Source organism: Eriocheir sinensis, chromosome 26, assembly GCF_024679095.1.
Source record: "Eriocheir sinensis breed Jianghai 21 chromosome 26, ASM2467909v1, whole genome shotgun sequence".
NCBI classification, from domain to species: Eukaryota; Metazoa; Arthropoda; class Malacostraca; order Decapoda; family Varunidae; genus Eriocheir; species Eriocheir sinensis.
This window is the reverse complement of record NC_066534.1, coordinates 5,258,574-5,402,752: the sequence shown is the minus strand read 5'-3', so window position 1 is coordinate 5,402,752 and position 144,179 is coordinate 5,258,574. Positions and strand designations below refer to the sequence as shown.

The 144,179-nt window shown below is 42.3% G+C and overlaps 2 protein-coding genes and 1 pseudogene across 7 annotated transcripts in view; 2 read left to right on the top strand and 1 right to left on the bottom strand.

Annotated features, from left to right (window-relative positions):
- The window catches only part of LOC127003715 (steroid receptor RNA activator 1-like), a 167,452-nt gene extending 149,041 nt beyond the window's left edge, over positions 1-18,411 (bottom strand). The window contains exons 1-2 of one of the 3 annotated variants that reach the window (XM_050870658.1): positions 17,827-18,411; positions 6,987-7,228 (exon numbers count right to left, since the gene is read on the bottom strand). In XM_050870658.1, the coding sequence (XP_050726615.1) occupies positions 6,987-7,218 (232 nt within the window). In that variant the 5' untranslated portion in view covers positions 7,219-7,228; positions 17,827-18,411. The remainder of the gene's footprint in view (positions 1-6,986; positions 7,229-17,826) is intronic. The other 2 variants (XR_007757362.1, XM_050870659.1) reach the window with 2 other exon arrangements.
- A 4,978-nt stretch (positions 18,412-23,389) lies between these two features.
- Positions 23,390-137,733, top strand: LOC127003714 (uncharacterized). 4 transcript variants are annotated; one of them, XM_050870654.1, is made up of 17 exons: positions 23,390-23,479; positions 25,421-25,743; positions 51,472-51,795; positions 64,710-64,870; positions 68,166-68,280; positions 78,035-78,176; positions 82,521-82,714; positions 82,868-82,980; positions 83,080-83,317; positions 90,695-90,867; positions 94,512-94,647; positions 99,826-99,970; positions 104,574-104,761; positions 106,016-106,203; positions 107,254-107,380; positions 117,633-117,698; positions 136,140-137,733. In XM_050870654.1, the coding sequence occupies exons 3-17, from the start codon at positions 51,501-51,503 to the stop codon at positions 137,525-137,527; spliced, it is 3,669 nt and encodes a 1,222-aa protein (XP_050726611.1). In that variant the 5' UTR covers positions 23,390-23,479; positions 25,421-25,743; positions 51,472-51,500; the 3' UTR covers positions 137,528-137,733. The 4 variants fall into 4 exon arrangements, with proteins under 4 accessions (XP_050726611.1, XP_050726610.1, XP_050726612.1 ...); XM_050870653.1 differs by lacking the exons at positions 23,390-23,479; positions 25,421-25,743 and adding an exon at positions 42,502-42,752; XM_050870655.1 differs by lacking the exons at positions 23,390-23,479; positions 25,421-25,743; positions 68,166-68,280 and adding an exon at positions 42,502-42,752.
- Positions 113,922-114,081, top strand: LOC127003951 (5.8S ribosomal RNA; annotated as a pseudogene).
- Positions 137,734-144,179: the final 6,446 nt, after the last annotated feature.

Genomic DNA, 144,179 nt, shown 5'->3' with positions numbered 1-144,179 from the left:
TGCCGAGTAGGCAACTCGTGCTGCTGCGTCACGCATTTAAGAGCACTCAGGATGTACCGAGAGTCCCGATTCCCTCTCTCAAACACAGCCCAGGAGTGTTTCTAAGGGGGGCACTAATTTTATACAGATTTTCGAGTAGTACGGGGATCTTGGGTCCCTAACCCCTGTACTATTTGAGGGACGACTGTACTATATGGATAGCAACTGTACAGGGGAAAAGAACTGGCAGAGGCAATACAAAAAGCCCAACCTCGAGGAAGCTGATTTAGTGAGAGATGAGATGTGAAGTTTCCAGTTAAGATTTTGAGTTAAGGATAGACCGAAGATGTTTAGAGGAGAAGAAGTTGACAGTTGAATGTTATTGAAGAATAGGGGATAGGTGTTTGGAAGATTGTGTCGAGTTGATTGGTGGAGATACAGTAGACCCATGATATAACGGACTAATTGGGGGGAACTAAGTCCGTTAATGCCGAAACTCCGTTATAAGCGATGGAAATTTGCACGTTGTCTGTATAGCCACACAGCACACTTGGCGACGGACTGCGAGGCACTCAGGCTGCAAGGTTGGCAGTGGAGCCCTGCGGGGGACCGTAATGTTACGGTTATGGGTAAAATTCTTTGAGTAAGCCCATCTCAAACTGGCAGATGAAACAGTTTCTTTTTTGGTAGTTTTCGGTGTGTTATGAAATAATCTGATAACTGTTTCTGTCACAAATCATTGACTTAAATGCCTGTTGTACACCCGCAGCCAGCTCCAGCCACAGCTGCAAAATAGCTCGCAGAGAGTGGTTCAATTTGCTTACTGTTTAACATATCACTCACTGCTCACAAAGATCATAAGTGGACAAACTAGAACAAAACCAGGCAAATTAATGTTTTTTCTGCTATGTATTCCCCAGTGCGCATGTGTGGTGGGCAGCAGAGCAAATTATTTCTGCAAGAAGGTATTACTTGCATTATCAGCCCGCGAAATGGACCATGCACGCCGCCGCCCTGTCCCATCAAGCGCTGCATATTTCCGCCAACCCACACCACGTGCCAAATAAATTTAAACTAACCAAACACAACTTCTTGTGGTATAAATACATTCTTCATTTGAATAGAAACCACAAGGAGGAAAATATTTCTTCAGGTGGACTGAAAAGACTACGGTAACCAAAGGATGGGACACCAGATAAAGGGAGGAGGACAAGGTGGCTAGCAGACGCTGTTGTAGATACCGGGCGCGGTTGGTTAAAAAACTATTCTCGGTCAGTCCCCGTGAATTTCTGACTGTCTGACCTTGTCAGTTATATCCGAAATCCATTATAAGGGGGTCCGTCATATCAAGGGTTTACCGTATTGAGTTTTTGAGGCATTGAAGGACACCAGGTTCCTTCTGCCCCTATCAGAAATGGTAGCAAGGTCTGAGGTTAAGCATTCTGCACCCTCCAGTCTAGAGTCATGTAATTCCTGTTGGAGGGGTCCTCTGTTGAAAAAAGTTGAATAATGTAGAGTCATCAGTGTGCAAGTGGATAGGACAGTTTGTTGTGGAAAGAAGATCACTGATAAATATCAGAAAGAGTGGGAGACAGGACAGAGCCCTGCGTAACACCACCGTTGATAGGTTTAGGGGAAGAACAGTGACCATCTACCACAGCAGAGATAGAACGGCCGGAAAGGACACTGGAAATAACGGTATAGAGAGAATGAGAGTCCGTATGAGAGTAGTTTAGATATCAGAGTTGTGCCAGGCTCTATCAAAAGCTTTCAATATGTTTAACATAACTGAGAAAGTTTCACCGAAACGACTAAGAGAGGATGACAAGGAGTCAGTTAAGAGAGCAAGATCACCAGTACAATGTCCCTTGCGGAACCCATACTGGCACTCAGATAGAAGGTCAGAAGTGGATAGATGCTTATGAATCTTTCGGTTAAGGATAGATTCAAAATCTTTACAAAGACAGGAAAGTAAAGCTATGGAATGGTAGTTAGAGGGATTGGAACGGTCACCCTACTTAGGCACAGGTTGTATGTAAGCGTACTTCCAGCGGGAAGGAAAGGTAGATGTTGAAAGGCAGAGACAAAGGAGTTTGACAAGGCAGGGTGTTAGCACGGAAGCACAGTTTTAAGGATAACAGGAGGCACTCCATCAGGCCCATAAGTCTTCTGAGGATTGAGGCAAGAGAAGGCATAGAAAACATCATTCTTAAGAATCTTAATAACAAGCCTAAAAGAGTCAGAGGGGGGATGAGTTGGAGGAATATGCCCTGAATCATCCAGAGTGGAGTTTTTACAGAAAGTTTGAGCGAAGAGTTCAGCCTTTAATACACATAGATCACTCTTTCCTTTACGTCCTCCAACTCGAGCAAACGCCGACAAACAGACAAGTATTCCGTGGACTGCTGCAGACAAACCGCGTGAGAAAAAAATGCTTGTGTGAAGACATGCCTCCTAGACACCCACCCACGCGGCCATACTACCGCACAGGAAAAAGACTCGTGTGAAGCAAGCCTTAGAGTGTGCACTTTGTCAGGCGTGGAGCAGTGTCACAAGAAACAGTGAAGAAGCTTGCAGACTCTCTCCCCAGTCATTTGATGGAGGTGCAAAAACAGAAAGGCTACCCCATCAGTAAACAGGAGGTTAGTTAATAAGTATTCAGAACAAGTATCATTTCATTTCATTCCATTTTCATGAGTAGAAGTTATTATGCGCACGTTGTTTTGCTCGCGGTCACATTGAGAGGCGCCGACTGTATTTGGTTTGCCATTTTGAGTTTTGACTAGAAAATTGATGGAGGTATTGAGAGCAAGTGATCGCAGAATGCTGAGGTATATGGCGGGGATCAGGTGGCAAGACAGGGTGTCCAGTGCAGGTGTAGCTAACAGATGTGGAGTAGAGGACCTGGAAACTGTGCTCAGAAGGGAAAGACTCTGATGGTTTGGACATGTAAAGAGAGCATGGGAGGATACAGGATACAGTCTACCAGTTGGTAGACCTAGGCAAATGTGGAGAAGGTGTATACAGGAAGACTTGGCATTGATGGGATTGGATGAGCATCAGGCAGAGGACAGAGTAAAATGGAGGAGAGCCATAAAGCGTCCAACCATTCAGGAAGAGTGAAAACGGACTTTAAACGAAATGATGATGATGATTTTGAATTTTGATAAATTTTGAAAATGTATTTTTTTTTTTTTCACAACAAAGGAGACAACTCAAAGGTACAAAAAAAGGAAAAAAAAAAAAAAAAAGCCCGCTATTCACTGCTCCTAAAAAAAGAATCATAAAAGGTGGCCAAAAGAGAGGTCAATTTCGGGAGGAGAGGTGTCCTGATACCCTCCTCTTGAAAGAGTTCAAGTTGTAGGCAGGAGGAAATACAGATGAAGGAAGATTGTTCCAGAGTTTACCAGCGTGAGGGATGAAAGAGTGAAGATGCTGGTTAACTCTTGCATAAGGGGTTTGGACAGTATAGGGATGAGCATGAGTAGAAAGTCGTGTGCAGCGGGCTGTGGGAGGGGGAGAGGCATGCAGTTTGCAAGTTCAGAAGAGCAGTCAGCGTGAAAATAGTGATAGAAGATAGAAAGAGAGGCAACATCGCGACAGAATTTAAGAGGTAGAAGACTATCAGTAGGAAGAGGAGAGCTAATGAGACGAAGAGCCTTAGACTCCACCCTGTCCAGAAGAGCTGTGTGAGTGGAGCCTCCCCACACGTGAGATGCATACTCCATACAAGGGCAGACAAGGCCCCTGTATATGGATAGCAACTGTGCGGGGGAGAAAAACTGGCGGAGACGATACAGAACGCCCAACCTCGAGGAAGCTGATTTAGTGAGAGGAGATATGAAGCTTCCAGTTAAGATATTGAGTTAAGGATAGACCGAGGATATTTAGTGTTGAAGAAGATGACAGCTGAGTGTTGTCAAAGAATAGAGGATAGGTGTTTGGAAGATTGTGTCGAGTTGATTGGTGGAGAAATTGAATTTTTGAGGCATTGAAGGACACAAGGTTCCTTCTACCCCAATCGGAAATGATAGCAAGGTCTGAGGTTAAGCGTTCTGCAGCCTCCAGTCTGGAGTCGTGTACTTCCTGTTGGAATGGCCTTCTATTGAAAGAAGTTGAATAATGCAGAGTGGAGTCGTCGGCATATGAGTGGACAGGACAGTTTGTTACGGAAAGAAGATCATTGATGAATAACAGAAAGATAGTGGGTGATAGGACAGAGCCCTGTGGAACACCACCGTTGATAGGTTTAGGGGAAGAACAGTGACCGTCTACCACTGCAGAGATAGAACGGCCGGAAAGGAAACTGGAGATAAAGGAACAAAGAGAGGGATAAAATCCAAGAGGGCAGTTTAGAAAGCAAAGACTTGTGACAGACTCTATCGAAGGCTTTCAATATGTCTAGCGCAACTGAGAAAGTTTCACCGAAATGGCTAAGAGAGGATGACCAAGAGTCAGTTAAGAGAGCAAGAAGATCGCCAGTAGAACGCCCCTTGCGGAACCCATACTGGCAATCAGATAGAAGGTTAGAAGTGGAAAGGTGGTTTTGAGTCTTCCGGTTAAGGATTGATTCAAAAAGCTTCAGATAGACAGGAAAGTAAAGCTATAGGGCGGTAGTTTGAGGGATTGGAGCGGTCACCCTTCTTAGGCACAGGCTGTACAAAGGCATACTTCCAGCAGGAAGGAAAAGTAGATGTTGATAGGCAGAGACGAAAGAGTTTGACCAGGCAGGGTGTAAGCACGGTAGCACAGATTTTAAGGACAATAGGAGGCACTCCATCAGGTCCATAAGCCTTCGGAGAGTTGAGGCCAGGGAGGGCAGAGAAAACATCATTCTTAAGAATCTTAATAACAGGCATAAAGGAGTCAGAGGGGGGATGAGTAGGAGGAATATGCCCAGAATCGTCCAAGGTGGAGTTCTTACAGAAAGTTTGAGATAAGAGTTCAGCCTTAGAGATAGATGAGACGGCAGTGCTGCCGTCAGGGTTAAGGAGAGGAGGGAAAGAGGAAGAAGTGAAATTGGTGGAGATATTTTTGGCTAGGAGCCAGAAGTCACAGGAAGAATTAGAAGAAGCAAGGTGTTGACATTTTCTATTGATGAAAGAGGTTTTGGTAAGTCAAAGAATAGATCTGGCACAATTCCGGGCTGAAATGTAAAGTTCATGGTTAGTAGGAGTGCGAAGGCTCTGGAACCTTTTGCGAGCTGCCTCTCTATCTTTAATAGCACGAAAACAAGCATGATTAAACCAAGGCTTTTTTGCATGAGGAGTAGAGAAAGAACGTGGAATATATGCCTCCATTCCAGAGACAATCACCTCTGTGATGCGCTGGACATACACAGAGGGTCTCTCTCCTGGAAGCAGTAATCATTCCTTGGGAAATTGGAAAAGTACATCCTCAGGTCGTCCCAGTGAGCTGAAGCAAAATGCCAGAAGCATCACCTCTTCAGTGGGTCCAGAGGATGTACAGGAGCAATAGGACAGGATACAGAAATAAGGTTGTGATCGGAGGAGCCCAACGGAGAGAACAGTTTGACAGAGTAAGCAGAAGGGTTAGAGGTAAGGAAAAGGTCTAGAATGTTGGGCCTGTATCCAAAACGGTCAGGAATACGTGTAGGGTGCTGAACCAACTGCTCTAGATCATTGAGGAGAGCAAAGTTGTAGGCTTGTTCACCAGGCTGGTCAGTGAAAGAAGATGTAAGCCAACGCTGGTGGTGAACATTGAAATCTCCCAAGATGGAGATTTCAGCGAAGGGAGAGTGAGTCAAGATGTGCTCCACTTTAGAGTTCAAATAGTCAAAGAATTTTACATAGTTAGTAGAGTTTGGTGAGAGATAAAGAGCACAAATGTATTTAGTAATAGAATGACAATGAAGTCTTAGCCAGATGGTGGAAAATTCATAAGAGTCAAGGTCGTGGGCACAAGAGCAAATGATGTCGTTGCACACGCAGGCGCAACATCCAGCTTTGGATTGAAATTTAGGATAGAGTTAGTTGGATGGAACAGAGTAGAGATTGCTGTCAGTAGCCTCAGAAACCTGTGTTTCGGTGAGGAAGAGAAGGTGAGGTTTAGAGGAGGAGAGATGGTGTTCCACAGAATGGAAATTAGAACTAAGACCACGAATGTTGCAGAAATTGATAAGGAGGAGGTTTGAGGAGTTATCAGGACACCTCTCAAGTCAGCAGCCAGAAGGGGAATCCTCCCTGGGGGAATTTATGGTCGGAGTGAAATCAACCGATTCGCCTCTGCTCTGCAGAAAATAGTCGAGTTCACGATTAAAAGTTAGTCTGAGGGGGGAACTAAAGAGAAAAATCAAGGTTGAATTTATATTAGTATTATGGAAACTTACCTAGCCTAACCTAGAGAAAACAATGGCTCTGGAACGTCAGAGAGAGAGAATAAACACCTGAAGATGAATAAGAAGAAAACGAATGCAGTTAGTTGCAGTTGAGTTCATGATGAAAAGTTAGTCCGAGGGGAAACTAAAGAAAATTACTGCAGGATTCACTAGCACAGACAGAAATATCTTACGTGGAGTACTTCTGTCCGTATATATATACTCATGCACATTGGTACGAATCATCAACGACTGCGGGTTACGTCTCCAGGCATTGCTAGCCACTAGAAACATACACCACAACACGAAGTCTCGGAGTAACACAAAGTTGGCGGCCTGCCGACTGCCTCATGACGTCACGACCAATCAGCACCCATTTCCAGGTCACGTGATTTTTCCTCAACTTTAATCCATATTTAATACCACATTTTCTATTTTACATGAAGAAAAAATAGTACCATAGCTGAATTTAGGGCCTATTTTATCCATACAGACAGAATTTGAAATAAATATGTTGACCGGAAACATGTCCATTAGAGTGTGCTCTTTGGATTTTCCTGTACATCCCCAAATATCATCAGTACAAAATATCAATTGCTAAATTTTGCATTTTCATTATGGAAAGATACTATTTGAAGGGAAGAGTTTACAATTTGATATAACTGCTTACCTCTTCTATCAGTAGACTGTGGAAGGCAATCTCCAATCTTGAGAATGATGTCATTGACAGATTCTTTCTTCAAGCGGAATTGCTCAGTAAATTCCCTGTCACTCATTGCTGTGAATGGGTTCATCCGGTCTGGCACAACTCGGCGCTCCCGTCGCAGTGTTTTCCGCCCTAGGGCTGCTAAGGCTCTCTGACCAGCAGCAAACTCCTCCCACTGCTGCCAAGGGTTGAACATTTTTATTGCTCTGAAAAAAAAAAATACACTTAAAAAGATTGGTAGATATAGTCAGCTTCACAGCATATTGCACACAAAAAGAATATTTTGCTTCTTAAATTATATGACAACTTTCTAAAATGACAGTGGGGGAAAACTGAGCATAGATGGTAGCCTATTCACCAGTCAGTGCCTCTAAATCTCATTGACTAACTGTGGTATCTATTCAAGGGTAATATAATTGCAAAGAGGGAAATAGGGAATCCTTCATCACCCACCCTCTCCCAACAGCAAGCTTGGTGACCTGGCAAACTTGGGGACCCACCCAAAACCCTGCCCTACTGAAAGGTCCCCAAGGTGCAGTTGGGAAAAGTGAGGCCGAGAAGGGGTGTGAAGCTAAGGTAAAGAATTACCGGGGATTACTGAGGGTGGACTTAGCGACAGAAAACATAATTTGTTAAAAACCTCCAGGACAAGCCACTATTATTTGTTCAGTGTATTGAAATCAGTTCCTTTTTTTAATGTTATGCTTACATAAGCAGTTCAGTGAAAGGATAATTGGGTACAATTTCAGAGTTGCCTGTTTCCAAAAACTTGGACCAAACCATTTGTTTTATGATAGGCTTCAATGAATCTGCTATTAATTTCCAGGGAACATATATCTTCTATTTTTAACCTAACTTTAATCTATTCCAACCTTAAGGAGTAACACAATTCTTTTCCCCAGTAATGAATAGTGAAACATAAAAATTGTTTGCACAAGTAAGCACTATTGTTTTCACACTATTCTCAGACTGAGTAGCCTGTGGAGAAGTGGTAAATGACAAGATCAAACCACAGTCGTGTTATGCATAGTAGCCCAGTCATTCAAAATGCCCGAAACATATAAGTTATAGTTTTATCCTGACTTTTTATGGCTGGGTATCCTTAAATACTGTCTTATTTTCCCCTCAACGGTGTTATAGCTTCATTCTAAAACTAGTAACCATCAAGGCACTTAATTTTTCAGCACAGACTGCATGTGGTTTGGCTGCAGTGAGGCTGCACTAATTTAAAAAGCTGTGTTTGGTATTCCCATTATTAAGAATTAAACCTTACAAAAAGGTTGTAAGAGGAATATTGTATTCATTTTAATGCTTACCTTTGTAGATTTTAAGGTGAAAAGATGCGAGGAGGCCCAACACTGGCTGACTCTTGTAGACCGCAGCACTATCGTATATTAACAATCAAAGGAGAACACCAACGTCTTTAAAAACTAAAAAAATATAGTCACTTGACCCCTTCACTACGGCCGGGCCAAAATAGTGCCCCGCGCTGTATCCGGGATCGCCACGCGCGCCAAATTTCAAATGTCGCAATTGAATATAACAAGTTTTCAGCCATAAACTCAACACAATCATCATGTATTATAAATGAAAACATGCAGAATTAAATGGTGCACATAAAGAAACATAAATTAATTGATAATTTTGAGATGTAAGCATAAATATAGAGATAAAAAACTCATATATTGGCCAAAGCGAGCAAGGACGCAGTATATGCGCCCTCGTGTCGAAGGGGTTCACTAAGCAAAGACTGCGATATAATATTAGTCATAAAAGTAATCTGATAATTTTAAATACATTTCCTTCTATAAAAACAAATAAAACAATGCATTTATTTGTGAAATATACAAAGGGGAAGCTCAGTATGTCCTGCTTCTCACCCTGTGGAGTCAACACTTTTTCGACCCTGTCCGGTCCCTCTTGGGGTAGTATGAAATAAGCCCAGCTATGCGGGGATGTTTAATACTGCGGTTTATGGCCAAGAGAAAGGGAAGGGGAGGGGAAGGGAGACATTAATGCTACAGTCTTTAGATTCCACTCTGTCCAAGAAAGCTGTACACTGCTTATGGAGTGCGCTATGGTGCGTCCTCCTGCCCGGCCGCCAACCTCCCTCTTCTCGCATGCCACGTTGACGCTGTATAGTTCTTGCTTTAGTGATGTTTGTAAGCAGTATGATTGTCTCTTTGACTACATACATGCACAACTGAATAAAATTTATAATAACTAAATATATACTATTTCTGAGGGTAAATTTATACCATACATTCACTTTTATTGTTGTGTCTGTTGATCTTACTGTCACTCATTATTGTCTTGGTAATAATGTGTAAGAAACACAAAACGTTTTTGATGTAGCCTAGTTAGTGTCCTTTTTCGCTCATTTAGAACTGCACTTGGGTGTGGTACACCTCAAAACAAGGGGCTACACAGCAGAGATTGCATTTTGGCTATTTCCTCCTCCACTTACCCATCGTCTGTGGACACCATACTCTTCCGTAGCGTGGCGTGATGACGGTAATTTCACAAAGCCACTGGTATCACCATGAGTGGCTGCCCTAGTCACCAAGGGTATGATGGGGGTTTCAACCTCAGCCAGTTCATCCTGAGTTGGCTCATACTCATCCCCAGATGAGTCAGACTCACCGAACTCACAATCAGAGTCCAGAAGCATATTCAAAGCCTCTTGGGCGGAGAGAGTGGAGCGGCAGCAGTCATACATGACAAACTTTCCTGACTACTGACAAGAAGGTTCTGTGACTGTCACCGCGGCACGGAAGAGTGGATGAGTTACTATTTCTCATTTTTGCCCCAAATTGTTCATTTTTAGTTCCTAATTGTGAAGCTGTAAATGCACCCATCTGGTAGAACATTACAGCAATAGACTCACCAATCCCTCCTCTTGAATATGCAAAAGACCTGAAGTTCATAAAGTGAATGGCTTGGCCATGGTGAAGTGAGGAACTTGGTGTCGGCTATAAACGTCAGCGGGCCCTCGGCGTACAAATGCGGTGACGGCTATAGAAGTCAGCAGGACTGTAAGGGTTAAGGGCTGGTTCGCCAGCAGTTTTTTGGCCCACCCAACTTTTTCTACTATATTTCCTTCTCATGATATAGAGAATGGATGGGCCAACATGGTGAGTAAACCAGGTGAGTGTGTGGAGCTCCCCACTTGAGTTGTAATAAAATGAACTAAACAAATGAGGTCCCATCTGAGCCTCAGCCAAACTGAGTGGAGGCTTTACCGTCTTGGTCAAAATGCTGAATTATGTGACTGGATTCCCCCCCACTACCACAAAAAAATCATGTTTGCATAGGAATTAGCTGTAATCTGATATGAGGAGGGCCTTTGGGTTGGATATAAAGCTGTTAGGCAACTAATGAGGAGGCTGTTGTTGAGTGGCCAGTTCCACCCTCCACTAAAAGATGGCAATTTTCAGTCATTGCCGTGTGACCAAAGGGCACCCACATGCTGTCCTGATGAACACCTGTCAACCTAGACTCTACCAAAACAGAAGAAAGATAGAAAAAGAAGTGTAAGGCTGCAGCAACCATATATAAAAGAAGACATTATCAGAGAATACCTATTTGAAAATAAATACAACAAAGAAGCAAAATGAACATTACATAAATTTTAGATGAAAAGAGAAGGAGAGAAAAGGAGGAAATCAAGAGTCTAAAACATTAAAAGACAACATCATGGAGTGGTCACAAAGGCAAAACTCACAACCTTAAATTGAACTTAACTAGGGTGGTCAAAAGGGGGGTGAGGCTGTCAAGTTGATGACATCACAAGAGTAGGCAGATTTTAAGGAAATTAGCAAGTAGTCAAAATTGCCAAGAAAATAAAACTACTACAAACCGACGCTGTGACGGGTGAGCGCACAGCCTCCAAGAGATGGTTCAGAGGCCAAGGCGTGCTTATCCATCAAGGTGTCAGTTTGCAGTAGTTTTATATTCTTGGCAATTCTGACCACTTACTTTTTTCCTAATCGGTACACGTTACATACCAAAAGAATCGGAAGTGGGCCAATTTTGAAACATTGACTGAAAATTCAATGCAAGCAAACCTGTATGTTACAACAAATCGAAGAAAAAAAAAATTTATATTATATTTTCCTTCATTCATCTATAAGTGTAGTCTTACTGCAATTTATATGGTTAATCTAGCTAACTACTGCTTCTAATATACCGAAAAAATAGCATGCAGAGTGCATAGGATACTTCATTTGCTTCACATTCGTTAAGGTTTTAGTTACAAATTCATACCAATTTACAGCATCAACGGCTTAAATATGTGGGGATGCCTTGAGATTTTCTAAGTCCAATGTTTATCTGTTTGGCACAGTCCTCTTCATCTGACTGAGCCTCTTAACACCTTGATATGATGCCGTAGCATGTAGTTCATGTGTTAGAAATGTCTGCAAATGTATTATCCCTATGATTCTCATGAGATAACGTTACACATCCGTTAGCTCGTTCTCTATAGTCTGGCTATCAATAATAACCATTCGCATCGGTTTAATATATTTAAATTAACTATACCCTGCCATCATGTATCAATCCGCCGGCCTGTGGGCACTCAACTTGCCATGCAAGCATCAGTCTCACCTGTGATGGCAGCCTGTGTGGATTGTGACTTGGGTATTTTGGACTTTTACAAGAAATATTCTGGTAATCCAAAGGATTTATTCGATATCTGCATGTGCCATAAACTTATTTTGGAAGCTAAGAACTGTGATGAGTGTGAACGACCGGCTATGCTAGACTTAAATAGGAAATTATGGTGCTGTCAGAAACGGAACAGCCGGTCAAAGAAAAAGAAGAAGTGTTACTGGAGCCAGTGTGTGTTCAAGAATACGGTAAAACTGCAGGGCTGGATGACAGCGGCCATAAATCTGTTTTATATTGTACCCCAAAGTAATTCGGTAACAATGATCTAGCATCAACTTGGCAGAAGTGGACGGGTCAACCATCAGTACTGTACCATATGTAATTGTTGATTGTTGGATCCCACCTCCCCTCTCGGTGAGTATTGCATGATTATTTTCGTCCATTATATATGAAACTTGACATTTCCAGAGTTGCTCTACTTCTAGGGTCTTTTTCCCTAGGAGGTTATAATGTGTGGGGGGGTTCCAGGGGAGGGGCAGCCCCCCTGGTTAGGAGGGGGGTCAAGGGGGGCAAAGCCCCCTTGTTAGAGGTTAGGTTATGTAAAGTTCGGTTGGGGTAGTTTAAATATATTCGACATGACATTTCCCTAGAGTTGCTCTACTTCTAGGGTCTTTTTCCCTAGGAGGTTATAATGTGGAGGGGGTCCAGGGGGGACATAGCCCCCTTTGGTCAGGAGAAGGGTCAAGGGGGGCAAAAAAAAACATTAGAGGTTAGATTAGGTAAGGTTCGGTTGGGGTAGTTTAAATAAATTTGACATGACATTTTCGTAGAGTTGCTCTACTTCTAGGGTCTTTTTCCCTAGGAGGTTATAATGTGGGGGTCCAGGGGGGGCACAGCCCCCCTTGGTTAGGAGGGGGGTCGAGGGGGGCGAAGCCTCCTCGTAAGAGGTTAGATTATGTAAAGTTTAGTTGGGGTAGTTTAAATATATTCGATATGAGGTGTGGGCTGTCGAAAATTACGCAGCAGGCGACGGATTTGGGCAGCGGTGGGGGGGGGGGTTACATGCCCAACACTCGTCAACAGACCAGCTACAGCGGTTGTTATAATAGATTACAAGAGTATACGTTAGGGACTTTCCTTACTTTCGAGACCAGGGAATTTTCCTTATTTTAGGGCAGTTCTGGAAGCCCATTTTTCAGTGATTATGCCTTCCCCCCAACCCCCCCATTCCCCAGGCTTGTGTTGGGGGGTAGGGGGGGCTGGAGTGGTGGAGAAGAAGTAGTTGTTCTGTAGTTTACTTTAAGGCCCAGTCACACTGGCTCTACGACCTACCGACGACCTCCAGCGACCTGCAGGTTGCGGAAGGTCTCACATGGTCGTGCATGCGATCGTCATGTGTCTCCATCTGCCCTGCGACCGATGGAGGTTTTAGGTCATGCTCTACAACCTCCAGCCAACCTCTCAGGTCGCTGCCGGTCATAAAAAAGGTTGCCGTCTGGTGGCCGAATGGACTGCGTCTGGACGGCAAACGGACTGCCACCGGTGGCCGACAGGTGACCATTAACTGTTGAACGGCGACCGGATGGCAAGCGGACGCCGTCTAGTTGCCGCCAGATAGTAGGAGGTCACTGATGTTTGCCATCCACTTTTCATCTGTCATTGGCCGTGGTCAACGTCCGGCCTTCCACCACATGGCGAGTTGTGCGGTGACTGGTGGTAGGTCAAACCACCCTTGCCCGGAAATGAGGTACATTCCTGAGCAGTGACGTTCCACGCCCCTCAGCTCGTCCAAGCTCCGTCCCAACTCAACCTGCTCCACAGGTCAAACACACGGGCAAATGTGTATGGGTCACCTCTGCCTAACCAAAATAAATCACTGCAGGACATGATGTGCACAGCAGTAACAATGAGAGTCTGTAAAGCTATTGGCTTTTATCCATTTCAAAAAGAATTGTTAATTTCATCTGCTCTGCCCAGGGTGATGGAAATGCATTAGAACGAATATAATGTAACATACATACCAATAACCGGTTAAACGAAGATTGTTTAGAGCATTTTTTGCGTGTCTGCGGCACATAGGGGGCCGGGTGATACTATTACTGTAACACGTCAGCTGCAGGTCGTTAAGGGAGGTCACTGTCCTCATTGCGACAGGACGCGTACTGGTCCTTGCCTGTCGGTCACCGGTCGCCGTATGGTGGGCGTCTTGGCCTGACTCCTGGTGTGAGGTCAAGGTGTGATTCTTACCATGGTCACCGTCCAGCCACCCACTGGACCGACACTAAATGACCATCGGTAGCCATTCGGTCGCACGACTACTTTGCCACCAACGTGGTCAGGGAGCGGTGGGTGTGAATCACAGCATTTTGCAGTCGCAGGTGGTCATTAGCAGGTCGTAAAGTCAGTGTGACTGTAGCTTTACTTTGTGTACTTTGTTGAATCTCGTCAACTACGGACACAGCTGAGGTGGACCTCCACTGCTTCCCACTGGCTCCTCTCCTCTTGTGCCTTGGAGACTATTCCCGTTGCCACTGGGATAACCTGGCGTTGGTGGCTGGTCAAGTACTATTGACAGCCACTTGTCCAGGTGGTACTTGAAGGTGTCGGGTGTTACTGCAGTCAGGTTTCTTATGCTGGGAGGCACTGCATTGAACAGGCGTGCTCCAGTGTGGGTGATGCTGTTGTGCTGTGACTCAACTTGTGCAAGATGGTTTTCACTCTTGAGGACACACCTTCAGTCCTCTTGATTTACAAAGATTTACATAGAAAATCAGACCACACAGACCCCATGGTCCAGACTAGGTGGTCTGTTCTCAAACCTAAGTGATTCTACAGAAGGCTCCAAAACGTTGCATTTCTACTCTAGTTAATATTAAGTTGAAGGAAGTGACGGTCGAGCTTGTTTTTGAAGGAGTCAATCATGTTACACTGGACCACTGAAGGTGGGAGCTTATTCCATTCTTTTCTAGCGTTGGTGAAGAAAAATTTGGTGCAGTCTGAATTTACTTGTCTACATTTGAGTTTTATGCCATTGTTCCTCTTTCGCAAAGTGTCATCGATCATAAACAATTTTGTTCTGTCTACATTCGTGAAACCATTAAGTATTTTAAAACATTCGATCAGTTTGTAGCACAGCCTGCCGTGCTTTAAGTGGTGGTGCTCCTGGAGGCCGACATTCGGTACCAGCTTCTCAAGAGTTTTCCACACGTACATGATGGTGTACCTGTCTTAGCACTGCTGTAGTGAGTAGAGATGCAGGTGTTGTAGCCTTTCCCAGAGTAAAGCTGTTCGTCACTCAACCCAAGACGGCGCACCATGACTGGCTCAGACGATGTCACGATGACTGTCAATGGCAGTGCACTAACATGATCGCCACTCAATCTCATGTCCCGTACAATTTTTTCTTTGATGCATAACATAGACCATAGTACATACTATATCTATTTTTTTAATTTCATTGTAACTTCTCTATTTTATCATTCTCTCTCTCTCTCTCTCTCTCTCTCTCTCTCTCTCTCTCTCTCTCTCTCTCTCTCTCTCTTCAATGTAGCCAAGATCAATAGTTTGATTATAATAATAATAATAATAATAATAATAATAATAATAATAATAATAATTTCTTATTATTATTATTATTATCATTATTATAATTATCTCCTCGTTGAAATTTCCACGTGGTTTCTTCACTGAGGCCTGAGACCGTGAGATGCCAGGGCTTACAGCTTTCCTACGGGAGTCGCTGTTACTAGTTGCAGTTGATGTGTTTTGTCTAAATATGTTGGACAGTTTGAATAATGTTTCACTCTTCCCGTCATGACTTTCCTATATTAGTAATCTTTTGTTTTCGTTCAAACGCTGGAGAATTCCTCCCCTTCCCCTTCACTACCCCATATCCCTGGCTAGTGCTACTGCAGCTCACACCACCCTTCCTTCCTTCCTTCCTTCCCACCCCCCACTTCCTCATCTCTCACATGACGCTGATCTCCTCCTCCCCCTTCCCTGTCCCCTCCCTCCTCCCTCGAAAAGTTGCATTTCCTTCACTCCCCCTCCTCCCCTTCCCGTCCTCTACTCCCCAACCTGTCCCATCCCTTCCTCCTCCTTTACCTCCTTCTCTCCCTTCCCCTACCTCCTTTATTTTTTTTTGTATCTCACAAGTTATTAGTTAGTCAATGGATAGCCAGGATAGCCACTGAAGTATTTTTTTATATTGACTAGTGACTACTGCTTCCGCAGTACCGCACACCGCGTACCGCACTGGGGAAAAAAAAAAATGGGACCGCACTACTGCAACCACACTACTCCGGAAAAAGTACCACACTACCGCAACTGCACTACCGAGTTTTCAGTACTGCACCCACATCTGGAAAATAAGGGATAATATTCACGAAAGCGCAGCCTCCTCTGGCGGCGGTGCAGCCGGTGCTGCGAGAAATACCTCCCCGCAGAAATAAGTCGCATATATAAGAACATAGGGAAACTGCAAGAGGCCGAGTGGCCTTCACAGGGCAGCTCCAGAATCCCCCCCACTACTCACGATGGGTGAGGTGTAGTTTCAGGGGTTACAGGTAGAGGCTTGATCCTCGTTTACCTTTGGTGCGGGCGTACGCTCCAGTACCCTGTCTCCTTACTGCACCCACACCTCACTGCCACCTGTCATCCTCGTCCATGTAGCTATCCAGTCTACTTTTAAAACAAGCTATCATCCCTGCACTAACTATGTGATTGCTGAGTCTATTCCATTCCCCCACCACCATATTACTAAACCAATGCTTGCCTATATCTCTCCTAAATCTATACTTTTCTAATTTAAATCCATTACTGCGTGTTCTATCCTGCTGGCTAATTCTCAGTACTTTACTTATATCGCCTTTATTGTAACACGACCCATTTGAATACTACTATCAGATCTCCCCGCACTCTTTGTCTTTCTAGTGAATGTAAGTTTAGATGTTTCAGCCTATTTTGATATGGGAGGTTCCTCAGCCCCTGAATCATCATGGTCATCCTCCTCTGAACTGATTCTAGCAAGTTGATGTCCATTCTGTAGTGTGGGCACCAAAACTGGACAGCATAATCTAAGTGTGGCCTAACTAACGCTAAATAGAGTCTGAGGATGACCTCAAATATATGTGGGGGGGTGTCTAGGAGGGGGCTGTGCCCCCCTAGTTAGAAAGGGGAGTCGAGGAGGGCGAAGCCCCCCCATTAGCAGGTCGTAAAGTTTGGTTAGAGTAGTTTAAATATGCTCCCCCACCCTAAACTCTCTGCGAGCTATTTTGCACAGTCGCCATGGCCTCCACCAGAGGAGGATGCGCTTTCGTGAATATTATCCCATATTTTCAGCAAAAAATAGTCCTTGAATTGGATTTTGAAAGTGTTTCCATGATTGTTGAACGTTTGTAGAAAAGATGTATGAAGAGCTAGTGATGTTTCATAAGGTAGGTAATGAATGATACTAAATGGTACTAAAATGAATCTTTACCAATACTTGCTTATTTTGGAGACACTGCTGGCTAACTTCACAAATATTGATGACTGGATGTTCATGCACTGATACACAGGCACTATATGTTGCCTTGGTTGTGAAATCCCATGGAAATTTCAAGTATTTGGAGAGGTCAGGGCAGGTATTTTTTTTAGGGAAATTTTGGAAGCCCATTTTTCAGTGATTTTGCCTTCCCCTCCAAAACCCCAGTTCCCCACAGGTCCCCAGGCTTGTGTTGGGGGGTATGGGGGGCTGGAGTGGTGGAGGGGGAGTAGTGGTTGTTCTGTAGTTTTACCATTAAGTTATCCGCATGATATGCAGCAATAGTATGCTCAGTTTTTCTAAATACAATATGGTAGTTTGCTAATATTGGGAAAGAGCACAACATTTCAATGCACTGAAAAACCTGAAGATCAGCCCACCCTTGTGACATCATTAATTCGAGACCCACAGGTCAGTATAGCCTATTTCAGAGGCCATAGTGAAGACTTCCCAATTAAGTTAGATTACACTGAGGGGTCGAAGGGGGGCCAAGTCCCCCTGGTCAGTTTGTTAGGAAAAATAGTGTTAAACACTGGAGTGCGACAGATATTTTATTATATAAATATGAATATTATAGGGGAGAGGGTTATGGCTGAAATACCCACCCTAGCAAATCTTGCGTATACCCATATTCCTTAAAGTATAACCATATACAGCTACTGTGCTCACCGAAGCCGCTGCCGTCCATTCCCTTTGTACCAGGCACAGTGATGGATGGATGTTTATGAATACACCACTTGACAAAATTTGACAGAATCAGCAGCACCGCCCGACTCTTCTCACAGCTGCAACGTCAAACCCTTGGAGGGAGAATGGAACTTATGGCAGGAGAGGAGTAGTCGTCGTCGTCGGTCGGGAATTTTGCCTTTGTAACGGCACTCCTGGATGTGTCTTATTTTCCTCTTTTTCTTTCGTTCTTTTTTTCTTTTATTGTCCAAAACTTATGTACTGTTGCTTTTGTTTCTTCGGTGTGGTCATTTTCAAATAAAAATTCTCCAATGGTGTCGTCCTCTTCTACGTATATGGTTGTTGCATGCAGCCTTTCACATTTCTTCCTTTCCTCTGCATGGGCCGGGCACGGTGCCAGAGCAGGAAGTGCCTCAGATCTTCTTTTTCAGCTCCACACATGTCGCACTGGTTTCCTCTTGCTGGTGTCTGTTCCTGTCTTTCAGTATATATCTCCTCTCGCCCTCTCATCTCTTGTCTCCATTTTCTATATATCTTAAGGCTTGATTTCTCATTCATTTGTCTCTTCCACTCTCTTGTATACAGCTCTCTCATTCTTTGCTTTATATATACTCTCCTTTGTCTCATTCCTCTGTTGCTCTCAGTTCATTCAGCAAATTATCTTTCACCCCACCTATACTTTCTTCTCTATATCATCTCGAACCTCTCCCACCCTTCTCACCAAATCATTTCCTTCCCTTTTGAACATACTTAATACTTCGATCCACTGTCCCTCCCAAGCTTATCCTGTTCGTAACACTGCCTATATTTCCCCCCTGGCGCCGTATGTTCAAGCGGTCGTATCTCACCATTTGGGCCTTACTCCTCTACTATGGTCGCAAGTGCTGCCCCGTGCTATATTAAAAAAACGTCGTAGGCGCCATCCTGTGACGTCAGGTCGCCCCTGGCGCCGTTGATTAATTCTCTTATATGTTTGTATACAGTTTAAAAAGTGTGTGATCGGGTTGATCACAATTAAGAGGGGGCCGGGATAGTGTTGTGCTGGAAGCTTCCCCCGGGGTCTATGGGTCTCTGGAAGACTCCGGGAGGAGCCAGCAGGGGGGCGGGGAGCATGGCCCCGCCCGCGCCCAGCGGTCAAGACCCAAATACACTGCCGTATTTTGGCCACGAACTTGTCGCCGAATCAGTTCGTGAAAAAAATCGGAGACCGGTTCGCCGATATGACCAAGATTCTTACAGTTCGTGACCATTCGGCGACATGTCGGCGAATGCTCAAGACAATTCGGGGACAATTCGGAGACATGTCGCCGACTATTCGGCGTCCATGTCACCGAGTTCAAAATCTGAAATTTTAACGGTTTTTTTTTTTATCGCGGAATAAATGGCGACAAGTCTCCGAATTGTCTTCGTATGTCCCCGAAGTGTCGGCGACATGTCGGGGACAATTCTCCGACAGTGCCAAGATCTCTGACAACTGATCATCTGATGCCCATGTGGCATATAAAAGCACGGGAATCCGGGGTGCAACACACTTCTTCACCGGCAGCTGAAGAGCCCACCTCGTCTCTCGCAACTTGTTGTGGTCGAGTATACCGTGTGTGATAATATGTGGTAATATGTATGATAGTATGTGTAATGAAATGTATAATTGTGACTTGTTTTTATTTTGCCCTCCTACAAATATTCGAATGAATAAATGTTTACGTAATATTAATAAACAAACCAGTAGCTGAAAGAAGAAATAAATTTAAATAACTAAAAAAATAAACAAAGGTTAAATAATAGCAGAATAATGATATTAAGAAATAAATAAAGTAATAAATAGTAAGTAAATTATGAAATAGATGAAAATGTTAGTTTCATACCAGTTATATAAATTCATGATTCTTCTTGTTTTTCATATTTTGTGTTGTACTATTTATCATTATATGATTTTATTCCATATATATATATATATATATATATATATATATATATATATATATATATAGAGAGAGAGAGAGAGAGAGAGAGAGAGAGAGAGAGAGAGAGAGAGAGAGAGAGAGAGAGAGAGAGAGAGAGAGAGAGAGAGAGAGAGAGAGAGAGAGAGAGAGAGACCCCCGTGTACACCTCCCACCACCGCGACCCAATTGCCGCGCCGTGATTAATTCGCCGAATGTTCGCCGAATATTTTGGGACATGTCCCCGAATAGTCTTGGCCATTCGGCGACATGTCGGAAACATGTCCCCGAATAGTCGGCGATATGTCGGAAACATGTCCCCGAATAGTCGGCGACATGTCGGCGACAAATTCGCCAACAATATTAAAATTTCAACGATCAAAATTCGGCGACAATGCGCAGAACACCGCGAATTGGACGCCGAATTGTCAGGGAAATATCGGCGACATTTCGGCGACAAATTGGCGGCCATTTAGCATTCGTGCACATTTGGCGAACGGCCGCGAATTTTTCATGCAACATGAAACTTTCGTGGCGGTCGACGTGACCAACTGTCAAAAGTCGTGCGGTGGACGCAGACATGTCCCCGAATGGCCAAGAACAGGCAAGAAAGATGCCGAACTTGTCCACGACACAGGATGACCTGCATATTCGCGTACATTCGTGAACCAAAATTCGGCAGTGTATTTTGGGCTTCAGGCGCCAGGCGGGAAGTGTTGCCAACTCGCCCAGATTTTTTGCTACATGTTCATTCTTGTATGATCGAATATACTGTAACGTTCTAGACTGTACTGTTCGGTATATATATAAATATATATATATATATATATATATATATATATATATATATATATATATATATATATATATATATATATATATATATATATATATATATGAGAAGAGGGCGAGAGGGGTCAGGTCCAGTCATAGTAAGTCATATAGTCAGCTAGTAGTCAGTGAAGAGTCAGAGTGAATTGTATTAAGGAGAAATATTAAACTTCAGAAGCTGTGCAAGGTGTTTTACATAGCTCCCTCCCACGGAGTCTCCTGACGGCGACACGGAACCCATGCAAGTAACATGGCCGGCATAACAATATCATTTCCATGTTTTCTGCACACTCCACTCCAAAAAAATATTAACTCCTCCCCCACCTTTCCTCTCCAGCTCCACTCCATCCTCCCCATATATCCTTATATATATAGAGTGTCTTTTTTTTATTTATTCTCAGCCTTTTCCCCTTTACGTATTCTTATATATACTCCCACATCTTTTTCCCTCCATATCTCTCCTATCCTTAATTTCCTTTGTTATCTTCTCCTCTTGCTTAAACATTTCCTTCCTTATTTTTATTAATAACTGTGTGTAGACACAAACTGTCTCTTAAATTGTTTATGTTCCCAGAGCTCGTTGGGTGCTGCATGGCTCCCTGCTGGCTGTTAGAGGAAGGTGTCTGACACAAGCTATAGTGTGCTCAGTTTCAGTGGACGACCCGTATGGCTGTGAAACAAAAATACAAAAGAGAGCGTGTGTTAGCGTTTGAAAAGCGCGGCGAAAACAGGGCCAATAATGGCGTCCAAATCTTAGGTTGTCGCGGTGCGAAAAAGTGAAGTAGAGTCCATCATCTTGGGACTGGCAAGAAGCAGGTGTCGGCCGCTCCCAGCCTCACCGAGGCTTAGCTTTGACCTGACTGCGCCCTACCTAGACCTCACTATAGACATGAATCACTGCATTCAGTCATCATCAAAGCCAATGGACTGTGTGTGGACTGTGGACGTGTCTCGCTGGCTGCTCACTATGCCAGTGTCCTGTGCTGCATACGGCTGCAGCGCGAGGTTTGATAAGGAAAAATACCCTACACTTACATTTCACAACTAAGTAATATTAGGTGTAATCTAAAACTAAACTGAGGTGAAGATAAACTACGCAGTAACTGATAAATGGAGTAAGATTTCATGATTAAACTACGGCCTTCAGCCTACTGAGTGTGGTGTTATAGCTTCTTATTAGGTATTATGGAATTAAATCTTCTTAAAAGTAGTTGTCTTAGCAATGGTGAATATAGATAAAAAAAATGAACTTCTATCGTCAATATAGGCATTCCTTAACACTTATTATAAAATCTTAGTTATATGCGACAAGTGAAAGTTGATCCTTCACTCACTAGTTAAAGTAAGGGATAGAGGAAACTTGGTATATCCTTCTGATGGTGTTATTGATATTTGTATCACTTCAGAAAAACTGTTCAGAGAAAGAGTGTCAAGCAACAATTTAGGGCGTTGGCCAGCGCGAGCAAACTGGCTTCACTTTCCTGGGACACCTCACCCAGCTCGCGCCGTCTCCTCCTAATAATCCTACCTCCATGGTCGGGACCAAGGCAAGTATAGAGAGGTATCGTCACTCTCATAGAACGTGAAGAACCAAATTTTGAAATTAGCTTTTTTATTAGGACTTCTCGGATGTTTTTTTTTTATGTTATAAACTACTACAATAAAATAAAATAAGATGTGTTTTTTTTGTTATATACCCTATGAAGCAATTGTCGGTGAATAAAATATATAGATAGAAATGTTCATGGCATCTCATTCTGGACGATGATTGGCTAGCGTCTCGATAAGCTCCGCCCCTTCCTCGAGCTTAATTAAGCCCCGCCCCATCCTCGTTGTCTGCCCAAACCGACGACTTCACACACCTCACTCTCACCCTGTTTCCTGACCCCAACACTCATTTTTACGAAAAACTGAGACCACCATCATCTTCCTGAGAAAATTCTGCATCACACTAGTATAAAATTGTAACAATAATGTAAAATTACACATACGAAAATCAGAGTTAAGTGAACTATGGAGTACACATTTTCTTGCACTCATTTCCCTTCAACTCCTTAGTACTCCGCTGGTTTTCGTCGCATCACTTTTTCAAGCACAGATCCTAAATCTGTATGCTTTTCTGATTCTGATGGTGTTTGGTACGTCCCGAGGTAAAGTTATACATAGGGTCAAAATCGCCTCTGAACATAAAGGCGGCTTTACACCTGGCCGGCAATACAGCCGCGACGATCTAGCGGCTAGATCAGCTGGGTGCTCTCGGGAGCATGTACGTTCACACGTGGGAGGAGCCGCCGGGAGCATCAAGCCCAGCCAGCAAAAAATGTGGGCCCCATATGGGTTTGTGAGTGGGCGGAGTTGGGCCCATGTGGGCAATATGTGGGCAATGTTTATAAGCATGGGTCTGATGTGAGACCCATATGGGCAATGTGGGCCATTTTGGATCAGCTGTCAGGAGTGTACGTTCTAAAACGCATTTTGTGAATTTTCTCTAATTTTAAAGGTCATTATAGTTTCGAATCCTGAAAAGTTAAAATAAAACTTCATTATTAATCTGGATAGCACATTATTTTGTTGCAAACCTGTTTAGTCCGGCCGAGGAAAAGGCGCAAAGAGCGAGGAGATGACAGAGACAATGATTGTGGTGTTCCAGGTGTAGAGAGTAGTGTGTAGTTTGTATATTGTTCATATGTTTTTGTTTTGTCTTTTACGGGAGCTGCCGTTTCAAAGGCCTGACTCAAGAGGCATCTTGAGTCACCTGTAACATCAAGATCAAGAATATTCAAAATGGAGCGGAGAGAGAAGAACGGGCTTGATTCACCTGATGTAACGACGATTTTGCGACTCTTCTGACCCTAGTTTTTGCTGTGAGTAAGCCTACTTATTCTTGAAGATGCCTGTGAGCACCTGTGGTGTGTGTGAGAGTGGTGTGACCACCAGGTGGAGTGGAGTGGCGTGTGAGAGGGGTGAGCTTTGGTTTCCTGTGTTGGTATCAAGACCAACTCGAAACTTGGAAAACAGGAACCTTGTGGGTAAATGTCCAGAGAGTTGCCCATCTCACCGCGGTACTTCTCACCCTAACCATGGGTTAGATCTCATAATTCTATGCATTTTGAACCCCATATATATGCCTCGCAAATTGATAGAATCGCTGCTAGCGATTTTTGAAAAGTTAGTGTTTTGGTAATTATTGAAAATCACTCCGCGCCTCCAAAATACGATATTACGTCTCCATATTGTACTTAATTGGACGAAATACATGTCCCTTAACCATAATATGAAGGCGGAAAAACTTAAAAGTAATGAAAAAGTGGTAAAGGTAGTGAAAAGGCATATTATACATACGCGGGGTGTGTTTGCATGGTGACGCCATTGCGATGTGAGCAGCGCTGCCAACGATCCGGTTAGCGGTGGTACGCTAGGTTAGCGATGGTACGCTTAGCCTACCATTAGCCCACGCATGTGAGACCAGGTCCACCACGCGTGGTTATTTTTTTTTTTAGAACACGTACCTTTACCCAAAGGCTTTTGTGAAGGTTTGGGCCGGGTATAGTATTAGGTAAAGGTGCGTGTTCTAAAAAAAAAATAACCACGCGTGGTGGACCTGTCTCACATGCGTGGGCTAATGGCTAACTAAGCGTACCATCGCTAACCTAGCGTACCATCGCTAACCGGATCGTTGGCAACACTGCTCATTTCCCAATATGGCCGCCATCAAAACACATCGCGCGCATGTATAATATGCTTTTTCACTACCTTTACCACTTTTTGTTTACTTTTAAGTTTTTCCGCCTTCATATTATGGTTAAGGGACATGTATTTCGTCCCTTAAGTACAATATGGAGGCGTAATATCGTATTTTGGAGGCGGGGGAACAAAGTATCCCAGTCCCCCCGTGACGCCCCGAGGCGGCCGCAAAAAACTCACTAACTTTTCAAAAATCGCTAGCAGCGATTCTATCAATTTGCGAGGCATATATATGGGGTTCAAAATGTATAGAATTATGAGATCTAACCCATGGTTAGGGTGAGAAGTACCGTGGTGAGATGGGCAACTCTCTTGACACATACCACCTTGTGTACCTTAGGATGTGACGAAAGGATGAAACTGTTGAGTACGTGGTGCTGGAATGTGAGAAGTATGATAGAGAGATGAGAGCAGTTCTGTTAGAACTGGGATGTAAAGGATGAAAGGTAGAGAATGGATGGTGTTGCTGCTGGGACTATGTGGGGAGACGACTGAAAAGATGATTGTTGCAGTGAAGGAGTACTTGGAAAGAATGTGGTGTGCCAGGTTTAGAGGATATATTGTGCATGCTGTGTATTGTTCCTATGTATTTTTCGGTATTATTATCACAGTGGTCAGAATAGGATTTTGGGGTTGAAGCTACTTTTTTCTGATAGATTTCGATGTGCTGATTATAAATCTGACAATTTTTTCCATCGCAATTCCCCCCCACCCTCACCCCCTATACTTTAGGTAAGATTAGGTTAGATTAGGTGGGTTAGGTTAGGTTATGTTTGATTAGGTCAGGTTAGATTAGTTTTGGTTACGTTAGGGCAGGGGTGATTTTTTTAATTGAAAAAATATTAACAAATGTTTTTTTTTCCTTCCCCCCTGGAATTTAGGTTAGTTTTGGTTTGGTTAGGAGGGGGTGAAGGGCAAAAAAAAAAAAAAAAAAAAAAAATTGCGATGGAAAAAATTATCAAATTCATAAAGAGCACGTCGAAATCTATCAGGAAAAAATAGTTTCAACCCCCAAATCCTATTCTGACATCTGCGATAAATTTACCTACTTTTCTTTACAGGAGTTGATGCTCCAAAGGCCTGACTCAAGGGGAAGCTGTTGAGTCTCCTGTAAAATCAAGATCAAGCGGTTTTTGGAGGGAAAAACACCATAACCAGAACCAGGGAAACTCCTCCACTCATTGACCTCACTCCACATCCACAGACCCACAGTATCTGACCTGAGTGGTAACCAAGACCCTGGCCTGGCCTTCAAGATCCTAAAACTCACCAGAATCTTCCTCAAGAAAACGGAGTAACTCAAGTCAAACAGTCATCCACCTGCTACTTGCACCTTTGGGGCACTACCTAGAGGCTGTGGTACCACAGCCTACAGTACAGTACAGTAAGTGCAGTACAGTACAGTAAGATCGCTCTCGCGCCCCCCCCCCCCCCCGTCTTTGGTGATTTCCTTGTTGCTCTGACCTGCCGTTTGCATCTAATACTAACAGTATGATGTGTGTGGATGTGTTTCGTGTGGTGTAGTACAGTACGGTACGTATGTTGCTCGTATTACTTGTGTAACAGTGTGCAGTTGCCTTTTTTCTTTCCACCGTCAGGAGAAAACCTGTTTGGGCCGAAACATATGTGTCTCAGTGTGTACATTTTTTTCTAGATCAATACACATCTATATAGGTGTGTGAGTACGTGTGAGTGGTTATTCCTTGTGTTTGAGTGCGGGTTTGGATGGTATACTTACGTAAATTGGGCACTCATTACCATAGGTGGGCACGATAACAGAAAACCTTATTCCCGATACCCGATAACTGATAATGGAAAACCTTATTGGTGATAACCGATACTCGTTAACTGAAGACACAAATATAGGCGATAACCGATACCCGATACCCGATATAAATCCACACTTCCGATACTAGCTAGTGATAAGTCCGATATGCGAAAACGATACTATTGATATTTCAAATAAAAACATAGATGAATTCAAATTTTCATTATCTATATTTCTGAAAACTTACAAAACCTAAAAAACACACGTTGACGCGTACCTATGGACGGTGATACTAGACAGGGCCGAGAGAATACAGGGTCCACGCACGCGCACCTTAAGCCGATGAGGGCGGGGCTAGAGCTGTGACGTCACAGAGTGCGGGTTGCTCTCTCCCCTACCCCCTCCCCCTCTCTCAGGCTTCTCTTTCTCTCTCTCTCTCACCTGCGGCCCACAGGGTGCGGGTTGCTCTCTCCCCTACCCCCTACCCCTCTCTCAGGCTTCTCTCTCTCACCTGCAGCATATTACCACACTAATATTGTATGTAATCCAATTCTGACTGACTTTGAGGCTTATGTATTGCGGGTGGCTCTCTCCCCCACCCCCTTCCCCTCCCTCAGGCTGGTATCTCTCTCTCTCTCTCACCTGCAGCATAATACCACACTAATATTGTATGTAATCCAGTTCTTGCTGACGACTTTGAGGCTTATGTGTTGCGGGTGGCTCTTTCCCCACCCTTCCTCTCTCTCTCTCTCTCTCTCTCTCTCTCTCTCTCTCTCTCTCTCTCTCTCTCTCTCTCTAAGCAGCAGCATATTACCACACTAATATTGTAGGTAATAAAATTCTTATTGATGACCTTGATACTTTTTTACAGTATATATTATGAGAATATGCTGTCAGTTGACATTCTCACTGCACAAAGGATATGAAAGTGGTAGGGGACTAGGGGTCACATTTAATGATACCACTATCAAAAGTAACAAAACACTGGTGCATACTTCGGAAAAGGCATAATAATATGTTATGAGGCATCACTAAACGATGCGGGCGGCCTGAACCGGCAGCTGACCATGCAGTAGCGCACACCCCGCCACGGTTGAACCCAGACTGGCCGCGGCAGCCACCTCGGACTCTTCCCTGCACGCACCCTGTGACGTCACGACCTGCGCGGCCCGGTGGAGTTTTTGGTGGCTCCTTGCGCGGACCCTGTATTCTCTCGGCCCTGATACTAGAAACGCCTGAACCGGTGTTGTGTTGTTTGCCGTTCCCACCGTCAAAAGCTGGAGTTTTTGTTTACAAACACTGGTCTCTTGTGAACTGGCCCATCACTACTTATTCAGCTATTCTTACTTATTACCATTAACACTTTAACAGTCACTTCAGTAAAAAAGCACTGAAGCACTGGGAACCGGAACACTGGCACTCACTCCGTCATTCGAGACCCAGCTAAGAGGCCACGCACCACGCCGCCATGTGGTAACACAAGCTGCTGGTCTCTGTTTGCGCTCTTTACAACGGGATCACAAATTTCAGGCAGTGAATAATCATTTTTGGGCAAAGTAACAAAGTAACAAAAGTAACAAAAAAAATGACCTAGTGTTTTAATGTTGTGATCTAAGTATGAAATCTATTCACCGAACATATTTCATACCCCGAAGTTTTTTTTCATACAACACCGGGCGCGCGTCTTTCCGACACCCTCAGCCCAGTTGTTGGGCCTCCTCCTTGAAAGAATTGGGTATCTCTCTACCAGCCGTCTGGGGGGTTGCGCGGCATGCACCGCCTTCTTCCACTGGGGTATATCCCCAACAAAAAAAAAAAAAAAAAAACGCCGGGCGTCCGGGCCACGCATGCGCAGTAGGGAGAAGGAGACAACGTTTTTTTTTTTTTTTTGAGAGGCGGAAAAAAGTAGCGATTATCGCTAGTTTAGTTACAAAATTAACGAAGATACCGATATTTATATAAATAAGTAGCGGATGGCCGATAACCCGATTTTGTTATCAGCGATAAAGTATCGCGATAACTTATCGCGATAACGCCCAGCTATGCTCATTACGCAGAGTGCATCCTCGCGCTCACACCCATTCCTGCTAATGTAACTAAACCTAACCTAACTAAAACTAACCTAACTAAAACCAACCTAACCTAACGTAATCTAACCTAATTTAACTCTGGTTGGAATGGTGTGAGCGCGAGGGTGCACTTTGTGCAATGAGTGCCTGTAAATTGTATGTTGGTGTGAGTGTGCACTTGCCAGCTAGTGTTGTTGCGTGTGTAGTGGATTGTTGCTGTTGACACCCCCGGTGGTGGCCATCTGACGTACGGGTGAGGAGAAAAAGGTGGGTGTGCAACAATAATTTAAATTTAGGTGCCAGCTGTTCATTGATTATACCGAATTTTCCCTTGCTTTGGTGGGTATTTTATGTTGTAGGTACTATTATGTAGTACATGTAGTAGGCCTACTGTACATGTTTATATACTCTGTATCTGTTCTTGAACTTGCCGGGTACTGCTGTATATATGTAGGCTGTGTGTTGATAGTTATAGGCCTGACCTTGCCCTATTTGTTGTCTGCAATTGGACTGAGACTAGTGAGAGAATTTTTACCGAAAATTCTGCCTCTCTTGCTATAATACTTCCTAGCTATATACTGTTAGGCACGGTAGGCGGAGGTTTGCTTTGTTGACTATTATTTTGGGTATCATTAGGGGGTAAGCCATAACTGAATCAAATGTAGAAGATTTGGACTGATTTCTGCGCTCCAGATTTTGTCCGTTGGTTCATTTATCCGTTAAATCGAGGGTCGAGTGTATGTAATGACTGCTGGTGATTCAAATTGCAATAATCAGAGTATTTCTTCATGAGGACATTATTTGAAGTTGTTTTCGTTGTGCGGTATGGGCTGTTTTATATAGCACTTGCACACCCACCTACCCCTGTTATGTTTTTGTATTAACCACATTTGAGTGGCATGACCCTGAGACAGCTGGGCTTTCATGCTCTTAGGAGAAACAATTTATGTATCTGCACAAAAGTAGTAGACAGGTACAAATCATATTCTGCTGTTATTCATATGTGTTGATTTTATTGCATTGAGTATTTTAATTTTCTATTTTTCAGCAAACTCATGTTCAGAATTAGTTGGTTGGCCGGCTATTCATGGCCTATGGAACCAGTGCATTATTTTCAGTAGGATGAAAAATAACTTGTGTTTTTGTAGTTTTCAAAAAGCAATAAACCAGGATTTAGTTTTATGTACATATTTTTTGACTCGGGTTGTTGTTGGTGGTGATTCCTAGGCTACCTGGCCCCTGAGAAAGGTCATTGCCAAGACTGGGCTTTCTTACTGTGCTCTCATGGAGTGTATTCTGTGTTGTTGGCACATCTGCCTGATAAATTTGCCTCGGGTTGATAAGCATGGATACTGTACTTAAGCCAACAGGATGATAGTTCCTGCTGCCCACAGATCCATTGTTGGAGCTCAAATGACATCCCTATGTGCATCAGTTTATTGCCGTTTGTTGAAAGTAATTTCTTGGTTTCAAATATTTGAAAGTCACCTTTCAAGGATTTGAAACCAAGAAATTACTTTCAACAAAAGACAATAAACTGATGTACATATGTCATTTGAGCTCCAACAATGGATCTGTGGGCAGCAGGAACTATCATCCTGTGCATCTATGGGAATGCATGCATGCCCATATGGTTACCACATGGGGCCCCCTCTGCCCACCTGGGCCCCACACAGATACCCTGTTGCATTCCCCATCTGGGGTCCGTGTGGGCAAATGTGGGGCCCATATTTGCCCATCCGGGGCCCACCAAGATTGCTCAATTGGTAACCCATATTTCTGCCCACATTTTCCCATATGTTGACCACCTGGGGCCAACATTTTTTGCTGGCTGGGAGACGTAAACTGCTAGTAAATGCAAGGGCATGAATTCTTCCCAGACACCCAAAAAGGCTACTACCATATCTTAAAACCACGAGTTTGGTCCATTAGCCTAATATTGTAGAAATACTTTAAGTAAACGAGTTTTAGCAGAAGTAATATATTGATTGATTGTTCATTGTTGCATTTAACAACAAAGGAGAAGGGAGGAACATGCCATCGCAACCCCTAGGCATTACATAGTGTGATTATATAATACACGAAAATAATTGTTCATTAACTCTTTCGATATCTCGCAAAGAGATAAACATTTCTCGTAATGTTGCTGCCACTCTCTCAACAGTTGTTTTGCGTAGACTCAGCTTCTCATACAGCTTATCTTGTGGGTCCCACAAGTATCTATATATGCTGCCTCATTTCTAGTAATGCCACCTCGGCCTCCCGGCTCCAAATCTTGTTGTCTGTATCTGTCATTTTTTGTTTTTTGGCGCCGAAATGTTGTACTCAGCCGCCAGTCAGCAATACAAGACGAACGCGCTCAGCTGCAGAAAACTTGCCGCGAGAAGGGCTCCCAGACCCAGACCCAGACCAAAAATGCAGCTGTGCCTGTATTGCCGACTAGGAATTGCTAGGTGTAAAGCCGCCTTTAAGCCGCGCCGTGACGGCGTTCATTCACATCGGCATTTGTTTACTCAAGTCAGACTCGCCGCTCACGCACAGCCCCAAGGCCAAGGCGTGAGGTGAGCGGCGAGTCTGATTTGAGTAAACAAATCCCGATGCAAATGAACGCCGTCACGGCGCGGCTTATGTTCGGAGGTGATTTTAACCCTATGCATATTTTTACCTCGGAACGTACCCTACACCATCAGAAGCAGAAAAGCATGCAGATTTAGGATCTGTGCTTAAAAAAAGTGATGCGACGAAAACCAGCGGAGTACCAAGGAGTTGAAGGTAAATAAGTGCAAGAAAATATGTATTCCCTACTTCATTTAACTCTGATTTTCGTATGTATAATTTTACATTATTGTTACAATTTTATGCTAGTGTGATGCAGAATTTTCTCAGGAAGATGATAGTGGTCTCAGTTTTTCGTAAAAATTAATGTTGGGATCAGGAAACAGGGTGGGAGTGAGGTGTGTGAAGTTGTCGGTTTGGTCAGACAACAAGGATGGGGCAGGGCGAGCGTGAAGGCTATAGGAGTTGCCAACGAGTGATTTCCTCCCTCCTGTATGACGATACCTTCTCTATACTTGCTTTGGTCGGGACTCTCTCTATCAAGGGACTCTACCGCTGGCAGCGGAGAAATCCCAAATTCCCTATGACATCAAGATCAAGATATAACCAAGACCAACTTGCAAGACACACTAGGCGGTAGGGATGGGCAGGTACAGTTAATTTGAGTACCAGTAGTATCGGTATCGAAAACTCAGGTACCGTTAGTACCGGTACCAGTACCGGTACCGACGAGTATTTTTTTTTATCTTAAGCCCCAAATACACTGCCGAATTTTGGCCACGAATTTATCGCCGAATCAGTTCGTGAAAGTGTTCGGCGACCGGCTCGCCGAATTAACCAAGATTCTTAAGCCCCAAATACACTGCCGAATTTTGGCCACGAACTTGATGCCGAATCAGTTTGTGAACCGGTTCGCCGACATGACCAAGATTCTTACAGTTCGTGACCATTCGGCGACATGTCGGCGAATGCTCAAGACAATTCGGGGACAATTCGGAGACATGTCGCCGACTATTCGGCGTCCATGTCGCCGAACTCAAAATCTAAAATTTTAACGTTTTTTTTGTCGCGGAATAACTGGCGACAAGTCTCCGAATTGTCTTCGCATGTCCCCGAAGTGTCGGCGACATGTCGGGGACAATTCTCCGACAGTGCCAAGATTTCTGACAGCTAATCATCATGTGGCATATAAAAGCACGGGAATCCGCGCCTACCTCATGGACTACTACAACACCCGGGGAGCAGTGGCCTGGCAGGACAGAATTGTGGGCGAGTAAATACCATGTGTGGTAATATGTGTGGTAATATGTATGATAGTATGTGTAATGAAATGTATAAATGTGACTTGTTTTTGTTTTGCCCTCCTACAAATATTTTAGAATGAATAAATGTTTACGTAATATTAATAAACAAACCAATAACTGAAAGAAGAAATAAATTTAAATAACTGAAAATGAAACAAAGGTCAAATAATGGCAGAATAATGATATTAAGAAATAAATAAAGTAATAAATAGTAAATAAATTTTGAAGTAAATGAAAATGTTAGTTTCATAGCTATTTTATAAATTCATAATTCTTCTTGTTTTTCATATTTTCTTGTTTACTATTTATTATTATAGTATTATTTTATTCCGTATATATATATATATATATATATATATATATATATATATATATATATATATATATATATATATATATATATATAGAGAGAGAGAGAGAGAGAGAGAGAGAGAGAGAGAGAGAGAGAGAGAGAGAGAGAGAGATAATACCTAAATAGATAGATAGATAGATAGATAGATAGATAGACCCCCGTGTACACCTCCCACCGCGACCCATTTGCCGTGTCGTGATTATTCGCCGAATGTTCAGGGACATGTCCCCGAATAGTCGGCGACATGTCGGCGACAAATTTGCCAATAAAATTAAAATTTCAACGGTCAAAATTCGGCGACAATTCGCCGAACACCGCGAATCGGACGCCGAATTGTCTGGGACATGTCGGCGACAATTCGGCGTCCATTTTGCATTCGTGCACATTCGGCGAACGGCCGCGAATTTTTCATGCAACATGAAACTTTCGTGGCGGTCGTGACCAACTGTCAAAAGTCGCGCGGTGGACGCAGACATGTCCCCGAACGGCGAAGAACAGGCAAGAATGATGCCGAACTTGTCCGCGACACAGGATGACTTGCATTTTCGCGCACATTCGTGAACCAAAATTCGGCAGTGTATTTGGGGCTTTACAGTTCGTGACCATTCGGCGACATGTCGGCGAATGCTCAAGACAATTCGGGGACAATACGGAGACATGTCGCCGACTATTCGGCGTCCATGCTGCCGAGTTCAAAATCTGAAATTTTAACGTTTTTTTTTTTGTCGCAGAATATTTGGCGACAAGTTTCCGAATTGTCTTCGTATGTCCCCGAAGTGTCGGCGACATGTCGGGGACAATTCTCCGACAGTGCCAAGATCTCTGACAGCTAATCATCTGATGCCCATGTGGCATATAAAAGTACGGGAATCCGGGGTGCAACACACTTCTTCACCGGCATCTGAAGAGCCCACCTCGTCTCTCGCAATTTGTTCCTGGGGAATGGCGAGAGGGCGATCAACTCGTCCCACTCGACCCTCTGCGGAACCCAAGAGCTATGGTAGACCCCAAGAATATCCGCGCCTACCTCATGGACTACTACAACACCCGGGGAGCAGTGGCCTGGCAGGACAGAATTGTGGGCGAGTAAATACCGTGTGTGATAATATGTGTGGTAAAATGTATAAATGTGACTTGTTTTTGTTTTGCCCTCCTACAAATATTTTAGAATGGATGAATGTTTACATAATATCAATAAACAAACCAGTAGCTGAAAGAAGAAATAAATTTAAATAACTAAAAAATAAAACAAAGGTTAAATAATGGCAGAATAATGATATTAAGAAATAAATAAAGTTATAAATAGTTGATAAATTATGAAATAAATGAAAATGTTTGTTTCATACCTATTTTATAAATTCATGATTCTTCTTGTTTTTCATATTTTCTGGTTTACTATTTATTAATATATTACTATTTTATTCCATATATATATATATATATATATATATATATATATATATATATATATATATATATATATATATATATATATATATATATATATATATATATATATATATATATATATATATATATATATATATATATATATATAGATAGAGAGAGAGAGAGAGAGAGAGAGAGAGAGAGAGAGAACCCGTGTACATCTCCCACCGCGACCTGATTTCCGTGTTGTGATTAATTCGCCGAATGTTCGTCGAATATTCGGGGACATGTCCCCGAATAGTCTTGGCCATTCGGCGACATGTCGACCTGTCCCCGAATAGTCGGCGACATGTCGGCGACAAAATTAAAATTTCAACGGTCAAAATTCAGCGGCAACTCGCCGAACACCGCGAATTGGACGCCGAACTGTCTGGGACATGTCGGCGACAATTCGGCGTCCATTTTGTATTCGTGCACATTCGGCGTTTAACGGCCGCGAATTTTTCATGCAACATGAAACTTTCGTGGCGTTCGTGACCAACTGTCAAAAGTCGCGCAGTGGACGCAGACATGTCCCCGAACGGCCAAGAACAGGCAAGAAAGATGCCGAACTTGTCCACGACACAGGTTGACTTGCATATTCGCGCACGATCGTGAACCAAAATTCGGCAGTCTATTTGGCCGGGGCTTTAATGACGTCTGATGCGGGCCGGTGGTGTAACAATATTTATGTAAATCTTCAATCCAAAAATCCTCGCCAAGGGATTTAAACTCTGTTCTTTCGTTTATATTGGCTTTATAATTGTGTATGGTGGATTAATATGATTCTCTCTCTCTAGCTCTCTCCACTCAATTAAGTGAATATTTATTTTTCCGATAAAAAATTAGCATATAATTAAATATAGATATTATGGATGGACTCATGGTCTAATAACAATAACAGTATAAAGAAAAGAATCGGACATGAAGAAGTATCTAATAAATAATTTAATAAAATAATGGACCCGGGCTGGAGGATGGAAAGTATTAATTAAGGCAGGAGAAAATGGCGTGAACACGTACGGACATGCAGCGACTCGCACAGCCAGGCCCAACACAACACAGCCCAAAGTCTATATATATATATATATATATATATATATATATATATATATATATATATATATATATATATATATATATATATATATATATATATATATATATATATATATGGCTGGAGTAGGTAGGAAGACACCTACCGAACGGGCGCAAGCCACTCCCGGTGAGGTATATATGGGAGGTGAGAAGGGAGCTGAAGCCCTCCAAAGACCCTTCCCATGTCCTCACTAACCGTTTCCCTATTGTCTCACCAACACCGGAGAGTAGTTCAGCATGCTCTCTAAAGACAGATCCTCTCTTTATCCACACCACACTACATTCACACAACATATACACCTTTTCCCAAAATTAAAATTTCAAAATGGCGCACATACACCAAGCCTCGGAGTCCCAGAAGGGGAGTCCTCCCCCAGGGAGGACTCCCCTTCTGGCTGCCGACCCGAGAGGTGTCTTGATAACTCCTCGAACCTCTTTCTTCTCAATTTCTGCAACATTCGCGGTCTTCGCTCTAATTTTCATTCTGTGGAACATCATCTCTCCTCCTCTAAACCTCACCTTCTCTTCCTTACCGAAACACAGGTTTCTGAGGCTACTGACAGCAATCTCTACTCTGTTCCCTCCTACTATCTCTATCCTAAATTTCAATCCAAAGCTGGATGTTGCGCCTACGTGCGCAACGACATCACTTGCTCTCGTGCCCACGACCTTGACTCTTCTGAATTTTCCACCATCTGGCTACAACTTCATTGTCACTATTACTAAATACATTTGTGATGTTTATCTCTCACCTAATTCCACCAACTATTCAAAATTCTTTGATTATTTGAATTCCAAAGTGGAGCACATCCTGACCAGCTCTCCCTTCGATAAAATCTCCATTTTAAGAGATTTCATTGTTCAACACGAGCTTTCGCTTTCATCTTCTTCACTGACCAGCTTGGTGAACAAGACTACAACTGTTTTCTACCTCAACGATGTAGAGCAGTTGCTACAGCACCCTACTTGTATTCCGGACCGCCTTGGAGATCGGCCCAACATTCTAGACCTTCCTTACCTCAAACCCTTCTGCTTATTCTGTCAAACTGTTCTCTCCGTTGGGCTCCTCCGATCACAATCTTATTTCTGCATCCTGTCCTATCGCTCCTGTACACCCTCTGGACCCACCGAAGAGGCGATGCTTCTGGCATTTAGCTTCAGCTCGGTGGGACGACCTGAGGATGTACTTTTCCGATTTCCCGTGGAATGATTATTGCTTCCAGGATAGAGACCCCTCTGTGTGTGCTCAGCGCATCACAGAGGTGATTGTCTCTGGAATGGAGGCATACATTCCTCGTTCTTTCTCTACTCCTCACGCAAAAAAGCTCTTGGTTTAATCACGCTTGTTCTCGTGCTGTCAATGATAGAGAGGTAGCTCACAAAAGGTAGCAGAGCCTTCAAACTAATGCTAATTATGAACTTTACATTTCTGCCCGAAATCGTGCCAAATCTATTCTCCGACTAACCAAAAATTCTTTCATTAATAGAAAATGTCAAAACCTTGCTTTCTCTAACTCTTCCCGTGACTTCTGGCATCTAGCCAAAAACATCTCCACCTTCACTTCTTCATCTTTCCCTCCACTCCTCAGTCCTGACGGCAACACTGCCGTCTCATCTATCTCTAAGGCTGAACTCTTCTCTCAAACTTTTTCTAAAAACTCCACTCTGGACGATTCTGGGCATATTCCTCCTACTCATCCCCCCTCTGACTCCTTTATGTCTGTTATAAAGATTCTTCAAAATGATGTTTTCTATGCCCTCTCTGGCCTCAATCCTCAGAAGGCTTATGGACCTGATGGAGTGCCTCCTATTGTCCTTAAAAACTGTGCCTCCGTGCTGTCACCCTGCCTGGTCAAACTCTTTCGCCTCTGCCTGTCAACATCTACCTTTCCTTCTTGCTGGAAGTATGCCTTCATACAGCCTGTACCTAAGAAGGGTGACCGCTCCAATCCCTCAAACTACCGTCCTATTGCTTTACTTTCTTGTCTATCTAAGGCTTTTGAATCAATCCTTAACCGGAAGATTCAGAAGCACCTTTCCACTTCTGACCTTCTATCTGATCGCCAGTATGGGTTCCGCAAGGGGCGTTCTACTGGTGTTCTCCTAGCCTTCTTAACTGACTCTTGGTCATCCTCTCTTAGCCGTTTCGGTGAAACTTTTGCTATTGCGCTGGACATATCAAAAGCTTTTGATAGGGTCTGGCACAAATCTTTGCTTTCTAAACTACCCTCCAACGGTTTCTATCCTTCTCTCTGTACCTTTATCTCCAGTTTCCTTTCTGACCGTTCTATTAGTGCCGTGGTAGACGGTCACTGTTCTTCCCCTAAATCTATTAACAGTGGTGTCCCACAGGGTTCTGTCCTATCTCCCACTCTTTTTCTGTTGTTCATTGATGATCTTCTTTCCAAAACGAACTGTCCTATCCATTCCTACGCCGATGATTCCACTCTGCATTATTCAACTTCTTTTAATAGAAGACCCACCCTTCAGGAACTTAACGACTCAAGGCTGGAGGCTGCAGAATGCTTAGCCTCAGACCTTACTATTATTTCCGATTGGGGCAAGAAGAACCTGGTGTCCTTCAACGCCTCAAAAACACAGTTTCTCCAACTATCCACTCGACACAATCTTCCAAACAACTATCCCCTATTCTTTGACAACACCCAGCTCTCACCTTCCTCAACACTAAACATTCTAGGTCGATCCTTAACTCAAAATCTCAACTGGAAACTTCATATCTCATCTCTTACTAAATCAGCTTCCTCGAGGCTGGGCGTTCTGTACCGTCTCCGCCAGTTCTTCTCCCCTGCACAGTTGCTGTCCATATACAGGGGCCTTGTCCGCCCTCGTATGGAGTATGCATCTCATGTGTGGGGGGGCTCCACTCACACAGCTCTTCTGGACAGAGTGGAGGCTAAGGCTCTTCGTCTCATCAGCTCTCCTCCTCATACTGATAGTCTTCTACCTCTTAAATTCCACCGCAATGTTGCCTCTCTTTCTATCTTCTATCGATATTTCCACGCTGACTGCTCTTCTGAACTTGCTAACTGCATGCCTCCCCCCCTCCCGCGGCCCCGCTGCACTCGACTTTCTACTCATGCTCATCCCTATACTGTCCAAACCCCTTATGTAAGAGTTAACCAGCATCTTCACTCTTTCATCCCTCACGCTGGTAAACTCTGGAACACTCTTCCTTCATCTGTATTTCCTCCTGCCTACGACTTAAACTCTTTCAAGAGGAGGGTATCAGGACACCTCTCCTCCCGAAACTGACCTATCTTTCGGCCACCTCTTTGGATTCTTTTTAGGAGCAGTGAGTAGCGGCTTTTTTTATTAATGTTTGCTTTTGTGTGCCCTTGACCTCTCGTCTTTGCTGTATAAAAAAATATATATATATATATATATATATATATAATATATATATATATATATATATATATATATATATATATATATATATATATATATATATATATATATATATATATATATAGAGAGAGAGAGAGAGAGAGAGAGAGAGAGAGAGAGAGAGAGAGAGAGAGAGAGAGAGAGAGAGTGTTTGATACAGCCAAGCATGGCGGGCGAGCGCGTCGATCCCTATATAAGCGCCGGCACTGGGAATCTAACCGGTGCTGATAGTGGGAATGGTACCGTCAGTGTTCCGATATTTTGAGCGGGACCCAGTACCGATTAATGTCATTGCAACTCTGTACTGGTCAGTACCGAGTAGGTAATCGGTACTCGGTACTGGTCAGTATCGAGTAGGTAATCGGCACTCGGTACTGGTCAGTACCGAGTATATAGGTAATCGGTACTCGGTACTGACCAGTACCGAGTGGCAATGAGATTAATCGGTACTGGGCCCCACTCAAAGTATCGGAACACTAACGGTACCATTCCCGCTATTAGTACCGGTTAGATTCCCAGTGCCGGCGCTCACAGGGACGCGCTCGCTAGCCATGCTTGCAAGGCTGTAGCGTTGGGCCTGGCTGTGCGAGTCGCTGCATGTCCGTGGTCACGCCATATTTTGTCCTGCCTTAATAGTTTCCATCCTCCCGCCCGGCTCCATTATTTTATTAAATGGACCGTATTGGCTATACAGGCAGCGCCACACGTGGCCACTCAGTGAACTGTCAAAGCAGTACTTTCCATTGAACTCAAGTTATGTACTAGAGTGCGTCTGAGCCTGCTGCCTCCAGGATACAAGGCCTCGGTGCCACCATCGCTCCAAGCCAACGACTGCACACACTTTACTCCTACCCTATTTCCTGACTCTACTATTTGACGTGGAGAAAACTGAAATCGGGTCGGAGTGAAATGTGTGTAATCATCGGGTTGGGGCGACGGCAGCATCGTGGCCGTGTATCCCTGAGACAGCCACAGAGTTATATACCTAGAGCGCGCGAGCCAAACACTCGGGTGCGGCAACCGGAAGTACCTCGGCCGCCATCTTTGGGAGCCCAGTCCAGCCAACTCTGTGCTCCAGCCGGCAACTTCAAAGTGGAGATATAAGTGGTAGGTGGTGATGGTGGTGGTGGTGATGATGATGGTGGTGGTGGTGATGATGGTGGTGGTGGTGGTGGTGGTGATGGTGGTGGTGGTGATGATGGTGGTGGTGGTGGTGGTGGTGGTGATGGGGGTGGGTAGAGGAGTTGGTTGAGAGAGAGAGAGAGAGAGAGACGGACTGACGTGACATATATGACATAACTCAGGTTTTATACTCTCTCTCTCTCTCTCTCTCTCTCTCTCTCTCTCTCTCTCTCTCTCTCTCTCTCTCTCTCTCTCTCTCTCCATAACCACCACCACCACCATCACCACCATCATCACCACCATCATCACCACCAGCACCACCACCACCACCACCACCATCACCACCACCACCAGCACCATCATCACCACCAACACCAACACCACCACCACCACCACCACCACCATCATCACCACCACCAGCACCATCATCACCACCACCACCAACACCACCACCACCACCATCACCACCACCACCAACACCACCACCATCATCATCACCACCACCACCACCACCATCATCACCACCACCATCATCACCACCACCACCACCACCACCACCATCATCACCACCACCACCATCACCACCACCACCACCACCACCATCATCACCACCACCACCACCACCACCACCACCACCACCACCATCATCACCACCACCATCATCACCACCACCACCACCACCACCACCACCACCACCACCACCACCATCATCACCACCACCACCACCACCATCATCACCACCACCACCACCACCACCACCATCATCACCACCACCACCACCACCACCACCACCATCATCACCATCACCAGCACCATCATCACCACCACCACCACCACCACCATCATCACCACCACCACCACCGCCACCATCATCATCACCACCACCACCACCATCATCAACACCACCACCACCACCACCACCACCACCACCACAACCAACAACACCACCATCACCACACCACCACCACCAGCACCATCACCAGCACCACCACCATCATCACCACCACCACCAACACCACCATCATCATCACCACCACCACCAGCACCATCATCACCACCATCACCATCAAAACCACCACCACAGAGTGAGGGAAAGTGGGCTCCCCAAGATGGCCGCCGCGCCAGGGTAGCTTGCCTCACCCGCCGCCAACCCCACAACACGGGAGCGCGCGCTCTAGGTATATAACTCTGTGGAGACAGCCCTAAACGCACTCTAGTCTATAACATGTACTCTATGGAAATTTCAGTTTGGAGTTGAGTGCATGCCACTTGCGGCTCTGCCGGTATTGCAAATTCTTCATCTCCGATTATTATTATTATTATTATTATTTTTTATTTTTTTTAGGTTTGCTAATATATACTGTTATTGTTATTAGACTAGTCCATCCATAATAACTCTATATATGCTATTTTTTATTGAAAAAATAAATATTCACTTCATTCATTGGAGAGAGAGGGAGAGAGAGAGAGAGAGAATTACATAGATTACATAGAAAATCAGACCACACAGACCCCATGGTCCAGACTAGGTGGTCTGTCCTTACACCTAAGTGATTTTACATTAATCAGAAGGCTCCAAAACGATGCATTTCTACTCTAGTTGATATTAAGTTGAAGGAAGTGACGGTCGAGCTTTTTTTTGAAGGAGTCAATCGTGTTACACTGGACCACTGATGGTGGGAGCTTATTCCATTCTCGCACTACAACGTTGGTGGAGAAAAATTTGTTGCAGTCTGAATTTACTTGTCTACATCTGAGTTTTATGATATTGTTCCTCGTGCGCAAAGTGTCATCGATCATAAACAATGTTGATCTGTCTACATTCGTGAAACCATTGATTGATGATTGATAGTTTATAAGTATTTTAAAACATTCGATCAGTTTTCCTCGGAGGCAACATGCATTTCTCAAGAGAGAACATGTTAAGGGTGGAAAGCCTTTCTTCGTAGGATTTGTTGCGCTGGGAAGGTATCATTTTCGTTGCCCGACGCTGAACACCTTCTAATTTAGCAATATCCTTTGCATGGTGGGGAGACCAAAACTGTACCGCATATTCCAAGTGGGGTCTGACTAAACTATTGTAGAGCGGAAGTATTACATCTTTATTCTTGAATAAAAAGTTTATTTTAATGAAGCCCAACATTCTGTTCACTTTATTTGCTGCATCGATGCATTGCTGTGAGAATTTTAGGTTTGACGCGATTTTGACCCCCAAGTCCTTGACGCATTGAACGCTTTTGAGTTTAACGCCGCGCATTTCGTAATCGAACTTCTTATTCCTCGTTCCAACTTGAAGGACCTGCTACTTGTCTACGTTAAAGGGCATCTCCCATCTATCCGACTAAGCTGAAATTTTGTGCAAATCCTCTTGGAGGCTTTGCCTGTCTTCTTCAATGAGAGAGAGAGAGAGAGAGAGAGAGAGAGAGAGAGAGAGATTTACATAGATTTACATAGAAAATCAGACCACACAGACCCCATGGTCCAGAGTATAGGTGGTCTGTCCTTAAACCTAAGTGATTTTACATTAATCAGAAGGCTCCTAAACGTTGCATTTCTACTCCAGTTGATATTAAGTTGAAGGAAGTGACGGTCGAGCTTATGTTTGAAGGAGTCAATCGTGTTACACTGGACCACTGATGGTGGGAGCTTATTCCATTCTCGCACTACAACGTTGGTGAAGAAAAATTTGGTGCAGTCTGAATTTACTTGTCTACATTTGAGTTTTACGCCATTGTTCCTCGTGCGCAAAGTGCAGAGAGAGAGAGAGAGAGAGAGAGAGAGAGAGAGAGAGAGAGAGAGAGAGAGAGAGAGAGAGAGAGAGAGAGAGAGAGAGTATCCACATCACCGAGATATCCACTCAGGCACTCATACAGTCTCAGCCTCTCACTCATGTGAGGAAAAAATGAGGGACATAATATATATGCATCATGAACGATTAGTTAGTATCGGTACCGGTACCGAGCAGTCTGTTACCGGTACCGTTAGTACCGGTACCTGCCCAACTCAGGCGGAGCGAAATGTAAACAATCATTCACAGACTACGCGATGCACCCGCGGTGACTCCCTCAGCCCGGGCTTCGCCTAGGCCTTCTCAGTAACCTTTTCACAGAAGTCTGACCGGCTCAGCAGGATCTAGCCACTATTCCAGAGGCACATCTTAATCATATCACAAACGGTCGTGAGCAGCCTGCATCTTTGGGGCTGTAGAGGCCGTGGCTCCATGACCTCAGTACCTTGAAATACTGAAGAAGAGGGACAAATTCCCTAGTAGAACCTTGATAAGAAAAGGTAAACATTATTTAAAGATAACATAAATTTCATGGACAATACTGTTTACTCACCATGCTCTTTCAACGTTGCCCCCTAAGATAAATTCCCGGTAAATTTCTATAACCTCACCCGCCCCCCATGACATATGAAACTGCTCATTTGTGGTATAAGTTTGGTAAAATTCTAGTGTTTGCCCATACTCCCCCCTCTCACCCCAAAACAACCTTGGGGACCTTTTGGAATGCAGGGTTTTTGGTGGGGATACCAAGAAGTAGTTTAACCCCTTCAACATGAGGACGTTTATACTGCGTCCTTGCGTGCTACATACCATATCCGAGGACGCGTATACTGCGTCCTGACTCATTTTAGCCAGCACACAAGTTATTTCATCCCAGATATTGTATGATTGTTTTTAGGATGTAGGTCAGATATGATAGTGTCTTATTTGACTCAATGTTGTTATTGTGTAATAATGTAAGTGTGTCTTGCGCGCATATGTACTTGACAGTAACAATCAATTCTAACAGAAAATAACAAAAATAATGAGAAAAAAATGACGTGTGTGTGTGGAGTTCCTCTTCCCTGGAGTTGCCAAGTGGCTGGCTAGTGAGTGCGTTGTCTCACCACCACCTCGGGTCTGGGATGAGACGTGAGGCTCACGTGGGAGCTCCGGCCTCCCCCTCACATCCATCCCGCTGTCTGTTCTTTCGTCCTTCCTTCCTTCCTTCCTTCCTTATACCTCCTCTCTACAGTGTCTGTGTGTGTATGTGTGTGTGTGTGAGAGAGAGAGAGAGAGGGGGGGGAGGGAGGCACCTCTTCAACAAGTTTCAACTTGATGTTCCTCAACCCTTCTCTTCCTTTCTCACCATCTAATCTATGTGTGTGTGTGTGTGAGAGAGAGAGAGAGAGAGAGAGAGAGAGAGAGAGAGAGAGAGAGAGAGAGAATCTCTTGCAAATTTCTCTGTATATTTATGCTTACATCTCAAAATTATCAAATACTTTGTTTCTTAATGTTCACCATTTAATTCTGCATGTTTTTATATATAATACATGATGATTATGGTGAGTATATGGCTGAAAACTTGTCACAATTGGAGGCGATGTTTGAAATTTGGCGTGCGCGGCCATCTCAGATGCGGGGCGGGGCGCTGTGTTTGCTCGGCCGTAGTGAAAGGGTTAAATATGCGTCCCTTAACTATAATATGGAGGTGTAATATCTCCACAATTACCGTTTCGTATCTTATTTCAAGCATGATTTAGAGAGCAATAAAAACTGGTAGAGAGTAAGAGAGTGTGAGTGTATGACATGGCTCGCTGACTATGTGGAAGGGAGCGCTGCCAGGATGGCTCGCTTGCCCAGCCTGGTAACTGCAGCAGAAAATGCATAACTGGCAACTTTGGCCCGCGGGTAGAAGCTAAGTCAGGCGGGACCCGGATTTCCTAGGAGTGCCAAAAAGTTACCCCAGACGTAGGATAATTCTTTACATCTAGGGATTTTTCCCCCCACCACCACAAAAATATGTGTTTGCGATGAATATAGTGTTTCCTATACAGAAACTATGCATTCCCCCAGGTCCCCAAGCTTGTTTAAAGCGAATATGCAGTGTATTTGGGGCTTAAGGAGAGAAGCGAACAAGTTTGGCATCTTTCTTGCCTGTTCTTGGCCGTTTTGGGACATGTCTGCGTCCACCACGCGACTTTTGACAGTTGGTCACGACTGCCACGAAAGTTTCATGTTGCGTGAAAAATTCATGGCCGTTCGCCGAATGTGCACGAATGCAAAATGGCTGCCGGAATGTGCACGAATGCAAAATGGCTGCCGAATTGTCGCCGAAATGTTGCCAACATGTCGCCGACAATTCAGCGTCCAATTTGTGGTGTTCGGCGAATTGTCACCGAATTTTGACCGTTGAGATTTTAATTTTATTGTCAAATTTTTCGCCGACATGTTGGCGACTATTCGGGGACGTCTCCGACATGTCGCCGAATGGCCAAGACTATTCTGGGACATGTCCCCGAATATTCAGTGAATTAATCACGACACGGCAAACGGGTCGCGGTGGGAGGTGTACACAGGGGTTTGTCTATCTATCTCTCTAGTTATATAGATATATATAGATATATATATATATATATATATATATATATATATATATATATATATATATATATATATATATATATATATATATATATACACGGAACAAAATAATACTATAATGATTAATAATAAACGAGAAAATATGAAAAACAAGAAGAATCATGAATATATAAAATAGGTATGGAACTAACATTTTCATTTATTTCATAATTAATTTACTAGTTATTACTTTATTCTTAATATCATTATTTAACCTTTGTTTCATTTTCAGTTATTTAGATTTATTTCTTCTTTCAGTTACTGGTTTGTTTATTAATATTATGTAAACATTCTTTCATTCTAAAATATTTGTAGGAGAGCAAAACAAAAAACAAGTCACATTTATACATTTTATTACACATACTATCATACATATTACCACACATATTACCACACATGGTATTTACTCGCCCACAATTCTGTCCTGCCAGGCCACTGCTCCCCGGGTGTTGTAGTAGTCCATGAGGTAGGCGCGGATTCCCGTGCTTTTATATGCCACATGGGCATCAGATGATCAGCTGTCAGAAATCTTGGCACTGTCGGAGAATTATCCCCGACATGTCGCCGACACTTCGGGGACATGCGAAGACAATTCGGAGACTTGTCGCCAGTTATTCTGCGACGAAAAAAACGTTAAAATTTCAGATTTTGAGCTCGGTGACATGGACGCCAAATAATCGGCGACATGTCTCTGAATTGTTCTCGAATTGTCTTGAGCATTCGCCGACATGTCACCGAATGGTCACGAACTGTAAGAATTTTGGTCATGTCGGCGAACTGGTCGCCGAATTTTTTCACGAACCGATTCGGCGTCAAGTTCATGGCCAAAATTCGGCAGTGTATTTGGGGCTTAAGGAGAGAAGCATAGTGGACCCACCCCCGTTGTCACCACGTTCCGTCCCGTACTGTGCATTTTCGTCGGGCCACACCACATGGGTAATATAATTACACTACATAACCTAACTAACATGTCTTACCTAATGGGGGCTTCGCCCGTATTGACTCCCCTCCTAATGGGGGGCTTCGTCACTCGACCCCCCCCCCCCCCCTAATGCGGACGCTTCATCCCACTCGACCCCCCCTTCTATTTTATGGTAGTCATTCTTTACTGCACTGCATTTAGTAACCAAGAAACAAGCAATAAAGTTAGTATTAATTCTGCAAGAGGTGCCTACTTCCCTTTCTTCAAAATTAGGCAATATTTACATTAATGACGACGCCAAGATGGTCTGGCGGCTTCTGACCCTTCTTCATCTGTAAAAAGATTCATCACTAAAGGATGGGACAGGTGCTCCACCACTCTGCTGCTGTAAGGTTTTCTCACAACACTTGCCAGGGTTTTAATTGTGTTCTTTCCAAAAAGGTGCCTTTATAGTCGCTGGTATAGAAATTGCTAAGGTGGCGTTTCTTGGTTTACAGAATGATAAATGAACCTGTCCACCACCACTGTTTTCTGTCTTGACAATAAATACACTCGCATCCACACTTTTCGGATACTACATGACAAGGTACACCATGATCACAAAGAAATTTCAAATATTCTTCATCGTCTTTGTAAGATTTTTCTAATGAAAGCATACTCAGTCAGGGAACAACCAGCACACACAGAATCCATGCTCACACTGACCAAACACTGACACTCCATGTATGTACAGCTACACGGCGCCTTGCTATTGGCTGAATACAACTTTGACATTTGCTCAACAACAAAGATCATTAGTTATTTGAGAATAACGCACACAAACAAACAAACATTTTAAAATAATAACCAGGATTTGAATGGAAAAATGTTTGAACGCAGGTAACCTTTTGGGAACCTGTACGCATTCGTGATACAGGTAACTCTCGATTTACACGAGTATTGTGTCCTTGAAGAGGTCGTGTAAATCAAAAGCAATGTAAATCAAACAAGAGGGAGGTTTCTATCGAAAAATAAATATACACTTCATTCAATGGAGAGAGAGAGAGAGAGAGAGAGAGAGAGAGAGAGAGAGAGAGAGAGAGAGAGAGAGAGAGAGAGAGAGAGAGAGAGAGAGAATATTCAATCACCGAGATATCCACTCAGGCACTCAGCCTCACTCGTGTGAGGAAGATATGCTGGACACCATGAGCGACTGGCTAGTATTGGTACCGGTACCGTACTGTATAGCTGGTACTGTTAGTACCGGTACTGGTACCGGTACATACATAGAAGGAAAAACTAGGCCAGTTAAATTGAGATTAAGATCACAAAAGGCAACGGAGGAAATTTTGTATAGAACATCTAAGTTAAGGGAAATAGAAGAATGTAAGGAAATATATATAAATAAAAATAAAAATGAAGAAGAAAGGAAGAAATGGAACGAACTTCTAGCAGAGGCAAAAGAAAGAAATAATGTAAGATCTGAAGAGGAAAAAGAGGTACTATTTTTTTGGAGAGTTCTGGGAGATCATGTCAGAAAGTGGTACATAAGGGAGAAGATGAAAGAGAGCGAAAGTTAGACAAGATCGATACAATTAAGGGATTAAGTGTGATGTATACAAATGTAGACGGAATAATATCTAGTTAGCTGGAAATACAAGACTACCTACAAGAGAAGGAGCCCATGATTGTATGCCAAACAGAAACTAAACTAAATGAAGTCATCCAAATAGTGTTTGATGAAAAATACAATGTATGGAGGAAAGATAGAGTGGGCAAAGGTGGTGGACGAGTGATGATAATGACAAAGAAGGAGTTATTAGTAAAATCATTAGTATATGGAGAAGGAAAAGCAGAAATAGGGAGTGTAAATCTGGAGAACAAAAACAGAGAAAGGATGACAATTACAACAACGTATGTACCACCTAGAACAACCTCATGGAGTAAAGAAGAATATGAAATCATGATTGAAGGTACCATTCAGAGTTTAAGTAGAATACTCAAGGCAAACAAAAGAGTACTATTAGTTGGTGCTTTTAATTGTAAAGAGGTAGATTGGGAGATGTTTGAAAGTGGTGGTGGAGATATTTGGTGGGTGGGTGGATGGATGGAGCATTTAATGTTGAACATCCAGTCAAGTTAGGTCATGAGCAGGTCACTATAGCTACTTTTGTATTGATTGACATTTTTTTATGTCGCTGCCTATTGCGCCATTAGGCTTTTTCCCTAGTGTGGGTCTGATGGTCGACCCAGCCTGTTCTGGCGCAGGCGAGTGTTTATAGATGTGCCATCTTGACATGAGGCATATAGTACTTGAAATGGTTAGAGGATGAATCACATTATTTACATAGATTTACATAGAAAATCAGACCACACAGACCCCATGGTCCAGACTAGGTGGTCTGTCCTTAAACCTAAGTGATTTTACATTAATCAGATGGCTCCAAAATGTTGCTTTTCTGCTCTAGTTAATATTAAGTTGAAGGAAGTGACGGTCGAGCTTGTTTTTAAAAGAGTCAATCGTGTTACACTGGACCACTGATGGTGGGAGCTTATTCCATTCTCGCACTACAACGTTGGTGAAGAAAAATTTGGTGCAGTCTGAATTTACTTGTCTACATTTGAGTTTTGTGCCATTGTTCCTAGTTTGCAAAGTGTCATCAATCATAAACAATTTTGTTCTGTCTACATTTGTGAAACCATTAAGTATTTTAAAACATTCGATCAGTTTTCCTTGGAGGCGACGTTTCTCAAGAGAGAACATGTTAAGGGTGGAAAGCCTTTCTTCGTAGGATTTGTTGCGCAAGGAAGGGATCATTTTTGTTGCTCGACGCTGAACACCTTCTAGTTTAGCAATGTCCTTTGCATGGTGGGGAGACCAAAACTGTACCGCATATTCCAAGTGGGGTCTGACTAAGCTATTGTAGAGCGGAAGTATTACATCTTTATTCTTGAATAAAAAGTTTCTTTTAATGAAGCCCAACATTCTGTTCGCTTTATTTGCTGCATCGATGCATTGATGTGAGAATTTGAGGTTTGACGCGATTTTAATCCCCAGGTCCTTAATGCATTGAACGCTTGTGAGTTTAACGCCGAGTATTTCGTAATCGAACTTCTTATTTTTTGTTCCAACTTGAAGGACCTGGCACTTGTCTACGTTAAAGGGCATCTCCCATTTATCCGACCAAGCTGAAATTTTGTGCAGATCCTCTTGGGGGCTTTGCCTGTCTTCGTCAGTGAGAACCGAGTTACCAATCTTTGCGTCGTCTGCAAATTTACTAATACGATTATTGAGTCCAACATCCACGTCGTTGATGTAAATAATGAAGAGCACTGGGCCAAGAACCGAGCCCTGAGGGACGCCACCAGTGACCGGCGCCCACTCTGAGTTAAATCCGTCAATCACAACTCTTTGTTGTCTGTTGCTCAACCAATTCGCGATCCATTGGTTTACTTGACCGTCAATGCCTATTTGCTTTAATTTATAAAGTAATTTATGATGTGGGACTATATCAAACGCTTTCTGGAAATCAAGATAGACTACGTCCACTGATTTGGTTACGTCATAAATTGAGAAGAGATCGTTATAAAAGGTCAGTAGGTTTGACAGGCAGGATCTTTTGTTACGGAAGCCATGTTGTGAATCTCCAATTAATGAGTGGCTTTCGAGGTAACTCACAATTTTGTCTCTAATTATGCTCTCGAGTAGCTTACCTACAATTGAAGTTAGACTAATGGGTCGGTAGTTACCTGGTATTTTTTTGTCTCCTTAAAAATCAGTGTCACGTTAGCCTTTTTCCAATCCGAAGGGACGATGCCTTGTCGCAAGGACATATTGAATACGGTAGTGAGGGAGGAGAGTATTTCGCTCTTTGTTTCTTTAAGCAGTATAGGATATACTTTGTCGGGTCTGGGACTTTTATTTGTTTTAAGTGAATGGAGAGCTTTAAGGACTTCATCGGTTGTTATTTCAAAATTAGGCAATGCATGCTCGAGATTTACAATAGTACTGGTGTTGGTGGTAGCGAAAAAAGGAAGACTGTTAGTATTAAACACCGAGGAAGAGTAGTTGTTTAAGAGGTTTGCAATGTGTTGGCTGTCAGTCACTAGTGCACCGTCGCTGTTTGTTAAAGGTCCAATACCACTTTTGATCGCCTTTCTGTTGTTTATGTAACTGAAGAAAGATTTCGGATTATTTTTACAGTTGGCTGCAATATTTTCTTCATATCTACGCTTTGCCTGACCTACTAGTCTTTTTACTCGTCGCCTGGCATCATTATAAAGTCTAATGTTTTCGGGCGTGCTTTGTTCTTTCTTTAACCTGTAAAACAATTTTCTCTCATTGACTGATTGTTTAATTTCGCTATTAAACCACGGTGGGCTTTTATTAGTGTTAATTCGCTTCTCGCACAAGGGGACGAATGTGTTCTGCTGAGTGAGTAAGTGATTTTTAAAGCTTAGCCAGGCTTCATCTACGTTGCCGTCATCTGATAGTTGTATTTCTGTTAGTTTTTGTCGGATATCTAAGAAGTTAGCTCTTTTGAAATTGGGCACCTTTACTTTATTTTGAGTCACTGATGATTGAGCTCTAATGTCGACGCACACTAATTTATGATCGCAAGAACCGAGGTGTTCACCTACCGTGACACTACTGACTAGGTTATCTTGGGTCGTTATAACAAGGTCGAGTATATTATTTTGTCGAGTTGGCTCAGAAACCATTTGGCTTAGATAATTTTCTTCTAGAAATTCGATCATTCTATGTGACTCGCCTTCTGTACCTGACAGTGTCGCCCAGTTGATATGGGGGAGGTTAAAGTCTCCTAATATCAGTGAGTCGATGTTATTAAGTGACTGCCTTAAGACGCTGTACATTTCAAGGTCATCATCGAGTGATTGCCCGGGAGGTCTGTAGGTGACAGATATATTTAAATTGACTTTTGCAATGTTTACTCGCACGCACAAATGTTCAACGTTACTGTTTCCCGGTGTTTTGTCAGTGGGTTGCAAATAGCTTTTGACATAAAGGCGACGCCACCGCCTCTACGGTTTACACGATCTTTGTTGAAGAGTCTGTAGCCATCTATGTTGTATTCGGAACTTAAATCAATATTTATGGTGTCGATAAATGTTTCGGTTATAGCAATTATGTCAAAATTTTCTGTTAGAGCAAGACATCTCAGTTCATCAAATTTGTTTCTTAGGCTACGCGCATTGAAACTAAGGATTTTTAAGTTATCTAGAGGCTTGGTAATAGAGGTGGTGGTACTTGCGGGATCACGGTTACGGGTTTGTTGCGATGCATGGCGTCTATTTACACGGGCGGGGTGGAGGGACGTGGCCATGACTCGTTTTTTGCTCGGTAACTCGTTTTTTGCTCGGTAACTGGTTTTTTGCTCGTAAACTCGTTTTTTGCTCGGAATGACTCGTTTTTTGCTCGGGATGACTCGTTTTTTGCTCAACAGGATATAGACTAGAACTTGCTAGGTACCTTTTTCTTTAGACTGTACACAATAGATGTACAGTAATTTCCTTGTGTGGGACACCTGATCTCCTGCATTCTCCTTTACTTTGCCTCTCCTTATGTTGTCAAGTAAAAATTGATACTGAGGAACTTAAAATTAGATAATTGCAGGCCATATCCATGTTAAATTAAATAAAAGGCTAATTTCTACTATATATATATTATTTTGCAGGGCAGGCATTGACCATACATTCAGCTAAAATGCTCAAGTCAACGGCTGCAGTCAGCTCTGAGGATCCATCTGGTACCTTCAAAGTAAAGTCACAAGATATTTCAGAGAGTCATCCTGAAACTTCACAGCATCAAACAGATGAAATCAGCTCCACTTTTGATTCAGCAGAAGAGAAATGCAATGAGGATGACCCGAGACAGAAGGCTGTTTTTAAAAAAAGGAAGTATCGGGTCATGGATGACTCGTATCGTCTAAACAGGACCATGAGAGATAAGGATTTCAAGCTAGCTAGGAGCAACTTCTATTCCTTTAAGGACACTCTTGGTAAGTGTACATTTTTTTTGTAATGCAGCACTACCTGTATATGTTTATCTAACTTGTACCTATCCTTTCTCTCTCTCTCTCTCTCTCTCTCTCTCTCTCTCTCTCTCTCTCTCTCTCTCTCTCTCTCTCTCTCTCTCTCTCTCTCTCTCTCTTTATTTATTTATTTTTTTTTATTTAAACTTACAGTGGAGCACACAACATAAGCATTTTGGTTAACAGACGGACGAGTGATCAAATGAGAATGGAGAATGGATACATATGCCAGTTGTGCACTTTTCAAGGTATTAAGTGACACTTTTCCTCGTGTCACTGTTTCAAAACCCATTTTTGATACGTCCACTATGAGTTTAGCAGCACCATTGGTGTGGGCCATGTTCTTTGCTTGCCACCTGTGAGCAGCTACCTTCACCTGCTGGGTGGACATTCCCCTCACTGTAGGCACTGCTGCAGTGAACGTGTTCCACAGACACAACACTGGAAGTGAAGGTCCTCTGGCGCTGGCTGGCGTGTGACCTTGGCACCCGACTTGCTCGTGGCTGTGGAGTACCTTTCTCATATCTCTCACAGCCTCTCGCAGGGGGAGCCTGAACCTCGTTAGGTGTGGCACTCCTACCTGGGCCTTGTGGCACACCTGTTAGTGGTAGTGAGTGTTCTAAGTGCTAATCGGTTCACGGATAGAGAAAAGCAATATCCGTCAGGGTTGCTTTATTGATAAAAGTACACTGAGGTCATGGGCACAAACGAGACACATAGGAAACGTGTTTGTGTGTATATGCGTGTATGTGAATGTTGTTTAGCGTGAACAACATTTACGTGTTGGTGTGTGTGGTAAACAATATGTAGAAGAAGTGTACAGCAGGATGGGGACAGACAGTAGAAGATAAACGAGTAACAGGAAGAGTTAACCCTTTCCTTGCTAAGCGCTCGCAACGAGACTATCCCCTCAGGCGCACTCGGGCACCCCAGCGGGGGAAGGGGATCTCTTTTAACCGCTGTATCTCAAAAACTATTCATCACAGCTACAAAACAAAAACACCATTGGAAAGAGGAGGCCAAGATCTATAAGATTCGGTTATGTAAGCCTGTCCTGCGAATGTACAGGCACATTCAGGGGTTGTTTTTTGCTGTGAGTGCGACTGGCGCTTTTAGCACCACCAGCAAGTGGCGCTAGTGCTCGCTCTTAACCTCTGTATCTCAAAAACTATTCATCACATCTAAAAAACAAAAACACCATTGGTAAAAGGAGGCCAAGATCTATACGATTCGGTAATGTAAGCCTCTCCTGCAAAAGTACAGGCAGGTTCAGGGGGTGTTGCCTGTGAAAACGTACATTTATACGTGCGCGACGGTCAGCCGTAAGGCAACTACTGTAGATCTCTTGATGATGGGGTGCTGGCAGGGCAGTATTGCTAACTGCAAAATTTACAACTATTTGGTCAAAATATCAGTCATATGATAAGTGAAGCAATGCAAAAATGTCGCTATATTGGTCAACAACATCCACCAGTTGCTCGTCCGTAGATTTTATGTGCTGGGCTGACATGATTTTCCACCAAATTTAGTGGAGAACCCACTCAATTGGCAATTCATGTATTGTGAGAAATATTGTTGGAACACTCTCATACGTGGGAGATTTGAGTGTGGCTGGAGCTCGCAGCCAGTGTTTAGCACCACCAGCAAATACGTCTAACGCTCGCTGCGAGCGTTTAGCAATGAAAGGGTTAACAATGAAGACGCGACACAACAGACAGGGAGACGAGGACATCAAAACACTAATGACAAAAACAGAGTAACAGAGTCTGTGCTGTAGCACTACATTTTCTGAGGAGTCACCGGGTAAGAGAGCACGTGATTTGAGCGGTGACTGCTACACACCAGCAGCACAGCGACATCCCAATGGTACTCCAGAGTGTCCAGGGGTGTCATATTCTCTCTCTCTCTCTCTCTCTCTCTCTCTCTCTCTCTCTCTCTCTCTCTCTCTCTCTCTCTCTCTCTCTCTCTCTCTCTCTCTCTCTCTCTCTCTCTCTCTCTCTCTCTCTCTCTCTCTCTCTCTCTCTCTCTCTCTCTCTCTCTCTCCTTTTCACACACACACACACATACATACATACACACACACACACACACACACACACACACAACCACAAACAAGCAAGGAATGAATATACAAAGATTAGAAGAGAAGAAAAATGGAAATATGAAAAAGATATAATCGACAAGTGCAAAGACCAACCCAAACTATTCTATAGACATGTGAACGGCAAATTAAAGAATTGAGAAACAATCGATAAACTGAAAATGGATGGAACTACATATGAGGACCCAGCAGAGATGGCAGAAGTGATGAACAATAGCTTCCATAGAGTTTTCACAAAAAAAGACGAATTTATACAACCACCGGGCCAGGAAAGAGGAAGGGTTATGCAGGAGATACAGTTAATGCTGCAGGAGGTCAAGAAATGCTTGAACAAGCTGGATGTAAGAAAGGCGATGGGGCCGGATGGAGTATCAGGGTGGATCTTGAAAGAATGTAGTGAGCAACTTGCAGAGAAACTGCACTCCATAATGAGTGCCTCCCTGAGTGAAGGATTGGTACCACAAGATTGGAAGAGAGCAAACATAGTACCAATTTTTAAGGGAGGCAAGAGAGAGGACCCATTAAATTACAGACCGGTATCACTCACTAGTGTGGTTGCGAAGATATGTGAGAGGCTGGTTAAAAACAGGTGGTCGGATTTCTTAGAAAATGAGACAATTATCTTGGATTACCAGTCATGTCTTTAGGATCTTTGATTATCATATTCCCATCACTCAATCTTTCTATTGTTTCCCGTGGTTTGATTTTTCCATTTATGAATCTATAAAACAGTTTAGGTTCTTCCTTGCACTTTTCGACAATATCCTTTTATATCCTTTCTCTTCTTCTCTCCTTATTTTCATGTATTCATTTCTTGCTACCTTAAAATCTTCTTTATTCCTTTGGTTTTTATTTATTTTCAATCTCTTCCATGCTTTGTCTCTTTTTTTCTTTTGCCTTAATACATCTTACATTAAACCAGTCCTTTTTTCCTTTTCCTTTAGGTTTGTATTCTGGTACAAATTTCATAACTCCTGATTTATACGCCTCCAGAAAAATATCATACTTTTCTTGCACCTCTCATGTTTTCATTAACTCTTCCCAGTCTAGTTCTCCATAGTATTTCCTGAGATTTTCCATGTCTGTCTTCCTATAGTTTAACCTGTTTCTTTTATATGATTCATAACCCTCACTTCCTTCCTCCTCTGTTTCCATCTCTATTATCATGTCATCACTCTTTCCCAGGGGGCATCCATACCTTAATTCATTCAACAAGTGCATTCCCTTTGTTAACACCAGTTCCAGTCTCGCCGGTTCGTCGTCGCTTCTGTATCTCGTTTCACTACCTCCATTTTCAAATATTTCCCAATTTACCTCCTTACTGTTAAAATCTCCAACTAACAAGACTCTTTTGTTAGCTTTGAGTAACCTACTCAAACTCTGGATGGTATCTTCAATCATGGTCTCATATTCTTCTCTGCGTGTGTGTGCGTGTATGTGTGTGTGTGTGTGTGTGTGTGTGTGTGTGTGTATGTGTGTGCACGTGTGTGTGCGTGGGTGTGTGTGTGTATTTACCTAGTTGTAGTTTTACAGGGCCTGGGCTTTACGCTCGTGTGGTCCCATCTCTGTATCTGCATTTATCCAACTTTTCCTTAAACCTTTGCACACTCCTCGCCGATACTACATCCTCACTTAGTCCGTTCCAAACCTCTATATTTCTTTGCGGGAAGCTATATTTCTTTATGTCTCAAGCATCTTCCCTTCCTCAATTTTTTACTATGTCCTCCTGTGTTCCTGGTGGTAACTCCTTCTTTTATTAGTAACTCCTTGTTGTCCACTTCTTCCATTTTGCTCAATGATTTATAGATTTGTATTAGGTCTCCCCTTTCTCTTCTTTGTTCTAGTGTTGGTAAGTCCATTTCCTTTAGTCTTTCCTCGTATGTCAATCCCTCCAGCTCTGGAACCATTTTTTTGCCATCCTTTGTATTCTTTCTAGTTTCTTTATGTGTTTCTTCTTATGGGGAGACCACACTGCCTCTGCATATTCCAATTTTGGTCTGATCATAGTGGTAATTAATTTTTTCATATCCTTATCCATGTAGTGGAATGCTATTTTTATTATCTCACCATGTTATACGTATCACCGAATATCCGATTTACATGACCCTCTGGCTGTTTATTATCTTTCGTTGTTACTCCTAGATCTCTCTCTTCATGTACTTTCTTTAATGTTTCACCATCTTCCATTTTATATGTCCATTTTGGTCTTCCTTCGCTTTTTCCCATTTCCATAACATGACATTTCTTCACATTGAATTTCATCTCCCATTCCATACTCAACTTCCAAATCTTGTTTAGGTCTTCTTGCAGAATTTTGCAGTCTTTACTGTTTCTTATATGTCTTAGCAGTTTTGCATCATCTGCAAACAGGCTCATATAACTATTTACTCCCTCTGGCATGTCATTAATATATATTAGGAAAAGTATTGGTGCAAATACTGATCCCTGAGGCACTCCACTCTCTATAGTTCTCCATTCCGATTTTATGTCCTTAAGGGAAGGATCCGCCTATGTTTTTAAAATTGGCTGAGGTTGTTGATTTTCATGGATGTTATGTGTAACATTGCCTTCACCATCATACCCGAGTTTCAAGTAAATAGTATCAATATGTATTAAGATATATTGATTTTTTCATTTTTTTCAAAAATTTCGAAATGTATCTTCTCTGTCATCTTTGCATATTGTTTTTTTGCCACCTGCACACAAAATACTTCATAACAATCCTAACAAATCGTATAAAAATTTTTTTTTTGAAAATCTAATAATCTTAGTCAAATTTTTTTTTATTAAATCTTGAAGTCTAGACTCTTTGTACTGTACAGAAAAAACCTCTATCAAAAAAAAATTATACAAATTTTTCTAAATTAACATTAGTTTTTACTCCAAAATTTTTATGGCGATCGAAGAAAGCATAATGGAGGAGATGCATTTTATGTTGTTGTAACCCTTGTTTTGAGAAAACGTCGATTAAAGTTTTTTGCCATTTTCATGTCATAGCGTACTCTAATCAAGTTATAATGTAACAAACCTCATATCATATGATTGTTTATTGCTCAGTAATCATACATAAGTAATGATCAGGCACCTGGTCCCCCCTTTTTAAAGGTATTAATCGCTCAAGGGCGAGGGTATCATGATCTCTCTCCGCTTTTCCCTCGCGTATTCCGCTCTTTTCCTCTTTGTTTCTACACTCTTGCGTACTTTAGGCATGTCTGAAAGAATTCAGAGCAATGGCAAGGCTAAATGAAGGCATATGAGCGAATGGGAGGCAAGTGAGAGAAGCAGCGTGAGCGTGACCCCTCTCCCTCAAGCTATAAAGAGCACTGGCACAGGGCAGCCCTGCACAGAATGCCAGCATGGTGTAAATGCTGCCTGACATATGACCGGGTATTTATAAGGCATTATTTCATCACATTCATTGAAAATAACATAGCAACGTGACCCACATTAGGACATGCGCGCCATGCCCATCTACAGGGCATTTAAAAATTGGCTCGGCGGGACATTTAAATTTGCGGGAAAGAAAAACAAACTCTGCCGTTTGATAGCCTACATATAGGCAGTGTACACAGACCCTTAACCTCAATTTCGATATATTTTTCATATTTTCATAATATCCTATTGCGGATCCTCCCCTCAACCACGGTTCTCATCTCTCTTCCCCTTAGGTAGCTTTCCATCCAGTTCTTCATTTTCCCTTTCAATCCTCCTTTATTTTCTAGTTTCCATAGCAGTCTTGAATGTGGAACTTTGTCGAATGCCTTCTTCTTCTTCCCATTACCTCACTAACCGTTTCCCTATTGTCTCACCAACACCGGAGAGTAGTTCAGCATGCTCTCTAAAGACAGATCCTCTCTTTATCCACACCACACTACATTCACACAACATATACACCTTTTCCCAAAATTAAAATTTCAAAATGGCGCACATACACCAAGCCTCGGAGTCCCCGCCTGGGGGGGGGACCACAAATTCCCCCAGGGAGGACTCCCCTTCTGGCTGCCGACCCGAGAGGTGTCTTGATAACTCCTCGAACCTCTTTCTTCTCAATTTCTGCAACATTCGCGGTCTTCGCTCTAATTTTCATTCTGTGGAACATCATCTCTCCTCCTCTAAACCTCACCTTCTCTTCCTTACCGAAACACAGGTTTCTGAGGCTACTGACAGCAATCTCTACTCTGTTCCTTCCTACTGTCTCTATCCTAAATTTCAATCCAAAGCTGGTTGTTGCGCCTACGTGCAACGACATCACTTGCTCTCGTGCTCACGACCTTGACTCTTCTGAATTTTCCACCATCTGGCTAAGACTTCATTGTCATTCTATTACTAAATACATCTGTGCTGTTTATCTCTCACCTAACTCTACCAACTATGTAAAATTCTTTGACTATTTGAATTCTAAAGTGGAGCACATCTTGACCCACTCTCCCTTCGCTGAAATCACCATCCTAGGAGATTTCAATGTTCACCACCAGCTTTGGCTTTCATCCTCTTTCACTGACCATCCTGGTGAACAAGCCTACAACTTTGCTATCCTCAACGACCTAGAGCAGTTGGTCCAGCACCCTACACGTATTCCCGACCGTCTTGGAGACCGACCCAACATTCTAGACCTCTTCCTTGCCTCAAACCCTTCTGCTTATTCTGTCAAACTGATCTCTCCGTTGGGCTCCTCCGATCACAATCTTATTTCTGCATCCTGTCCTATCGCTCCTGTACACCCTCTGGACCCACCGAAGAGGCGATGCTTCTGGCATTTTGCTTCAGCTCGGTGGGACGACCTGAGGATGTACTTTTCCGATTTCCCGTGGAATGATTATTGCTTCCAGGATAGAGACCCCTCTGTGTGTGCTCAGCGCATCACAGAGGTGATTGTCTCTGGAATGGAGGCATACATTCCTCGTTCTTTCTCTACTCCTCACGCTAAAAAGCCTTGGTTTAATCACGCTTGTTCTCGTGCTGTTAATGATAGAGAGGTAGCTCACAAAAGGTACCAGAGCCTTCAAACTAATGCTAATTATGAACTTTACCTTTCTGCCCGAAATCGTGCCAAATCTATTCTCCGACTAACCAAAAATTCTTTCATTAATAGAAAATGTCAAAACCTTGCTTTCTCTAACTCTTCCCGTGACTTCTGGCATCTAGCCAAAAACATCTCCTCCAACTTCACTTCTTCATCTTTCCCTCCACTCCTCAGTCCTGACGGCAACACTGCCGTCTCATCTATCTCTAAGGCTGAACTCTTCTCTCAAACTTTTTCTAAAAACTCCACTCTGGATGATTCTGGGCATATTCCTCCTACTCATCCCCCCTCTGACTCCTTTATGCGTGTTATAAAGATTCTTCAAAATGATGTTTTCTATGCCCTCTCTGGCCTCAATCCTCAGAAGGCTTATGGACCTGATGGAGTGCCTCCTTTTGTCCTTAAAAACTGTGCCTGCGTGCTGTCACCCTGCCTGGTCAAACTCTTTCGCCTCTGCCTGTCAACATCTACCTTTCCTTCTTGCTGGAAGTATGCCTTCATACAGCCTGTACCTAAGAAGGGTGACGCCCAATCCCTCAAACTACCGTCCTATAGCTTTACATTTTTGTCTATCTAAAGCTTTTGAATCAGTCCTTAACCGGAAGATTCAAAAGCACCTTTCCACTTCTGACCTTCTATCTGATCGCCAGTATGGGTTCCGCAAGGGGCGTTCTACTGGTGATCTCCTAGCCTTCTTAACTGACTCTTGGTCATCCTCTCTTAGCCGTTTCGGTGAAACTTTTGCTATTGCGCTGGACATATCAAAAGCTTTTGATAGGGTCTGGCACAAATCTTTGCTTTCCAAACTACCCTCCTACGGTTTCTATCCTTCTCTCTGTACCTTTATCTCCAGTTTCCTTTCTGACCGTTCTATTTCTGCCGTGTTAGACGGTCACTGTTCTTCCCCTAAATCTATTAACAGTGGTGTCCCACAGGGTTCTGTCCTATCTCCCACTCTTTTTCTGTTGTTCATTGATGATCTTCTTTCCAAAACGAACTGTCCTATCCATTCCTACGCCGATGATTCCACTCTGCATTACTCAACTTCTTCTAATCTTTTAATAGAAGACCCACCCTACAGGAACTTAACGACTCAAGGTTGGAGGCTGCAGAACGCTTAGCCTCAGACCTTACTATTATTTCCGATTGGGGCAAGAAGAACCTGGTGTCCTTCAACGCCTCAAAAACACAGTTTCTCCACCTATCCACTCGACACAATCTTCCAAACAACTATCCCCTATTCTTTGACAACATCCAGCTATCACCTTCCTCAACACTAAACATCCTCGGTCTATCCTTAACTCAAAATCTCAACTGGAAACTTCATATCTCATCTCTTACTAAATCAGCTTCCTCGAGGCTGGGCGTTCTGTACCGTCTCCGCCAGTTCTTCTCCCCCGCACAGTTGCTATCCATATACAGGGGCCTTGTCCGCCCTCGTATGGAGTATGCATCTCATGTGTGGGGGGGCTCCACTCACACAGCTCTTCTGGACAGAGTGGAGGCTAAGGCTCTTCGTCTCATCAGCTCTCCTCCTCATACTGATAGTCTTCTACCTCTTAAATTCTGCCGCAATGTTGCCTCTCTTTCTATCTTCTATCGATATTTCCACGCTGACTGCTCTTCTGAACTTGCTAACTGCGTGCCTCCCGCAGCCCCGCTGCACTCGACTTTCTACTCATGCTCATCCCTATACTGCCCAAACCCCTTATGCAAGAGTTAACCAGCATCTTCACTCTTTCATCCCTCACGCTGGTAAACTCTGGAACAATCTTCCTTCATCTGTATTTCCTCCTGCCTACGACTCGAACTCTTTCAAGAGGAGGGTATCAGGACACCTCTCCTCCCGTATTTGATCTTCCTTTCGGCCACCTCTTTTGTTTCTTTTTTAGGAGCAGCGAGTAGCGGGCTTTTTTTTTTATCATTGTTTTCTTTTTTTGTGTGCCCTTGAGCTGCCTCCTTTGTTGTAAAAAAAAAAAAAAAAAAAAAAAAAAAAAGGTAGACGCAATCAACCCATCCGTCCCTTTCCAGTATTTTATCTGTCACTCTTGAGAAGCTCAGTAAGTTTATCACACATAAGCGCCCTTTTCTGAATCCATACTGTTTACTTGTGATTAAATTATGCTCTTCTAGAAATCTCGTCCATTGTTTCTTATCACTTTCTCACATATTTTACATACTACACTGGTCAATGATACAGGTCTGTAGTTCTGGGGTTCTTCCTTCCTTCCACTTTTGTATATTGGGGCCACTTCAGCCCTCCGCCACCCCTTAGGCACTGTACCAGTTGTTATTGAGCATTTAATGATGTCATATATGATATCGGTCTAACCATCTCATTTCTGCATTGTTTCAATATATACCCTGAGACTCCATCCGGTTGTACAGCTTTCCTCTCTTCCAGCTCCCCCAACAATTAATATATCTCCTCTTTATTTACTGTAACTTTTTCCATATGAACATTTATCTTGTTTTCTTGTGGGTCGTTAAATATTGCTTCTTTAGTATAAACTTGCTGGAACTTTTTGTTTAGTAACTCCGCCATGCCTTTAGGATCATCGATTATCACATTCCCGTTGCTCAGTCTTTCAATTGTTTCTCTTGGTTTAATCTTTCCGTTTATGAATCTATAAAATAGTTTAGGTTGTTCCTTGCACTTTTCCACAATATCCTTTTCATATCCCTTTTCTTCTTCCTTCCTTATTTTCACGTATTCATTTCTCGCTACCTTAAAATCTTCTTTATTCCTTTGGTTTTTATTTCTTTTTAATCTTTTCCATGTTTTGTCCCTTTTTTCTTTTGCCTTAGCACATTTTGCATTAAACCAGTCCTTTTTTCCCTTTTCTTTAGGTCTGTATTCTGGTACAAACTTCGTAATTCCTGTTTTATACGCCTCCATGAAAATATCATACTTTTCTTGCACTCCACTTGTTATCATTAGCTCATCCCAGTCCAGCTCTCCATAATATTTCCTAAGATTTTCCACGTCTGCCTTCCTAAAGTTTAACCTGTTTCTTTTATATGATTCATCCTCTTCACTTCCTTCCTCGTCCATTTCTCTCTCTATGATCACGTGGCCACTCTTTCCCAGAGGGCATCCTTACCTTAATTCATCCTTCAAGTGTATTCCTTTTGTTAACACCAGGTCCAGTCTCACCGGTTCGTCATCACTTCTATATCTTGTGTTTTCCTTCACCCTTTGCACCATTGAGTTTTCCATCATCGATCTTAACAATCTTTCCCCCCATGCCATATCTCCACCACCACTTTCAAACATCTCCCAATCTACCTCTTTACAATTAAAATCACTAACTAATAGTACTCTTTTGTTTGCCTTGAGTATTCTACTTAAACTCTGAATGGTATCTTCAATCATGATTTCATATTCTTCTTTACTCCATGAGGTTGTTCTAGGTGGTACATACGTTGTTGTAATTGTCATCCTTTCTCTGTTTTTGTTCTCCAGATTTACACTCACTATTTCTGCTTTTCCTTCTCCATATACTACTGATTTTACTAATAACTCCTTCTTTGTCATTATCATCACTCCTCCACCACCTTTGCCCACTCTATCTTTCCTCCATACATTGTATTTTTCATCAAACACTATTTGGATGACTTCATTTAGTTTAGTTTCTGTTTGGCATACAATCATGGGCTCCTTCTCTTGTAGGTAGTCTTGTATTTCCAGCTAACTAGATATTATTCCGTCTACATTTGTATACATCACACTTAATCCCTTAATTGTATCGATCTTGTCTAACTTTCGCTCTCTTTCATCTTCTCCCTTATGTACCACTTTCTGACATGATCTCCCAGAACTCTCCAAAAAAATAGTACCTCTTTTTCCTCGTCAAATCTTACATTATTCCTTTCTTTTGCCTCTGCTAGAAGTTCGTTCCGTTTCTTCCTTTCTTCTTCATTTTTATTTATATTTATATATATCTCCTTACATTCTTCTACTTCTCTTAGCTTAGTTGTTCTGTGTAGTATTTTCTCCATTACTTTCTGTGACCTCAGTCTTAGCTTAACTGGCCTTGTTTTGCTCATCCAATGGATTTCTTCTACCTCATCCTCCAGGTCTTGAATTTCATCGTCATTTAAGTTTTTCAGTAGATCCTTCACTGAATTCAGCTCTTCCTTCTCCCTTTTAGGTTTATAAGTAATGTTCTTCTCTTTCATTCCGAATATTATTACACTTTTTTGCTTATCTGCTACATCTCTTACTAAATCTTCAATCTTTTTAATGACCTTGACCATCTCTTTTTCTACACTTTCCTTTTACTCATTTAGTTGCTTCTCAATTACTTGCTTAAAGTCTATTTTAGCTTTTTCGTGCTCTACCTTCCAAGTCTACATTTCACCCAGCACTTCCTCCTTAACTCGCTTTTCCTCCTTATCCATTATCACTTTCAGGTCTTCATTTTCCTTTCGTACTACTCCAAGTCCTTTCTGCACCATACTTTCATATTTCGCTAGCTTCTCTTTCAACTCCTCATTTTCCGAACCAGGTATTTCTCTCTTTCTTCTAGATTCCTTACAATAGATCTTAGTTCACTATGCAGTCTCTTACCGCGGACATCCTCTTCTTCCATGACCTGGACTCTGTCTATCCACGTATTTAACTTCTTCTCCACCAGCAGTACTCTTCTGTATATGGATGATTCCATATCACCGAACCCCAAGAATGCAGGCTCCATGTTTTTGTAACACTCATCACTTCCCAAGCCCCCCATGGCTCCTTCTAGAACTTTCCGCCTTGTTCCCCTTCCTCCTCCTCCCTTCGGTGTCCGCCACCCTTCCTCTTTCTCACTCATCCCACTCAAGCTATTTAAGTTCTTTAGACGGGAGACGGACCACTTTAGCGCATCACCCTGTGTGTGAGTGGGTGTGTGTGATAACGAGTTAGACTCACAATCGCCAGGAAATATGTTTCAGCTTTTTAGAGTAAGAGTGGGTATCATTATAATAATAGTAAAAAGAAAATAGTAACTAAATAAAAATTGTAAAAGTGTTATGGGAAGGAGTAGTAATAGGAAATAAAAGAGAATGAGAGAGAGAGAGAGAGAGAGAGAGAGAGAGAGAGAGAGAGAGAGAGAGAGAGAGAGAGAGAGAGAGAGAGAGAGAGAGAGAGAGAGAGAGAGAGAGAGAGAGAGAGAGAGAGATATTGTGAGGGAGGGAGGAGCAGTGAGTAGGGGGAGGACAGGGCATGGGGCAGGTCATGTGGATGGAGCTCCAAGGCCGTGTTTTGAGGGAGTTTAGCCAATTAGAGCAAGAGGACAGCTGTCATCAGGTAGGAGGTGGCAGGTGTCGCTTACCAGAGAATTTGCACGGCACAGCCGTGCTATTAATATCTTTCTTGTTGTTTTAAAATCTTCCAACTTTATCTAATTCCTTTTAGTTTTTACTTTCATATCTTTGCATTTCTTTATGAAATATTTTTGTTGAGGCTACAACATTGCTGCCACAATATTGTTTGCTGAAATTTTAGTAGTACTGTAGTATGTTAATTACTTTAGATAGTTAGTAGGCTTAAATATAATTGAAAAAAGGGATAAGTTAAGAAATGCTGTATGAATAAATGTTAAAGCTGCAATGCACTTGCAGACAAAATAATGGTATTAAGCAGTGGTGGTACATGTTGTATTGAAAGTGAATAATGTGGGCATATAGGGTCCATCACTTGAAAAAATATCCCAAAACAAATTTTGAATATTACAGCCACACATCTTCTAACTGATCATCCTTTTTCACCAGGAGACTGGGATGAACGATCTACTCAGTTGCTGATTCAGCTCATACAGAAATACCCTCAAACATATTTTTTGTTGACTATGAAAAATGAAAGAAGAATGATCCACTGGGAAAAACTACATAAAGAAATGGAAGCATATGGTTACAATTTTACTATTCTTCAGGTAAGTGAGAGTTATTTTGAACAGAAGTTTAGAATTGGTCAGTATTTAACACATGTGAAAATGCATTTCTAAAAATACATAGGTAATTGAAAACTCAAGTGTTTGTTACAGTACACAAATGATGACCTAAAGATATCTTGGCACAACTTGTTAGTTATGTTGTGTAACATTGCAATATTGTGTGAACTGGTTAACTAAATATAAGGCAGTTGTTTTCCCACTCTGCCTGCTCTGTTTGGGCAGTTTTGGGCCACTGTTTTGGGTGAGTCCTGCAGGAAGTGGTTTGGAGGAGTTGGCAATCCTGACCTGCACCATGATTTCATTACGTGAAATTTGCAATACATGACTTCAGAAACACAATAATACTGATGTAATTTGAAAGGTATCTGTATCTGAAAGTGTCTTTAACATTTATCAGTGTGCTGGCTGCCTGGGCAGCCTGGTTAATGAGTGACTTGAGTCAATGATAAGGAGCCATTTTTGCAGCCAGTAGTGTACCAACTTTCCACCACATATACACATTCCCCCTAATTTTTTCTTGTGTCTTTCGGCATTCAACAACAGGTAAGAGAAAATCTTAACCCTTTCCTGTCAGGCCGTCTGTGAAAACCGCACTTTTCTCGCGACCCACATTGGCATCAATTTCAAACAATTGCATAGAGATGTTTCATTTCTAATGCTCATAGCAAAGTTACTTTTCATCATAGAAAGCTCATTTTGATGTTATTATAGAGCTTAGTAATTGTGCTGTTTTTAGCAATAGCCCAAAATGAAAAATCTACTAACATGCCAAAAATGCAAGTTAAATTAATATAAGCCAACATACAAAATTTTTACGCTTTACTCATTATGGGAATGATATTTTTATTTTATAAACTGAAAGATATCTTTGTTTATACAGACAAAATTGGTCCAGGTGCCAGGAAACAGTATATTTCACTGAACAGGAGGGACAGTGATGAAGGCCTTATATTTAACACAGCAAATCCAGAGATAAATGACCTGAACAGACCCTCAATTGACTTCCTGGCCTCTCAGATATGTCAAGTAGTCATGTTATGTGCAGGACAGCTGCAATTAGTGTTATAAGACATTGGTGTACAGCAATGATAATGATCTGTGTCATTTAACCCCTAAAGGACGCAAAAAAATCTAAGGGGGTGCCTTCAGAGAATGCAAAAAACAACCGTTTTTCAAGTATATTTCTTGTAAAAACTCATTTAATAATTTTTTTACAGCATTTCAAGCTGGTTCTAATGACATAAACATTTAATAAATTATTCATGTAATTACTCTGCAAATTACGATAAACTGAAAATAAGTTGAATTTTCATATTCATCGGACCCAAAAATTTGTAGAACAAAAGTTATAGATATTGAAGAGACAAACACAAAAATGTAAACGTTGATGAAAAAATCAAGTTGCACCAATATCAAGGCAGGTCAGAAGTGGTGCGATATGGTGGGTCACGCCCATACATGCGTACTTCAAGGGCTTTGGAACTTTCCATAGTTTTTAGCGCCTGATTTTAAGGTGGTGCAATGATGAGTCTTACATACTGGGGTGTCATCATCATCTGAGTCAGACAATTTATGAATGGGCGGGGCAGCTGGGGCAGGCGGGGCAGCTGGATGAAGGACTCGTGGCTTGATGGGGTTTGAAGTGAATCCTGGAGTCAAAGTACCATTGTCAGAAAGGTCAGAATCTGACGATGAGAGCTTTTGGTCATTCACTTTCCATTCACTAGATATATCCAATAGAGCATCCTTTATCCATCAAGACTAGCCGTGTGAATGAGCCTCTTGGCCTATGTATGCGTGTATTTAGGTCTAAGGTCGTCGATAAGTGTATTTTAGATGTAGAACAACAGGGAAGGTCACGAGGAAACGGCATAGAAAAGGAAACGGAGGTGTCTGCATGGGAGACAGTTGTCCTTTTATGAAACCCACCAGAATTTCTGCCGGCGGGTCACTCGTCCTGTAGGGGCTAAACGCAAAAGTGAAATGTTATTTGACCTTCAAATTGCTACTACAACTGTAATTGACCAGTTGTCAAAATTGTTGCAGTATACATAAATCTAATAATATTTAGGCTATTACTTCTTTCAATTTCTCAAACATATTTTAAAGAAAATATTTAGTGAGCATTTCTACAAAAAGTTAAAAAGTAATTAAAATATTCTTAACCCGAGAATGTCGGCGGACCTTTTTTTGGGCTTTCACGAGTCGTGGCCGTGGTACAGTGAACCCTAAAAAGGGCTCGCCATAAAACGCCTAATTTGAGCTAATTGTAGGCGGTGGCCGACATAGTGCAACCCACCATGACTGCCCCAGGTCAATGTGGTGGGTGAGTGATCTTGAGGTGGGCTTTTTTGTCATAGGCAGTGCTATAAGGTCATGGCATACTAAATTAGCTATCCATACAGTAATCACTTGTAAAATTCTCTATAGTACACAACAAGCGACTCTCGGCTAGATGCCACGTGTCATGAGACTGTTTATTTTGTAACAAACACCACCCAAAAAGAATGGAGTTTGAGTAAAAGTAAATATTTTTAACGGCTTTATGGTTATGAGAGGAGTACTCTGATGTACGTTCCATGCTCTTTTCTTAGTCTCAAAATGCAGAGTAATTTTGTCGTTTCTCAGGCACTTCTCGGCTTTCCCATAGCCGAAGCCCACGGGTTAAGGGTATATTTTATATATAAAAACTATAGCATCAAATTGTTTATTCAGAAGTCTTCTTTCTCTGATGCAAAGTAAAATGTCATTCTCTTTGCAGATAAAAAGTTGTAGCATTTTCTTGCAAGGGTATTAAAACTTTGCACCAATTTCAATTAAACAAGGTGGATAATAACATTACATAGTCATCCATATGGTGTACAAAAAATCAGTGTTTTATGAAGAATTGAAGGCAGCAGACACAAAGTTCCATTACGGTGAATGAGTGATGGAATTTCCCCCTCAATTCTATTCAGAAATGACAGTGTGTTACATTATCCCTACCACTATTATACCAGATCTCAATTTCCTTGTTTTGCTAGACTAGAGTCCATCTAGCTAAAATCATTCTTCCCCAACATGCTATTCATAGATGGAGGTTGTTATCATCACTATAGACCACAGATTTTTTCTTCACTACACATTAACACTACCAGCTATAACACTGACTTTTCTCTGGTATGGCAGAAGTGCTGTCATTGGTTATTTGAAAATTTAAGAGTAAAATGAACTGATTTGTGGTATGTGCAGCTCATGGAGAGAGAGTTTTAAACACCAGTGTTTTTATTTTTAGCTTCGAATGCGTTGGAGGGAAGTACTTCAGAAATATCGTTGGACAGTCAACTATAATGACTTTCATGAAATTAAGAAGAGATGTGAATACTTTGATGAAATGAATGAACTCTGTGGTATGTATTTGTGGAATTTTATTTTATATATCAGTTGTATCAAATTTTACATGTTCATTTGTCAGTGTCAAGCACATGGTTGAGGCACATTGCATGGTACTCCAGATTCCCATTCCTGAAAGTTCCTCCAGTAGAACCTCCATTAATATCCTCTTTCTGTTTTCAACAACTTCTGGCAAGTTTCATCAACATGATATGCTCACAAGCTTTATGATCATCCCCTTGACTGACTGCTATCAGCATTGGCTTCAACCAATGTTGTTTAGTGAGCACAATTTATAATTTTAACCATCCCTCATGTTCTTATAGATCTATTTGGGATTTGCAGTTGATGCAGATACTGTTAACTTTTGAATATTTAATCTCTAATTCTGCAGGTTTTTGATTTACCATATGAAATTCACTGGTCATGAGCCAGAATAAACTCATCCTCAGTTCAACACACTCCAATGAGGCTCCATTTATTGCTAAGTAAAGAACCAAATGTAATCAAATCTTTGTAATATTTTTGGCCCATAGGGAAAAGCTACCATGTGGTGTTAGAATTCCAAATGCTAGAAATGAGTGTGGTGCCAACAGAGGAGTCACATAGTCATGGCAGATACAAATCCAGGGAAGCAAATTTTATGGGATGAAGGAAATATTTTTGAATAAGTAAAGTAGAGGGACTTAGAGGAACTAGAGAGACATATATGCAGTGTGGTGTAAAATAGCATGTCATAAATAGGAAGTGGGAACTGGAAAAAGAACTGGTCCAGAAAGTGTGAGGCGGCAGAAAAAGAAAGGGATGCAGCTTTGACCAAGACGAGAAAAAGCAGCCAGTAGACTTTCTTTGCTCGAGCTTTATCTGAAAATTGCATTCTGAATGATTCAGGACATACAGTACCCTCTCGAGTTTCGTGCTTGCTTCATTCTAAAGGTATGGCACTAAATTCGAGGATCGCGAAACTCGAGGTATTGAAATCCATGTAAAAGCGCTTATTGGTTCCGACCCGTGGAAAATAATGACTTTTTCTGACTTTACTCCCTTGTTATCACATTTTTTTCAACTTTACTTCCTTGTTATCTCAAAATACGTACCTTGTTAATAGGCAGAAAATGGGAAGTAAGAACAGATCGTTTTCAAGCCCCAGTTGAAGGCGGCTGCCTTACAATTGGCTGGCAGTTCTGAATACACGCTTGTGATCCACATGGTGTCGTCTGCTAAGGTAAGGGCGGTCGCTAGCAGTCACCCGTGGGACAGTTGGACAAACCTATATTTTTCTGGTAGTTTTCTGTGTGTTATGAAATAATCTGCTAACTCTTTCTGTTATAAATCATGAAATCACTAATATCATAATTGACTTTACAATGCCTATTGAACATAAACTGCTGCCCCCGCCGCAAAATAGCTCACAGAGAGGTTCAACCTGTTTACTGTTTCCATATTCCCCTCACTGCTCACAAAGATCACAAGCGGACAGACTAGAACAAAACCAGGCATATTAATACTTTTAATGCTGTGTATTCCCACAGCGCGCATGTGTGGTGGACAGCAGAATGATTAATTTCATCGGGGAGATATTTCTCGCAACACCGGCCAGTGTATAGTGGACCTTCTTCTTCTTCTTTTGACCTGTAACGCTTTGTATCGCTTCTTAGGTCCTCCTTCTCCATGCTTTTATACTTCACAACATGCACTTAGGGCCGCTTTCACAGTCATTTTGTTTGTTTTGATCGCTACCAATGGCGGCGATCGCTGCTCTAGTATTTCCAAGTGAAACTGGCTGATCGGGTGGTGGCGGCTGCGGGGTTAGCCTAGCCCCGCACTTACCACACACTCTCAACATCTCTCACTTCGTCTGCAGCCGCCACTACCCCATCGGCCAGTTTCACGTGAAATACTAAGCGGCGATCGCTGCCATTGGTAACGATCAAAACAAAGTGACTGTGAAAGCGGCCCTTAGTTACTTAACAGTGTGCACTTGTACACCACCCTGAACTTAGGTGTTTTTCTGTCCTTTTCTTTCCCTGATTTTGCTTTTCTATGCCCTTTTAGGCTATTTTTTACTATTTTCACCGTCGCTGCCATGCATTACAGATCAGAAGAAGAAGAAGAAGAAGAAGAAGGAAAACAACACCAGGAGATCTACAATTTTCATAGACTTGAGAAAAAAGTTTTTGGACTGTGGTTCCCCAGCACGGGGTGTTCTCTTATCTTATTAATCAAATAGTAAACAAAGCAGCTCTGCCAGTCCATTTTACGAGTCTCTTGGTGGGCCATCTTCCACTGTTCCTCACTTCTCAGCCACTGCCGTCGTCTGTTTGTTTACATACAGCCGTTCGGTACCCACGTACCCACGGTCGTACTCACAACCATTTTCCATTCATAAGGACAACCAGCAACTCGCTCCCGGTTGGGCATACGGGCTATCGCGGTTGTCCATAGCCCTATGGTTGGACACCGCCTTTTAAGGCAGCACGCATGACGCCGACGGTAGGTAGACGTGACCCGAACATGTCAAAGCAACGCAAAACTCGTGGCGGTAATGCGCGAAAATCATGATAGTAAGAATTTAGTACTAAGCGCTAAACTCGAGGATCGCGAAACTCGGATAGTGCGAAACTCGAGAGGGTACTGTATTTCTCTTACTCATCTCCCCTCTGACTCCATTATGCCTGTTATTAAAAAAATTACAGTGTGTTCTATGTCCTCTTTGACTTCAGTTCTCAGAAGCTGGATGTTGCGCCTACGTGCGCAATGTCATCACTTGCTCTCATGCCCACGACCTTGACTCTTCTGAATTTTCCACCATCTGGCTAAGATTTCATTGTCATTCTATTACTAAATACATCTGTGCTGCTAATCTCTCACCTAACTCTACTAACTATGTAAAATTCTTTGACTACTTGAACTTTAAAGTGGAGCACATCTTGACCCACTCTCCCTTTGCTGAAATCTCCATCTTGGGAATTTCAGTGTTCACCACCAGCTTTGGCTTTCATCCTCTTTCACTGACCAGCCTGGTGAACAAGCCTACAACTTTGCTCTCCTCAATGACCTAGAGCAGCTGGTTCAGCACCCTACACTTATTCCCGACCGTCTTGGAGACCGGCCCAACATACTAGATCTCTTCCTTACCTCTAACCCTTCTGCTTACTCTGTCAAACTGTTCTCTCCGTTGGGCTCCTCCGATCACAACCTTATTTCTGTATCCTGTCCTATCGCTCCTGTACATCCTCTGGACCCACCGAAGAGGCGATGCTTCTGGCATTTTGCTTCAGCTTGGTGGGACGACCTGAATAAGTATTTTTCCAATTTCCCAGGGAATGATTACTGCTTCCAGGAGAGAGACCCTCTTTGTATGTCCAGCGCATCACAGAGGTGATTGTCTCTGGAATGGAGGCACACATTCCACGTTCTTTCTCTACTCCTCATGCTAAAAAGCCTTGGTTTAATCATGCTTGTTCTCATGCTGTCAAAGATAGTGAGGCAGCTCACAAAAGGTACTAGAGCCTTCGCACTCCTGCTAACCATGATCTTTATATATCAACCCGGAATCGTGCCAAATCTATTCTTCGACATACCAAAACATCTTTCTTAAATAGAAAATGTCAAAACTTTGCTTTTTCTAATTCTTCCTGTGACTTCTGGCACCTAGCCAAAAATATCTCCTCCAATTTCACTTCTTCATCTTTCCCTCCTCTTCTTAACCCTGATGAGAGCACTGCCGTCGCATCTATCTCTAAGGCTGAACTCTTCTCTCAAACTTTCTGTAAAAACTCCACTCTGGACGATTCTGGGCATATTCCTCCTACTCATCCCCCCTCTGACTCCTTTATGCCTGTTATTAAGATTCTTAAGAGTGATGTTTTCTATGCCCTCTCTGGCCTCAACTCTCAGAAGGCTTATGAACCTGATGGAGTGCCTCCTATTGTACTTAAAAACTGTGCCTCTGTGCTGACACCTTGTTTGGTCAAACTCTTTCGCCTCTGCCTGTCAACATCTACCTTTCCTTCCTTCTGGAAGTATGCCTTCATACAGCCTGTGCCTAAGAAGGGTGACCGATCCAATCCCTCAAACTACCGCCCTATAGCTTTACTTTCCTGCCTATCTAAAGCTTTTGAATCAATCCTTAACCGGAAGATTCAAAAGCACCTATCCACTTCTGACCTTCTATCTGATCGCCAGTATGGGTTCCGCAAGGGGCGTTCTACTGGCGATCTTTTTGCTTTCTTAACTGACTCTTGGTCATCCTCTCTTAGCCATTTCGGTGAAACTTTCTCAGTTGCGCTAGACAAATGAAAAGAAAGCATGTGTTGGTTAGTGAGTGGTTAGCTCGGAGACAAAGGGAGAGTGTGTTACAGCTTGCTACCGTTAAATGCTACAAGAACGTACGTAACAGTGAGGACCCAGACACGATGAGGCAGTGGCTATACTTGGACAAGTCTCAAGTCCAAGACCTGCTCATCCTGATTACTCCAGGCTTATCTAGCTTCATGGAACTCGTTTTGGTACTGGAATAAACATGCGGATAGCTACTGAACCGATCAGCTGATAAGCTCTTTTTCTTCTTGTGACCACAACTTACTGACATCACAAGTGAATAACCGATATGCTGGTGACTGAGATTCTGATTAGAATTTCGCTGAGTTTCCCATGAAATGCAGCCAACTTTGATTCTCTGTTCATAATTCTCAAGAAACTAGTGGTTGAGTGACCATGTTCACACGTGTTGGGGCGAGATTCACCGAGATGTGCGCTAATGGCCCGCGGTAAAAGCTATGAACTAATGATTTCATTATAAATGTTAACTAAAGATTCACAAAGCTTTCGTTTCGTCATAGTTAGAGTTGACTGGATGAGCGCCGTCGATGACGTCATCGGACTCGGCGAATCACAAGTGTCTTTTGTGAACTGTCAGCCAGTCGTAAGGCAGCCAGCCGCCTTCAACTGAGGTTTCAAAATGACCCGTTCTCTTTGCATTTTCTTCCTTTTTTCACAGTACGTATTTTGAGATAACAAGGGAGTAAAGTGGGAAAAAAAGTCAGCGTCTCCACGGGCTGGAACAAATAAGCGCTTCTTCAGTGTTTTCAATACCCCGAGTTATGTGATCTGCAAGTTTAGTGCTATTTTTATTTTTCTTATTTGTTTTTACGTCTTGGCCTATTGTGCCGGTAGGCTTCTTCCCGGTGGATCCTGATGGTCGGAACGAAGCAAGTGCGAAATTTGGGAGGGTACTGTATATAATAAGTGCATATGATGTGTCAGGGTGGGATGGAGAAAGCAAAAGCATGTATGGGATATTTGGTTTGGGCGTAACAGCATAGGATGTGTATCATGGAGTGGTTGAATGGGTAAAGTGTGGTGCTTTGAGATGGTTTGGACACATGAGAGAATGAGTGAGGATGATATTGGAAAGTGAGTTTATGAGGGCAGGATTGAGGGATGGGATGTCAAGAAGAGATCACTTGTGAAACGGATCAATTGACTGGAAGAATATTGGAAAGAGAGAGTTGGTGTGTGAGGGACTGAGTGTGCTGAGTGGGAGGGCTGGAGTAAGGAAAAATGAAAATGCTTCTGCTGTAGATCCCCTTTGAGGGAAATTCTCTTGAATGAACAGAGCTTCATAGATGTAGATAGATTGCTGGGAATGAGTCAGCCAGGTTAAAGGGGTACTCCATAGTAACTGCCATGGACAAGCCTTAGAACAACAATCATAACAAGCTCCTTTGTTTTACTCGTACCTGTTCATTGAGGACATTATTTCAACTAAAAATGATAATGATAAAAAGTTTTAGTTTTCAAATAGGAAAAATAAGTGAAAGTCCTGGACTGGCTGCATTAATTAAACCATTAAACTTGCATTTCACTCTGATGCAAAGAATGTTTTTGGTAATGTTTGTGTTTTCAGGCATCAATTAGATATTTTTGGCGAGATCCTAATGTATATATAGGTACAGGTAGTCCTCAAGTTAGGACGTATGCAACTTATGACTGCTTGTGCTTATGACCAGGCCAATAATATTAGTAATACAGTAAAAGTTTGATGATCTGGCATCTGATACTTTGGAAATCACGATGGTTCACAATTTTCAGCTGGGGATCATTTTGATTTTGGGGGATAACATTTAGAAAAGCAGGGAAACAAATTGAAAATACCAAAAAATAGACAAAAGTGGTGCACCCTTGCTGACACTCGTGAAATTCACCCGGCTGACCTGTGTGTTTACCCAAGCTGACTATCTGTTACCCTGTTGTCTCCTGGATTCGCTTGGGTTTATCTGCATATTTCCAATTAATGGCTGATACACCACTTTCTATAGGGAAGAAAGAAGAAAAGAAGAAGTAAATTGCAAATGCTGCAATGCCCCTAACAACACGTTATCTCTTTGCTTACGCTTATAAGTTGATTTTTATTTTTATTTAAAAAAAATTTTTTTTTTACGTTGTTGCCTATTGCGCCGGTAGGCATCTTCCCGGTGGGGCCTGATGGTCGGCCCAAGGCTTCTTCCAGGTGGGGCCTGATGGTCGGCCCAGCCCGTTCTGGCGCAGGCGAGTGTTTATAGTGGCGACATCTTGCATTGGCTCATGCTGCCCCCCGGAACTCGTTCTTGATTCGCTTAGATGGCTTCCTCTAGAGTCCGGGTTGATGGGTGGTCTTCAGGACAGCATGTGGGTAGTTTTAAGCCACTCGGCGGTGACTGAAAAATCCGAGTGGTAGCGTGGGGATTCGAACCCGCGTCGTCCATCACGCAGTGAATGTGGGCCCAGTACGCTACCAGTTCAGCCACCGCCTACCCTGGTATAATACTTTTGGCCTGGAGAATTGAGGAAAAAATGGCAAATGCATCACCACCCCTGCTGACAGGTCATCTGTTTGTTTATGTTTTTCAACTGATTTGGTTTAATATTTTTGGCCACCCAGAGAGTTGAATAAGAAAATAGCGAACGCAGAATCACCCCTAACGACACGTCATCTGTTAGTTCACGTTTAGAGAAGGTACAGTCGACGATAGAGAGTAGTGTCACGGTTTTCAGAATGTTTAGCCTGGTGGTGGTATCTGGCAACTATACCACGGTGACGCATTCACTGGCGATGTTAGTGACGCGTTTCAGTGTGTACCGTGTGTGTGTAACCATGAAATTATAATATTGTATAATATTATATTATATAATATAATGTAGTTAGAAATATACCAGATTACATGAATTCAATTTAGAAATGCGATAATGAATGTCTTCTACATGATGATGATGATGATGATGATGACGAGGTAAAACATCACGAACAGTCTGAAACACTTTTTCTTATTAAACTTTGAAAATACCGTGTGCAATGCTGTCCTTCACAGAGGCAGGCAGTGGCTAATGCTCCTTACCATCAAACAGGAAATAGGCTTGAGGGTCTGTTTAACTCGCAGCCTTAATTAATTCCCATTACTATAAAGCCTCAAAGACAATTCAGATCATCAAAAATCTAAAATTATTTCTCCGTGAAGATTACGTAATATCTAAGTATAAATACGTGTGTGTGTGTGTGTGTGTCGCTGACTAGCTGACCCCTTGTCGCTGATGGGCATGTCTCCCGTCCCCACCCAACCTCTCTCTCTCTCTCTCTCTCTCTCTCTCTCTCTCTCTCTCTCTCTCTCTCTCTCTCTCTCTCTCTCTCTCTCTCTCTCTCTCTCTCTCTCCTATTTTTTTAGGTACTAAAAATTATACGTTTCCACAACCAGTAACGTGACAGCTCAACTGCAGTGCCTGCGGACATAAGGGCTTTAATAGAATACCGCTGCTCCAGCCAAGGCCCGTGGTCGACGGCGCCATCATGTGAACGTTTATAGCCTATTATTACGTATAATTTTTTTATAAAGAACAAGAGCTCGGCTGTCAGGAAGTTTTTGCTTTTGGTTTAAAGGCATAACAATCTCCCCTAATAAGTGCAGTATATTTTTAAATGTATCATAGTTTGATAAACAACTTACAGTTGCTCTTGACTAAATTTGAACGAAACTAAAAGCTCGTGTCAAAATGTAGCGACAGAGCCTAAAGAAAAAATATTTATTAAGCATTAGCGACGGGCACTTTTGATAAATATCTATCTTAAAATTATGTAGAGTGCACCTGTGACCACCAATCACCACAACAGTACGATTTTGATAGGATATAATAATTTTCATGTCGCGTTTCTGAACGAAACTTACTGGACAGTGTGTCACTACTCTCTATAGCCGACTGTACTTGTATTTATAAATAAGTTTTATTATCAATTTTATATTTCTGTTACCTGATTTTTTATGGGAAGAAGCATTCATCAGTAAATAATTTGCATGGTATGATATGTTTAATCACCTGGAGTTGAACAGCAAGATGGTGAACACTTTGTGACCACCACCGACAGTGCTGCTTATGTTGACATGTAATGTAACTTTTCAGATAACTTGTTGTAATTAATCTCTTAGATATGCTGCTTAAATGTGCCATATGAAGTATAAAGTGTGGTAAAAGTCCAGTGCAATGAACAGTATTGATTGTGAGTGAAAAAAAGAGAAAATATCATATGTGTTTGCATGGTGTGTTTTGAAGATTTTGAGATCCCCTCCTGGTGATCCAGAAAATCTGCTAATCTGGAGGGTTTGTGATCTCATGTATTCTAGATTAAAGGAATCTTACTGTACTTGGTTAAGTAATGAGTTGACATCTCAAATACCTCACCGTGGGCACAGCAGTTGTTTGCTTACATAGTTCTTCGGTGCCCCCCCCCATCCCCACCCTGCCTCCATCCTCAGTCCTCATGCACTGGTAGGACTAAGGAGGAAGGAAGGGTGGATGGACTGGGGCATCCCACCCACACTTCTCCCTCAGTTGCCTTTGTAACTCAAGCTGTAAGTACTACTCACACTACAGTCCCTAATCACTACTCTACCATTTTATAGGAGTACAGTCTGCTAAACAAGCATATTGCTAGATCTAGCAGATGCCAGTTAGCTAGCACAGGAGCCAAACAAGAGTGGAGTGAGTCTACCCATTTATCTCCACTGTTTACAAGTCTCAGCTGTGTTTGGTTCACCTGTTAACCCTTATTCCTCCCTGCAGGTGGAGGTGGGGGGGTGATCCAAATCAGACAGTCAATCAGCTGATTGCAAACAAAATGGCATTCCATAACAAAGTCCTCACAACATTCCTGCTGCAGCCCTTATAGGCAACACTGGCCACTCCTACAAGTGTGATGTGTCCTTTGTTTACAAACATTGTCCCGGCCACTGCCAACACAACCCCGGCCACTACCACCACCATCTTGACAAAACTTTGAAGTTCAATTTCTTAACATTGGACAATGTTGTGTGACTAAAGGGTCAACTGAATGCAGGGCTGGGGTGAGGTGAGGACAGAGGCAGGGGAGAGGAATAGCCTGGCTATAGTGTAGGAGGTGCGATAATGCTGCTCTATCCGCAGTGGGACATTTGAATAATATATATATTTTTTTTTCATTGTAATTTTTTTTTCTTACGGCCAGTTTTCAACTTACAACCAGCCTGTCGGTCCTGAACCCCAGCGTAACTCGAGGACTACCATGTTGTCTGTAGTTATAAATGGATAGCTATATATCCATATGTAGGCTACAAGTATCTGTATTCTGTCTACATATCTATACACATCAGTTCATTCATTGAGCATGCATGACCTTTACAGTGTTAAGAAGTTTTATGAAGTCTGAGGCAGATTAAATGGTGATAATTATATGTATACTTAGAAAGATGATTTAACCCACAGGTGACTGGGACAAGGAAGCTACACAGGCTCTTCTCAGACAAATGCATCATATTAAGAAGGAGAATCAAGGGAAGAAGATAGTAAGAATTGGCTACAGTGGATGGGAGAAAATAACAGAAAATTTGAACATGGAAGGACATAAGTACAGTATACATTTTTTTGCATTCATGTGGTTGATTGACATTTTCTTTTCTTGCATTAATGTAATTTTAGGAAAGGATGAGTTACAGGTTTTTTATCTATTATAAGGTCAGGTAAAGGCGGGTGCATACACTTTAGCTGTGTGTGGCTGCAGTGCTCATCTCCGATACATTGGCCCTTTGGGCCTGTGGTAGGTAAAAACCAGTTACTCCAGGCCACGGGGCTGAGGCAAAGGCTGAAGTCCTGGGAAAGCTTCATCACCACTGAGGGACTGGACCCTAGTCGAGCTGCGGCATACAAGGTAGAATGCTGGCAGGAAAGAGACAACCAGCAACAGAAAGAGGCCCTGCCAAGCCCAGGTGAAACCCTCCCCAACGGTACCAGCCTTACCAGGAAAGACTGGGTCACTTAACTCACTTTAAACAAAGCACATGCAAAGGTCGGAAAAAAACAAGTACAATCTCCACAGATGGGGATTAGCCAACAACCCCGAATGCCCATGTGGAGAAGTGCAAACTATGAACCACTTACTCCAGGAATGTCCAGGATCTTAGGGAAGCAAGTGAAAATGCCATTCAATGGGTACGTTTTTATCGCGACAAGATATGATGATGATGGGCCAATGTGAAATCCAGGATAGCCACAGTTTACCTTCTCCAGGTTTCCCCAGGTACCAATTTATCAACCAGCCCAAAAGGGAGGATGAATAGCTGGGTGAGCTGCACACCAACTGCCTGGGCTGGGATTCAAACCTGAGCCGCAAAGTAGTAGCCAGGCACGCTGACCACCAAACCACCGAGGCATATTGTATAAGCATGCTATATAATATTGTAATGGGTTTTATTATTGATATGTTATATTTTAGGAGTGAAATATTGGATTACTTATGAGATTCTATCATACTTTTAAAACTTGTAGTTACTGTGGAAGATTCAAATAAACCTTATGAGCTAAAATGAGAGAATATACTAAATTAACATAAAATGTGAGTCATATGTTGCTCTCCATAGCTCTGGTACTTGGAACATCAACAAGCTTTCTCCTCCTGAATTTTACAGGATTCAGGAGTTTGAGAATTGCAGGTTTTTGGTACCAGAGATCAAAGCTGCGGTGCTGGACCTGGCATAGTAATGCTGGATGGGTAAACAAATAGAATGACTACATCCATGTAAGTACTCATTGGCAGATCTTTCAGAACTGCATGGTTTTCTGGAATGCAGAGTTCTTTGCATCTCTGCGGTGAAGTGGTTTGCACCTCTGTGGTGCAGTGGTTAGCGTGACTAGTTATGAATCTGCAGGCATGGGTATGAATCCTGGCCCTGACAGTCTGTGTGCAACTCACCCAGCTGTTCATCATGTCTTGCAGGCTGGTTGATAAATGGGTACCTGGGAAAACCTGGGGAAGATAAACTGGTACCATTTTTTTTTTTTTTTTACATTCTGCTGGTAGGCTTTTTTGGTAAAGCCTAATGTTTGGACCCAGCCTGTTATAGTACAGGTAAGTGTTTATAGTGATGCCATCTTGTTTGGCTCATGCTGTCCCCCAGAGCTTATCTCTGAAATTCTATTGAGAGAAAGAATCTAGAGTCTGGGTTGATAGTTGGTCCTCAGGACAGCATGTGGATTGTCTTAGGCCACTTGGCAGTGACTGAAAAATCCTAGCTTGTGGTGGTGAGTGGGATGCGAACCTGCCTCCTCCTGGACGCGGCGCCCACACGCTAACCACTCAGCCTCAGCCACTGCCTCACCTGTGTCCTGTGTCCCGGAAAAAATGGGTTCTTATCTATCACAGACTCAAAGGACCAGTGCGATGGATATGGGCACTATGGCCACGTGCAGCAATAGCGTATGCCCCCAACTTTTAGGGTTCTTTGTAACTGATCACAGACTTGTTGTTGCAGCACTCAAGCTTCATGTCAGGTCAAGAAGAATCTTGAGGTGTAACCATACCATGCTTCATCTCGAGAGACTAAAAGAGTTGGCATGTACCCATAAGTATGCAGTGAAAGTCTCAAATCATTTAATTTTCAATTTCAATGAGGACCAATTAGATTTGTGAGATACCTTCAAATGTGAAACTCTGAGCTGCAAAAAGAGTGCATTGGAAAACACCTCAGATCGAGGAGTGGCTTTGCCTAGGAGGAGGTGCTGGAGAATGTTAAGAAGTGCTGCCAGGCTTGCTGGGACTTAGGACAAATACAGGGCTTTGTCAAGTAGGAATAGAGCCTTCCTGAGAACAGGTGGAGATATGTCAGGAGTCTTGCTGAGGATGTCAAGGGTCATTTCACTACAGATGACCTACAACCATCCTACCTTGCCATGAATTTGCATTGAATAACACTATTGGACCTGTACCCATATTTGTATCTAACAAGGAAGCTTTGAATTTAACGAAAAAATCTAGGGTGCATTGTTTGAATCAGCCGCCACGTTGACTGAGTTCATGATGTCATTGTTGTCTGTCCTCCCCTCGCACTGCCTTTCCTCAGCCTCTTACCATATTCCTTGGCTTACATATTGTCACATTGTATAGCCTCCTCTGTGCCACTTTAAATGGCTGAGGTTCCTATTTATTGTGCGTTTGGTGGGGTTTTACACCTTGCCTTGAAAAGAGGGAGGAGGGTTGTGATATGGTGGCGGCAGTGGTGAGGAGGAGGGAGGAAGAGTAACCTAGTAGCCTTCCTTCCTGCCTCGGTTACTGCCTTTCATCATACCCATACACCTCATTCATCACTCAAAGTTGAGGTACCTACATTATTTCTTCTTTATATTACATTTTATATATTACTATGTACTATGATTATATCACTAATTAATGCTAAAAGCTTAAAACTTACATTACTTGTGGAAATAGGGTTCTAATAAGTGTTCGGTCCAATATTTTTTACCCATTACAGTTTTCCCCATTTGTTTATGTATTTGCATCTCACATTAGATGTGAGACCTTACTGTACTTGGTATTTCTTCCCTTTTTTATATATTGTACAGACCTTTGATTTAGGCATATCATGCTCATCACTTAGATATGGTACACCTTTTCTGTTTTCTCACTTGGAGGACCTTTTTCTTAATTTTTTAGATAATTAAGTGTCCCACTCGATAGTGCTGCCTCATAGCTGAAGTTATATTCCAAAATAATTGCAAAAATTTGTATTTTGCTGCTAAAGGTGGAAAATATGCAGATACATAACTGTGCTGCTAAACCTCAGCACATTTGAAAACATAATACCGACACTTCATGGGCTTAAGATGTCCCATGGCCAATATTCCTCAGCACTAGTTGTAGCATCTTTATTTGTTTTAGTGTCTTCATATTTTTTGTGCCATCTTAACCAGTTTTGTTCTCTCTCCTAGATTATATCTATATATATGGAGTATGCATCTCATGTGTAGGGGACTCCACATCACCTCCACATCACATCACACCATCTTATTAACTCCCCTTCTCTTACTGACAGTCTTTTATCTCTTAAATTCTGTCACACTTTTGCCTCCCTTTCTGTTTTATATCAATATTTTTCAGGCTGACTGCTCTTCTGAACTTGCAGCCCCACTACACAACCTTCTACTCTTGCTTGTCTCTTTGCTATACAAATCCTTTATACAAGAGTTAACCAGCATCTTCATTTTTTCATTCTTTTTTCTGGGAAACTCTGGAACTTCCTTCCTTGTCTGTATTTTCTCCTGCCTATGACTTGAACTCTCTCAACAGGGGAGTATCAAGACACCTCTCCCTCAAAAACTGACCTCTTCTGGCCACATTTTTTCTTTTCTTCAGGAGCAGCACTCTGCAAGCTTCTTTGTTTTTGTCTTTCTTGTCTCTGAGCTGCTTCCATTACTGTAAAAAATCAATAAAACACTTGTTAGCATAATTTGCTGTAACATTCACTGGTGTTAGCATATCCCACTGTCTATAGCACATGTAAAACAATGTTATGAATATAATTGTTCTTTCTTTTATGCATGTATGTGTTCACAAATATAATGAATGATACACCACACTTCATTTTTGTGGGTCAAAATTGTACCAAATCAGAGATAGGAAGTATGGTTGTTGAACACCCTAATCTGAATTTATTAATACAATTACTAAGACTTATCTGTCATCAGAGCCCTACCCAGCCAGTTACTAAAGTAGACTTCAATGTCATCAGAGCCCCACCCTTAAACCATATATAGCAATACCTCCACAATCCTTCCTGGTTATCTTTTATACTGATAGAGCTTTGATAATCAATATTTGAAAATTATTGTTGCTGAACAAACTGAGGGTTATCCTTATATATACAGAGTGCCATAGAAAATCTGTTTACATTCTAACCATTTAATGATTTTTATTGTACAGGTACACAATACATATGGTTGAGGGAAGGTGGCGCAACATGGTAACACTCTTCAAGACAATGGTTGACCACAATAGTATACCAAATGTTGAGCCACAAGTAGTAGCATACAAGGAAGATCTTGAAGAACTGGTGAAGTATGTCCCTCAACGCCGAAACAACTATGAGAAAAAAGTAGGGCGTTCAGTCAAAATGGGTAAGAAGATTATTCATGTGATATTTCTCATTTCCCATTATTCTCTATCACATGATTTACAGAATCTAGTATAGTATGTAAGCAACATATCTTTACAAGTGTAGTATACTGCTACAGGAAAGGTAAATATTAAACTGAATATCATGTTTTCAGAAAGGTTTCCGTCCAAGGGTTGTCGTATCCTTCTGCAAGCCTATAAAGACTGCATGAGCCGTTTTGTGGATCCAAAAATAGATAACCGAATATTATGGGATGAAATTACCAAGGTATTTTTAATGCTAAAACAAAGTATATCCTATGAAGATAATATATGAAGGCTTCTCTGATTTTTTTTATCTTTTTAATTTTTTTTCTTATTTTTCTAGAGACTTGAAGATGAGGGGTTGTGCTTTACAACATTCAAACTGAAGGAGACTTTCACAGGCATGATAAAGGGTTTTGAAAAATGCCAGCATCACAACAGCTTGCCAGGAGCTATTCGGAGGGATGTACCTTACTACAGAGAACTTGCCGAAGTGTATGGAGTATATGGCCGTTGGCCACATGTTCAGACATCACGAACAATGGAGATGAGAACCAAGAGGAAATATCGTCTTCGTCTACGTAAGTTATATCTCATTGTGTATTCTTTGCTTAATGAGAGAATGCAGAAATATTTCTCATATAGTGGGTCTTGAATAGTGTGAGAATTTAGTGAATACTAAAGCTTATAATTTCATACTGTCCATTACTTGTAATCTATAAGCAGCAATATTTTATTTCACTCACACAACATGGTTTCTCATTGCATTTTGTTTGTTTTGATCTAATCAAGACCAGTTTTCCTTACATCAGTAATAGTTTTAACTCTTTCACATATGGATGATGGCTTTGGCCATCATTGGCTTTGGAGGCTCAGAAGAGCTGTCAGCATGAAAATCAATGGAAGGTAGAAAGAGAGGCAACGTTGTGACAATTTAAGAAGCAGAAGGCTGCCAGTAAGAAAAGGGAAGTTGTTGAGACAAAGAGCTTTTGACTCTACTCTGTCCAAAAGGGCTAATGTGTGCACCCCCCCCAACACACACACACCTAAGAATGTTGAAAGTAGATGAAGGGGACAGCTAAGTATTATAGAAAAATGTGGGTTAGCTGTTTGGAAGATTGTGTTGAGTTGACAGGTAGAGAAATTGAGCGTTTAAGGCTTTGAATGACACAATTTTTTTTTTACCCCATTCATAAGGTCAGAAATTAAGCCCATTGTAGCATCCAGCCTTGAGTCTGTAATTCTCGTTAAAAGGGGCTTTATATGGGGCTGCCCACCTCAAATATTTTGAAAAATTATGAAAATTATTGAAAATCACTTAACCCTTTCCTAGCTAAGCTTAGCGAGACTATCCCCTCATGCTCGCTCGGGCACCCAAGCAGGGGAAGGGGATCTCTTTTAACCGCTGTATCTCGAAAACTATTAATCACAGCTACAAAACAAAAACACCATTGGAAAGAGGAGGCCAAGATCTATAAGATTTGGTAATGTAAGCCTCTCCTGCGAATGTACAGGCACGTTCAGGGTGTTCAGGGTGTTGCCTGTGAAGACGTACATTTACACGTGCGCGACGGTCAGCCGTAAAGCAACTACTGAGTAGATCTCTTGATGATGGGGTGCTGGCAGGGCAGTATTGACAACTGCAAAATTTACAGCTATTTGGTCAAAATATCAGTCATGTGATAGGTGAAGCTTTGCAAAAATGGCGCTATATTTGACAACAACATCCACCAGTTGCTCGTCCATAGATTTTCCGTGCTTTTCTGCGATAGGCTGATATGATTTTCCACCAAATTTTGTGGAAAACCCACTGAATTTGCAATGCTGTGGGGTGAGAAACAGTGTTGGAACACTTTCATATGCAGGAAATTTGAGTGCGACTGGGGCTTGCAACGAACGTTTAGCACCACCCGCAAATTACGCTAGTGCTCGCTGCGAGCGTTTAGCAACGAAAGGGTTAAACTCTTATACAGATACATGTGGCCTATGGCAACTCATTGATAATTTTTGCCAAATATGCATTTTTAAAGGACAGTTTAAAGGTCCCAAACCCACCCCTAACTGGTAAGTATCATGCCTTGTTTTTGTTTATATTAGTATTGAATCTAAAATATCTATTACAATATTGTTAGTACAGTCATGCCTCGGCTTACGAGTTTAATTCACTCCGGAATTTGCTTGCAAACCAAGAAACTCGTAAACCAAAACAAATTTACCTAATTGAATTAATGTGAACCCCATTAATCCTCTCATGCACCGTAAGTTTCCAATTAGTTTTTGTTCCACTCACCATGCATTTCTCAGGCCCGACCGTCCTTTTTTTGCCGCCGCCTCTACATTCCTGGACGTATTTTACCCTCACAGATATATTGTACTCCAATAAATTTGGTATCAATGGCTTCATAAAGACTTGTACTAGAACATGCGCAAATAAAAATAGAGGAAAATAAATAATACAAACTCGTTTCAAGTCTCCGTATAGAGTATTGTAGACAATAAATCCTGAATACCAACTCTTCCCTTTTGTGGTCCAACTTTTTTAGCCAAATATATATTTCGAAGCGGAATTTAGTGAGGATTCTTATGGTATCCTCAAAATCCTCATATGCCTTTTAGTTCCCGAGTTACACCAAGAAAACTGTATTTTTTTCGAGGTGACCGACCCCTCCTCCCTCCACTCCTCCTCCCTCCTCCTCATCTACGTTCCTTAGAAAGGTTGCCATATGTTACCATTAAGAAACTTATCCTAACAAATGACACTCCTAAATTTGATGCACTTTCACCAAAAACTTAATTTTTAATCAATTTTTTTAACTTATATGACACATTTCACGTCATTGTGCGCCAGGACCTTTTTTACCCTTGATGACGCGAAACGTGTCATTGTGCACGAGAGGGCTAATGTGTCTCAGATCCTAAAAAATAATGACAAAAATAATTCTAAATGTTATTTTATACAGAATAAAAGTAATTTTACTAACAAATAGCAATGATAAAAATATAAATAATATAGTATAGTAATATAAATATAAATAATATAGTAATAATATAGTGATGAAAATATAAAGATTGTATACTAGAGCACAAACGTAAGCAGACATGAGCATGCGGGTGCTACATCTGCGAGTGTACAATGCGAACTGAAGGCATTGTCACACTGGGCGTTTTTTTCCAACTGTTGGAGCTAGGAGCAACCACAGTTGCCCGTATGCCCAACCAGGAGTGAGTTGTTGGTTTGGGTAAACACTCCTGTCCTCTCGTCTTTGAAGCCATGATCATACCCACAACTGCTTCTTCCTTCCATTCAACTGTAGCAACAAATCTATAATTTGAGTAAGAGCAGCACAAGCAACAAAAGCCCTTACTTTTGCAAACAGTGCCATGTGGATACAGGACGACTGGTTTGTTTACGTTGTGGATACGGGCAACTGACCATAGCTGGGCGTTATCGCGATAAGTTATCGCGATACTTTATCGCTGATAACAAAATCAGGTTATCGGCCATTCGCTACTTGTTTAAATATATATTGGTATCTTCGTTACTTTTGTAATCAAATCAGCGATAATCGCTACTTTTTTCCGCCTCTCAGAAAAAATAAAAACGTTGTCTCCTCCCTACTGCGCATGCGTGGCCCGGGCGCCCGGTGTTGTATGAAAAAACGTCAGGGTATGAAATATCTTCGGTGAAGAGATTTCATACTTTGATCATCAACATTAAAACACTAGGTTATTTTTTATGTTAGACTCAAAAATCAATATACCAAAGAGAAAAATCATTTAACTTTGACCAAAAAATGATTATTCACTGCCTCAAATTTGATGTTCCATATTCGTTTGTGAGCATGCCATGGTATTGAAGGCATCCGGTGTTGTGTTATTTGGTGTCCATTCGTCAAAAGCTGGCGCTTTTGTTTATAGAAGATGGTGCCACTATAAACACCTGCCTGCGCCAATACGGGCTGGGGCCGACTACCATCCAGGCCCCTCAAGCAAGCCTATACCGGCCCCATAGGCGTAAAAAAAAAAAAAAAAAAAAAAAAAACCTGGTCTCGTGAACTGCGCATGTTCAGACCAGTAAGCGTAGCCCTGTACAGTCTCACAAAGCTTTTTAACACATTAAGAGTTGCTGGAAGGCTGAATCAGACAAACAGTAGCACCATCCTTGCTGTTTCTTGAACGACGCTCTATACATATAAATACAACTCGTACAGAGCGTCATTCTAGAAACAGCGGGGATGGTGGTAGTGGTATTGTATGTCTGATTCAGCCTTCCAGCAATTCTTAATTACGGTTAAAAAGCTTTGTGAGACTGTACAGGTCTACGCTTGCTGGTCTGAGGATGCTCAGTTCACGAGAGACCAGTGTTTGTAAACAAAACCGGCATCTTTTGACGATGGGGACGCCAAATAACACAACACCGGTTCAGGCGTTTCTAGTATTACCGTCCATAGGTATGTGTCAACGTGTGGTTTTCAGGTTTTATAAGTTTTCTAAAATACAGATAATGAAAATTTGAATTCATCTATGTTTTTTATTTGAAATATCAATTTAGTATCGTTTTCGCCTATCGGACTTATCGCTAGCTAGTATTGGAATTGTGGATTTATATTGGGTATCGGTTATCGCCTATATTTGTGTCACCAGTCAACGAATATCGGTTATCACCGATAAGGTTTTCCATTATCAGTTATTGGTTATCGGGAATGAGGTTTTCTGTTATCGTGCCCAGCTATGCAACTGACCTTTGTCGTGTGTGACGCACACCCAGAAAATTTGGAGGTTGGAGGAAAAATTTTTGGTCCAGTGTGACACCAGCTTTAGACCCCATTCCCATTGTTTTCCACTTTGAGGGCTCTCACCTTGTGGCAAACAAAGGGAACCCACGCTTGTGTTTTCAACATGTACAGTGGAATCTAAGGCTCTTCGTCTCGTCAGCTCTCCTCCTCTTACTGATAGTCTTCTACCTCTTAAATTCTGCCGCCATGTTGGTTCTCTTTCTATCTTCTATTGATGTTTTCATGCTGACTGCTCTTCTGAACTTGCTAACTGCATGGCTCCCCCCTTCCCGCAGCCCCGCTGCACTCGACTGTCCACTCTTGCCAATCCCTATACTCATAGCTGGGCGTTATTGCGATAAGTTATCATGATACTTTATCGTTGATGACAAAATCGGGTTATCGGCCATCCGCCTCTTATTTATATATATATCTATCTATATATATATATATATATATATATATATATATATATATATATATATATATATATATATATCGGTATCTTCGTTACTTTTGTAACCAAACTAGCGATAATTGCTACTTTTTTCCACCTCTCAGAAAAAAAACGTTGTCTCCTTCCTACTGCGCATGCATGGCCCGGGTGCCCTGTGTTGTATGAAAAAACTTCGGGGTATGAAATATCGTCGGTGAAGAGATTTCATACTTAGATCATCAACATTAAAACACTAGGTTATTTTTTGTTAGACTCAAAAATCACTATATCAAAGAGAAAAATCATTTAACTTTGCCCCCCAAAAATGTTTATTCACTGCCTGAACTTTGTGATCCCGTTGTAAAGAACGCAAACAGAAACCAGCGGCTTGTGTTATCACGTGGCAGCGTGGCTCGTGGCCTCTCAGCTGTGTCTCGAGTGACGTAGTGAGTGCCAGTGTTCCGGTTCCCAGTGCTTCAGTGCTTCTTTACTGAAGTGACTTAAACTGCTAATGGTGATAAGTAAGAATAACTGAATAAGTAGTGATGGGCCAGGTCACGAGATACCAGTTTTTGTAAACAAAAACGCCAGCTTTTGACGTTGGGGACGCCAAATAACACAACACCGGTTCAGGTGTTTCTTGTATTACCGTCCCTATGTATGCGTCAGCGTGTGGTTTTCAGGTTTTGTAAGTTTTCTTAAATACAGATAATGAAAATTTGAATTCATCTATGATTTTTATTTGAAATATCAATACAGTATTGTTTTTGCCTATCGGACTTATCGCTAGCTAGTATTGGAATTGTGGATTTATATCGGGTATCGGTTATCGGTTATATTTGTGTCTCCAGTTAATGAATATCGGTTATCACCGATAAGGTTTTCCATTATCAGTTATTGGGTATCGAGAATAAGGTTTTCTGTTATCGTGCCCAGCTATGACAATAATAATAAATAATAATAATAATAATAATAATAATATTAATAATATTAATAATAATAATAATTATAATAATAATGATAAAAAATAACCCTAATAAAGAAAAAACCAATGACTAAATAATCAGTATAGTGTAGTGTACATGACTGATATGAGGAGGCAAAGTCTTGACTGGGTGCACACACTTGAACACATGTTGAGGAGTCGGGGTAGTGGTAGGATGAAAAATACTTTATTTCATCACTTCACTGTAATGAATCAAAGACATCTAGGAACTACATAGTGGTGTTTTTATAATGCAGAAACAGGATTTGAGTAAACAATGATGTGTTTCATATTTGTACTGCTGTTACCTGTTTATATGTGTCTGTTTGCAGTAATTTGTGTGTACTTTGTTAATGGTAGTTAGACTTGCACTGTTGCCCTCGCTCTCCAGGCTGGAGTCACAGTTACTTTACTTCACACAAGTTGATTGGAAGTTAGTGAGGTGACAAAAGGCCTTACCATAAGTTGTTTCTTGGAAGTGATGCAGACTGTCCGAACGTATTTCTGTCACTTTTGTCTTTTCTCTCTCTCTTTAGGTATTCAAACGTAGTGTAAGTTTATAACTATATTATACAGGCTTACACATACTTACAGTCTGAGTGAGTGTGAGGAGTCACCTTAAAGGCCAACACCTCGGAGGCTACATGTCTCACCTCCGGACCCTTTCTAGCTAGTTCTGACGTCCTCTGTTCTGAGTTCTCTCTCTCAAGGGTGACAGCTTTCTGGTCAGCTGGTGTCCACCTCAGCAAATTCCTGCAGCTGTCGCCACTTTTCACAACAACCATAGTCTAAACAAGGTGGTGCCACATCGAGCTATGTGTGTACACATACATTTGTCACATTTCTATCTACATGATCCTATATACATCAGTGCCTTACACTGCTTCAGTAGTTTTTATATAATTTGAAGTAGAAATCACATCAGATTGAACAAAAATGCCCTGAAGTTGTATGTGGCAAGCCTCAGACTCACCTGGACTGTAGGTGTTAAACCCAGTTAAGTTCTGAAGGTTAACAAGGGCTGATCAGGGCAACATGGGCAACATCACACACCTGTGCTCATCTGACCCATTGGGAGCACAACTCCCCACAGGTGGGAGGGTGAGCTTAATGGTGGAGTGGATCAGCTGTGTACAATAAAAATAGTATCCCACACAACATATCCCCTAACAGTATTCCCACAGAAGCTGTTATAAATGACCCTTTACTTGAACAAAACATTTGGCAAGAAGATGCAGGAGAGGTAACACTGGCCACACTCATCTTACTACAGACTCTTCTTGTATACAAACATTGGGGACCCCTTCCCTCTCCCTTGTGCAACCCCCCCCTGAACCCTCTTCCAGGCATTTGGCTTACAGCCCATCTTGTAACCTGTCATCCTAGCTGCACAATGTCATGCAACACTGCATGGCTGACTAGTCAACTGATTGCAGGCACTTAGGTTTAGGTACTGGATATAGCAGGACAGCCCACTTGGTCTTCCCAGCCAATGGGAATGTTTTTGTTACTTTTGCAGCTTTGGTCATTAGTTATGAAACTTAGGAGTGTTTTTTCCTATTCCTAGACTTGAAATCACTAGCAAGAAAAAATCTAGTCATTGAGTCCCACTTTATGTTACTAGACAGAAGTGAAAGAGTTTGATGAGGCAGGGTACTACGGTAGTGGAAAACATTTTTTTTTAAAGGATGATAGGAGGAACTTTAGTATCACAGCTCCTGCTTAGAGAAAGAGAACTTTGATGATGTAAACTCTTCCACAGAGGTAAGCCAGCAACTGTGGTGTCTGGAGGAGTCACGAGCACTGCTGCAAGTTTATCCTGATGTTTTGGAGTCTCACGTGAACCAGTGTCTGAGTCATCAACCGAGTGACCTTTGGCTACAGGTAGCAAAGGTGTATTCTACCACTGGATACCCAAAGCGAGATATTCCTGAGGTAAGCCAAAGATTCTGTCCACAAAGATGAGGATGGTTAGATGGATATATTGTGCATCCCTGAATGATGAGCCTAAAGGGATATGAATTTTTAATGAGGACCTGAGAGGTGGAATGGGTCTTGATTGCATTAGTATGAAGATGAAAAGATGAAGTAGATTGAGGGGGTTTGGGCATGTGGAGAAGAAGGATGAGGATGAACGGATGAGGAGGGTGAGGAAGGCAATAGTTGAGGGTAGAGTTTGCAGAGGTAGACAAAAGATAATGATGAAGTAGTACAGAATGCACTACATATTCTCCACTAAAAAGCCATGGTGACATCACCCCCAACTCCCCTGTCTCAAACCCACACCAACACAAAAACTTTGACTCATCTCACCATTCATGTGCACAGAGGCACTTGTATCTTTATAGAAGGAATTGATCCCCTCCAGCAAATGCCCTCCCATATTATATATCCTTAGAACATCCCATAAAGCCTTCCTGTCAACCCTGTCATATGCCTCCTCTAGGTCCATGAAAGCAGCAAACAGCTTCCTATCCTTCTCAAGGTAATTTTGAACTCGCATTTTCAGTGCAAATATTTGATCTGCACAACCCCTCCCTTTCCTAAAATCCCCTTGTTCATCATCATCTCTTTTTTTCATTTATTTTCTTCATCCTTTCATTTAAAACCCTTCCATACACTTTTCATTGCCTCCTCTGTCTCACCCCTTTTTCATTTATTTTCTTCATCCTTTCATTTAAAACCCTTCCATACACTTTTCATTGCCTCCTCTGTCTCACTCCTTTCCACCTCCTCCCCTTGTGGATCTGGCTGCCCTACATTGATCTTTATTCCTACACTTGTCACTTATGCTCTCCCTCCCACACTCTCATTCATTACAGTTTCAAAGTTCTGCTTCCATACCTCCTTAATCTCCTCATTCCTTTTCACAAGTACCCCATCTCTCTTTATGCTACAAATGTCACTCTTTCCTTCCCCCACTTCTCTTTTTACTTCTCTCTGGCACTTTGCTGATATTTTCCTATAAAAACCCTCATCCACTCCACTTTCCCTAACCAGCCTCCCTACCTACATCTTACTCTCCCTGTACTATATCTCCCGTCTCCCTCTCACCTCCACCGTCACATTTCTCTGTAACCTTTTCACATAGTTCCTTCTTTTCTCCTCAAGACATTAGAAACAGTAGAGACTGTGAAATTTTGCAAGATGACCTGAACAAGATTTGGAAAGGAAGTATTAAATGGGAGATGGAATTCAATGTGAAGAAAAGTCATGTAATGGAAATGGGAAAGAGTGAAGGGAGACCAAAATGGACGTATAAAATGGGAGATGGAGAAATATTAAAGAAAGTTCAAGAAGAGAGAGATCTGGGAGTGACAATACAAGATAATCTACACCTTAAGAGTCATGTAAATAGGATATTCGGTGATACATATAAAATGGTGAGAAATATAGGATTAGCATTCCACTTCATGGATAAGGATATGATGAAAAAGTTAATAACCACTTTGATTAGACCAAAATTGGAATATGCTGAGGCGGTGTGGTCTCCCCATAAGAAGAAACACATAAAAAACTAGAAAGAATACAAAGGATGGCAACAAAAATGGTTCCAGAACTGGAGGGATTGACATACGAAGAAAGATTAAAGGAAATGGACCTACCAACACTGGAACAAAGAAGAGAAAGGGGAGACCTAATACAAATTTATAAATTATTGAGCAAAATGGAAGAAGTAGATAATGAGGAGTTACTACTAAAAGAAGGAATAAACACCAGGAACACAAGAGGACATTGTAAAAAATTGAGGAAAGGAAGATGCTTGAGAGACATAAAGAAATATAGCTTCCTGCAAAGAAATATAGAGGTTTGGAACAGACTAAGTGAGGATGTTGTATCAGCGAAGAGTGCAGAACTTTAAGGAAAAGTTGGACAAATACAGATACGGAGGCGGGACCACACGAGCGTAAGCCCAGGCCCTGTAAAACTACAACTAAGTAAACACAACTAGGTAAATACACACACACACACACACACACACACACAGATAGGGGAAATGAGAAGGGTGTGGGGAGGGAGGGGCAGAAGGAAGAGTCGGGTTGTTTACGTTGTGAATACGGACAGCCGACCTTGGCCGTGTGTGACACACACCCGGAAAAGTTGGAGCTGCCGGTTGCCCATATTGCCAACGCGGTTGGAGGAAAAAGGCCCAGTGTGACACCAGCAGCTTAAAGGCGCAGTCACAAGCCAGCTTCTCGGGAATTTTCCACCGAAATTATCTCCTCAAGTTTGGTCACACAGAGGACTGTTGCATGCTGGGATATATCAGCTGAAAAGCAAAACAAACAATGGATCCAGACTTTGCAGTTTGGTTTGTGGTGTTTGCTGAAGAAAAAGAAAAAAAGTGAAAAGAAAGCATGTGTTGGTTTGTGAGTGGTTAGCTCGGAGACACAGGGAGAGTGTGTTACAGCTTGCTACCGTTAAATGCTACAAGAACATACATAACAGTGAGGACCCAGACACGATGAGGCAGTGGCTATGCTTGGACAAGTCTCAAGTCCAAGACCTGTTCAACCTGATTACTCCAGGCTTATCTAGTTTCATGGAACTCATTGTGGTACTGGAATAAACATGTGGATAGCTACTGAACCGATCAGCTGATATGCTCTTCTTGTGACCACAACTTACCAACCTTTAGAGAAAACAACCGACATGCTGGTGACTGAGTTTCTGACTAGAATTTTGATGAGTTTCCTGTGAAATGCAGCCAATTTTGAATCTCTGTTCAAAATTCTGGAGAAACTAGCGGTTGGGTGACCGTGTTCACACGTGCTGGGGTGAGATTCACAGAAATGCGTGCTAATGGCCCGCGGTAAAAGCTACGGACTAATGACTTAACTATCAATGTTGACTTCAGATTCACAAAGCTTTCGTTTCATCATACAGTTGAGTCGCGTATGGCGTGGTTAATTGGCTCTGAGCAACGGTCGCGCCATAGGAAACCGCGTTGTAAGAATAACTAAACCTATGGAGAAAATACAATTTGGTTCTGGCTCTTGCCATTTTGCTCCACCCACACCCTTTTTTTTTATTTTTCTCGTTTGTTCTAGCGCGAGTGCACCGGTAGACATTATCTGCCTTTTGATGTGTTTCAGTCTGACCCCATGCTCACCACCTTATCCACTCGGCCACCGCCAACACCCACTTTTTCACTCAGTACGTATGGGGAAAATACAATTTGGTACTGGCTAGCCACCATTTTATCCCACCTGCACTCACATACGTGGGCGAACGTCGCCCGTGGGTTTCCCAGCAGGCTTGCAAGCCATTGTGCAGTGTGTGTGTGTGTGTGTGTGTGTGTGTGTGTGTGTGTTTACCTAGTTGTATTTACCTAGTTGTGACGTACGGGAAAAGAGCTACGCCTGCAAACCATTTATATTTTCTCATTAATTATTCATTTTGTATTTTACAAACATATGTGCTACCAACTACACATCAGTCTGAATGGGCACTGTGATTAAAAATGAAAAGAGAAACGTTTGTAGTTTTTTATCAAGTAAAGCCTAAAGATGGATGCAGTTTAATATTCCCTTCTGTAATATTTTGTTTGCTAACATATTGTAAATTGTGTCCCACAGATTGCAGTTCATATTGGGTTGCTACGACAAGGTTATGCTCAAAACAATAAATTTCCATTCAGTGAAGAGATGAAAAAGGTCAAAGAGACAGAGGAGGCTGTTTGTTATAGTCCTGATGTGTCCAAATACACAGGAGGTAAGCATGTGTGTGTGTGTATTTACCTGTTTGCCTATTTGCAGTATACAGGGTCTGAGCTCAAGCTCAGACAGTCCTGTCTCCCAATCTATATTTGTCCAACTTTTCCTTCATTTTATGGACACTGCCCACTTCAAAAATGTATTTGTTTAGTCCATTCCATGTAGCCACACTCCTGTATGGGAAACTGAACTTCTTTAGGTCCTTCAAACAAGTCACCTTTCTCAATTTATTGCTGTGTCCTCTTAGTTGCCTCCTCCCTTCCATCTCGATTAAATCATTTCTTTCCAACAAGTTCATTGCACTTGTATTCCTGTACAGTGCTATCAGGTCTCCTTTTTCTCTTCTTTCTTCCAGTGTTGGAAAGCCCAGTTCCTCTAATCTAGTCTTGTAAGGCATGTTTGATAGTTCTAGTACCCTCTTAGTTGCAATCGTTTGGATCCTTTCGAGTTTCCTTACATCCTTTTTCCTGCTTGGTGACCAGACAACCGCTGCATACTCTAACCCATCTAAGTAGTGAAATGCCAATCTAATATTTTGCAGCAAACTATATGTTTTCCGAATATCTATTTATGTGGTGCTCAGTTGTCAGTGTATCTTGTGTTAAGATTCTTAACTTTTTCTTCCTTCACTGGGTCGATGATTGTCCTTCCCATCCTATACACTCCACATGGTCTATTTTTACTTTTTCCCATTTTCATTGTGTGACATTTCTTCGTTAAACTCCATTTGCCATTCTATACTCCATTCATGTGTCTTATTCAAATCTTCCTGCAGCTTATTACAATCATCATCTCTTATTTTTCCAAGCAGTTTGGTGTCATCTGCAAACATATTCATATATCTCTTTACTTTTTCTGGTATATCATTTATATATATTAAAAACATTATTGGCACTAACACTGATCCCTGTAGCATTCCACTTGAGACTTTTCTCCAGTCCAATTTTTCATCTTTTAACATGGTCCTCATTTCTCTGTTTGTCAGGTAATTTTTCATCCATTCTTTCATTTTTCTCCCCAATCCTCCTATATTTTCAAATTTCCACAGCAGTTTCTTATGTGGAACTTTATCAGATGCCTTTTTTAGGTCCAAAAATATACAGTCCGCCCATCCGTCTCTCTCCAGCACTACAGTGATCTGTCGTCTATCGTGGGGGTTCAGTTCCAGAAACCCCCGCGATAGGTGAAAATCCGTGAAGTACTGACCTTATATTTATATTATTATTTATATATATTTTAACCCTTTCATTGCTAAATGCTCGCAGCGAGCGTTAGGCGCATTTGCTGGTGGTGCTAAACGCTCGCTGCGAGCTCCAGCCACGCTCAAATCTCCCGCGTATGGGAGTGTTCCAACACTCTCACAACACAGGATTGCCAATTGAGTGGGTTCTCCACTAAATTTGGTGGAAAATCATATCAGCCCAGCGCTGATAATCTACGGACGAGTAACTGGTGGATGTTCTTGTCCACTTTAGCGGCATTTTGCATTGCTTCACCTATCACCTTACTGATTCTTTGACCAAATAGTTGTAAATATTGCAGTTGGCAATACAACCTTGCCAGAATCTCAAGGATAGATGTCCGCAGTTGCCTCGAAATGGCTGATCATCACGCACACACTGACGTAAGTGTTCACATTCAACACTCCCTGAACGTACATGTACGTTCGGAGGAGAGATCTGGGCCTCCTCTTCCCAATGGTGTTTTTGTTTTTTAGCTGTGATGAATATAGTTTTTGAGATACAGAGGTTAAAAGAGACCCCCCATTTGGCTGCCCGACTGCGCCTGAGGGGATACTCGCGTCTCGCATCACGCGCAATGAAAGTGTAAAGGCTTTATAAACCCTCCCCACACTCTTACAAACCTTTCACACACTCTTATTGACCTTTCCCACACTCTTATAAACACTTCCCATACAGGAGGTCCTCGGGTTACAACTGTCTCGACCTAAGACGTTTCGTCATTATGACGGGTCCCCATAAATGATTCTATAATTCTTGTTTCGACTTCCGACATTTGCTTCGGAAATAAGAACTTCGCGCAGGAACTGGTTTGTTGAGCGGGGCAGAAGAATACTCAGAGACAGGACAGTATAAGTGTAGCTCATTTTCTTTATATCACAACTAGGTAAATAGGGAAGGTGAAAGGGAGGACAGGGACAGAGTGATAAGAAAATACAGATAGAGGATGTAAGAAGGGAGAACAACGAAAAGGAGTGGAGGAAATGGAGAGATAGAGAAAATGAAAACAAGGAGAAGGGTGTAGGGACAACCTGACACTCACTTCTGCCCCTCCCTCCCCACACCCTTCCCATTTTCCCTTCTCTCTGAGTGTATTTACCTAGTTTTTACCTAGTTGTAGTTTTACAGGGCCTGGGCTTACGCTCGTGTGGTCCCGTCTCCGTATCTGTATTTGTCCAACTTTTCCTTAAAGCTTTGCACATACTTGGTCGATACTACATCCTCACTTAGTCTGTTCCAAACCTCTATATTTCTTTGCGGGAAGCTATATTTCTTTATGTTTCTACAGCATCTTCCCTTCCTCAATTTTTTACTGTGTCCTCTTGTGCTCCTGGTGTTTATTCCTTTTCTTAGTAGCAACTCCTCATTGTCTACTTCTGCCATTTTACTCAATAATTTATAAATTTGTATTAGGTCTCCCCATTCTCTTCTTTGTTCCAGTGTTGGTAAGTCCATTTCCTTTAATCTTTGTTCATATGTCAATATTTCTCACCATTCTATACGTATCACCGAATATCCTATTAACATGACTCTCAGGCTGTAGATTATCTTGTATTGTCACTCTCAGATCTCTGTCTTCTTGAACTTTTTTTAATATTTCTCCATCTCCCATTTCATATGTCCATTTTGGTCTCCCTGCACTCCTTCCCATTTCCATTACATGACATTTCTTCACATTGAATTGAAGTGTGTGTGTGTGTGTGTGTGTGTGTGTGTATTTACCTAGTTGTATTTACCTAGTTGTGAAATACAGGAAAAGAGTCGTACTAGGCTCGTGCTCTCCCATTTCCATTAAGCTTATTATCAAGTTTGGCTTTAAATTCATGAATCGTTTTTGCACACACAGTCTCCTTGTCAACTCTGTTCCATGTTGTTATGCTTCTGTATGGAAAACTGTATTTCTTGATGTCTCTCCTACAGTCGCTTTTCTTCAATTTCTTACCATTGCCTCTTGTCGCACTTCTGTCACGTACCACTAGGTCTTCCCTGTCCTATTTCTCCAATCCCTCTTTTATCCTGTACAATGCTATTAGGTCCCCTCTCTCTCTTCTTCTCTCCAGTGTTATTAGTCCCAATTTCTCCAGTCTTTCTTCATAAGTATGTTCTCTTAGAGTTTCCAGTAATTTAGTCGCTGCTCTTTGTATTCTTTCCAACTTTCTAATTTCTTTCTTTAATCTAGGTGACCACACTAATGCTGCATATTCCAGTCTTGGACGTATCATCGATGTTATTAGTTTCTTCACCATTTCTTCATCTAAATATGTAAATGCTGGTTTTATGTTTCTAAGAAGATTGTATGTTTCCCCAGTTATCTGGTCTATATGTTTTCCAAAGGATAACTTGTCTGTGATGATCACTCCCAGATCTTTTTCTTCAGTTTTTTCATGATTCTTTCATTACTCAGAGAGTAGTTAACCAATATTCGTCTAGTGCTCTTACCAAACTCCATCACGCTACACTTCTCTGTATTGAATGTCATTTCCCATTTGCGTGACCATTCGCTTATTCTATCGAGATCTTGGCTCAGGGCTACACAGTCTTCTTCATTAGCCACCCTCTTCATTATTTTAGCATCATCAGCAAACATATTCATTTAGCTTGTCACCCCTTCTGTCATGTCATTAATATATATTACAAACATAATCGGAGCCAACACCGATCCTTGGGGGACTCCACTAGTCACTTCCATCCAGCTTGATTTATTATTCCTAATTACTGTTCTCATTTCTCTCTTCGTTAAAAAGTCTATAATCCAATCCAATATTGAACCACCCAGACCTCCAACATGATTTTAAGTTTCCATATTAATCGCTTGTGTGGTACTTAATCAAACACCTTCTTTAAGTCCAGGTACACACAATGTGCCCAACCGTCCCTTTCCTGTATTATATCAATTACTCTTGAATAGAAGCTGATCAGATTAGTTACACAAGACCGTCCTCCTCTGAATCCGAATTGGCCATTTGTTAATATACTGTTTTCTTCTAAATACTCCACCCATCTGTTTTTTATAATTTTCTCACACATCTTTGCTACTATACTTGTTAATGACCCTGGCCTATAGTTCAATGGGTCTTCCTTACTTCCTCCTTTATGTATTGGGACGACGTTAGCCCTCTTCCAGTCTCTCGGTACCTTCCCTTGTGCTAGTGAGACATTAATCAAGTTGCTCAACTTTTCAGCTATTTGCTGGTTACACTCTTTTAGCACCCAATTTGATATACCATCCGGTCCTGCTGATTTCCTCGCATCCAATTCTTCCAATAATTTTCTAACTTCATCTGCTGATGTTTCTATTCTCTCCAGACCCACTCTAATCCCCGGCACTGCATCTACACCTTCAAACTCACTCTCCCTTGTGAACACTGTTTGGAAACAATTATTCAGGGTTCACAAGGGAGAGGGAGTTTGAAGGTGTAGATGCAATGCCGGGGAATAGAGTGGGTCTGGAGAGAATACAAACATCAGCAGGTGTGTGTGTGTGTGTGTGTGTGTGTGTGTATTTTTCATTTTTTTACGTTTTTGTCTATGCTGGTAGGTGCTGGTAGGCTTTCTTCATGGGACTTTGTGATCAGCTCTAGCTTATAATGGTGCAGGCAAGTGTTTATAGGGGTTCCCATCTTGCCATCTTGCTCTGCTCATTCTTCCCCCCTCCAATGCTCATCTTTGATCCTCTTTTTAGAGAGAATATAGAGTCCAGGTTGATCGATAGCCTTCAGGACAGCATGTGGGTAGTCTTAGGCCACTTGGTGATGACTAAAAACTCGCCAGCTTGTTTGTGTTGTAGCAGCAGGCGGGACGCGAACCTGTGTCTTCCTGGATGCTGCACCCTCACGCTGACCACTCATCCACTGCCTCCCCATATACTCATATACTTCTGCCTTACCTTTTTTAGTTTTTACTGCATCTTTCTAGACTCTACTTTTGTCTTTCAGAGGTGGAGATTACCTACTGGAGTCATGAAGCTGTTAATCTTCTCTTAGACCTGTATATCAAACACCAATCAGCAACAGCTTCTCATGCTAACAGAAATGAAGTTTTTGTTAAAATCAATGAGTCACTGCAAAACCTTGGATACAAGTAAGTTTTTGTCTGTACTTTATGCAATGATATTCTCATAAAAGCATGTGCAGTCTGTCCTCCACCAACATTCTTTTTGCATCAGCAGTTTTCACCATGAGGGTACATACCCCTGAAAATATCTAAAAACATATCATGGATATCTGGGTCAAATGTGGCATTCTGATAGACAGGCAGCTGCACTATCATTATTTATCCATTCTCCCTGCCCTTGCATGTGCTGTCAGTCCCCATGTGAATAGAGGGCCTTAACATGTAGGGTTTGGGTGCCAGTGGGACCTCCCCTCAACTTCATGAAAATTTTCACTTTGTAATCAGTATGGCTAACACTGTCACTCCCCACCCTCCCACACCTTGAACAAGCAGTACCATAGCAGTGCTGTAAATGCCATACCACTCAAAGCTCTGTGAGAAAGGCTGACTAAGAGACAAAACTTCACAGTTGATGTAATATTGCATATCCAATATGCAGTGTATAATAAGACTCCTCTGATTTAAAATTTTAGATAGGTTGGCACTGTAAAATATTTTATTAAAAAATCAGTGAAATCTTTTTAACCCTTAAACGATCGGTATTGTTTTCACCGAATGGTACGTGGATACGGGAAAAACAGCTGCTATTTTTTTGTTGTTAACTCACATTGTATGAAGTGTCTTAACTCACTGAACACAGCGGTGAAATCCAAATTGCGATACGATGTGTAATAGCCACGCTAGCAGGTGTGAGCTGCCACCACCAAACACTACTGCGGGAAGCTTTGGGCGGACCTCCGCCAAGGACGGACAACATGTCAACACAGGCTGGCCACGGTGGCAGCATGCTTCACACTTCCTCTCACAACTGAATGTTAATAATATGAATTGTTCTTTACACAGAAATAATTTTGACAACATCTACTGTACTCACTTACTTTCAGTCCTCCTCAGAGCTGACTGTTTCAGTCGGGGGAACACATACCCCATGCGTAGCCTTCTTACCCTGCACTGTTGTCATGGAAGCACTTGCTGAGCTAGAGTGCAGTACAGATAGTGAAATAACATCATCACTCTCTAAGTCACTCTCACTACTACTGTCACTACTCACAGTGTTTTCATCACTGTTATCATTGTACTCAGAATAATTTTCACTATCCTGTCCTTTCCTCCTGATGCGTCACTGTGTTTCCCTGTGTTTTCTTATCTTAGGGTTCTAGGGCTGCTTGGTGAGGACTTATCTTATTTCAAATCCATGTGGGTCAGATATGCTGCCAGACAGCTTGGCAAATCACAGAACCTGCCAAATTTGATCTAAACATTCAAATTAGTGGCGTGAAAGAGTCTGGTTAAATAAACGATGCCGTCTGTGCAGACCAAAATGTGTTTGATTAAATAAATGATGGCTGTCGTTTAAGGGTTAAGATGGGACAGTTGGGTGGAGGTCTAACTGACAACCAAATTGCCAGTTTATGGGACTGCCCTACCCTGCCATCTCAAACATATTGTAATGCCACCTGCCCTCTTCCAAGCGGCTGCACTTCACCTGGGCAGGCAGTGTTACACATCCACAAACTGGCGTAGGCCATAAAAAACACACCAGAACAGTGTGGCAGAGACAGCAACACTGCAGCACATCTCCCACACTCCAGACAGGGCAGGCAGGCAGATGAAAGGACACTTAAAGGCCAGAGGCTCGGTTTTCTCACTTTAATCACACCACAATGTAGACGATAGGTTCACATGCACACCTTCAGGTGGAGTAACACGACACAAACTCCTCACTCAGACACAGTCATATGACACTTGTCACTTGACACTACACGGGCACAGGCGCAGCACACACTTCACTTGTACAAGGCATGAACACAGGCACACAAGCACACCCTTCACCTGTAGAATCCTGGGCACTAGACTTCACTGTACAATCTTGGGCACTAGATTCCATTGTACAATCCTGGGGCACTAGCACTTCACTTCACTTGCTTAGTCCAACACAGGTCGTGGCTTTTCTTCGGTGGGTTGGGAGAGTGACTGAGGGCTCACAGTTGCACGCCCCTCCTTATATGTGCCTCCCCTTAAATATGATTGCGCAATGTTGTGCAAGCGTTGCCTGAGTCAAGCAAGCTACTCTGTCACACCAGTTATACCAGCTTCTTGAACACTACACACAAACACACAAATAACACACACACGAACAAACACATGCACATTCGTAACAATATTATACTATATACACCTGTACCCCTATATTCACATGATCACTATTCATGGATTTGCACATTTGTGTATTTTCCTTCAGTTGCACAAAAGCATTCGTAAAGGAATTTTTGCGGCAGCACTCCAAACATTCACGGTTCATGGATGATTCAACTGTTCGTAAGCAAAAAGACGATGTATACATAAATAAAGCAGCATAAAGTATCAAAAATAGTATCATTCATCAGCTATATGTACTATAAACTATGCTATATTTATGTAAACTTCTTACAGATATGTAGTCATTGAAATCTCATTATAGAGTTAGGTATTCACCAAGACGTCTCCACCATTTTCTTTTTCAACCTCAGATGTTATGCTTATCATACCATGTGAATTATTTACCAATAAATACCATTTTCTATAATAATCAGGCAATATATAATATGAGACGGGTGATGAAAAATTATAATTATTAGCAGCTGTTCAGCTGATAACCATAAACAGACGATGTGTTGGCACGATGGTAGGGCCTTGTTTACATGGGGCAAAAAGGGAGGCAAGTCAAGTGTGCAAATAACTTGCTAAAAGTTACTGGCCATGTGTAAAGAGGTAAATTGCCAGCTACTTGCCACTTACTTGGCGTGTGTGAACATGTATGTACTATCGACTCCATTGGCCTCAAGAACACCAAACTTGAGCTGTCACTCACAGAGACAAGATATGGCAGCATTGCTCTTCTCCCCAAGGTCCCCTTGGGCCGCTGACTGTCAAGCATCTCTAAATAGTTTCCAGGTGTGAGAGAGAGAGAGAGAGAGAGAGAGAGAGAGAGAGAGAGAGAGAGAGAGAGAGAGAGAGAGAGAGAGAGAATCAATCAATCACACACACACACACACACACACACACACACGTGCATTTGGACCTGAAGAAAGCTTTTGACAAAGTTCCACATACAAGACTACTATGGAAGCTGGAAATTAGAGAAAGATTGAAAGGGAAAGTAAAGAACTGGATGGAAAGCTACTTAAGGGGGAGACAGATGAGAACAGTGGTAAAGGACATGAAATTGGAATGGAGAAATGTAGATAGTGGAGTGCCTCAAGGATTGGTATTAGCACCAGTACTTTTCCTAGTATATATAAATGATATGCTGGAAAAAATAAGTAGTTACATGAGCCTGTTTCCAGATGATGCGAAATTGTAGAGACATATAAGAAACAGTAAAGACTGAAATTCTGCAAGAGGACCTAAATAAGATTTGGGACTTCAGTATGAAATAAGAGATGGAGTTCAGTGTAAAGAAATGTCATGTAATGGAAATGGGAAAGAGTGAAGGGAGACCAAAATGGACATATAGAATGGGAGATGGAGAAATATTAAAAGTTCAAGAAGAGAGAGATCTGGGAGTGACAATACAAGATAATCAACAGTCTGAGTCATATAAATAGGATGTTCGGTGATCCGTATAGAATGGTAAGAAATATAGGAATAGCATTCCACTACATGGATAAGGATATGATGAAAAAGATGATAATCACTGTAATTAGACCAAAATTGGAATATGCGGAAACTGTGTGGTCTCCCCTTAAGAAGAAACACGTAAAAAACTAGAAAGAATACAAAGGATGGCAACGAAAATGGTTCCAGAACTGGAGGGATTGACATATGAAGAAAGATTAAAGGAAATGGACCTACCAACATTGGAACAAAGAAGAGAAAGGGGAGACCTAATACAGATTTATAAATTACGGAATAAAATGGAAGAAGTAGATAATAAGGAGTTGCTACTAAGAGAAGGAAGAAACACCAGCAACACACGAGGACACAGTAAAAAATTGAGGAATTGAAGATGCTTGAGAGACATAAAAAATATAGCATCCCACAAAAAAATATAGAGGTTTGGAACAGACTGAGTGAGGATGTAGTATTGGCAAAGAGTGTGCAAAACTAAGGAAAAGCTGGACAAATACAGATAAGGAGACGGGACCACATGAGCGTAAGCCCAGGCCCTGAAAAAATACAATTAGGTAAATACAACTAGGTAAACACACACACACACACACACACACACTCTCTCTCACAATGAAAAAAAAAAAAAAAAAATCAAAATAAATTCAAATTGATTAACTTAGAAAGAAAAAACAAGTAAGAACAAAATAAAGATATTAGTATTGATGCTTTGATAAATTTGTGTGTCTTTGCTCACTGTAGATGTAATTTTTAACAGCACTGTGTCTTAATTGGATATGGAAAGATTGCCAAAATTAGTTAGGGATAAGGTAAATTAATACTTAGAGCACTTGATGCCGACTAAATACCATCAATATTGAGATTCTATTGTATTTCTTTTAAGTGTAACTGGCTAAAGTAGTTGAAGGATAATTTGTTTTACAAGTGATTAATAGTGTATCTGTCTGTTTTCATTCACCAGATACAGTAAAGAGGAAGTACATGACCAGTTCAAGTTTCTTTTGACTCAGTATAACACAAGACAATTGAAACCGTGGATGCTTCCTCCTGTGGGCCGTCAGACCCACAATCCAGTTGGTGCACCTTACCTTGAGAAACTACAAAAAGTCTTACAGCTAAGGAGAGAGATGTCTTTAAGTTGGACCACAGGTAAGACCCAATAAGTTTTTAATTATGCCATCACTAATTACTTAGAAAGGGGAAGTTTGAGTCTGAGATTCATGAGAGTTATCTATTGGTATATGGGGCACATATTTCCCAAAGAGGGACTCATAAAAACCTCTTTTGTCCTATAAACCAAAGTTAAAAACATAACACCTGATCTCTGAACCCGTTTGCTAGAACCAACTTGCGATTCCAACTCCCAAACCGAGACAGATCACGCACGTTTGAATGCCCAAACAGTACCTCTTTCATTTTACTTTTACACTGCCTCAGGTGATGAACTAACAAGGCTGTACTCATTGCTAAATTCAACTGAATCTAGCAAGGAGCAGCTGGTGTAGTTATCGTAATTACAAACCTTCTTTTGAAAATATGTTGGGATCCAGTGAATTTGCCTTACCCAACGGTTATGTTTCTTACAAGACACTGAACTCCCCCAGGACAACTCCACAAAAAACAAGAATTTATTACCCTAACGGAGGATGCAGGCTTCCTTGCAAGTGCCTCCCAGAGTTACAACGATTATCCTAACAGGCCTGATAGTAAAACATATTTGTAATCACTGCTGGGGGGCACTTATCTTAGGAGATGGGTTTCAAAAGAAGTTGTCTCTTGAAGGCTCGTCCCAGAGGGTTTTGTGTTCCTCGAGCAAAGAATAAAACAGCACTGCCGAGAGTTAAAGGGGAGCTGCTAGCGCTGATGTGTTTACTGCTTGAGAGTTGATGAAGGAGTGAGAGAGATGCGGATTTGCTGACATCTCTCAGTCGACTGACGGGCTGATATGGCGGGCGCCACGGTGTGCCTCAGGAAGTTTATACTTTTCTCTGCAAGATGGCCGTGGTGTTCGCATCAGTTGCAGCCAATTATAGTCTCCTTGCATATTTATTTTATTTCAGCAAGGTCTATTACTTATTATTTTATGAAGGAAGCACTTCAATATTGTTATTCCTTTCATAGTTAATGTAGTTAGTTATTTAGGCAGTGGTTAATCTGATCTGTCTCGATATGGGAGCTGAAGTCCGAGATAGGTAACTACCATCCAAGGCTTATTTGAGCTCAGACGATAGACTCGAGCTCCGGCCCGAGACTAGTTCCATAAGGGAAATGGTTAATTTGTCTAATCCCCCTGTTAACTGGCCTAATTCCTAACAGAATCTCATATTGTGGCTGAGGGAGCTGCTACTGTTCATTAGTAATTCTGTACTTTATAGATATGCTAACAGTAAATATTTTTTATAGGAGTGAAGCCCCTAACACCACAAACTCAGAAGATTTTGTTAACAGTAGTCTGTCAGAAAGCAGATGAACTTCTCATAAAGATGGGAACGGAAAGAGAGAAGAAGATTTTACTTGGACAAATTATTGATGGGGTTATTGGTCACATCCGAACCCACAAGCTTATAGACCCTGTGCCTCGTACACGACAGGTATGGTAGTAACATTATTTCAAACATAATGGTAAAACCTTACTTGATTTAATTCACATTCATAATTACCATCTTAATCATCATCATCATCATCTTCATCCCAAGTATCTTGTAGATGTAGGATTGAGTGCCAATATGGTCTCATGGAAAAAGAGGCAAGAATGGGAAGGGTAAGCAATTGTCAGAAAAGTAAATGAGCCTTACCATTTACTTGCGTACAGGAACTTGCTTCACCATTAGAAGTCTGACATGTTTTGAATTTATTACAGGGGACTTTTTTCAACATGAGTATGGTGTTGTCGCCTTCTATGCTGGCAGACAAGGATTTGAATCTGTAAATCTCTTTTTCTCCCTGTCTTACTATATGGTTATGAGATATGGACACTGAATAGGGACAAAGAGGCATGTCAGTGGCATTGGTAGCAAGTGCCTTTGCAGTATCATGAGTTATTGCTAGAATGACCTCATGCTGAACCAGTGACTACTTTATGAAACTGAATCAAGGCCTGTTACTAGCTTAGTCTGTTTACAACAACTATCATGTGGCACGCTTCCTGTATGTCGATCCTCCTTTTAGTTTTTTTCTGCATGAGACAACCCTGAGTGGAGGAGACCAAGGGGATACCCTCGGCCAGGACAAGTTGATCAATCCTGTCATGAGTGGCTTAGAAGGAAGGGTAACTGTGTGGGGGTTGCTTGGAGGGACTGTCGCAGATGGAGGCAATGGGCAAGTGAAGGGACATGCCCCATGGCTTATGCTTGTCATTAATAAGTTAGATTTTTCATATGCTGTTTCTCCCCTCTAACCATTGATCACTATATTCTCCATTACTGCTCACTTCTCACTTCTCCTCTCACCTCATTCACACATAGTTTATATTAACTGTTGCAAGATATATTGAACCGAGATTTTAATACCCTGAATAGTGAAGTGTAGAAAAATTAAATCAGAGTTTTACTATTTAAAATAATTGGAAACTTACAATAAGAAAACTTTTGTCATGAAATATGAGTAAATGTCAAATTTAAGATGGACCTTTATATTCACAGGTTCGCCTTCACATTGCTGATGCCATGAAGAATTTTAATAAAGCAACAGAAAACAAGGACATAGCATACCTGCACAAGCTCTTCAAGGACTGCAATGTACTTGACCTCATGTGTAATATATCTCTTGGTAAGGAAAATCATTACACACATACATACATACTTACATACGGTGGTGGGCACGGTTCCACTAATCTGCTAACCGCTAATTAGTGAAGCTAACTTTTTTGTTAGCTGTTTAGCATTTTTGCTAACTTTGGGAGTGCTTAAATGACACTCTCATAAGCAGGTCTGGGTGCGAGAGAGATTTAGGGGTCTTAGTGAGCTCTGATCTCCGTCCAAGGGCACAATGCATCCAAGCTAGAAATCGAGCAAATAGGGTACTGGGATTTATTCCAAGGAGTGTAAGCAACAGAAGTGCCGAAGTCTTCCTCAAACTATATTTAGCATTAGTTAGACCTCATCTTGACTATTCAGTTCATTTCTGGTCACCTTACTATAGAATGGCTATCAGAATGTTAGAATCAGTGCAGAGGAGGATGACTAAGATGATTCAGGGGTTGAGAAACTTACCATACGAGGAAAGACTTGCATTCTCTAGAAAGGCGAAGGGTGCGTGGAGACATGATTGAGGTTTATAAATGGATGAAGGGCTTTAATAAGGGGGATATTCAAAACGTTTTGTTGGTAAGAGAACCAGGTAGGACACGAAGTAATGGGTTTAAACTGGATAAATTCAGATTCAACAGAGACATAGGCAAAAATTGGTTTACTAACAGGGTGGTGGATGAGTGGAATAGGCTTAGCAGTCATGTGGTGAGTGCCAATACAATTGTCACATTCAAAAATAGATTAGATAAATTCATGGACAGCGATATTAGGTGGGGTTAGGTACACGGGAGCTTAGGTTCAAAGGAGCTGCCTTGTACAGGCCTACCGACCTCTTGCAGACTCCTACGTTCTTATGTTCTTATCTAGCGGACCAATTAGCTTCCGCTAAATGACGTTCCTCCTCCGCTAACTTAAGTCAGCTAAAAATTCATACAGGTTTATTCTTGTCCGTTGTGGGCAGACACAGCACCAGTTGAGCCACATGGCACAATAATTCCAGGCTTCCAATTTTGGGTAAATTACACCTTAAAGTAGGGTAATTGGACAATTTTTAAAGAAACTTTTGGGTATTTTAGGGTAATGCATCTTCCATTTCCAACTCTATGAACTCGGGATATAATAACAAGAATTCAATCTTTCCCACCTGACAAGAAGTAGACTTAACCCTCTCGCACTCTGTAAGTTTCCAATAAGTTTCTGATCCACTCACCATGCATTTCTCAAGCCCAACCGGCCTTTTTTTGCTGCCGCGATACTCTACATTCCCGGACGTATTTCACCCTCACAGATATATCGTACCCCAATAAACTTGCTATCAATGGCTTCATAAAGACATGTACTAGAACAAGTGCAAATAAAAATAGAGGAAAATAAACAATACAAAGTTGTTTCAAGTCTCCATACAGAGTATTGTAGATAATAAATCCTAAGTACTAACTCTTCCCCACTCGCTAGCTTGAAATTTTGTGGGCCAACTTTTTTAGCCGAATATATGTTTTGAATCGGAATTTAGTGAGGATTCTTATGGTATCCTCAAAATCCTCATGCGCCTATTAGTTCCCGAGTTACACCAAGAAAACTATTTTTTTTTAGGTGACCGACCCCTCCTCCCTTCTCCTCATCACTTCTCCTCATCTACGCTCCATAGAAAGGTTGCCATATGTTACCATTAACCCTTTCCATCCGTGACACAGACGTCGGCATCACAGGATGGAAAGGATCAAGAGGAAATGGAAGAGGATTAATCCTCAATTTAAACCTCTCAATCCTCCTCTAAATTCCTCTTAATCCTCTTCCATTTCCTCTTAAGAGGTTTAGAAGAGGATTAAGAGGAAATGGAAGAGGATTAAGAGGTTTAGAAGAGGACTAACGGTGACGCCATCGAACGCCCGTCGGACGCCGACGTCGGCGTCACTGGAGTGAAGGGGTTAAGAAACTTATCCCAACAAATGACACTCCCAAATTTGACGCACTTTCACCGAAAACTTAATTTTTAATCAATTTTTAAAACTTTTATGACGTGTTTTGCATCATCGCTCGCCAGGACCTTTTACCCTTGATGATGCGAAACGTGTCATCGTGCGCGGAAGGGTTGAAATAATAAAAATAAAAGTCTTCGGTAAAATATATAAATTTAGGATAAACTGGAGGCTTCTTTCTCTTCTCTTCTTGTTGTTGCTTGTTGGGATCTTTGTTCAGTTCAGCTGCAATGTTGTCACCGTGTAGTCGCTGTGTTCATTATTGTCCCCTTGTTTATCATGATCGACGTCATGGAAGGTGACCTGAATGAGGACGTTTTTGTTCCACCTGAGGATGTTGACGCTGTTTAGGAGCCGGCAGCAGCTGTGGGTGAGGCAGAGGAGACTCATGTTCCAGAACCTGTGGCCCCACCAGGAGGAGTACTTTGTCCTTAAATCAAGAGATATGATGAATGCCAATGTCTTGCACTTCTGGTGCGTCGTGTGTCACCCTACGAAGACCATCATTAATGGACAGACGGCGAGTCTTTACAGTTTGAAGTCACATGTCAAGAGGACACACCCAGTGCATCCCACCAAGTTTGATCATCATCTGATTTTGACATGCTATACCGTTCTGGAGAGCTCTATGTCTAAGCTACAACATATTGAAATTTCCAGTCACTAGGTTTGTTTTTAAGGGTTTTAGAGCCAAAATACTAAACTGAAGCTAAATCCATACACAAAAAAGTTAGCGGTTAGTGGTTAGCATTAGCTTCCACTAATTTCTTTACCAGTTTAGCAGTTTAGCGTAAGCGGAGCTAACTTTTAACTTAGTGGATTACCAGTTAGTGAAGCTAACTTTTCTTTTCGGTTAGCGGTGCCCACCACTGCATACATACTGATGTCATGTACACTGAGGCACTGAGTCTCTCACTCGGATATTAGATAGCTGCCCACCAGCATCCTGCTCCTCAGGTTATACTTTACTGTCTATTTTTCCACAACCTTCATGGTTAATATATGAATTGTACATCTGTACATAAGTTCCATTATAATGCTCAGTGTAGCATAAGTCCATACACTGACCATGACCCACAAGCATCTGCAGGAAACTCAATCAGCTGACTCATCCAAATCCTCTACGCTTCATTCACTCTCGAATAAGCAGAGCTAAGTACACAAATTATTTTCCCATGTGGTTTTCAGGAGATTAATATATCACCGAATTCCATGATTTTATTACAGATCAGCAGTATTTGGGAAAATATTTCTTGCATTGCTCTCCACGCTGGGTCTCTAACAATCTGGACCTTATGAGTAATAGTTATTTAGTGGTAGTTGGGGCTAGGGAGTGTTTAGCTAAATTTGAAGCGTGTCATCATTTAGGTATCCAAACAATTCATAATTATCCTATGAAACCCATTAATTTTTCACAGCAACACTGAAACTGTAAAAAGTTAATAAACAAAGGGTAAAGCATCCCCGTTGTGAACCAATAGTCAGTATGGTTAACAGGTAGTCCTTGAGTTATGATGTATGCGACTTATTACTGCTCACAGGTGTAACCAGGTAAATAATACAGTCAAGTCGCTTATGGCGCGGTTAATTGGTTCTGAGCAACGGCCGCGCCATAGGAAACTGCGTCATATGAATAACTAAACCTATGGAGAAAATACTATTTGGTTCTGGCCTTTGCCATTTTGCTCCACCCACACCCATTTTTTTTTTCGTTCATTCTAGCCTGAGAGCACCGGTAGGCATTATCTGCCTTTTGATGTTGTTCAGTCCGACCCCACGCTCACCACCTTATCTACTCGGTCACTGCCAACTGCCACTTTTTCACTCAGTACGTATGGGGAAAATACAATTTGGTACTGGCTAGCCGCCATTTTATCCCACCTGTGCCCGTGGATTTCCCAGCAGGCTTGCAAGCCATTGTGCAGCACGTGTGTGGTAAGCGAGCCGACTCCTTGCCGTGTGGGGGCCGTGGTGTTAACTAGACGTGTACTCATCAGGTCGGGACCGCCGTGCCACCGCCACATTCCGCCCAAAAAACGCCCAACCATTTACTTTCCCCGCCGACCCGATATTGACAAAATATTATTTGGAACGCATATTAATGCAATAAACACTGGTGACCAACCACTTTCAAAGATTCTCTCTCTCTCTCTCTCTCTCTCTCTCTCTCTCTCTCTCTCTCTCTCTCTCTCTCTCTCTCTCTCTCTCTCTCTCTCTCTCTCTCTCTCTCTCTCTCTCTCTCTCTCTCTCTCTCTCTCTCTCTCTCTCTCTCTCTCTCTCTCTCTCTCTCTCTCTCTCTCTCTCTCTCTCTCTCTCTCTCTCTCTCTCTCTCTCTCTCTCTCTCTCTCTCTCGTTAGTTTCTTTATACACTGTGTCTCTGATGTCTTCCCTTTCGGACTGGGCAGCGAGAAAGACAAAAGAAAGGAAAGGCTCTGGGAACACCAATTTAGATTTCTAAAAGCCAGTTTGCCAGCAGGCTGATCTGGACGATAATGTGCATGGCATCCATACAGTTGCATAACACGCATATTTGTGTTGGCTGTTGGGGGGACGGGGGAGCCGAGTGTGCAGAAGCGGCGCCTGCTGTAGATTTCAGTAGGCTTGTTAGCCAGATCACTTTCTTTTTTGACTGCCAGAATAGACAGTTTAGCCAGGTCCACTTTACATGAAAAAAGGAGCAAAGGAGTGGGAAAAGATTGACGGGAAGAGATGCGGAGCGGTCGGGGAGTGCATGACTGTGACTTGGAATTTGAATGAGGGCCACGGCAGCCGACTGCGAACGTTCTTCTTGTCTACATCTATAAATTTTGGCTATGTGATCATTCTGATAGTGAGGATAATTTGTAGCTTACTGAATACTAAAATGTGCAGAGAGAGAGAGAGAGAGAGAGAGAGAGAGAGAGAGAGAGAGAGAGAGAGAGAGACGGGATAGAAATCCTCCCCAAAACTAACCCAACTGCCACCATGAGATTTTCCCCCTCGGAAAAAAAAATCCAACCTGGCAACTCTGCGCTCGTTTGGCCAGGGGAGACCATGAACCGCATCATAGAAAGTTTTACCCGCATGATCAGAAAATATGGTTCTGAAACCATATCGCGTCATAGGAAACTGCACCTTATGAATCCGTGTCATACGCGACTTGACTGTATTAGTAATATACTTGGTTAAGTAGTGAGTTGACATTTCAAATATCCTGCTGCTGGTAGACCAGCTGTTTATTTACACAGGGTTTCTGCACTTCCTGCTCCCCTCCTCCCCCACCCACCCACCCAGCCACTCTTCTCATATCTCTGACAGTGATAACATATAATTGCATGGTATTTATCTCTCACGGAATACACTCCCCATTCTAGTTTTATCTTGTTATGATGTTTGTGAATCAACTCTAACAGTTGGATCACATTTCAAAATATAGTGCATTGTACCACCAGCAGCAAGCTTGTTAAAAATCTTCTCAATTTTCCTCTCAACTTCTGGAATCGAGCATAGGAACTCATTCCTGTTTAACAGTGTCTCAGTTATCTTATCCTTGGTCTCCTCCTTATGCACGCTGCAGATCATGGTCTTGTGCTAACTTGTTCTACATTTTCCAATTTCTGAGCTGCTTCATCCTTTATATTTTCATCATCAAAGTTCATAACAATGTTACCTCCATTCATGAATCTTGAATCAGTAATCTGAATGCCTTGTAATGCCTGGGAAACTTCATTTTTCATCTCAGTAGCCTTTTTATCTTGATCAGAGGCCTTGACGACAAGGAGATGCTTCTTCTTTCTCCGCTTTGCTATGTCAGCTCAGCTGGCGCCACCCGACCCTGCTTGCTCAGCATGAAGGACACCAGCCACCTCACTCAACTCTTCCTTCACACTGAATACCCGAGATTCAACCTCATCTTCAGCTTCAGATATTTCTTTAGATAATTCTTGCTTGAATTTATCCAATTTTTCTACAATGTTGGTGGCGAGAGACGCTTTATGTAGACATGGAGTACAAATCCAATTTATTTTAGGTATACAGTAAACCCTCTGATATCCGGGTTAATAGAGCCACGGGGGCACCCGGATATGGGAAAAACCTGGATATGGTGTAGGTTAAGTCTACAGACCTGAAAACCCAACTTTGCCTACCGCCGAGCTGACGGAAATATGTCCAAACTTGATCATTTAGAGGAAGCAAAAGTCGTAACTAGGTTTACGTAGGTGAACCTGCGGAAGGATCATTAACGTGTTTGCCCGACGCTGGCAAAACCCAAAACCAAACATGCTGGGTGGCCGGGACTGAGACTATCCTGGTCTGTAAACCCAACCTTCCCTCCCTTTGCCTCGTGCGAGGTGAAGGCGAGGACCAACCACACGTCACTGGTATGAAGCAGACCGGCAGGCGGGCAGAGCATCCGCCGCTGGGCCGCCACAGTGGGCAGAGCTTCCGACGCGCCAGCCGGCAACTATTCTTAAACCAACCCTTCCCCGGGCGGAATAACACAGTCAAACCCTAGACACTATATCTTCCCACATTGTCTCCTGAGGCAGAGACGGTGGAAGTCTGATGAGAGTCGCAGCGTCTGACATAAAATAAAAATACAACCCTTAACGGTGGATCGCTCGGCTCGTGGGTTGATAAAGACTGCAGCAAGCTGCGTGTCGGTATGTGAATTGCAAGACTACCAGATTCATCGACAAGTCGAACGCACATTGCAGCAGCGGCACTCTCATGTGCTGCTGTCACTCCTACACGAGGGTCGGATATACATTCCATGCATCGGCTTTGTCAGCGCTGTTGCGCTGGCATCGACCGCATTGGGAAGTTTCGCCTGTTGCTACTAGCGGGCGTTTCCATAAGGCCATGAGTGGTTACCGACCATGTCACGTCTTTGACGGGCGCGTACGTCGGTGACACGGAGCTTATGAACACAGCGGGGAGGTCTAGGGACTTCATCAGTCGATGAGGGTCTTGGGGCTGCCTCCTCGTCTGCTGTTGTCGCTATCCGTGTCCTGTCTCGTTTTGGAACTCCCAACCTGTGCCGCTATGAGTCTGACAGGATCAGGTGACTCTGCTTTGCGTGATAGGCAGGAGAAGGTGACCGGGTTGGTTCTTACACGACTAACCCAGATCCAACCACTCCTTGCTGCGAGCAGATGTGAACAACCGCCCGGGCAGAGGTTAGAGGCATCGTGTGGGGGATTTGAACGACTTTTGGCGGCGCGCGACAATTTTCTTTAATTTTTTGGAAAAAATCAAATATTTTTTAAAACTCCTGGATATGGGCGAGGTCGGATACGGTGCACCCGGATAACTGAGGGTTTACTGTATTAACCTGCTTGATTCCAGTCAAATTAGTGCATTTCACATGGCACCACTTACGACACAAACAGCATCCGATCCACTTCTCGCCTGTGAAATCCTCACAAACGTAACACAAATCCCCCATGCCCTTGGCTTGGCCCTGACAGCCAGGTTGACACAGCAGTTTCCGTGTTGAGCTAGACACAACACACATCGGCTCAGGACGACGACTCACTCACTACATGACATTACATGATATTATGTATGCATGTATGATTTGTGTGTGCATATCGATATAAAAAATATCAGATACTACACTGATGGTACCCGCTGTGATCAGGACTGATCAGTCTGGTACCATGTTGTATTGCTGGTTCTGTTTGTTCCGGTACCTGCACCTGCCCACCTCTACCACTGACACGCCTGTTTGTTTATCAGCTGAAAAGCTACTTGTAGTTATGATCCAGCTTTATTACCCATTTTGTATTTTTGTTACCTGATTTTTATAGAAAAAAAGCATTCACTAGTAAGTAATTTGCTTGGTATGATATGCTTAAGCACCTGAAGTTGAAAAAGAAAATTGCAGAGATTTGCAGAGTTGAGTGAGATTTTAATGACTACTTTTTTTTTATTCTTTTTTTTTTACATCAAGGGAGACAGCTCAAGGTCACAAAACAAAAAAGTCCACAAAAAAGCCCACCAAGCGGTGCTCCAATAAACACAAGCAGAATGAGATACCAAAAGAGGTCAATTTCAGGAGAAGAGGTGTCTTGACACTCCTCTCTTGAAAGAGGTCAAGTCATAGGCAGGAGGAAATACAGACAAAGGAAGGCTGTTCCAGAGTTTACCATCAGAAAGGATAAAAGAATGAAGATGCTGGTTATCTCTTACAGAAGGGAACTGGACAGTATAGGGGTGAGCAGGAGTAGAAAGTCGAGTGCAGCGGGGCCGCGGGAGGGGGGAAGGCATGCAGTTAGCAAGTTCAGAAGAGCAGTCAGCATGAAAATATCGGTAGAAGATAGAAAGAGATGCAACACTGCAGCGGAATTTAAGAGGTAAGAGATTGTCAGTAAGAGGAGGGGAGTTGATGAGACGAAGAGCCTTAGACTCTACTCTGTCCAAGAAAGCTGTGTGTGTGGAGCCCTCCCACTCGTGAGATGAATACTCCATACGAGGGCAGACAAGGCCCCTGTATATGAACAGTACCTGTGCAATGGAGAAGAAATGGCAGAGACGATACAGAACACCTAACCTTGAGGAAGCTGATTTAGTAAGAGAGGAGGTATGAAGTTTCCAGTTAAGATTTTGAGTTAAGGATAGACCAAGGATGTTTAGTGTAGAAGGTGACTGCTGAGTGTTGTTGAAGAATAGGGGATAGGAGTTTGAAAGATTGTGTTGAGTTGATAGGTGGAGAAACTGAGTTTTTGAGGCATTGAAAGACACCAGGTTCCTTGTACCCCAGACAAAAATGATAGCAAGGTCTGAGGTTAAGCAGTCTGCAGCCTCCAGTCTGGAGTCTTGTAATTCCTGTTGGGAGGGTCTGCTGTTGAAAGAAGTTGAATAATGCAGAGTAGAGTCATCAGCGGACGAGTGGATAGGACAATTTGTTATGGAAAGAAGATCACTGTTGAATAATAGAAAGAGAGTGGGAGATTGGACAGAGCCCTGTGGAATGCCATTGTTGATAAGTTTAGGGGAAGAACAGTGACCATCTACCATAGCAGAAATAGAATGGCCGAAAAGGAAACTGGAGATAAAAGTACAAAGAGAGGGATGTAATCCGTAGGAGGGTAGTTTAGTAAGGAAAGGCTTGTGCCAGACCTTGTCGAATGCTTTGGAAATGTCTAGGGCAACAGAAAAAGTTTCACCGAAATGGCTAAGAGTGGATGACCAGGAGTCAGTTAAGAAGGCAAGATCACCAGTAGAACGCCCCTTGTGGAAGCCATACTGGCGATCAGATAAAAGGTCAGAAGTTGATAGATGCTTATGAATCTTCCATTTAAGGATTAATTCAAAAGCCTTAGAAAGACAGGGAAGTAAAGCTATCAGACTGTAGTTTGAGGGATTGGAACAGTCACCCTTCTTAGGCACAGGCTGTATGTAGGTGTACTTCCAGCATGAAGGAAAGGTAGATATTGAAAGGCAGAGACAAAAGAGTTTGACCAGGCAGGGTGTCAGCACGGAAGCACAGTTTCTAAGGATAATAGAAGGCACTCCATCATGCCCATAAGCCTTCTTAGGATTGAGGCCAGAGAGGGCATAGAAAACATTCTTGAGGATCTTAATAGTAGGCATAGTGGGATCAGAGGGGGGATGAGTAGGAGGAATATGCCCAGAATCATCCAGAGTGGAGTTTTTACAGAAAGTCTGAGCAAAGAGTTCAGCCTTAGAGACAGATGTGATGGCGGTGCTGCTGTCAGGATTAAGGAGAGAAGGGAAAGATGAAGCGAAATTGGAGGAGATATTTTTGGCTTGGTGCCAGAAGTCTCTGGAAGAATTAGAGAGAGCAAGGTGGCGGCACTTTCTATTAATGAAGGAGTTGCAGAAATGTAAAGATCATGGTTAGCAGGAGTGCGAAGGCTCTGGTACCTTTTGTGAGCTGCCTCTCTATCTTTGACAGCACAAGAACAAGCATGATTGAACCAAGGCATTTTAGCATGAGGAGTAGAAAAAGAACATACAAGTTAGATGTAGAGAGTTTACGTTAATTACAGTAATGTTTATAGTATGTATAGCTGATGAATAATGCTGCTTATGATATTCTATGCTGCATTATGTATGTATACATCATCCTTTCCTTAGGAATGGCTGAATCATCCATGGCAGACTGGGAATGTTCGGAGTGATGCCATAAAATTCCTATGTGGGTGCTTTTGTGCATTCTTGGGGAAATTCGTGAATGTGCGATCCTGGAAGTAGAGCCTGTGAATGTATGGGTACAGGTGTAGTTTTGAATTTCAGGAAAATTGCGATATGTTTTCCCCACTAATTCCTATTTTATCATTACAGAACCAACTAGCAGTGATTATAGGATGAAATCTAAGAGGGAAAACAGGATTGATACAGCAAAAAATGGTAAGTATAATAAAATGAGCCAAGAAAGAAAGGCTGCATGAAAGACGTGCATTTTTTTTCTGCCTGTGGTTTTGGTAGACTTTCTTAGTGTGGCTTGATATTCGACCCCAGCCTATTATGGCACAGGCAAGTGTTTTTATAGATGTGCCATCTTGCTTGGCTCATGCTGTCTCCAGAGCTCATCAATGATTCTCTTTTTTTATATCTATCTATATCTCTGATGCCGTGCTCCCTCTTGGGAACTTCCCTCCAGGGGGTGGTCACAGCAGAAGTTTTTCTGTCTCTCCCTGGTCTGGCACTTCCTCTCAGCACACTCAGTCTTACTATTTCCAACTCTCTCCAATACTCGTTCACCCTATTGATCCACTTCACAGGTGGTCTTCCCCCCAATTCTTCCCTCATACACTCTTCACAGATTCATTCTTCTTCATTCTTATCACTTGTCCAAACCATCTCAGTGTACCACGCTTCATCCATTCAACCACTCCACAATCCACTCTCTTCACACCTCTAATACACACTATTACCTTCTCCATCCCATCCTGAAACACCACATGCACCTCTTATATAACTCATTTCCACTTCATGTATTGTCAATTGCTGTGCTGCATTCCACGTTCACATCTCTGATGCACACGACAGAGTTGGCAGGATAATACTGTTCCTTGTGCCCCTCCTTGCCCCCATGTGCACACTTCTTTCTCTCATAACTCTCTAATGCACCTACTACTTGTCTGCCCTTTACTGCTTTTTCCCTTAGCTCACCTTCAATACTTCCATGCTTACATAAAACTGTCCTCAAATGTTTAAATTCAGTAACCTCCTCCATTTTCCTTCCCCCAGCCTTATCCTACACTTCATTGTTGCTCTCTGCTATAACTCTGTATGACTGCAAAATCTATGGTCTGCTCTCTTGCTTTCTCAAATACCATAACCTTACTCTTTCCAGCATTCACTTTCAGCTTTCCCTTCTTACACACCCTGTCAAACTCATACACTATCCTTTGCAGCATTCCCTCATTGTCTGCCAACAAGACTGTATCATCTGCAAACAGGCCAGCCACCAGCGACTCCTCTGTACCTCTCACCTTCAATCTTGGACCTAGCTCCCCCACTCTGGCTTTCATTTGTCTCATACAGCTGTCCATGTACACATTAAAAAGTCATGGTGACATCACACACCCCTGTCTCACCTCCACACCAACACCAAAACTTTCACTTAACTCAACATTCACATTCACAAAGGCACTCACATCCATATAGAAAGATCTGATCCCCTCAAGCAAATGCCCTCCCATAGAACATCCCATAAACCCTTCCTGTCAGCCCTGTCACAGGCCTTCTCTTGGTCCATGAAAGCAGCAGACAGCTTCCTATCCTTCTCTGTGTACTTTCTAACTAGCATTTTCAGTGCAAATATTTGATCTACACAACCCCTCCCTTTCCTAAAATCCCCTTGTTCATCTTCCCTTTCTTGGTTATTTTCTTCATTCTGTCATTTAAAACCCTTCCATACACTTTTCTTGCCACACTGAGTAGACTTATTCCCCTGTAACCATTACAATCACCTCTGCTTCCTTTCCCTTTGCACAGTGGCACAACAATAGCCTTTCTCCAGTCCTCTGACATCTCACCCTGTTCCCATGCTAGGTTACATATATATAACATCCATTCTACAACTACATCTCCATACTTCAGCATTTCTGCTGTTATGCCATCAACTTGAAGGGCCTTTCCTACTTTTACCTTCTTCATTGCTTTCCCCTATCTCACCTCTCTCCACCTCCCCCTGTGAATCTGGCTGCTCTACTTTGATCTTTATTCCTGCACCACAGTACGCTCTCAAGTTTCGCACTTAGCCCTAAATTCTCACCATCGACTTTCGTGCATTACCTCCCCGAGTTTCACACTGCTTTGACATGTATGGGTTACGTCTACCTACCATCGGCGTCATGCACGCTGCCATAAAAGTCGGGGCCACACTGGCTGTTTTCATCCAACCATTGGGGCTACAGGCAACTGTGGTTGCCTAACCAGGAGTGAGTTGGTGGTTGTCTGTACGAATGGAAAATGATTGTGGGTACGAGCAACCGTGCGGCTGTATGTAAACAAACAGACGATGGCAGTGGCTGAGGAGTGAGGAGCAGTGGAAGATGGCCCACCAAGAGACTCGTAAAGTGGATTGGCAGAGCTGCTTTGTTTATTATTTAATTGACAAGATAAGAGAACACCCTGTGCTGTGGAACCACAGTTCCAAAAACTATTTTTTCTCCAGTCTGTGAAAATTGTAAAGGACTCCCGGTGTTGTGTTCCTGGCTGTCCTCCCGCGAACTATGCATGTTCAAAAGCGAATGTAAACAAACAAAGACTTGATGATAAACAGAGCTGTTCTCACGCATCCCCCGACAGCATGGCTGTGCTCGCTTCGCTTGCCAGCTCCCCCACCTCATGAACCTAAGATGCCCTCAAGACCCCCAAAATCTGCCAAAATTATGGGCCTACATATGCACATCAAAAGTTTTGCTTTTTGAAAATATCAAGATGCAACGCTAAATTCCCTAGTGAAGAGAGAGAGAATCAGGTTTTAACCCTTTCATTGCTAAACGCTCGCAGCAGGTGTTAGGCGTATTTGCTGGTGGCGCTAAACGCCCGCTGCGACCTCCACCCACACTCAAATCTCCCGCGTATGAGAGTGTTCCAACACTAATTCTCACAACACAGGATTGCCAATTGAGTGGATTCTTCACTAAATTTGGTGGAAAATCATATCAGCCCAGCACGGCAAATGTACGGACGAGTAACTGGTGGATGTTCTTGCCCAGCATAGCGGCATTTTTGCATAGCTTCACCTATCACCTGACTGATTCTTTGACCAAATAGTTGTAAATATTGCAGTTGGCAATACTCCCTTGCCAGAATCTGAAGAAAAGATGTCCGCAGTTCCCTCAATACGGCTGATCATCTCGCACGCACCGACGTAAGTGTTAACATTCAATGCTCCCTGAACGTGCATGTACGTTCGCAAGAGAGGCATACGTAACCGACTCCTATAGATCTGGACCTCCTCTTTCCAATGGTGTTTTTGGTTTTTAGCTGTGATGAATAGTTTTTGAGATACAGAGGTTAAAAGAGACCCCCCATTGGGATGCCTGACTGCGCCTGAGGGGATAGTCACGTCCACACCACGCGCAAGGAAAGGGTTAAAGTCCTCACTTGATAAATATATCAGTGTTCACAACAGAACAAAAAACACTAACAGTAATGCCCTATTTTCAAACAGAACACTGATGAAGTAGTGTACAGGTGTCCCCATAACATTCCTATCAGTTATCATGACAGAGTAAATAAACAGCTTGAGGGGAGGTGCTGCGAGTTACTTAAGAGGTGACATTCATTCTTTTCAGATTCTTATGAATTCGGGTATGTGTATGTCTTTGTACCACAAGTTTCATTGAGATACGATCAGTATTTAGAGCGAAAAAAAATATACTACACGCTGAAAATGCCAAAGAATGACATAAACATTCTTTACAAAATCTCAACTATTTCTCAACCAACTGTTCTGAAATTACGTCTGGAGACAATGAATACATATACCTTTTTTTTTCATCGTGGCATATTTCAGTTATCGCATTTCATATACGAAGAATAAGATGTGAAAGTTGATGACAATTTTTTCTTTAATTTTTTTGTTAGAAAAAATACTGGGATCTAGTTTTATCTTTTAAAAAATGTCTCACAATGAAAAGTTTTCCCTTACTTTCTTCTTTCCAGTGATACCTTTATATCTAAAGACACTTCAAAAGCAACGGAGAAATTGCACTCCAAATGCTAATAATGTTAATTTAGAGATATAAGCAGTTTTATGTTGAAAAGTGTCTATCGTGATGTTTTCAGGCTTAACCCTTTCGTTGCTAAACGCTCGCAGCGAGCACTAGCGTAACTTGCCGGTGGTGCTAAACGCTCGCTGTGAGCTCCAGCCGCACTCAAATTTGCCGCATATGAAAGTGTTCCAACACTATTTCTCACCCCACAGCATTGCCAATTCAGTGGGTTTTCCATTAAATTTGATGGAAAATCATATCAGCCTAGCGCGAAAAATCTACGGATGAGCAACTGGTGGATGTTCTTGTCCAATATAGCGGCATTTTTGCATAGCTTCACCCATCACATGACTGATATTTTGACCAAATAGTTGTAAATTTTGCAGTTGGCAATGCTGCCCTGCCAGCACCCCATCATCAAGAGATCTACTCAGTAGTTTCCTTACAGCTGACCGTCGCGCATGTATAAATGTACGTCTTCAAAGGCAACACCCCCTGAACGTGCCTGTACATTCGCAGGAGAGGATTACATTACCAAATCTTATAGATCTTGGCCTCCTCTTTCCAATGGTGTTTTTGTTTTTAACTGTGGTGAATAGTTTTTGAGATACAGAGGTTAAAAGAGCGAGCACTAGCGTCACTTGCTGGTGGTGCTAAAAGCTCACTGCGAGCGCCAGTCGCACTCGCAGCAAAAAACACCCCCTGAACGTGCCTGTACATTCGCAGGAGAGGCTTACTTAACCGAATCTTATAGATCTTGGCTTCCTCTTTCCAATGGTGTTTTTTGTTTTGTAGCTGTGATGAATAGTTTTTGAGATACAGCGGTTAAAAGAGATCCCCTTCCCCCACTGGGGTGCCCGAGCACGCCTGGGGGGGATAGTCTCGTTGTGAGCGCTTAGCAAGGAAAAGGTTAATGCAGCATAATTTTACATATTTTGGGGTAAGAATGACAAATGAAGGCAAACCAGTGTATATTCTATATAAAATTCAGGCCTATTTGGCACCTGGTCCCCTCTTATGGGGTTGGCCAGGAAGCAGCATCCGATGGTTGTGCCCGTGGGTGGTGGGCATAGCTGGGCACGATTAAAGAAAACCTTATTCCCAATAACCGATAACTGATAATGGAAAACCTTATCGGCGATAACCGATATTCGTTAAATGGAGACACAAATATAGGTGATAACCGATAATCGATACCTGATATAAATCCACAATTCCGATACTAGATAGCGAAAACGATACTATATTGATATTTCAAATAAAAAACATAGATGAATTCAAATTTTCAGGATTTGTATTTTAGAAAACTTACAAAACCTGAAAATCACACGTTGACATGTACAAATGGACGGTAATATTAGAAACGCCTGAACCAGTGTTGTGTTATGTATGCGTCATCACAAAAGTTGGTGTTTATTTACAAACACTGATCTCTTGTGAACTGCGCATACTCAGACCAGCAAACGTAGACCTGTACAGTCTCACAAAGCATTTTAACTGTAATTAAGAGTTGCTGGAAGGCTGAATCAGACATACAGTACCACTACCACCATCCTTGCTGTTTCTAGAACGACACTCTGTACGAGTTGTATTTATATGTACAGAGTGTCATTCTAGAAACAGCGAGGATGGCGGTAGTGTATGTCTGATTCAGCCTTCCAGCAACTCTTAATGTGATAAAAAGCTTTGTGAGACTGTACAGGGCTATGCTTACTGAGCATGTGCAGTTCACGAGAGACCAGTGTTTGTAAACAAAAGCGCCAGCTTTTGATGATGGGACACCAAATAACACAACACCGGGTGCCTTCAATACCATGGCATGCTCACAAACGAATATGGAATATCAAATTTGAGGCAGTGAATAATAATTTTTTGGGCAAAGTTAAATGATTTTTCTCTTTGATATACAGTCGTCCCTCAAATAGTACGGTTTCCAATAGTACGGTTTTGGTTTTATACGGATTGTCATGGAATTTTTTTTTTAGGATTTTTAAATTTCCCGCTCCATGGCATGAGTGGCAACACTGTTCTACCAAAACACCTGGTGAAAACACCCCAAAGCATTTGAGATAGGTGTTCACCTTGCAGAAGAATTCAGATTTAGGAGAAGTTACGTTTTGGGATGAGTTACGTTCCCGTAGGGAGAGCATACCACGTGAATGAAAGCAGGCCTACCGGCCTCTTGCAACAGGCCTACCGGCCTCTTGCAGACTCCTGCGTTCTTATGTTCTTATGTTCTTAGTGTTCATTGTATCTATGATCTTGATCTTGGTCTTGATGTCACAGGTGGCCTGGGATTTCTCCCTTGGTCTTAGGGCCGCTTTCACAGTCGTTTTGTTTGTTTTGATAGTTACCAATGGCAGCGATTGCCGTTTTAGAATTTCCACTTAAAACTGGCCGATGGGGTAGTGGCGGCTGCGGGGTTAGCCTAGCACCGCACCTTACCACACACTCTCAACACCTCTCGCTTCCTCTGCAGCGGCCACTACTCCATAGGCCAGTTCCACGTGGAAAAGTATAGCGTCGATTGGCGCCATTGGTAACGATCAAAACAAACAAAACGACTGTGAAAGCGGCCCTGAGTCTTGGTCTTTGTTCGGGAGGTAGCTAACGTAAAAAAATAACCTAGTGTTGATGATCTAAGTATGAAATCTCATCACCGAAGATATTTCATTCCCCGAAGTTTTTTCATACAACACCGGGTGCCTGGGCCACGCATGCGCAGTAGGGAGAAGACATTTTTACTGAGAGTCAAAAAAAAGTAGCAATTATCGCTAGTTTGGTTACAAAAGTAACGAAGATAGCGATATATATTTAAATAAGTAGCGTATGGCAGATAACACGATTTTGTTTTCAGCGATAAAGTATCGCGATAACTTATCACGATAATGCCCAGCTATGGTGGTGGGTCTCTTTGTCTTAACTGTCCATTTTACTCTTGTTTATCATCTCCATTCTTTCTCTCTGCCTCATCTTTAACTTCGGTTGACGACCCATCACTCTTCTCAGGAACAGGTGGAAAGTAAAACAAGAGAGAAAGGAATTCAGCAGTTGAACAAAGCATCAATGCTCCCTCCTCTTAAACCTTCTGAGGAGACACCGGGTGTGCCTCATTCACCATTCAGAGCTGCTTGAAATTGACATATGGTGGTCCACATTGCGAAATACTACCATAACATAAAAAAAACGTAAAATAATGCTTCAAAATCCTTCAGAGTCATTAGCAACAACAAAACACGTAGCGTGGCGCACAGTGGGGCTTTTTAAATGAGTGTAAACAAAGCCAAAATAAAGATAGAAGGTACTGAGATATCAATGTGCTGTTTTCACAGAAAACTGGGAACATTCCAAAGGTAACAAAACTGTTATAACCCAAAGTTCGATGTCGGAGTCGAAAATATAAATTTTTCTGCGTCACCTCCCCTTAAATTGCTCCAGCAACAGGGTGTGATTTGCCCTTTATGATCACCCTATAATGCTCCACTTAGCCCAGTGCCAAAAAAAGATGGAGGACTACGACTTTGTCTGAACCTCTGAGCACTTAAGACACTATGGGGCAACCGCTATCCATTCCCTAATGTAACCGCTATACTCAACCAATTGGGAGAAACTAAGTTTTTTTCATGCCTAAACATGAAGCAGGATTACCATTAAATCCCCTTAGATGAAAGTAGCAGAGAGAAGACAGCATTTTCTTCTCCAGCAGGATATTGGAAATTTACTTCCCTCCCCTTTGGCTTAAAACAGCCCTCATCCTGCTTCCAGAGATTAATAAACACTGTCTTTTCCGGACTGTTAGGTAACAGGGTTCAGGTGTACCTAGATGACCTAATTATCCTGGGTGACACATTCTCTAACCATGTAAATAACTTAGAACAAGTTCTGGAGCACTGAAAGGAAGCCAGACAGACTATTTATTAAGTTAGAGAAGTGCAATTTTTTAACACATACCGTGCGATCTGACCCACTGGCGGGTCAGGTGGTTTATTCTCTTGTGGCGGCCTGACCCACCGGTGGTCATTTTGATGCTAATTAAATTACTATCCTCCTAATTATCCAATATAGGATCCACTTATTAATATTTTTTTGTATTAATGATTCTCTTTGTATGGATAAGGCATTAAAGAAAGATAATCAATAAAAAGAATATTGTTTATTGACCATTGAACCATTTCAATTTTACCTTGAATTGAGACTATTATGATATATGGTAAATTACATTTAATAATTTTTTTTTAACTTGAGTGGTTGAAAATTAAATTTTCCTCAAACATCCTCTATAATTTTTCATCATAAGAGTATAAATATCGACAAAAAAAAAACATTTTACATTTTCACAATGAAAAAAAAAAATCTTCCTGTTCACAACAAATAAATATCCTTGGCTTGGAACACAAAATGAATAAACAAAAGATGTGCATTCCCATATTTTGAGTTCATTGTTCTCCCTTCACATGATATTAGCCATGATGTTTCACACTGAAGCAATCCAGGCACATGAATGGACTACCCTCACAGCCAGCACAAAAGGTTGGCACTTTCTTTGCTCTTTTTGCTGCAATTTTCCATCCTTCGTTCAATGAGGAGTCATAAGTTGAAGATGGACTGTAGGATTCACCACAGGAATCTTCATCACCAGAGCCATGTTTTGGAATGACACTCTTTGCCTTCTTTGCGGTAGACAAATTGATGGGTTCCATTACCAGTAAAACAATACAAGTAGAATTGGTTAATTTATTGTACTGCAAGGCAATCAGTTGAACAATTGTAATAACAAATATACAGTAGCTTATATTCATATATATGCACAGAAAAGCCATCTTGATGGCCTGCCCCAAAATGGGTCAGGACGCAACAGATTCATAAAACATTATATTGTTGCGGCCTGCCCCCATGTGGGTCAGGCTTTCTGTCAGGTGCAATTATGCTCTAGAAGCCACAAGCATAACACCCACCTTTTCTCTGTCCGGTGGCTACCGTCAAACTGGAGATATTCGTATTCAAATCATTGCAACATTGTGGCGGCGGGGTTGCTGCCAGCCGCAAGATATGTGTTAAGGACGAAGTAGAATATCTGGGCCATTTCATCAGCTCAGAGGGAATAAGATCTCAGTCCAGCAAGCTGGAGTCCATAAAAACATCATGGCCTCCCAAACTGTTCATGATTTACAGTTATTTCTTGGATTTCTGAGGGTCCATCCAGACTATCCTGGCCAACAGTGTGCCCCAGAAACGGTACCTCCGCTGGAAAAGCAGGCACTTCTTGGGACTTAAGTTCAGATCGGCCAACCTGAACCGCAGGAATACTGCTTCCAGCCAATCCAGCTCCTTCTTGAACGTGGCCCTGTACATACTCATGTCATCACTCTTCTTAGGTAGGCTGTACGTAGGTAAACTTCCAGCAGGAAAGAATGGTAGATGTTGAAAGGCAGAGATGTAAGAGTTTGACCAGGCAGGGTGTCACTTTTTAAGGACAATAGAAGGTACTCCATCAGGTTCTTAAGCCTTCTGAGGATTGAGGCCAGAGAGGGCATAGAAAACATCGCTCTTAAAAATTATGATAACAGGCATAGTGGAGTCAGAGAGGGAATGAGTGAGAGGAATACACCCTGAATCATCCAGCGTGGAATTTTTAGAGAAAGTTTGAGTGGGGTTCAGCCTTAAAGAAAGATGTGACAGCTGTACTGCCACTGGGACCACTGAAAAGTGGAAAAGATGAAGAAATAAATTTTTTTGATGTTTTTGGCTAGTTGCCAGAAGTACTTTGGAAGAATTAGTGAAAGCAAGGTTGTGGCACTTTATATTGATGAAAGAATTTTTGGTAAGTCAGAGAGTAGATCTGACACAATTTCAGGCAGAAATGTAAAGATCACGATTAGCAGGAATATGAAGGTTCAGACAGCTTTTGTGAGGTGTCTCTCTATCTTTGATTGCATGAGAACAAGCATGATTGAACCAAGGCTTTTCAGCATGAGGTGTAGAGAAAGAACGTGGTATGTGTGCCTCCATTCCAGTGACAGTCACAGTAATACGCTGGGCACACACAGAGGGGTCTCTCTCATGAAGGTACAGTAAACCCTTGATACAACGGCCTGATTGGGGGGGAACCTAGTCCGTTAATACTGAAAGTCCATCATAAGCAGCGGAAATTTAAAAATATGTGTAATAACACCTACGAAAATATTTCCCCAAGTAAAAAAAATGAAGTTATGTATGAGAATGGAAAGATGTAGAAAGATGGGGAAGCTGTGGAAGAGAGATGGAGAGAATATTTCAAAAAACTTAATGAATTGTGAAGATGGAGGTCCAGCAGTTGTAACAGCAGTTATTTTGAGTGGAGGTAGAGGAGGAGGATATAAAGAAGGAAGTATAACATATGAAGAAGTAAATCAAGCAATAAAAAGAAAAAAAAATGGAAATGCAGCAGGAATTGATGGAATTACACCAGAAATGATGAAGTGTGGAGGAGATGCAGTTACTAAATGGATGGTCAAGATATGTGAAGTAGCATGGGAGGGGGGGGGGGGGGTGCCAGCAGACTGGACGAAAGCTATCATTGTCCCAGTTTACAAGGAGAAGGGCAGGAGAGGGGAATGTGGGAGCTATAGAGGTATAAGTCTGAGTATACCCGGAAAGGTACAGTAGAGCCCCATTTAGCGCGAGAATTAGTTGGATGAACGCGGTCGCGCTAACTGAATTCGCGCTTATTGAATAAAGTAACCAATATGAAAAAACTATTTGGTGCAGATGTGGGTCTGACTTTTGGGTTTGATAATTACTCAAAATAATCACTCACATTAAAAGAAAAAACCCTACGATTGGCTGAGCTCTGAAAACACGCTTGTGATTCGCTGGGAGTCCGAAGACGTCATCGCCGGCGCTCACCCGGTCAGCGGCCTCGCTGCCTTAAGGCAGTATCACACTTTTGTTCCCTTCTTTTCTTGTATTTAATCTTTATATTTTATTTTATTTGCATCAACTTGTATTAAAACAACTCTTTTATCACTCATTAATTACTCCATAAATGATCTCACCGTCTCGTATCCCTGGTAGCGTGATCTGGCCTAAGTTGTTATTGGAGACTGGTGTTCGGGGATTAACAAGGGAAAAAGAAAATATACATTTATTTAAAATTAAATGAAAGTAATTGCCTTACACAATATTCTATGCTCAGACGATCATAACAATCTGGCATATTCAGCAATGGATACAACATATGACAAACGACATGTCTTAAACATAATACAGGTAACTGGATTTACGCGAGTATTGTGTCCTTGAAGAGGTTCTATAAATAAAAAACAATGTAAATCAAACAAGAGGTAGGTTTCTATCGAAAAATAAGTACAGGTAACTCTCGATTTACGCGAGTATTGCGTTCTTGGAGAGGTCGCGTAAATCAAAAACAATGTAAATCAAACAAGAGGTAGGTTTCTGTCGAAAAATAAAAACCGTATTTTTCAGCGTATAGCGCGCACCTTTTTCACATAAAAAATGCCTGAAAGTTTAGCCCTGCGCCTTGTACGCCGAATGTACAAATTTTTAATGATTTTTTTCTTCTTTGGGGTGTTTTTAAGGGTCTTTTTTGTCTTATCCAATAACAACGGCAAACTTTCCTTTATCATTGTATATAATCCTTCATAGTCCGTAGCTGTCTCATAATATGTTACCATAGAATACAGGGTGATCTAATAACTACTATACAAAATTGAAATCGATGGAGGATTGCCCATGCCTTGTTGTTATCCCGTTTTTCCGTCGGGCGCCATTTGTATGATCTTGATCTTGATGTCACAGGTGGCTTGATTGTATGACTAAGGAGCAGTACAAGCTACATAAAAAATCATATTGGAAAAAAATATCCATGTGTTCATTATTAATTATTAATATTAGTGAGAATAATGGGGTAAATATGATATCAGAAACTGTACATCATAAGTCTTGTACGAGGAGATATTTCGCGCAATACCAGCCAGGCCGCCATTTGCATTGTTTACAAACCACACAACCACACCCATACAACAAACAGCTGCATGCTGCGTGTCACCAGAAACGTGTGAATTGTGTCTTGCCTAGTTCTCTGTCATAACCTACGAGTGATGGTGGGAATAATATGCTTATTCACTTCATTCAGTGGAGAGAGAGAGAGAGAGAGAGAGAGAGAGAGAGAGAGAGAGAGAGAGAGAGAGAGAGAGAGAGAGAGAGAGAATATCCATATCACAGAGATATCCACTCAGGCGCTCAGTCTGAGCCTCACTCGTATGAGGAAGAAATGAGGGACACCATGAGCGACTGGCTAGTATTGGTACCAGTACCGAGCAGTCTGGTACCGGTACCGTACCGTATAGCTAGTACCGGTACCTGCCCACCCCTATTGTTGAGTAGCGTGGCAGCGTGGATACTGTATTGTTGTTCAAGTGGGGCGCGGGAAGAACTGAGCTCAGCTGTGTGGCCGCGGCGCTATGTGAGTCCAGCTGCGTGAGACATCTGGTGGCCACTCCATAAAATATGGCGTATAAGTGGAAAAAACGTGTAAATAAAAAAAAAAAGGATTTTGACCCCGCGTTATTTAAAAAACGCGTAAACCAAACTCGCGTAAATCGAGAGTTACCTGTATTCACTTCATTCAGTGGAGAGAGAGAGAGAGAGAGAGAGAGAGAGAGAGAGAGAGAGAGAGAGAGAGAGAGAGAGAATATCCATATCACCGAGATATCCACTCAGGCACTCAGTCTGAGCCTCACTCGTGTGAGGAAGAAATGAGGGACACCATGAGTGACTGGCTAGTATTGGTACCGGTACTGATCAGTCTGGTACTGTTAGTACTGGTACTGGTACCAGGACCTGCCCACCCCTATTGTTGAGTAGCGTGGCAGCGTGGGTACTGTATTGTTGTTCAAGTGGTGCGCTGGAAGAACTGAGCTCAGCTGTGTGGCTGCGGCGCCGTGTGAGTCCAGTTGCGTGAGACATCTGGTGGCCACTCCATAAAATATTGCGTATAAGTGGAAAAAATGTGCAAATTAAACATTTATTTGGATTTTGGACCCCGCGTTATTTCAAAAACGCGTAAACCAAACTCGCGTAAATTGAGAGTTACCTGTACTACAATATGTGCTCAGTTGTTGCCAATAATAATAACACTCGTCATTCCACAAGCAGTGGTTTGTTTCTCTCTGCTTACATCACAATAATTAAGTACTCTCCTCACAAATCCTAATAACACATTCCTATAGTATAATCTACTTCAATTTCACGGAAGCACCAAATTATACCACATGCAGTGGTTTCTACCTTTGCTTTACATTGCAATAAAATAATCACAATCCTGTCCCACTCACAATCCTACTACACATCTACATTATAATCTCCAGGACAATACAGTCGGTTTCTCTTAGATTCTTGAATTTTTATTCACGATTAAGATCACAACAGCCATTCTCAGCTGAGTGAGTAGCAGGTCTGCTTGAAGCGAGTGCAAGGCTCGGTCTGGTCTTACTACTGATTTCTAGGTCACACATTTTTTCTTTGCTTGAGGGGGACTTACATCCTTGACACACCTGAATTTTCTACATAACCAGTGGCCAATACTTCCATAATGGCTCGCTCATTATGTTGTATTGTTTACTTCTCCTGCTATTTGTGATTCACTCTTAAGACGCTCCCACAGTGACTTTTCTGTTAAGTTATTCGCTTATAACATGTCGTCATGACTGACGTCACATGTTCAGTCTTTTTGAATGGTTGTCCACACTTTCTGACCATGCCTACTGGGTATCTGTTTTCTGTATCTGAGTCTGGGTATCTGTTTTCCTTTACCCTCGTTGTTTCCCCTCTTTGTTAGTGTTTGTCCTTTGAGATGTTTACACTGTTGTATATCTGTCACCCTACTTGTTAGTGTTTGTCCTGTCAGATGTTTGTGCTGTACTGTTATGGCCATTCCTCTTGTTTGTTCATTTTCTGGGTCACGACAACACTGGCCATTTTCTTCTAACAGTTGTGGCTACTGGCAACGCCCGTGCGCCCATCCGGGAGCGAGTTGTCTGTTCACCATAACCTGGTGTCACACTGAGCCCTCTTCTTCCCACCGCATTGGCGGCAGCTTGGACAACTGGCAAATCCAAATTTTCCGGGTGTGCGTCACACACGGCCAAGATCAGTTGCCCGTATCCACATCCACAACGTAAACAAAGCACTTGCCCTAGATCAACATGGCGTCGCCTGCTAAAGTAAGGGCTCTCGCTGCTTGTGCCGCGCATCATGGCGGGTTGGCGCAATTTTCAAAATTCAGTCGTGGTGGCTGCTCGCGCTAACTGAGGCTTTCGCGCTATTTAATTTTTTTCTTGGTAGATGGTGGCTTGCGCTAATTGCGGTTCGCGCTAATTGATCTCGCGCTAAGTGGGGCTCTACTGTATATGGAAAAGTCATAATAGAGAGGGTACAAAGACTTACAGAAGAGAAAATCAGTGAAGAACAAGGAGGCTTCAGGAAGGGAAGGGGATGTGTGGATCATATATTTGCCTTCTGGATGGTAGTAGAAAAAAAATATTAGGAAAAGGGAAAAACTATATACTGCCTTCATGGATTTAGAAAAAGCTTATGACAGAGTCGATTGGCTGGCATTGTGGGATGTTTTAAAGATATATGGTGTGGGAGGAAAACTGCTTAATGCAATAAAGTCTTTCTATGAGGATGCATCTGCATGTGTCAAAATTAGTGAACATTTTGAGATAAAAGTGGGCTCGAGGCAGGGGTGTGTCATGTCACCATGGTTGTTCAATATTTATATGGATGGTGTTATGAGAGAAATGAAAGGCAAAGTTGGGGAAGTAGGAGTAAAAATGTATGCTGAGGGAAGGAAGTGGGTGCTGAATTCAATCTTATTTGCTGATGACACAGTGCTCATTGCAGAAAATGAAAGTGACTTAGAAAATTTGGTCAGCATTTTTGATAGTGTATGTAAAAGGAGAAAGCTGAAAGTAAATGTCAACAAAAGTAAAGTGATGGTTTGTGAGCGGAGTAGAAGTGAGGTTGTGGATTTTGTGTGCCCATATAGAGTGGGAATTGAATGTGAAAAAGAATGCAAAATAATTTTGAATGATGAAGAAATGGAGGAGGTTAACCTGAGAACGTCGGCAGACCCTTTTGGCTTTCACGAGTCGTGGCTGTGGTACGGTGGACCCTAAAAAGGGCTCACCATAAAACCCATAATTCGAGCTAATTGTAGGCGGTGGTGGCATAGAGCAACCCACCATACATGCCCTGGGTCATAGTGGTGGGTGAGTGATCTTGAGGTGGGCTTTTTTGTCATAGGTGGTGCTGTAAGGTCATGGTAGACTGAATTAGCTATCCACACAGTAATCACTTGTCAAATTTTCTAAGGTAGACAACAAGTGACTCTCGGCTAGATGCCATGTGTCACAAGACTGTTTATTTTGTAACAAACACCACCCAAAAAGAATGGAGTTTGAGTAAAAGTAAATATTTTTAACAGCTTTATGGTTATGAGAGGAGTACTCTGATGTACGTTCCATGCTCTTTTCTTAGTCTCAAAATGCCGTGTAATTTTGCCGTTTCTCGGCCACTTCTCGGCTTTCCCATAGCCGACGCCCACGGGTTAATGAGTTTAAGTACCTTGGATCAGTTATGTGTAAGCATGGTGGTACAGAAGGAGGGACAAGAGAAAGGGCATTACAAGGAAGAAAGGTGGTAGGGTCTTTGGGATGTATCATGAATGGCAGAAGTGTGAGCATGGAGATAAAGAGGGATTTGAGAAATACAATAATAGTACCAACCCTCACATATGCAAGCAAAACATAGGCCTGGAATGAAAGCCAGAGGTTTAGAGTGCAGGCAGTGGAAATAATTTATTTGAAGAGTGCATGTGGTGTGAGTAGAATGGATGGAGTGAGTAATGAAAGTGCGTCTGAGCGTTTTGGAATGTGTCCCGTGGGTGAAGGGAAGAAGTGTGGAGTGGTGGAAGAAGTGAAGCGACAGACTTTAAAGTGGTTTGGCCACATGGAGCAAATGGAGGAGAGTAAGATGACCAGGAGGGTGTATGTGAGTGAGATAGAGGGAGGGAATGTTAGAGGATGACCTGCAGTGAAATGGAGGGATAGGGTGCAGGAATACGTTAGGGAGAGGGGTGAAAGATCCCTGAGAAACTTTGAGCAGACAAGGAGGGAGTGTTTGAATAGAGAGAGATGGAAACTCTTGCCGTGGCCATCCCCTGGTGGGAGCTCCTAGGAGCAGGCGTCGATGAGATGATGATGATGACGAACCTAATAAACGTAGGTGTATAGTTTTTTTTATTGTGCATGTTGTCTGTATAGCCGCACGGCACACTTGGTGACAGACTGTGAGGCACTGAGGCTGTCAGGTTGGCAGTGGGGCCCCGTGAGGGGGACGTATTATTACCAGTATGGGTAAAATTTTACAAGTGCACCAGTCTCACACTGGCAGACAAAACTGTTTTCTTGGTAGTTTTTGGTGTGTTATGAAATAATTTGCTGACTGTTTCTGTCACAAATCATTAAATGATTGACTTTTCAATGCCTATTGTACACCTGCCATCGCCTGCCGCCGCAGCCACAAAATACCTCGCAGAGAGAGGTCCAACTTGCTTACTGTTTCTATATTTCACTCACCACTCACAAAGATCACCAGTGAACAAACTAGAAAAAAAAAACAGGTAAATTAATGTTTTTCTTTCTGTGTATTCCCCCAATGTGCATGCATGGTGGACAGCAGAGCGACCTATTTCTGTAAGGAGGTGTTTCTCGAATCACCAGCGTAGTGGACCGCTGCCGCCATGTCCAGTCCTGCACTGTGTATTTCCACCACCCCACACTGCGTACTGAATAACTTTAACTAACCAAACCTAACATATCCTAACCTAACTTACGTAACCCCCCTTGACTCCCTTAACCCGGTAGCAGCGAGGGACCAAATTTGTGGCTTTACCGTGTAGCAGCGACGGGCCAAACTTGTGCCATGATATAAACCCCCCAAAATAGATGATACATAAACTGATCACAAATGCTTTGATATATATTATGAAATGGTTTGTGTGAGTGATGATTTTTTCTCATTTTTCTCGCATAGAGGGACCATTAAGAAACATGATCCCTGCTGCTACTGGGTTAAGCTGTGTCAGTATCTACACTCACAAACACTTGGCTATTTTCCATTACATTTACATCCTGGATTGCTGCATAAGGCTTTCTTGTGGTGTAAATATGTTCTTCATTTGAATGGGAACCACAAGGAGGAAAATATTTCATCAGGTGGGCTGAAAAAGACTACTACAGTAACTGAAGGATGGGACAGCAGATAAAGGGAGGAGGGCGAGGTTGTTAGCAGACGCATTTGTAGTTACCGAGTGAGGTTGGTTCAAAAACTATTCTTGGTCGGTCCCCGTGGATTTCTGACCCTCTGACCTTGTCTGTTATATCCGAAATTCACAATAAGCAGGTCTGTTATATCGAGGGTTTATATACTGTATAATCATTCCATGGTTATCCCATTTAGCTGAAGCAAAATGCCAGAGGCACCAGTTTCAGATTCTGTGTTTTAAGTCTTGTTTGTCTCCATGGTACAGTGGTTAGTGTACCTAGTTACAAATCCACTGGCCTGGGTTCAAATCCTGGCCTTGGTATTCTGCTTGCAACTCACCCAGCTTTTCATCCTTCATTTTGGACTAGTCTTTAAAAGGGTACCTACCTGTCATGTGTCCCAGTCATGGTTCTGTGTCCTGGGGTAATGGGTTCTTACCCACCGCAGGCTAGTGGGCCAATGAGATGGAGATGAGCCCCGATGCCATTCACAACTATAGCGCATGCCTACAACTTTGCCTTTTGAGAAGTGAGAAGTCTTTGAGACCAGAAAGATACTGCCAGAACTTGGCTCTTGTTTATATAAATTAGCCGAGGGTAGCCAGAACTTAGCTTTTGTTTATATAAATTACTCTAGGATAGAATTGGTTTTGTTATACATTTTTTAACCAAGAAAGCCATTGCCAAGAACTGCCAAGGATGTTAAGTGGGAATTTACTGAAAACAACAACCAAGCATAATTAGTGTTCTTGGTGTACCACTGCTGCTAGTTCAACCCCCTGCAAAGCACCTCACACCTTAGGCAGTGGCGTCGTGAAGGGGGCGGCTGGGGGGGGACATATTTCCCCGGGCACAGTATATAGGGGGTGCCAAAGTAACCCACACAACTGTCAGTTAAAAACCCTCGCTTCACTTTTTTCCTTATTGCCTGGGGGGGTGGGGGGCACCATTACTGACTTTGTCCCTGGGCGCCAGCAACCCTCGCGATGCCACGGACCTCAGGTTCTTGGTCTCTGATTCATATTACATGTGCCTAAGACAGCAATTTTTTATGCTTTTTCAGAAAAAAATATCATATCTTGGCAAATATGGTAAAGTATTGCATTTTTTTTCTCAGTTCTGATGATTTTGAAAAAGAGCAAGATTATTGTTTTCACAAAGAAAGTTTTTCTATTTATAAATGATTTATTATGAGGAATGTCTTTACCATTTTTTAACCAAGGAAATTTTAAGGACTTTTAACATCAGTATCATTCACTTGCATTCTACTTTATATTTCATCTTGCCAGGAACAAGAATGGAAGCTGAAACTTCATTGACTACAGGGAGCTGTTTGGAAGTTGAGGAAGACTTGGTCAGCAATGCTAACGTTGGATGGATTTCTGAAGAACACTCATGTCAGGAGCTTGATGAGGTTGCTGAATATCTAACTTTTGCCTTATGCCACTTATGCAAAGCAGGTCAAGATCATAACTTGAACAATATTTGCAAAGGAATATATGCAAAGCCAGAAAATAGTATAGATATTTCAAGTATACTAGAGATGAGTAAAAAAAGTTTTCAGAATGTTAAAATGTTAGATTCTATTTATGAAAATTCTGTGAATCATGATTATGATGATGTGAGTAATTCTTTTAAATCACAACTTTCATCAGCAGAAAATGTAGAAAATAATTTAGAGATTTCCTGTTCCAGTAGAAGTATGAGTAGGTGTAGCAGTGCCATGTGCAAAAATGGTACCATTTCATCGACGCCTGCTCCTAGGAGCTCCCACCAGGGGATGGCCACGGCAGAAGAGTATCCAACTTTCTCTATCCAGACACTCCCTCCTGGTACCAGTGATGTATATGGTAAGGTCTTTGGGAAAGTTCAATCTGGGTTACCCATAAATAGTATAAGACAACATAATAACATGCTGTCTACTATTTTGTGTGACTCAGATTTAAAATTATCATTATTTCTGCCAAATGAACTTACACCACATATGGAAAGTGTTCTTGTAAATGAAGAAACCCCTCCAGTAAAGCACTTCAAACAAAGAGATGACAAAAAAGTGAGTCAAGAGCATTTGTCATCTCATGGAAAAACTTCAATACCAAATGATTCTTCAAAGCAAGACAAGTTGAACTTGGGGGACAAGCACTTAAATTCTGTGCTTCTAAATGAAGAACTCACTCTTGAAACAAAGATTATTCAAACTCGCTCTGGAAGAAAAACTCGTTTTACATTTTTTTCTCAAACTCTTAATGATGACGTTGATGGGAAAGTTTTTGAGAGGAGTGAGTTGCATGATGAAGATGTTGCCTCTCCAACAAAAAGAATAAAGTTTGATCCTGAAGCACACAATTATGACCCTTCAAAAAAGAAAAGAGGAAGACCAAGGAAAGTGTCTCATGAAAATCTTGCTCATGATTGTGTTGTGACAAAGGATGATGTTCCTGATATGCAAAGTTACCATCCAAATCAGAGCTCCTTTCTCCCCCATCAAAAAACTGATTGCAACTCTAAAATGAGTTCATTAAAAAATCCTTTCCTGTCATTCATCAAAAGTCATCACATGATAAAGACTACACAAGAAAATGAGATAGTGAAAACAATCAAAGAACATAAAAAAGAACACACCAATATTTTAGAAGAAATTTACAGTATACTGGAAGATTTAGATCATCATCATTGATCAGATTTCCTGAAAAGGCAGGGTTGGGAGTTAGCAAGGGTCATTTTAGTATTATGATGAGAATTTTAAGAAAATATATTTGTTGAGGGAGGATCAAGTCATCATCCTCAGCTGTCTGTATTTTATGAGTTCCATCCCATAAGAAATACTTTTCTGTAGTGGGAAAATAAGGACATCCCCTTATTCAATTGCCTCAGGGAATTTTAGGGAACTAATATTTACATCAATACTTTGTTATTTCTTGTTTTCTTGTTTTTTGATGTTCAAACCATGTGTTGTGGAGGGAATCCTTGGACTGTCTTCACATTGTGTATGATGTCCTCTCAGTTTCACTGTAACTTTAGTATTAACATAATATATTCCATGCTCTGGTTTGAGGAAATTTTTAATGTCTCAGTGCAGTAGGTTATTTTATTGTAATAGAATTGAGGTGTGTCGTGCGAAAGTGGTCTAACTCTCAAAAATGGCGGTTTGGAGTTACAGGCGGGAACTTGTCCTGAGGTTTAGTTATCTTGTAGTGATGTCGGAAAAGGCAAAAGCGAACATCCTGCAGGGTGTACTAAGGTCTAAAGTGGCTTGTTTTGGTCCAACACATGGTGCAGACTAACTTTAGATTGGGAATGAAAGTGTCTAATGGATTGATACACTAATATTTTTATCTGTTTTTGCTCTCACCGACTTACTTTCATTTCGCTGATGTCCAAGATAAGTGTGGATGTTAATAATGTAATATTTTTTTTCAGTCTCAACAATGATAAGAATATAATATTTTTCGATTTAAAAAGTTCGTATAAAATTACTGAAGTACATGAGACTTGTCAGTTGAAATGTGCTTCGGATTTTGCGAGGCAAATCACCTCTGCAAGAAGGGAGCTTTCACATGAGATATGCTGCATCGCCCCACACTGTCAGACTTTAAAGAGTACAAGCACCCACATGAACCTGTGTGTCCCAGCTATTCCTGTCGTAAAGGTTGCATTGTGAAACCCAAGGCCCGCCACTTTATGAAGGGAGGGAGCGGAGGGCATGTGAAAGCTCCCTTCTAGCAGAGGTGATTTGCCTCGCAAAATCCAAAGCACATTTCAACTGACCTACAGTAAGTCTCATGTACTTCAGTAATTTTACTTCAGCAAATCATTCCTCTGCTAGAGGTTGCTTCCACATGAGATTTTAAAGCCATGTGGGTGTTGTATAAATCCAGTCCTGTCAAATGTCACACCATGTTAAGGTTGTAAAGAAAATCACCATGAAAGAGAGCCCGTTCTTCATTATGGAAACAAAACATTCCTTCCACATGTATGTACATAACATACATACAAACAGAAATTATACCAAACCAAGAACCACCTCTTGAAATGGATCAGTGTCTTGGATAAAATCCTTATCATAAAGCCTAGCAAAAGTGGCTTCTTGTGTCCATCCAGCCTCGGCCATGATGGTGGTAATCAGCACAGCCAAGGCCTTGGCCTTAGATGTTGAGGCTGGGCGAACACTGCCAGCAGTGAACGAACTTCGTGGTGTCAATCCCGCATATGCCCAGCATTGTCTTGAGCCATCTTGCCACCGTGTCCTTAGAAACATTCTTATGAGGCTCGATGAAGCTGATGAGTAGCCTTCCATCATCATTTCCAAATTCCTTTCTGAGTTTGGCAGTCCTCACAATGTACTCCTTCATAGTCACAAAGACACAACCTGGCATCATGAGCATAAGCATGAAACTTAAGGGCTTGAAGATTAAACTTGGGTCTGCATTGCTTGATGTTACCCCCTAACCAAACGGAAATAGAATCCTCGCCAATGGCAATGTTCCTTAGCATCAGTAAGTGTAAGGTTTGGACCCTGGTTGCTTGTGTCAGCGCCATCAGCATCACCAATTTGAGCATCAGGTCCTTCAAGGAAAGGCAGTGCAACGGGTCCATGGTCTGAATTCTCTGCAACACAGGTTTAACGTACCAGGTCTCTGAATACCTGGGAGTAGATGGTCTTTGGTTGAAAACCCCTCGCAAGAACCTGTCAACGAGAGGGTGGATTCCTACCCGGTAGCCTTCCACCACTATGCCTAGTGCAGAGAGAGCTCCCCTCGCCATGTTGACACATTCGTAGCCAACATCTCTGTGAAAAGTATCAGACAGAAAATTTAAGATGTCGTCCACAGAGGGATTAAGGGGATTGATGTTCCTTCCACAACAAAATTGTGACCATCTGTTGATGTGAAGACGGTATTGTCTTTCAGTTCCTGGTTTCCATGAAGCCATGATGATGTCCATACCCGCTGCAGATATGCCACATTCTTGGAGCTGTTTCCGGACAGCCGACAAGCCATCAAGTTGGTGTGTCTCAAGATCGGGTGTTCCTCCGCAGATAATGGATGCAAGAGGACATTTTTCCGTGCCTTGATGACCCGAGGGTGCTCTACCAGCATCCAGAGGAGAGTGCCCATCCAAGGCTGCAACGCCCAGAGTGGAACGACCATCCACCCATGTGATCTCTCCTCCCGCAACTTCTGGAGACACCTAGGGATAAGAGAGAATGGAGAAAAGAGGTAAACCAGGCCAAACTGAGCCCAATTTAGTGCAAATGCATCAACATGTGCAGCTTCTGGGTCCGGTTTCCAGGAACAAAAACAGTCCAGTTGCTTGTTTAAGCAAGAGGCAAACAAGTCGATGCAGGGAGTTCCAAATATAAGGCTCAACTCCCTAAAAATTTCCCCGTTGAGCTGCCACTCGTGTCTGTCATTAAATCGACGGGACGCTGTGTCTGCCAAAATGTTGCACGTTGCCAGGTATGTGGGAAGCTGTAATCCAAGCATCCGTGCTAACACACCAATCCCAAAGATCAATGCAGATGTTATTACAAACGAGGGACTTAGTACCACCCATGTCATCCACATATTTTATCACTGTAGTGTTATCACAAAACGCCTTGATGTGCTGCCCCCTGAGTAGTTTTTGCAAAAGACTTCAGTGTGTACCAATAGCTTTGAGTTCCCGAGCATTAATGTGCACAAGCACCTCTACAGGTGACCATCTACCATTAGTAGTTTGGTCATTTAGGCAACCGCCCCAATCTAGGTTTGACGCATCAGTATGTAGCTCAATTTCCGGATTTTTATGTCCTGAGCTGCCAGTTCATTGATCCACCAATGGAAATCTGTCTGGCAGTGATAGCCATCCATCTGTTAAATTTTCCTTTCTCCCTTTCCAAGGCCTTGATCTTTGCCCTCTCCAACTTTATGTAGTGTATTTTTACCATCTCAACTGCTGGGATTGCGACCACCAGAAGGCCAATCACTCTCGCAACTTCCCTGATTTTCTCCCTCTCTTCTGTCACCAAAAGGGAGCAGTGCTGCAAATTTTCGCTTTCCTACGTTCTGGTAGCGTGACGGTCATGGTCTCGGAATCAATGATATTTCTAAGATACTCAATGCGCTTAGTAGGAACCAGGACTGACTCCTCCACATTGATGCAGAAACCTACTCTCTGCAACATCCTTACTGTATCATGCATGCACTCATGACTTCCAGCCACCAAATTGCTCCACACAAGTGTATCATCAGTAAAACTAGTAATGGTGTGTCTCATCATTCTCAGTGTCGAGAAAACTGGTTTCATAAGTTTGGTGAAGAGTCGAGGGCCTTCCGAAACACCCTTAGCATGACAAGTGAGTTGATAGATCTTTCCAGACCATCGGAAACATGGATATTTCTGCTGTTCCTCTGCAATTTTCACTGAGTAATATGCAATTATGCATGCCTAAGGTCAATTGAAGCCATAAAATCCCCCTGATTAATTAGTCTGAAAGCTTGCTCAAAATTTTCCATTTTAAAATGTTTGCAAGCAATGTGTCTGTTCAGCTTCTCTAAATCAATCACCATCCTAAACTCCCCATTCTTTTTCTTCCTCAAGAATATGGGGGAAGTAATTTGATGATCCTGTATATGAGTCACCTTGATCACTTTGAGACTTAACAATTTTTCAACTTCTTGACAAATGATCCCTTTCTCTTCCTCACTAAACACATATTCAATATCTTCATCAAATAAATGGTCAGTATTATCCTCGTCAAAGTCAAGATGGCAGTGCTCCACAATAACCAAAATGAAAGGATCACTTGTGATCATACGCCACTCACGTATAAATTTATGAAGTTGACCTGCTTCAAACTGTTGGCTCACCTGAAGTATCGCCAGGGATTGCTGTGTCCCCGGCCTCTCAAGTTTTTTTATGTCGATGCTGGATGTGGGTAGGAGCACCTTTGGTTCCCCTTGGTGCACACTTTGTGTTGGCCGTAGGGCTGGAACCTGGACGAGAAGCCACGGGAAGGTGCCTTGCCAAAGAAGCCTCGTGGTTTACTCCCACCAAACTTCCCAGGGCCAGAAGTCCAAAAATGAAATGGCTTCTTGGTGGAGAACTTGTTCTTCAGCTTCTCAGCCTCTTCGATCTGCTTGGCAGCTTGAGAAATATCGTCCCCAAATAACAGCCCAGTCATGGGAACCTTATTTGAACACAAATGGGAATATTTTTTATTTATTGCTTGGTTGATGATGTGTCGTCTGGTCAAGTTGTTACGGAAGTTGGCATTCCCGAGCAATGCCAAAGCACCATTGAGCATAGCCACCTCATGTGCCATCACCGAGTTCTCCTCATCATGAGCAACTATGTCGAGTGTAGTGAGAGACTTGACGACGATCGTAGCAGCTTTAACAATGTCCTTATGTAGTGCGGTGGCTATGCCTGATGAACGAGCCTCCCATAACCCACTTAGCCAGTGGGGTACCTCTTTCGACTTCGATGAGTGGCTCTCCCGTCATGCTGGTTGCGGGTTCAATCCCAGGCAGCCGGCGAATACCCTGATCTTGATTAATTTCTCGTGTGTTCGATACATGCAGAGGACGTGTCGAAAAATAGAGGAAATTGAAATTAATCAAGATCAGGGTATTCGCCATGGCCTGGGATTGAACCCGCAACCAGCGTGGACGGAGAGCCACTCACCGAAGTCGGCCAAAGAGGTACCCCACTGGCTAAGTGGGTTATGGGAGGTTCGTTCATCAGGCATAGTCGCCGCACTACACTTATAGTCCTCCTCACGCATGCCATTGTCAAACAAATGGTTCACCATCGCGGCCACCTGCTTGTCAATTTCCCCTGAGCTGTCATCTGTGGGCCCAAAGTTCTTAGCAGCTTGAAGCAAAACACTGCCCTAGTGAACATCTTCCGGAATCTCCCCCTCCTCGCTACTAACCTCAAATGCGGGAGATCTAAAACCAGAGAACTCAGTATTACTGGACAGAGGCAGCTGAGCACCAGCAGTAGTGTCAACCCCAGAACAAGAGGGGGCTGACTCTGGCCCCAGTACAGCACTAGCACTCACAGGCTGTCAATCTTGTTGAAGCTTGTACATGTCGCCCCTCAGGTCCGCAGTAGCATTCAAAAGTGTGGCTAAAGTAACATGCGTGGAGGGAGGCTTGAGAGGGAGGAGGAACCTGGGCCAAGCTGTGCCGCACGGGGTCGTGGACTGCCCCTTGTACTGGACTCGCCCTCTCACGATGGGCAGAAGAGCTCCGTGCCATGGAACTTGCCCCACCATAAGGAAGGCGCCGATGAGTGTCCATAACTCGAGAGGAGGTGTTTCTTGCCACTCTGGCCAGAGAGGCGGCAATCATCCGATGAAGACATGGCGGCAGCCCCAGCTAGCGTGTGTGAAGTAAACCAACAGGTGGCCAGCAGCCTTTCCAACGGGGCACTTTACCCGCTCCCAAAGGATCAACGGGAATAAACTAAGCTCTCCAGTAAACTTTCAATCATTAGACCACCCGCTCCTATCACGGATAACAGGATGGTGAGTTGCCCGCTCTTATCATGGAAAATGGGATGGTGAATTGCCCGCTCCTATCACGGATAACGGGATGGAGAATTGCCCGTTCTTATCTCGGATAACGGGATGGAGAATTGCCCACTCCTATCACGGATAATGGGATGGAGAATTGCCCGCTCCTATCATGGATAACGGGATGGTGAATTGCCTGCTCCTATCTCGGATAACGGGATGGAGAATTGCCCGCTCCTATCTCAGATGACGGGGTAGTGAATTGCCTGCACCTACCTCGGATAACAGGAAAAACAACAGACCAGCAGGTCCTGTGTCTGATCAGCATTGTGTCCATGTAGCAACTGAGGGTGTGGGGCGACACAGCGTATCTCATGTGGAAGCAACCTCTAGCAGAGGAATGATTTGCTGAAGTAAAATCAGGAATTAGGCACAGCAACATAATTTTTTTACAGAACACTTTTTATTCCATACACTCTTTAAAAATGAACCTAAAACCATGACTTTCTGTGAAAAAAAAGTGCGGGAGGAGGGAGTAAATAATAAATTTGACCGTAACCTAAAAAAAAAAAAAAAAAAAAAAAAAAAAAAATTGGTATGAAAGATCTAGTCTAAACATTTAATTTGATGTATAATAGTAATACATTGCACCACTTTATTCGGTAGTAATCAGTAATTAACTTTGACTGCTAATTACTCAAAGCTAAGGTCGGGCGGATTAGAGCACTTTAGCACTACGCGCCTCAATTGCAGGAAGGAATCTTAGGCTATTTTGAAAAACTCATTGAATCAACACAATGAAAATTGAGTTTTAATTTGATATAGG

Coding starts and splice junctions, on each gene's coding strand:
- LOC127003714 (XM_050870654.1), top strand. CDS start 51,501: ATGCTCAAGTCAACGGCTGCAGTCAGCTCTGAGGATCCATCTGGTACC. Junction 82,715..82,867: donor AGGGCGTTCAGTCAAAATGG/GTAAGAAGATTA, acceptor TCATGTTTTCAG/AAAGGTTTCCGTCCAAGGGT. Junction 99,971..104,573: donor CTGCAAAACCTTGGATACAA/GTAAGTTTTTGT, acceptor TTCATTCACCAG/ATACAGTAAAGAGGAAGTAC.